A 106,162-nucleotide genomic window follows, 5' to 3' on the forward strand; every position below is an offset into this window, starting at 1 on the left:
GAAACAACTTAGCAATCACTTGTGATACCATAGCAACTGCTTAGCAGCACCTTAGCAACCACTTTGGGTAGCATAGCAACAGCCTGGCAACATTTTAGCAGCGACCTGGGACACCATAGCAATAGCCTAGCAACACCTTAGCAACAACCTGGAATACCATAGCAAAGCCTTCACTGCCTTATCAACCCCCTGGGACACTGTAGCAACTGTAACATCTTAGCAACCACCTAAGACTATCAACAGCCTATCAACACCTTATCAACCCCCTGGGATACCTTAGCAACTGCCTAGTAACACCTTAGCAACCACCTGGGATACCATAGCAACCACCTAGCAACACCTTAGCAAACACATGGAATATAGTAAAAGCATGACAGTACCTTAACATTATCCTGGGACACCATAGCAATGGCCTAGCAACACCTTCACAACCACGCAGGGTTGCATAACAGCGGCCTTCAAATTTTAAAACAGCAGCTTCATCAAACCTACTTAAACATCGCGAAATTCTCCTTCCTCGTTTATTTATGTTTATTCATTCTTTAAATTTGAAAGTCTTATCTTGTATTGGGATTAAACTTACAAAACCGATTAAAGATGTAAAGATATTAGTGATTTTTAAAACGGATTTTAATTTTTAAAAGTCTCACTGTCCCCCACCTTTATTTTTTTATTGTTACTTTTAATTCGTTATTTTGCTAAGAACGGGGCGGACGAATGTCAAAAGACGGCTGTTAACGTTTGTGTTCTGCTCACTGAGTTCTGAGTGCTGATATGCACTTAACAGATACGGCTAAATGGGGAAGTATGTGGTTTAAAAAACAGTTCCTCCTCGCTGCTGCATGCCTTTCACAATCATATTCTGAAGAATTTTGCACTAAAGCAAAGTTATTCTTAGGGCGAAGCCCCTCCCACAGCGAGAGAATATACTTTGCTGTTTATATTTGTGTCTAGTTTATCTCTGGCTGCGAGAGGGTTAAAGCTGAGAGAAGTTTACTTGTAAAAGCTGTTGAGGGTAGGCAGTTTATCTTCAGCCCCAGGGAAGACACACAGTAGTGCCTTTATGAGGAGGAGACACAGTGAGAGACAGACAGACACAGTGCAGAGAGAGAGGGGATAGGCTTCTACACACTAAGAGGTGAGTAGGAAATACTGCTGTGACAACTTTCCTTTTCTAACCCTCTCACTGCTGCACTGTTAAAGCTAAAAGCTAATTTGGTCTTTTTTCCGAATAGTTTCTGGCGTTTGTCCAAATTACTAACAATTTGAACAACAACAGGAAATACTTTATACAAATTACCAACAAAATGGCGCGAGTTTTCTTCATTTTGTGGGTAATTTGTTCTGCCAGCTTGCTTTATATTTGAGGACTGCTTATATTAGAACCTCAGCTAATCAGGTTTTAAAGAATGCAAGGGGTTCTTTGTGGAGCATCTCCTACATGTTTCAGCCTGCTGGAGACCACTGCTTCCTACCTGCACTGCTCTCCTCATCGAATTCCTCAATGCTTCAGCCTGTGAAGCGTTTCAGATGACGTTTCTCAGGGTAATATCATCACAATGTGTCGTTAGAAAACAAATGAAGCCCAACTGTAAAGTGCACTAGCGTAAGTTACAGGGCATGGCAAGTCCTCTTAAGATGAGAAATAGATAATGAAGAAGCCATAAATGATTGCAAACATAGTGTTCAAATTAAAGTGTGTTTGAATGGCACTTCCACACTGTTGAGGACAGTCAGATGTAACAACTTGTTGCACTTTTCTGGCCTCAGCATATCTACAGTATCTAGAGCAGCAGCTATGTTCAAATGACTAGGATGTGCTAAAGAAATAGCAAGCAGCACTAACATCACAGAACAACCACTCTTTCCTTTTCCTGTCGTCAGAAGATAGTGAAACTGATCAAGCAGAAAGTGGCCTTCTAACTTGAGAGAAGCACAATGACTTGACTGTGTACTGGGGATGTGAAAATACAGTAGTGCACTGTGATGGATGATATTAGATTGTCAGAATCAATTTCAATATTATTCAACAAAAAAAGTATGTGCCAGAATACAATTTACAGATTATTTTCAAAGGTTAAAAGCTTTTTCATCGAAGTTTGGACACCCCTGGTCAAACTACATGCTTTGTTGATTTCCTAACCTCCTTTCCTAACTTCCTGACTGTAAGTTAACACATCCCTCTACAAGTAACAAACATAAATATGGCATTTTTGTCTGATAATTTTAGTGTGAAACATAAAGTATAAAATGTGCTGTAACTTTTGCACAGGCCGCATGTTATGTTTTTTTTTCTTCAATATGTTAAACATTAATAAATATACAGTAATTGTGCGTTGAAGTGTGTACGTACTTTCACCAAAACATGAAATTTGACCTCCCCAAACTTTTGCATATGACTGTGTATTCAACTGTGTTTGTCCTGTCACGTGTGTATTAACTTTTTTTTTAATACTTTGCATTTCATGGTCCGTCTAACAGTGTCCAAAATTCTCTGCATAGGGCTGATCCAACATTTCTACAAAGCAGGAGCACACCTCATCTATTGTTTGACTTAGGCCAGTTGAAAGACCAGGTAAGAATTAGGTGTGCTCCTGCTTGGTTGGAATAAAACCTGCAGCCATGCCAGCTGTTTACAGATAAGATTAGACACCCTTGATCTAAAAGTATGCCAGCAATTTATGGCAACTCTCTGTTCTGTCTGCACAGACATTCATAAGAGAAATCATGGACCAAAACCCACAAACCAAGTCGAGGAGGAAGATGACCCCTCTGAGCAAGCAACAGTCCACTCCTGTTCTAGGGAAGCGTAAGTACACAGTCAACAGACTCTTATAAAGTGTGCCACAGGAAGACAAATACCACCCCCACACAGAGCACATGTAGCTGATTGTAATGTCAAAATTCACACACTGCCCTGCTAGTTACAAGGCATGCATGGTGTTACCCCTGCAGTAAAGTATACACATAAACTGATACAACTGCTTGAAGGGAAGTCAAGAGGATTGTGGTGACTACACAGTGTTTTTAGGTGATTGTGGTGATTCATTGTCACATACCCTTGGTTACGCGTGCTAATGTGTTAAAAAAAACATCAACAAGGTAAATAACCAGACCAATCAGACCAGCACTAGTTTTAAGTGCCATGTAAGGCTGTTTTGGTTGACTGACACAAGCAGCGGCGCTAGAATCTTTTTATGGGTGTGCTACAGGTGTGCAAAAACATTTGGCAGGGTGCTACACCCATATTTGCTAAAGGCGAACACAGTCTGTGGATTTACTTATAAAACAAATGTATTTACACTTGTAGATTTGTAATTTAATTAAATGCATGGCTTTATGTCAGGAATTTTGAACTATTGTGCCAAACAAATTTTGTGTAATTCAGTGACTCTCTCACAGTGGTTGGGCCATATAGCCAAAATATTATATTACAATATGTAAAGACATGTCCATGATACGTGATACATGATATTTTGACACGATGCATTTTTTATTTCTATCAGATGAAACAGTTCTAATCATCCTTTCTTTGTAATGAAATGCAGTTGTTCGGTGTTCTTTAAGTACTAATGATATCCATGATGTGCTCAGAAAAGCATATTGTGTATCATGATGACAAGACAACAATAAAATGTCATCATATTGCCCACCTTTGTTTGCAGCGTCATTGTTTGGGTCACAAGATGTTTGTCTGATAAAGAAGTCTGAAAGTCTGTATTTTTGATATCATGTTTTTGAGAATGACTTTTCCATTAAATCTCCTACACCGGTGATATCATGTTGTCATTATAAGCTAAAACAGAAAGGGAAAGCACACACAAACTGAGCTGTAGAAAGGAAAGTAACTTATGCAGTATGTAGGAGTGCTTAGCTAAGCAGCTAACTTCACTAGCTTTTATATGGATCAATAATGTGATTATTAGCTAAGTATGTTACAAATCATACAAAAAGCAGATATGTTCATTCAGGATGGCTGCCATGTTCTTCCATACATTTAAGCTAACAGGAATTCACAAAATGTTTTTGTCCATTCTACATTAAGCATGGACATTTAAAGCATGTAAGGCAAATCATGTATTTTTGAGGCTTGTAACAGACACATTAACATATATACTTATCTTCTATGCAGTAGTTTTATAATGAATCTTGCAGTAAAGAGCCACAGAGACTCTTTTTTTATTTCCAGCCAAACATTAACAATGAAAAAGATCATTACTATAATACTTACAGTTTAAATAGAGCAAGCGTGGTGCTTATATGAAGTAAACATGAACCAAAAAATACAGACATGCATTCTTTTATTTCACAGAAAGTAGAGAGGCCTGAGGTTCCCCTGTGCTGTAGAATGTTTCAAGGGATGAACCTACTGACCTCAAATGGCACTGCTCTTATCAGCAAATGTCCAGTAGCCTAATCGAGGGCAGAAGCTTAACTGAATATTTTTGGGGGTAACTGAGAAATAAAGTAGTTCATGTTGAAATAGTTCACCAGAAATAATCCACTGTGTTAATCTTGCGAGGGCAGAATGGACACTGTTTTAGTGAATCGCTGAAGATCAGCAGTTTAGATAATGTTTTGATGAAGAGTGGGCTAAAACCAGCACTGATCTTTTGTACTCGTATTTGCAGTGAATAGGTGGGGCATTTTTAACACCGTGCCTGATCAGACAATGTCAGTCACAAAGGATACAGTTCACTCAGTCCAAAATAACACTGCAGTGAGTTATTGCGTCAGAAAAATTATTTTTTCTCTTTAAAGTAAACATGGCATGTCGTCTGTGTTTTTTTTCACCAAGTAATCAGATTAAAGAGCACAGGGAGGTCATTGAAGTAACATCAGTATAAATCTGCTCCAAAGCTATTTTTGAACTAACATTGTAAGACCTCGTTCCAGCAGCACTTACGAAGACCCGCTGCCAAGTCAGAAGCATCCCCTGACTTTAATCAGCTTGTAAGTAAACAGTGTGCATTCCTTGCAGATGGATAAACAATTTTGAAAAAAGTTTGTTGAACAGTCCAGCTGCAAGCCAAGTTTAGTGTTTTCGCATGGGAATATTTGCAAAATTCTACTTTAGGTCAACAAAATAGTTTTACAAAGACATATCAGACAAACTATGCAGCACTAAATATTGGACGGTACATATTTATAATTAATACTTTAAACCTTGATTTAAATATTAGTCATAGAAAATGCACCTAAAGCCAGCAGTTACTGAGCATGTATATAAATTTGCAAATCTTAGTGAAATGCATGATTTCTCAAATCTGAGGCTACAGAAGTGAGTAACCTGTACAGTTTATCAGTCCTCAGAAGCCTCCTCCTGCACAATAAACTAGCTTGGCTTAAACTCCACTGTTGTTAAACCACAGCTTTAAATAGATAAAACTGGTTTGACAAGAGCCATGATACTGTTTGTAACCTGGCTGCCTTAAAGATTTTAGTAAAAAATTGATGGTAAGATTGAATATTCGGTCTTGGTTTGAGTAGTAATTGGGGTGGAAAATACTTTTTAAAAAAAATAAGTATTATTGAAATTGAATAATTGAATGTTAACATATTTACATCTCCAAAAGAAAAAACATTTTACATTTTGCTTTTTTACTTTTCTCTTTTTATTTCACCAGTCAGTCAAGTTCCCTTGCATTGATGAATTCCCTTGCGAAATGATTGTCTTGAAAAATGGAATCATTTTAGCTATGACCGTGGTAATTCATCTTTATGTAAGCTCCACTATCACCCACCCCAGCATCACACACCACCAAACATCTATTTTTTTTACTTCTATATACTTGATTGTTTAAATGTAGATTTTTGTTACTTCCACTCAGGCATATTTTTGGCCCCATACTTCTACTTTTAAACAAGTAAGATTTAGACCCAGGCACTTTCACTTATATTACCATTTAAACGTCTGGTATCAATGAATTCATGAACCAGTTTGAAACCGATGAACCAATTTGATTGCAGATAAATGTATAAAATGATGCTAATATGCTAGTCATGTGCAACTGTACAGGTTTTAAACAACTAGTAAAAACTTGTAAATAAAAATTAGGAAACTTAAGATGTCTACTGAATAATGAACAGAGCTACAAATGATTGTAAAATAAGTGAGGAAGCTAAATAGCATCAAAAATAAAGGTATAATAAATTGAATACCTGGAATTCATCATATTTCAGAAGTGGTGATCAAATGTTAGAGTAGATAACTTAACAACAAATTAAAATTACAGTATATTATGTACAGCTTTATGTATATTTTTGAAAATATCATTGAAATATAGGAAGTAGTTTGTTATATTTAAATCCAACGTGTTACTACAAAAATTATAATTGTATATAAAATAACACAATTTGTAAGTGTGGTAAGTGACTCCAAACTCTTGAAGGGCAGTATAAGCACAGTTACTTCTCTGTGCAGTCGCGTGTTCTGGATAGTAAAAAAAGTAAGTCTGGTATTTGGCACAGTTAAGCTACCTAACTCACATCACATCTCCATTTCAAGCACAGTGAGATCTTTTCTGGACTTGATGGAGAACAAATTCATATAACGCTGTTTTAAATGCACTTTGCCTCTGTGTGTACTGATAATTTTGATACTTTATGTGGACTGTGATAGTTAGACTATGTCAAAAGCATTCAAAATCTAATCATTGCAAAGTATGTTAAGTAAGTTAAGTACAAAAGACATTTTTCCTTTCTTGAAAACATTTATGTAGACAGCAGCAATGTATGTCGATAAAGGTCCACTTCTCTCTTAGAAGCAGCTGTGTGAGGGTATCGTCCAGTGTGTGTTGAGGAAGGAAGAAGAAGTAATGAGAGTGTGTGTGTGAATGTGTTTGAAAAGAAAGAAAAAGAGGGGGAGGGCAAAAGAGGTTGGAACTTGTCTTTGTGGGATGGACAGGTACACAGCCAGGGCTACGTGTTTAGGCGGAGTCTAATTTCTCCCAATTGTTTCCCTGGAAACACTGGAAAGGCTAGGAGCCATAAAACACAAATAAAACGACCTGTCCTTGCACTCATTCCCTCTAAAGCCCTACAAACGCTCCAAGATAGTCAACCAGAGTGAACTACAACACATGCAGGTAAATGTGCTTTGCTATGAAGGCCAAAACTTTGTCTGGAGTTTATTTAAAGGTGTTTGTAGCACTGCAGCATCTATAGAATTCCTTTACAAGGTGTTTGCCATTGGAATTCCAGGGGTTTGGTCGTGCATGTGGAGGCATTGTCACCCAGAGCAGGGCTGTTAGCAGCTTAGGGCAGCACTTCACTAAAGAACAACAGGCTTTGGAGTGAACGCAAGGAAAGTGTGACAAGGTCATTTATTTTAAGCTTACAGCTCATCACGTCTGTCCACGATAAATTCAAGGTCAGGCTAGAGCTAAGCTGGAATGCAACATTAAGCTCTTGGCTAATGAGCACTGTGTTAGACGTAATGTGCCACTCTGCAGAACAGCGTATTCTGCTAGGAAGTGTTTGTACCAGCTGATCTCTATAGATGGTGAAAAAAAGCGGTGATGCAAACAGATGTAAATGGTCACTATCAGAATTGAGTTCACCTGCTAAAATTAGGTGAAACTAAGTCAAATACACAAACAGACATAATGACTAAGCCATAGTAAAGGGATTCTGTTGATTGCGCATGTCTACATGTGCATAGCTGTGTGCAGGCTTATTTGGTTCCCATTGCTTTGGCATGGCTTTGAAGTGATGTGACAACACAGTGTAGATAGGACTTTATACTTTTTGCATAGTAAAATCACCATCAGGTAGATAGAGCTGAATGTACTTCTTCAGAACTTAATTTGACTTGATTGTATGATATGCAGTACCTAACACTGGTACGTTTTTTTTGTGCTAAAGTTTTGTATGTTAACCCTTAGATGTAGAGAGTTATTACCTTTTCCATTCAACAGTAATTATGCAGCTACGTATTTAATTAGTTATGCAGTACATTATAGTACTGTGAAAAAGAGACCACCCTTTACTAACTTAATTTTCAGTGAAAACAGGCATTAGGTTTTTCATTTTTTGGGAAATATTTCTGAGTAAATTACATACAAGATAACCCACTTGCATAAAGAAGGGGAAAGTCTAAAAAATAGGAGTTACCAAAAGTATTAAACATTATTAAAATAGAAAATGAGAAAATGGGACACTTAACAACCGTGCAAGGCATGGTAAACCACCGAAGTTCTCACCAGCAAACTTTCACCTTTGAGAGAAAATCAAGCTCGACTCTTGCTTCAGATCTGGAAAAGTCCACAGCTGCTTCTGTCCATCCTTCCACTGTGAGAAGACACCTCAACTCTATGGGTCAAGTAGCTGTTACTGGACAAAAGTATGTAGACGTAAAAAGAAGAAAAATAGCAAATCAAACAAGGAAGCTGCTGTTGTTCTCTGAACAATTGACTGACCACCCTGGAGTCCTAACCTCAATGTCATTGAATGTGTTTGGGATTACTTGTAAGACTAAACTTTGGAGGTGTGGAAAAGATTTCTTGGCAATCTGAAAGCAAGTCTCCTGAAAATAATGGAAGCTGTAATAAAGGCAAAGGGTGGACATACCCTTTATATATATTATATTCAGTTGTTAAGGTTTCAGGGTAATTTGCTGAAAATGAATAAAAATCAGTGGCCGTTTTGACTATAAAATAAGTATCGTTTGAATCTCTCTTAATTAAAAGGGTAGGTGAAGAGCAAGGATCACTTCCTACTCAAGCTCTGCTGCTCACTTTTCCAAGTACAGAAGGTCAGGGAATTGGACCCCCATATCCATCCCAGCTCTGGAAGCTGCCAGCAATTTCGGTTTCTCCAATTTGACACTCTTGCCCTGAGATGAGTGCCAGTTGTGACATATGTGAAAGACTCAGTGTACTCACTAGATGTGACGCTGTCAGCCTCTTTAAATAGAGAGCTAGAAGCATGCTCAAGACTTTGAAAGGCTGGAACTGGCTCATACACAGACAAGACACGATCCGTATCAGACCACAGCACAGAGCAAGCTACAGAAAGACAAGGTACAGAAAGCATGGCGAGGACAGCCACTGAAGGTAAGAGAGAGAGAGTGTGCTCTCCTGCACTGGGGAGAATACAAGGCAGTCAAAGCCCTTGTTATTGTGTTGGTCAGAACAGGGTCGAGAGGGTACAGAGTCACTCATCTTTAATGGAAAGGTGGCATGGTAAAGGTCAAACTGTAACCAGTAGCCCACCAGCTCATAATTGTTCAGCAACAGTAAAACCACCATATAACATCACAACGCACAACGATGCATATTCCATAGCACCAGCAAAGATAACGTGAATAATCATGGTCATATATTTAAATAGTCAGATTGTGAGTAGTCATATTGAAATAGCCCACATCTTACATTTTCCTTGTACTTTGTTTTTCCTGATACGTAATACAAAATATACAAAATGTATTGCTGTATATTTGTTTTCAGAGTTTACAGTTCTAATAAATTTTTACATGCCCATTTTCAACCCCTCTTTATCCATTAGAATTAAATAGGCTGTTTTGTTCCTTTGTTCCGTCTCATAACTTCAATGTGAATGGTAACCTGAATGGTTAATGGTGAATGGTAAGACTGAATAGGTGGATATATGTAGCTATGTTGGTTTTTGTGAAAATGAACAATGAATTCAAAATGGGCCAGTTGTTTTTTCACAATATTTTTCCCTTCAAGACTCAAAGACAAGTCTTTACTGCCCCTCTGACCCCATTTGGGTCAGAATATTGGCTGAATAGGTGGATATATGTAGCTATGTTGGTTTTTGTGACAATGAACAATGAATTCAAAATGGGCCAGTTGTTTTTTCACAATATTTTTCCCTTCAAGACTCAAAGACAAGTCTTTACTGCCCCTCTGACCCCATTTGGGTCAGAATATTGGCAGCAAGATTGGGGTCAGGTAAATTTGCAGATGAAAACCCATCTTTTTAAGACACTTTAGGAACATGCAAATGGCGTGCTTGGATTGCAGGCTTCCTAGATGGGCTGGGCTGGGAACTGTCTGGAAGTGTCCCTCTCACAGTCGAGCATTCTATTGGAGGGTGCCAAGATTGTTGACAGTACTGCAGTGGGTCCTGTTACATGTCAACAGGGACTGGAAGTCAATAGAGAGGCATTTTAGCACTCAGCCATCCAGTGTGGCCTTCATCTGCATGAACCCATATGTTCAAAACAGCCTTACAAAAGGCCTTATAAAAGTCTGTGTATAGTGCCTTGCGAGTTACCCACTCTTTTAGCCTTCACAAGTAGAATTTCATCTGGATAGATAAGAATTCAAAGCACATCAGTGAACCAGAAACAGACTATAGCAGCTATGCAATCCAAGGAAAAGAAACAGCTTTGGAGATTTGAAATGTCATGGAAAATCAAACAGTTACCAAGCCTTCCATGCCTGTGGCATCTTAAGTACATGGGAACTGGCATGGAACCAGAGCACAAGCACTGTAGAGGCTGGTAGATAAATATATACAGTATGTATGTACTGGAACAGAGCCCTGACTGGCCCTGTCACTAAGCTCACTGCTGGTTTAGCCTCATTTGGAATACATGACCAACTGTGTCAGAACATTGTGAACTTTCATAATATTTACATTACACCCTACAAAGTGCAAACTAGCTTCAACTGTACTAGAGTGCAAGTCATGTGATAGACTGTAAAAACATGTTAATATATAACTAAACTTTGTATTATATGTTACCACGTTGTACTAGGACTGTCACAAATAAGCAATTAAATATGACTACTCATAAAAAAAACATTGATTAAAATTTACGTTTTCAATAAACTGGCAGTGATTAGTGGGCAACTTGCATGTTGATAATGCATGTATAAAATTCTCCTGCTAGTCTGTTTTGCAATAAAAAAAACGATGCCTGATCGACACATTCATACAGTGGCCAAATACTTTTTAGGGCCACTGTATGTGTTTTTGACACATTTTTATATTATTTATGAAATTTATTTATTTATTCACATGATTTTTTTTTGTGATTTTTTTTATTTTTAAGACTTCTTCGTAAAATATTTCTGACAAGACTGCTGTTCAGTAAAATCCTTTTGTATTACTTGACTAATTCTGAAAATAAAGCCCTTCCAAAGAAAACCCATATATTAACCATTTCACCCTTCTTTGGATTATCAGACATTTTGTTTTCTATTTTGTTTTAGCCAAAGTATGCTTTATTCATTTAGTGACCACTTTATTTTAAAGATATGGCATCAAGCAGTACCATACCATGCATATATGATTTTTACAAAAATTTCAAATGTCACTGTTTTTCATTGTAAGGGCCCAATTGGACAGATTACTTGATACTAATATAATCAATAGTGACAACCCTCCATCATATTACACAGTACATCTTTAAGGCTTGATGGATAGCATGTGAAACTCACATGTCCTTTCTGTAAATGTCTGTATTGTCTGTTATTGACCAGCTGATCATGTAAACAGCATCACACTTCCTTTTTCACTCACTAACCCTCACACTTCTCAGAGTGCTGATTAAAACGAGTGAAGCGTGATGGCTGCTGGGGCTGTGGTGCACAGGGTGCTGCCAAAGCCAACTGCAACGTGCAGGCTGACACTCGAGAACGCACTAAGTCTTATGAGGGGTGGGTCAGAGGGGACTGTGTCACAGGCATGCCACCAATGGCTGCGTCATGATGTTTACAGAAACCTGACTAATAAACTGTCAAGACATAAACACGAACTGGAACTCTGTGGACAGACACTTGAGGACATATTTACAGCCATGATTTGTGCATTGCGGTTGCAAATCTTGCATCACTTGCTTAACTTCATGGATTTCTACTCCACTCTTTAGATCACTTTTACTAGCTTTTAATAATCTGTTTACTTCCTACTGGGGAGCGTTTATAACAGAATCAACTTAGGCGCTCTTATGTGGAAATAAGCTGCACAATGAGCTATACAAAGGCAACAACAACATGATGTGTACAGCAATAATTCAGATCAGTAAATAGAGAGAAAATGTATACTGTTGAATCTTAGTAGCTAGATGTCACCCCTGAGCACTGTTATTATCCAAATACTGCAGTACTTGATCTTCTTTAGATTAAAGATTTAAGAGCCTACACAGAGATTTTATCACGAAGAATAAATAAGAAGTGTTTTGAGGAACTTCAGATGGTCTGTAAGAAATACCAAGGAACTGTTCTGTGTTCTACATAGTGTGAAAAGATTCTGTTTTGCATATCTGACAAATGTATTTTGTATCTTTTCATTAAAACATGTATATATCTTATTCAAACAAACTATAGAACAAGGAATTATATGATAAGATCATTAGACATTTAACATTTTAATTTTATTTTTGTTGTCTATCGTAATTGGGTTCACTAGGTGAACTGCTTTACTTCTCCACTTCTCCATTTCTCCACTTTTTCAGAAAGAATGTCTGGCGACTTTTACCAGAATTGTTTAACTATTCCTTCTTTCAATAGTTGTGTTGGTTCTTCAGACTGCAACAAACCAAATATTTTAGTATTTTTTATGTTTAAATGGTTGCACCCATAACCAACAAACTCATTAGCAATTGCATTGGTTGCACAATTTAAATGGGCATTATGGTCTAAAACTAGTTTAATTCGTCATTCATGTTATGTGGTATTCTGCAGCACAGCATTGTATCCCTGTGCCTCATGAGTTTGACAAAATTCACAATTTTATATTATTTTCATGTTTTCATTTATCATTGTTCTCTGACTATAATATCCAGCGTTACACATTAAATAAATACACTGACCAGCCACTTCATTAAGTACATTTTCTTGTTTCTACGTTCCATTTTATCAGCTCCGCTTTCCATATAGATGTGATTTGTAGTTCTGCAATTACAGACTGTAGTCCATCTGTTGCTTTGCATACTTTGTTAGCCCCCTTTTGCCCTGTTCTTCAATGGTCAGGACCCCCACATGACCACCACTGAACAAGAAGGATTTGGGTGATGGATTATTCTCATCTCTGCAGTAGATCTGCAGTGGTGGTGGTGGCATGTTTCCTTGCCAGCTTCTTTAGCTGTACATACTGCATATGTGTACTTAAGTATTTGACTGTAATGGTTCTTAACTTCTATTCTTTATCATTTATATTACTCACATTTTACTTTATATTACCATTTAATCCTTTAATTATATTACTACTTGTTTGGGTATTGTACACACACACCCATCTTTGTTACACCCATTGCTACCAAGTGTATAAAATTAAGCACATAGCCATGCAACCTCTATAGGCCAAATTGACAGTACATACTGAAGAGCTTGCGTTTAAATATGCCACCTTTAAAGGATGCCATCTTTGCTGCAAGTCAGTTTGTGAAATTTTTGCCCTGTTAGATGTGCCCTGGTTAAATGTAAGTGCTATTATTGTAAAAAGGAAGTGTCTAAGAGCAACCGCTCCTCAGCCACAAAGTGGTAGATTCACACAGAGAGGCTGCTAAGTCCTGAACCATGTAGCATGTGAAAATCGCCTATAGTCTATAGTATTACTCATTACAGGCACTACTAAGTGCCTCTGGAAGCAACATCAGCACAAGAATTGTCTGTCAGGAGCTTCAGGTTTCATGGCTGAGCAGCTGCACACAAGCCTAGTATCACTATGCACAACACCTAGTGTTGGCTGGAGTGGTGTAAAGCACACCACTTGACTCTGGAGCATTGGAAATGTTTTCTTTGGAGTGATGAATCACGCTTCACTATGTGACAGTCTGATGCATCAGTCTGGGTTTGGCAGATGATGGGACAGTGCCGCCTACCAGAATTCATAGTGCCTACAGTAAAGTTTGGTGGAGGAGGTACTGATCTGGGCTGTTTTTTTAGGGTTTGAGCTCAGCCTCTTAGTTCCAGAGAAGTGTCATGTCAATGCAACAGCATACAAAGACATTTTAGACAATTATATGATTCTAAAGTTTGTGGCAACAGTTTGGGGAGGCCTCTTATTATAGCATGACCATGCCCCTGTGCACAAAGCAAGGTCCGTAAAGACATGGTTTGACAAGGCTGGCGTGGAGGATATCCAGTGGCCTGCATAGAGTCCTGACCTCAGCTTCAATGAACAGCTTTGGGAAGTATTGGAACATCAGTTATGAGCCAGGCCTTCTCACCCAACGCCACACCTCACAAATGCTCTTTTGACCGAATGGGCACAAATTCCCACACTTTCCCAAGTCTTGTGGAAAGCTTTCCTAGAAGAGTGGAGGCTATTATAGCATCGTAGAGGGACAGACTCCACATTAATGCCCATGGATATGGGATACAGGATGTCCAACAAGTTCACATGTGTGTGATGGTTAGGTGTCTACATACTTTTGACCATATAGTGAGTATCTAAAATAGAAAATTTTGTTTGGAGTGCCCCCTTAAAGCCCAAGCGATTCTAAATAATACTTTAAATGCAGACTTTTTTAAACAATGGATCTTAATAAAACAATGGAACACCCAGTGCTTTTAATGTCTTTGCTGTAGTCCTCAGTCTGCATCTGGATTTGTCTTGCAGAGATGCCACGGCAGTTCCAGAAGATATCCTTCTGTGAGGTGGATGAGCAGGTAAAGCTGCTGGCTGAGAAGGTGTATGCTTCAGCAATAAAGGAGGAGAACACCAAAGATGTCATGTCCATGTTTACCGTGCCTGAGGACTGCCCCATTGGCCTACATCAGGCCAAGGAGCGCGAACTGCTTAAAGAACTGGCTGAGGAACACTCTGCAGAGTCTGTCAAGAGGTGAGAGGGCTCAGAAGAGAAGGTAATACATAAAGGATAACCAGCTCAGTGAGTCATGTATTTTTTTTATTGTTTTGCCCATCTGTAGGAAGAGGAGTTTGAGGCTGATACGGTCACAGTCAGTATCCCTCCAGATTCCTGGTGCTGCTGACTGGGCCATGTCTGTGATCTCCCCTCTGCTTACCCCCGACACCACTGGACCCCCTGTCCCAAACAACGTCCCAGAGTTCCAGAGAGTCACCATCAGTGGAGACTACTGTGCAGGGGTGGGTACAGTTATTAGTTGAGTTGAACCTCAAACAGGTCTTGTTGCAGGCCAGTGGTGTTAGCATTTGAGACATGAAGAAGTTACTCACGATAATTATATGTAAATAAACTAATGTATAGCAAAGGGCTTATAGGGTTGTTTTGATTAAGTGAAAATAACTCAACGAAATTATAAAATTTAACTTTATTTAAAAATGGGGTTTTATTTGAATTTTGTTGTTTGGCAAAAGCAGAAGACTCCAATGGTCATTTGATGTTTCCGAGATCAAAGTCATGCAATAGAAAACATTTCCTTTAAGTGCAATATTTAACATTCTTTAGCATTAAAGAAGTAGGTAAAGTGCTGAGAACTTCAACAAAAACAGCCCATGAATGGCCAATATTAAACATTTATAAAATCAAACATTGGAAAATTCTAAGGCTGAATCTCAAATCAATGCCCCCTGTATAGTGCACTATGTGAGTTATGAAATTTTGGCTTTAACACTCAAATATTGCACTTTATGTTCAGTATGAATTGTGTACACATGGCTGAATCCAGAGTGGTTCTTGATAGACACACTGTACTGTTTAGATGCAGTAGCCGTTATTTTAAGACTTACGTACTACACTTTGTAGGGGGAGAAGGGACATTTCAGATTCTGCCTAATACAGTTTGTGGCAGTGTTGCATCACCTGACCCAAATACTGTGCGCTGATTTGCTGAACTGAATATATAGCTTTGAATCTTAAGAATCTTATTACTTCAGCCTACATTAAAGTTACACAGTTGTGCCTTAAAGAACGTGTCCACAATATAATGATATAATCATGTTATAGGTGTTAATTAAAAGCTTCCACTTCAGATTTTAAAATCCGAGCATATGTCAGGCTACTTGGAATAAAAGTAAGTGTAGACACAATATAAACACATTATTATTATGCCTAGAATGCAGTTAGTGAGATGAATTATTCTTGCTGTTATCTTTCCTGTCTTGGTCCAGATCACTGTGGAGGACTATGAGCAGGCAGCAAAGAGTCTGTTAAAGGCATTGTTCATCAGAGAGAAATATTCTCGTCTGGCATACCACCGCTTCCCTAGGACCACTGCCAAGTTTCTAAGAAGTGCCAATAATGAGAAATGGAATGAGGAGGAAGAGGTTCTGCCAGGTAGGCATGGCACAACTAAAAAGAACCATTAACCAATGCCTTAGTTAAAATGAGAGTAGAGTATGCTGTATAGTTTATCATAAAACAAGGACACAAATTGAACTAGAAATAGCAATTAATGATGCACAATCGTAATTGGCTAAGATCGGACAAAATACGTCTATCGTACCATTTATTATTTTGACACCTTTAACAAAATGTCATAGCATAATTATATATAAATTATTGTGATAAAAAGCCAGTTGCTTCTTACATTTGACGTAAAGGATGTCAGATTCATTATGTGTTCTTTAACCGCAAAATTGTTCGCACCTTGTGATATTGAGTGTGTGTAGATTCTGTTCTTACCTAAGAAAGGGTACGAATAAGAAAACATTAGTGAAAGTCAGAATCTTTGTGAAAACTGCCTAAGTGTGTTATAAGAAAAAACTTCTTAAGAACAGTTAGTGAATGAGGCCCATTGCTATGTAGGTATTTTCATCATGTGTTTTATCATGTATTTCTATCTGTATCATGTTGACTACAGATACTATTCCCTGCCCAACTGATGGCCAAGACCCATACAGCATTGAGGACATCCCACAGAACCTGAACTACATCCTAAAGATGAAGGACGGCATCATCTATGTGTATGATGATGCAGAAGCCGTGACTCAGGAGAAACCACATGGTTTGCCATACCCTGATATGGAGACCTTCGCTATTGACATGACTCATGTCCTCGCCATGATTGCTGATGGACCAACGTGAGTGCAGCTTTCTTATCATTGCATCTCATTCGCTTTGCAGAGAGTGATGATGTTAAATCACACTTCAGTGATTACTAAATATAACCTCGAACCTTCCAAGCCAGTCAGCTTGTATCCATATTTGTAATGTGCATAAGGTAGCCTGTGCAGAGTACAGAATCTGTATATACAGTTGCATGCAAAAGTTTGGGCACCCCTGGTCAAATGACATATTTTGATGGTTTTTCTTTAACATACTGGGGGAAAAATAAAACATAAAATGTGGCCTGTGCAAACATTATGTATTAATGTAATATTTATGCATTCACAGATGTATTTTATTCATTTTTTCCTGTTTTTGATTTACATTTTGTGGTTTTATTGTCACATTTCCCATTGTTAAAACACCCAGAAATTAATCACCTTTGTGGATAAATGTTCATAAAATTCAGTTCAGTTCAATATGATTTCTACACAACGAGCACAATAATCTGATGTCAAAACTACTTTATGTGGAAATAATGAGGTACACGTGTTCATTTCCAGGAAGACCTATTGTCACAGAAGGCTGAATTTCCTGATGTCCAAGTTCTACCTGCACGAGATGCTGAATGAGATGGCAGAGCTGAAGGAGCTGAAGAGTGTTTCACACAGAGACTTTTACAATGTCAGGAAGGTATGAAACTTAACCATCCAGGTGATAACCATACCAAAAGAAAAGTCCTTCATAACCTTGTCTTTCTTTCCTTGGACACTCACTTAGGCCAAAGTGGTTTTCATTATGTTCAGGTAGACACCCATATCCACGCAGCTGCCTGCATGAATCAGAAACACCTGCTCCAGTTCATCCAGAGCACCTGTAAAACAGAGGGAGAGCGGATGGTGATGGAGAAGAATGGGAAGAAGATCAGCCTCAGACAGGTGTTTGAGAACCTGCACATGGACCCTTATGACCTTACAGTGGACTCGCTGGATGTGCATGCTGTATGTGCTCCACACACCAAACATTTGCACCTGACATGCCTGATAACAACATACCACATGCTATAAATTATTTTGAGCAACATGTTTTTTTTCTCTGTCTCAGGGTAGACAAACTTTTCATCGATTTGACAAGTTCAACTCCAAATACAACCCAGTGGGTGCAAGTGAGCTTCGTGAGATCTACCTCAAAACCGACAACTACATCAATGGGGAATACTTTGCACGGCTTATAAAGGTAAAATAATGAACCAATTCCAGCCACATAAACACTGTTGATATTAGACACTGATGTTACAATGAAAAAAATCAATCATATACAGTGGCCCCAATTTGTATTTGGACATTTGTACCGTATTTAAAAATGTATTAAATTTCTTAAAAGTGTGCACTGAGTTTGACTGTCGAACTAAAAGTGGTATTGAGTTCCACAGTCTAGAAGCGTAATAACTGAAAGAGGCCTTTACATCTTCTATATATTTTCCGGAAGGTTTTTGCAGAAGGCCAGTATCTGCAGATCTAAGATCACGTGTTGGAACATAAATAGACAAACATTCTGTGATGTAAACAGGTGCTAGGTCATTTAGAGCCTTAAAACTAGTAGCGGAACTTTAAAATCTATTCTGAAAGACAGACAGTCTGTGCAGTTGTTTTAAAACGGGAGTGATCTCTCTTTTTTGTTTTTGCTGCTGCATTTTGTACGAGTTGTAGGGAATGTATTGTTTTCTTAGGAAGCCCAATAAGAAGAGCATTACAATAATCAACTCTGCTTGTAACAAATGCATGAATAAGTTTCCCCGCACGCTCTGAGATAGAAAAGACTGAACTTTAGTGATATTTCTCAAATGATAAAAAGCTACTTTAGTGAATGTATTCACATGAGGGATAACAGAGTTCAGAGTCTAAGATCACACCCAGGTTTCGTACTTCAGGTTTGGCATACAAAGCTAAAGAAACTTCTCATAAAGCATTTTTCTCTGAATTTCAGTACCAAGGATCAGTACTTAAGTTTTTTTTATTTAGCTGTAGAAAATGTTGACATCCACTAAGAAATATCTGACACACAGCTGGAAAGCCTGTCAACAGAGTCAAGTGATTATCAGAAAGAACAGAAATATATGATTGCGTGTTATCAGCTTAGCCATGAAAACTGATATTATGTTTTCTAATGACATCACCTAGAGGTAACATGTACAAAGGGAAAAGCAAAGGCCCTAAAACTGAACCTTGTGGGACTCCACAAGAAATGTTAAATTTATCATTTTCCTAAACAATTTATACAATTTCATTAAAGATTACCAATGGTTTACAGGTTAAAGTGTCATACAGTGGGACCACTGTATGAAGTTGATACTTTGCAATTTGGATCCATATAAGTTCAAGCATAAACTGTACCAATGTATGCCCACTTTTCTTCATAGGAGGTGGCTCATGATCTAGAAGAGAGTAAGTACCAGTATGCAGAGCCTCGTCTTTCCATCTATGGCCGTTGCCCTGAGGAGTGGGAGAACTTAGCAAAATGGTTTATCCAGCAAAAGGTGTACTCTCCCAACTTAAGATGGATCATACAGGTGCCAAGAATCTAGTAAGTGCTAGAGGTCCTACATTTGGAAACTTATCAAATCATATAATGTAAACACTACTACACTATGCTAGAATAAATATCTTGCCAACAGTGACTGAGTCAGAATACTCTAAACAATTTTCATGAAACATTCCCTAACATTTTGTCCTGCAGTGACATTTTCAGATCGAAGAAGATAATTCCCAGCTTTGCCAAGATGCTGGAAAACATCTTCCTCCCTCTGTATGAGGCTACTGTTAACCCACAGAAGCACAAGGAAATGCATGTCTTCCTCAAATATGTGAGTACACTGAGTTCTACAGGGCTGGGCTAAATATACTGGTTAGAGCTGATCATTAGAACAGATTATCACTCTAATATTTAATGACCAGGTGCTCAGTTGTGTCAGGTGTGAGGTTTTCAGTTACAGTCTTATTGCTAATCCCCAGCACCTGAGGTTTCACACAGCATCACTGAATGTCTGAAAACAACTAGATTAATGCCTGTTAACAAAAGAGTCAAATATGTTGCCAGTGGCAGAGGTTTATACACAATCTGTTAGATCCTGGGGGAATGTAGCCCAATAAAGTCTGAATTGGAGATTCTCACGAACATATGAAAATCTGATAAAATGCTTTACATAAGGTTTACAAATCAGTTATTTTTGTCCACAGTGTTTCATTAAACATCAACATTGAATGTGTTTTCCCTGCAGGTTACTGGGTTTGACAGCGTGGATGATGAGTCCAAACACAGTGATCACATGTTCTCCTATAAGAGCCCTAAGCCTGAGGAGTGGACTGCTGAGGAGAACCCACCTTATAGCTACTACCTCTTCCATATGTATGCCAACATAATGGTGCTCAACAACCTGCGCAAGTATGTTTGTCTTTTTGTCATTACATTCACTTCTGACAAAGGTCTGCTGAGTCTAGTTATTGTTGTATCTGCCGCAGCTGTATAAATATAACAGTACATTTTAAAATTATAGTGTTATTAAAGGCTTTATAAATGATGAAAGCTTGTAATATCATTTTAAAGGGAACGTGGCCTCAGTACCTTTCAGTTCCGCCCCCATTGTGGTGAAGCAGGATCCATCACCCACCTTGTGTCAGCCTTCCTCACTGCAGACAACATCTCTCATGGCCTCAACCTGAAGAAGGTCAGTATTTTACCCTGGTGCACTCTGTGTCAGTCAGTCTAACAGAGTTAAACAAGGTTTGGGTCAGTGCAGAAATGGAAGTCAGGTCAAACCAGCTACATTTTATTTGTACAGCACTTTTTGCAGTAGGTTCCAGATTGCTACAGGTAAATACATCATGGAAACACACAAAGTCAGGCATCATTACATCATCGAGTCATTATGCAAGTTACCACTGGGTTCAGTCAGCTTGTGAAATGCACAATGAACTGTTTAAAACCTGCCATCCTTTGTCTTTTCTCCTACCTAGAGTCCTGTGCTGCAGTACCTGTTCTACCTGGCCCAGGTGCCCATTGCCATGTCTCCTCTCAGCAACAACAGCCTGTTCCTGGAGTACTCTAAAAACCCCCTCAGAGAGTTTCTGCACAAGGGCCTGTGTGTCTCCCTGTCCACAGATGACCCGATGCAGTTCCACTACACCAAGGTCTGTGGCTCTGATTGAACTCACCATAGTGTCTACTGGATAAGAAATGACAAGCAATTCAGGGGTCACTTACAGTATTGTATCCTGCAGGAGGCGCTGATGGAGGAGTACGCTATTGCAGCCCAGCTGTGGAAGCTCAGTACCTGTGACGTCTGTGAGATCGCCAGGAATAGTGTCCTACAAAGTGGTCTCTCGCACCAGGTACAGCCTCAGCATCACTACTATGAATTTTCCACTGTCACTCGACCATTTAAACTTCATATCTCTAATAACGCCGCTTAGCCTGTTTTAGTTGATTTTAGTTTTAGGTTTTAAGTTTTTACTTTAGTTGATTTTGTTTACTGTTTTATTGTTGTTATTTTTCTCTTTTGTACTGTTTTTCTCTTTTTACTCTTTTAGTTTTATTTTTACCATATTCGTTTTTATCTTTTATTTATTCTGTTGTTTGATTTTTATTATTCTACTTAATAAGTTTTGATAAAAGTTTTTGTCTTTTGTTCAGTTTTACTTTATCTCACTTTCTTTGTTACACCTTCATTATTACAGAATGATATTTACCTTTTTCAGTCTTTTGCTCAGAAACGTTGTACGCGAGGGTCGTACTCAGTGTATGAGTTAAAAAAGTTTGAATGATTTGATTGATTTACATCTCCATTCAAACTCTATGTTAAAATAAAAAACACTGAACATAACATTTTGCCACCATGCATGTTCCTGTGGCTCAAACAACTTTTCAAAAGACTTGGCTGATCTGCTTGGTTGTTATTCTGTAAAATGCAACAAATCCCTTTGTGTATATACAAATACCACGCGTGCACTGACCAGATGGTAAAGCATTGCCAGAAACTCATTCACATGCAAGAAGTTGTTTTTATTTCTGTCAGGCTTAGCAATCAAGACTGGTTAAATAACAATTACCAAAGAACAATTTGGTTAATCCTGTCTGTAGCTCCTTTAGGCAAACTGTCAATGCCACGTGTTTGCCAAATGCTGTGCATGTCCAAATATGCCCTTACTGCTGTGAAGAAACAGGTGCGCCTGCATTTATTTTCAGTTACTCTTATTTTTGGAGCTGTGGTTGGTTCTTGTTAGTAGAGAGTGGTGGGCTGCATTTGTCAGTACTGACCTATTTCTCACCTCTAACAGGAAAAGAAACACTTCTTAGGTGAGAACTACCTGCAGGACGGGCCAGAGGGCAATGACATCCGGCGGACCAATGTGGCCCAAATCCGCATGGCCTACAGACATGAGACCCTCTGCAATGAGCTCAGCTTCCTGGTGGATGCTGTTAAGTCTGAGAGCATTCCGACACACGGAGTGTGAACATGCTGGAATCCATACTCACTGGCCCGAATTTGACAACCAAACATGACGTTTCAACAGCTGAACCACAAAACATACAGAGCTCCTAATGAAACGCAGGGGAAAAACAGGGGCAGTAAGGTTCCTAAGTTGCACTTTCATACAGTAAAAGAATGTCTTGATGAACTGAGCCCTGGAGCTCTGCTCTGCCTTTGACTTCTCAGTGCAACCCATTCAAAGGAATGGAATAATGATAAAATGGGGTCAAATATATGAGGGTGTGTGGGGTTAAAGTTTTTTTTATTAAAAATAGTCTATATATTTCCGTTTCAAATTTTGGTGAAGACCTCTTTTGTTTTGAGTGTATGGTTTGCATGAAGGGAGTGGACCCCTACCTTCTTGAACTTGTGAAACTGCCTGTGGAATGTGAGCATGTCTTTTGTTAGTCACGAGACAACGCATCTGTGCTGTCTTTTAACTGCCTGATAAGCATAGGACATACTGCACTGTAACACCGTCTTTGTTAGTCTAACACAATTACAGAAACATGGTACGCACAACTTACCAGAATGTTTTGCTTGCCTGTATGTGTGGATACGTTCTGTTTTCCACTGGTTGAGTGCTCTCACACTTAAAACAGTGCGACAGAAAATTTACATTTTTTAAAGAATAAAGTTTTCCCTATTTCTATTGTGGTAATAGTGATGTCTGATATTTTATAGTGATTAACTTTTGCCTAGATATAAACCTACAGGAAAAAGTAGTTTTAAAAAAAAAAAGTTTTATAAAAACAAATTACACTCAGATCTATAAAAGTGGTACCTTTATTCATCCAGCTCAACAGTGAGACCTGGTGGAAAGGGTAGGTTTACAACATCAAAAGTATATCGAGAGTTGCAAGTGCTCAGACATTTAAAAAGTTCAGGATTAATGGCAGATTATGACAGGATGTCAAGAAAAATATACATCTTCTGCATTTATTCTTATCATAGTTAGAGTTATTTCACAGGGCACACTTACATAACAAACCAGAAAAAAATACATGTCCAATCTGCTTTTTGTTAATAATTCACTGCAAAGTTCAGGAAACTACCACTGCAAGTGTGAGTAACAATATGTAAACCAAGTAAAATCACCAAAAATCTGCTGTACTGAAAGTTCTTAATATGCACTCAGTAGTCAATTTTGATTTCATATACAAATCTGTTGTGTAATATTTTGTTCTTGACAAAACATTTCCTTTAATCGTTAAGTTAATTGAAAAATATTTTCCCCTTAGAAAGATCTAATTATAATTTGAGCAACGTTATAAAATCTCATAACTGGCCCCAAAACAAAACAAAAACAGTTCATCTCATGCAAGTACATGCCGAAGGCTGCACTTCAGTATTGATGCAATGACACATTAGATACGCATCATGTTTAAGCACTTATGAATAAATTAACTGCTATGTTAGAGACACATTACAGTATTTAGAAACTGTGCAGACGTTCTTTGTATGTTTTACACACCCACACTGACAGTGAATGATGGTGGTCTCCACTAATTTCAGCTCTTATGAGAAGTAAAATGTAGGCTTGATTTTTTCCATTACATGCAAAATGATGCTCAGTTCTATTCTCACAGCAGTTTCTAAAAGGAACCTAGCTAGAACTTACATTTCTCCATCCCTCATTCATGTACACAGCCATAGGAAAATTAAATGTAACAATGTGTTGAACTAAAAAAGAAAAATGAAAACAGCAGGTGGTCAATCTTATGTTGAAACGAAGTGCTCTATAGCTAAATGCTCTGTAATGCCTTTTCACAGTTTGAGAACTCAGGTAGGCAGAACAAATTAGAAAATTCTAAATGACAACAATGAGCCATTGTTGCTGCCAGTGAATGCCAAAGAAAAACAAATGATACCATTTTAAAGATCTTCACCATGTAAAACAGCTATTTACAGTCAATAAATCAGTCTAACAATGAGACCAAGCAGGTGTGAAAGTGACATAGTGCTTCAGTTTAAGGTCTGTGAGGGTGGCCGGCCTCATCAGCAAGATTGAGAATGTAGCTGGCAATGTCCTCCTCTGTAGGGGCATCAGACATTACCCATGATTCACTGGCAGCAGTCACTTGAATACGACAGATGGGACAGTTTCGACTTTGACCACTCCTGCAATAAACCGACAGCAAGAGAGGCATGAGCAACAGTCTGAAAGTGATACTTTCAGGTAAAACATTAACGCTGACTGACTGTAGATACGAACCATTTGTCAATACATTTCTGACAGAAGCTGTGTGCACACGGCAGAATAAGGTCTGCTTTTCCATCCATACAGATACAGCATTCTTCTTCATCAGTTAGCTGCTTCACCCTGTAACACACAGCGGTATGAGCACAATTTATTACAGCACACATAGTTAAATCACTACAGGCTAGAGATGATATATCAGTACTGATGACCAGATCAGGAGAAATGGCTGGATCAGATATCAGAAGGAAAAAATAAATGAATCCAATACAACATCATTAATGAACACTAGAAGTCAATAGCCACCTAAATCTTTTCTGTAAATACTGTACACTCCCAAAACCTCTCGCAATCCGCTCAAATAACATACATGTCCTTATTAAGGATGCATTAATTTGTTGATTAGGTTTAGAACACAGTATGACTTACTGTGTACTACAAATATGAGCAAAACTCCACCATGTAGCTGAATGCTGACAGCTAGGCATATGGACAATAACATATGTTAGATAATTCTGTTGTTTCTAATTACAAATATGTACCTTCTGTTAACAATTCAGGATTAACAGTTAACAGTAAAAAGTAACAATAGAAACAGAACATATTGTCGCTGTCCAAAGAAAACCATGTATTTCCATTTTTGTCGATTTTGATGATGAATGGACCAATAGAAATGCTCTAAAATCACTTCAAATAAAATCTCTTTACATTAACTTACATTTGAAAGGTAAGATTGTTTTTGCCTTCTCCTGTTAAGTTACTATTTTGGAGAGTTTTTCTTTGGACAGCGACGATATCCTGCAGTGTTAATATGACTACATAATATAGACACATGAAGGAGAGTTGGAATTTGACAGGACACCAGACTAACCCTGAAACTAAAATGTCTTCCCACTGCATTTTGGCTACACTGTAAAGTTGCCTTCATTTCTGTAGCTCACAGTAATTATGCAATACACAACATGTATCACTGGACATATCTACAGATTAAATTTGTTTTATACCAGAAATGAGTCAGAAAGGTTGCCAATTAAGCAGGATGTTTCTGCAATGCACTTAAAATCTTTTTATATTACATTCTTGTTGTTAGGTCAATAATTTATTTATTGATCTTTTTTACTACAAAATGCCATCGAATGCCCACTGCAGCCCACTTGCTCCTCTTCAGTATAGGCCTGAGAAGACCAGAGGGTTCTTTGTGGCCCAGTGGTTGAGAAACCCTGCCCTAAATCACACTGATTAATCTGAGTGACTTCAAAAGGAAATTCCAATGATTTTTAAAATGTTCTGCATAATTCAGTCACTGAGATGTAAACAAAGTCATTCAGAATGGTGTGACATGAATTCTTTACAGCAGTGATAATAGGAACCAGAAGAGCAATGTCTACAATGCAGATTGAGACATTTTATTTACTATTCAAAACCACCAGCAAACCTATACATATCTTCATAGTTTTTAAATTTAATGTTAATAATGTTAAAACAGGGGTAAATCAGAAAAAACAAGTTTTCTTCCAGGGCTATTTTGCCTCAGAATATGCTGCATGTATCTCTGTACCATGTATGGTTAGGCAAAAATCTTATTGCAAAACTATCATAAAACCACATCTCAGACATCAGACAGTATAATCACAACCATTTCACGCAATAATGTTCTGTAATGTAGGTTTTACAGGCATTAAATTCTTCAGACATCCAGTTTCTATCACTACTGCTGTGGAGAATAATGACTCTATAAATTTTTCTACAACAGAGCATTTTGCATCAAATCATTCTGAATGACTGATGACTGTTTGTATCTTAGCCATTTAATTATGCAGAAATTTTGAAAAATCGGTGGAATTCCCCTTTCATGAAGACCTGGATGCGGTTTGATCGGGGTTCATAGAGAGTTTTTGGGGGTGCATTTACAGAAAAGATTTTAGGTGATTACTGACTTCTAGTTTTTGTTAGCAACGTTAGCCTAAAGAAGCTAAATTTGAACGAAACATGTCTTGGCTGATCGAGTACACCTGAGGTAAATGGAAAACTGCGTAAATTTGATTTTTTGACCAAACCATTCTTTTAAGTGAAATGTTTCACTCATTTTAAAGCTTAACAGTTTTTAATGAAAAAAAATCAGATCAGTTTCGGCATCTCTTTCACTTTTGTTAATGATAATGATATTGTTTCAATATTGTTAACAATAGAGGAAACAAAAAAGGGGCATCATGCCATCTCTACTTTCTTCTATATCACGTTAGCTGTTTTTGCATTACCTGCCCATCCACATGCTGGCCTGACAGGACTGTGCAGAGGAAAGCTGTCCAGAGGCGCACTCAGCGGCGCCCTCTGCTGCCAGCACTTCAGCTGCTTGGCTGGTGATGTCTCTGTAAAGCTGGATAAACTGGTACAGGTTCATAATACGGGAGGCCTCCACCATACCATCCTCTTTATTAATCTGAAATTAAACAAACAGATGCCTTTATGCCAGAGGCAACATGCCCATAATTCTACAGCAAAGGAACACACTGATGACAGCAGTACAACCCAGTTTTAACGGCACAAACACAAGACAATATAATTAGAAAGAAAGATGTAACTCATTTTGAGTGGTTTGATGTAAAACAAATCATTGTAGAGAAACTTATCAACTCAGATTTCTTTACAGTGGTGATGATAGGAACTGGGGCTCATGATGTCAGCAACACAGCCATTTTATTTACTGTGCAAAACCATCAGTGGCTCTACACATGTCTGCTGAGTTTTATAAGTTGATATTGGTAAAATAGTAGTAAATCTGGAAAAAAAAAACATTTTCTTTGGGCACTATTTTACCCTACAACACTGTGCATGTACTTCTGTGCCATAAATGCATTAAAAATTGTTTTAGAACAAAACTGCATCTCAAAACTTGTTGAACAAATTCTCATACAGCAGGCAGCGTATTTATTACCATTTCATGTATTACTTTTCTAGGAGGTAGATTTTAGATGCATAAAATGCTTCAGACATCTTGTTCCCATCACCCCTACTGTGAATAATTCTGATTTAGTAAGTTTCTCTAGAATGAAGCTTTTCATATCAAACCACTCTGAATGACTTTGTTTACATCTTAATCATTTAATTACGCAGAAACGTGAAGGAAAAAAAAATCAATTGAACAGCCCTTTTACGTTTTGCAGTAGGACTGTATATCATATAAACACAACATGAATAATAAAATGTTGAATAACTAAGTAATGCACACAAAACTCTGGAGTAACTTCACCTTAGTGCACACTATCCTCACAGCCACTTTCCACAGAGCAGATGAATCAGATCCGGGCTGAACTTCAAAAAGGAGATGCTTCTGTTGGCCAGCTGCCAGCTTTGCAGTTCTGACAGGTGTAAAATCAAAGAGTTATGTGATTTAACTTTTGATTAATGTCCATTACTTTTCAAATTATTTTATGAAAAAAAAACTTATTGCAGCACTAAAATAAACGTTGACAGTCTTTGCATCTGATGGAAAGAGGGATCATATTTACTGTACATTTATTATGTTCATCTTTTAAGCCCAATCCTACAAACTGAACATAGTCCTCCAACTACATGTAATAATTTCAAATACACAATTCTGTGTGTTACATCATTTTATTCAATTTATGATATTAAAAAAAGAAAAAGTAGGAATGTCTCCATGGCTGTTTCGGCAGGCACGTTGATCCACACCTTTTCAAATCTCACTTAATTAACAGGCTTGACAAAACATAGCCATGGACACATGACTCATACAGCACAGCGATTTCAGCAAGTGATCACATGCTAATGGCACATCTTAAAACAAAGAGTTTAAAAAGGAGAACAAAATTAATTTAAGAGTAATTTGAGCATTACATTCTACAGCTTATGTGTGGCCAAAAACACAAATCCAGACAGTACTTAACTCACTTAATTTGAGATTAATTAAGATGCCTACTCTCACTTAATCTGAGACTGAGCTGGGGGAGTGTCAGCTGACTTAATTTGAGAGTTAGTGAGTTTATTCAAAAAATATTCTCAGGAATTGCCGCTTACACCTCATTAAGTTCTGCTACTCTGCCCAGGAACTCCTCGTAGGTGAGGTAGCCGCTATCCCTCACTAGTCCGGCATGCTTGACCAGCTTCTCAGGCAGTTTGCTGATGACTGCCTGGCCAGAGATCTGCTGGCCCATCTCAGCTCCGCGTGGAGGCACACAACAAGAGAACACTAGACCTCATTCAGCACTCAAGGCCCTGCAGGGGGGGGGGAGAAAAAACAAAAGGAGAAAAAAAAATGATGGAAGGGCTCACATCAAAACTGTCCAAACTGTCAAACCTGGAAATGTTTCCTCAAACTCAGATTGAAATGACTTTTATATTTGGAAAACAGTTCATGCAAATGTGATATTTGGAAAATAGAGAGTCTTTGTCTTAGAACAAAAGGGTCAGCTGAGATTTCACTGTGGTTATATAATACAGTGCCATTTGGCCACAACAGACCCCCACTGCCCCACACTCGGTGCATTGCTCTATAAACAGTAATAATACAGTAAGAGGAGTAACAGAGACTGTAGTAAGTTGCATTAGCAATAAGCTAATTACTGTGTCAGAGTAAGACTAATGTTGGGATATTCTAAAACACTTAACATCAACGTTAGAAAAGCTTAACATGACTTAACGTATAAAATGACGCTAAACCTCTCTCACTTCCTACTGGTCATGAGTTTTCTCTACTGCTGAAAGAGTGAACCTTGACGATGAAGCTTATCCGAAAAAAGCAAAGGTCTATAATCCATAAATGTTTATGATCCATAAAAATATGACTTCTTTTTGGATCATAGGTTCATCCATCCTTTCGGCAGTAGAGCGTACTTACGACCGGTAGAGAGTGAGAGAGGTTTGGTATTCCTAGGTTGTTGTTTTAGTACGTTAAGCGTTTTACAATGTCCTGTAATGTTTTAACCTCCGAGTTACAGTAGCTAACTTAGTTAAACAACTAGCGTTAGCTAAGTGTTACTGTAACTGCTCAGCTTGACACTAACATCATTCAGACCAGCGATGGCCTTGAAATGGACACCGACTGCATGTTAAGATTACCGAGACACACCACCGAGCGAAATTATGAATCAAATGATAATCCACGAAACTAACAAATGATTTAATAACCCGCACTGACTGGACACAAACAGGCTAGCAGTTAGCAAAACAAGAGAATAAACTTCTGTAAACCGACGTAACATAATAATAATTACAGACTGTAGCTTCATGCATAACATACAGGGAATATCCAAAAGAAAGTACAGTATTACAGACCTGTTGACATATGATTAATCCAAGAAAAGACAGCAGATGAAGTCAGCGCTGTGAGCAGCTAGCTTAGCCAAGGAGCTACTTAGCTAATTACCAAACACTGACGCTCATTGATGACGTAAACAGCACAACTACGTGCGATTTCATCCAGCAGTTCTAACATAAAGATGAAGATATGAAGCTTAAAGATGTGATTGTTGGTTTTAATTGTAGCGTATCTTAATTTTGTTTTGAATCAGTTGATCTTTTTGGGAAATAGTGCTTACACAAGACAGACTTTGGTAAATCCAAGCCTCTCCTCAGTGTTTTCTTAGTTGAATATAATGTATTTATTGTCTCTTAAATGCCTTAGCAATAAAAAGCTATATCTGCTGTTAGGTATATGAAGGATTTAAGTTTGTTAAAAGAATGAAAGTGTTGTTATTGTAGTTTTTTATTTTATTTTATTTTATTTTAACCTTTTTCTTGTGTTTAGTTGATGTTGAAAATATATGTCTGTAGTTTATCTTTAATATGAATGTCCATGTTTGCAATATGCATGTTAATAAAAAAGTTTACCAACAGGAATTAAAGAGACGAATGTAAATGCTGTTATTTAGTTCATAACACTTTCAGAATTGCAAAATTGTTCATCCACGGAAGTAGACTTAGTGTTTATATAATATGATAAATGATTATCGTAAGTATTGAGTCAACCGCCCTTGTGTTTTTTAATTATTATTATTACTTTACATGTATTTAGATTGTTTTCTATTTTTACTTTGATGTAACCATCTGTGGTCATTAGTCCAGTCATTCTGATTGGTCACTTTTATCTCTCTGAAGCTTAGCAGATGTTTAACAAGTACTGTATGTCTTATTTGTATGTATTTGAATAACACCATTAACATAAAAGGAGAACAAGCTTGAGTTACAGTAGGATATCCACCACCCTGAAAACACTATGTATTATTAATAGCATCTTTAGTAAGACTGTGCTGTTAGTTTACATGTGAAACTGAACAGGTGGCTCATATTTCCATCATTACTGTATGTCTGTAAAAATCTGTTCAGAATTTTGTTATAAATGTGTACAATATGCATATTGCATATGTAGCCAAAACCACATAAATTTGACATTTTTGTGAGAAATAACAAAGCTGACCAAATTAAAGCTTTTATTACTTTTATTTCTTAACACATTTAAAAGTTAAGGAATTCATAAAAAAGTAAAAGAAAAACTAAATTATTAAAATTAAGTAACAAAAATGTTCAGAGCTACTATTACTTAATCTTTAAAGACACAATGATTGTGTTTTATATATATATATATATGAGACACTTGAACAGATCTCATCTACATACAATGGCACTAAGCACCTTCACAAAACGAACAAAATGAACAGCCTATTTACAGTCTTTACAATCCCTAAAGCTTTAATGTTAACTGCTGGCAGAAGGACTCTGGTCTTAAGAAGATTCTGTGTCTTCTTCTAGCTGCAGAGTTATATCTTCTGAAGAGCTGCTCTTCTCTTTCTTTTTGCTGGAACTCTGCTGGTCTGTGTGCTTCCACATCTCTACAGCGTCTTTGTGTCGGATTCTGACCCACGGTGGGAGACGGTGTGCTCGTTTACTGAAAGAGAGAAGACATAGGGAACATCAGGTAGTGACGTGTAGACTGTTACTGTGTTGGACAGTTCCTGCTGTTTTATCACAGGTTGCTCAGCAACAGTTATTACAGCATGTTGCATATCTACGTACATCTTAAAGTACCAAACTGCACCTGCTGCTGCCATCAGGACGAGCATAACAGCAGTGATGACACATGCCATAGGAACTTCTGCAGGAACAAATAAGTCATCAGTGCTCTTCAGTACACAGTAAGGAAAATTAAATATATACAGTGAAATGACGTTTTATTGTTTTTTTAAGTGAAAAGAAGTTAACTCAAATAAGGGAACTCAAATAAGACGTTTTCCCTAATATGTTAAATTCAGCAAATAAACAGTAACTATTTTCAGTACATAAAACCTACACAAATTTCATAAGTGGACCTTGGGGAAAAATGTAATACAAGCAAAATGTAAGATGTGGGCCCTTTAAGCTTAAACTCAATTCATATGAATAGAGTATGAACTGAATTGTTATTGAACTCAACCTCCAAAGGATGCTCTGGGTGGTGGTTGTGGGGGCTGTTCTGTCTGATTAGATGTAGGGGTGTTTAGAGAGGAAGAGTAGGTGAACGGATCTGTGGAAAGAATGGTAGAGGAGAAGGTCGCAGCAGAAGAGGAGGTGGAGGAGGTGGAGGTGGAGAGTGGTTGCAGAGCAATAGAGGGTGAGACTGAATGGGGGCTTCTTATAGCTGCACTGCTGACAGTGGAGTGAAAGAATGTGGATGATACAGAGGTGCTGAAACTAGAGGAAATGGACGTGGAGGGAGAGAGGAAGTTTTTGTTAAATAGAGTAGACTGAATGAGCGATGAGGAGGTTGCTTTAGCTTGAGGGCTGCTGCCAACTGGCGTTGTTATTCTTGGAGTGGTGAGTGTCGTTGCTTCACTTTGACCTGCAGGAAATGTTAGCATACACATCTAACATTAGAAAATAGAGTGTCTGTGTTGCAACCTTAAAAGAAGAGTACATCCAAATTTGCAAAATTTTCCATTTACTCTAGATGTAGACAATGAACCAAGACATGTTGGTGTCCCCATTTGGCTTATTTAGTTTAGCACTGGAGCTATGAGGCTAACATGTCTAACAAAGTCTAGAAATCAATAGCCTCCCAAACCATTTCTGTAAATACATCCCCAAAACTTCTCTCAATCCACCCAAAACGCCTTTGGGTTCATCAAGGTCTTTTAGAAAAGTTCATTTTTATAGTTCACAGTAAATCATACTGGGGATGTATAGCATCGGGAATGTATTTTTGGAAAAGATTTGGGTGACCATTGACTTCTAGTGTTGGTTAGCAATGCTAGCCTCATGACTCCAGTGATAAACCAAAGAAGCAACAGTAGTCGATCAGCCAAATCATGTTTTGGACTGACTATTTCTGGTGTAAGTTAATAATTGTTTAAATTACATTTTTCCTTTAAAATATTTAAGGAATATCATCATAGCTTCAAAAATGCAGCCTTCAGAGGACACTGTTCAATTTATCAAAAAATCATGTTTAATATCTGCTTATTAAATATTTCATACACTGTATTCAGAATTTGTGTAAATTCTTAAAAATTTAGCCACATAACAACAACAAAATTAATAATAATAATAATAATAATAATAATAATATACCTGTTGAATTGAAGCAAAACACTTCAAACACTGCGCTTGTAGAAGCAGCCCAAGCAATGACTCCAACTTTTTTTTGACCGCACTTCTCATTTCCCTCAATTCGAGGAATTACAGCAATTTGTTCCTTAACCCAACCAAACCTGCATTTCAAGAACATTATATATATATATATATATATATATATATATATATATATATATATATATATATATAAACATAACAACATTATTTACTCATTATTAAATTAAACTATCCTAATCTTTATTGGCGTATATAGATATTTAAAATCTGCTTTACATAGAGCTACAGTGTGCATCCCAATATTTCACATTTAGCTTTCCATACATGCTTTTACAGGAAGCATAAACTCTGTACCTTTAGCTGTTCAATCTTTCTATGCCATTTTCATGTGTTATTAAGCTTTACAGTACCTGCATGTCTGTAAGCCTTTGCTTTGTGCCATTTCCACTTCAGCTCTGGTAGCTATTCTAACACCGAGAGATGAGCACACCTCTGCGGCTGCAGTGGCATTGAAGCTGTACTTTTTGTTCTTTAGCCTGGCCATAAAAACCCCAGAGATTCCACCAGTTTCTGGATAAACTGTATAAAAATTCAAAATAAAAGCATACAATAATGATACTTGATGCTCTGATATGGCATGAATCAAAAAAATTAAGACAAAAATGTATCCTTCTCAAGAATATCACAGCTTGATGAAAAATTAAAAACAAAACAAACAAACAAACAACAAAAGCCATGTATCTCCATTGTTTCTATTTTTATTTTTCTATTTAATTTCTGTGGAAATTTCATGATGAACGAACCAATAGAATAAAATCTCTCATTAACTTCTCCTATAAAGTTAGATTTTGGAGATACATGTTTTTTTTTGTTTTGTTTTGTTTTTTTGTTTTTTTTTTACAGCAACAATATTGTCACCTCTTACCTTGGATCTGGCTGGGATCTAGACTGACTGTGCAAAGAACCAGACAGAGAAGAGAACCCAAGGTAGAACCCACTGTAAGCTTCATTGCGTCCACAATGAGTTCTTGTTGTGCGCAGTGTGAACGTTCTTTGCTGGCTGCAGAGGGAAATGGGAAACAGGAGGTTGAGGATGATCTGTTAGGAGACCCTCTGTGTGAGAGCACAGGGGCAGAGCAAAGGGCAAAAGATGAAAAACTATAGAACTCTGTGCACAATACAGCAGGTTCTTTTAAAAGGTGTATGGATTTTCCAAGAATTTCCAACCACAGCAAATTCCAGAAGTATAGGTCAGAGTGTACAGTGCGTCTATTCAGCCACACTTTCTTAGACTGAAGGCATCTTTCTAAATGCAGGCGAAGATGTATGTACAGTGATGTCACTGATGATGGGCCGATGCTTGCAGAATGTAACCCAAATGTGTCTTAGTCAATATTTTAAAGATGAATTTTACATTTTGATTTGACTTATAGTACATTCTCGCTTATAGTACATCTTCTATCAGAAATATAAAACATAAAATAAGGCAAAACAGTCTGAATAAAATACAGTCATACAGCACAGTTTCTGTCTACAGATCTGTGTTTGCTGTTTCTACTTAAAAAGCATTTATGGAATAAGTGCTGTATCGTCAGTGTCCCAAAAAAAAAATCTTTGATTTCTTTTTCATTTTTATTTTTCTGCATAATTTGAGCTCAGCAGCTGCCCTTTAAGTTTTGCCAAACTTTCACGATGAATGGACAATAGAAATACTCCAAAAAGACTAGAAAATATGTCATTACATTAAGTTACCTTAAAAGTTAAGAAAGTTTTTGCCTTCTCCTGTAAAGTTACCATTTATTTTTTCTGGACAGCAACATTAATGTGCATACTATGAATCCCAGCCACACAGCACCAGCTCAACTTTCCTTCCCTTTTCCTCTATTTTCTACATACATCACTCTCTGCTCCTGTCTAGCTTTGTTCCTCTCATCCTATCAGCCCAGGAAGCACGCTTTCCACTGCTGATCAAGGTTCAAGGTGCTGATGATCGTGCTGTACTTAAAGCAACACTATGTAAGTTTGGGGGGTTTGGAGACCTTTGGCAGAAATATGTAATTGCACACAACATGAGGAAGAACATTTTGTAATGTCAGACACCAGGACCCCATCAAGTGGATGAATCTGACTTTTGCAAGCGTGTTGACAGAGTACTCCAAGAGAGCTTATTCAAAACCTGGTGAAGGATGTGTCTTCTGAGAATGTGAGTGAATTATCTGCTATTGTCGGCATATCAGCATAATGTTGTTTTTTCATTTGAAACCTAAACATCAAGCTGGATCTTCTTTTTGAGCCGGTGTGTGTGATGTCCAAAAAACTCCTGTCAAAAAATCTGTTCTGTTAGCCTAAGATTTTTAAATGATTTTATCAGGCTTTACAGGGCGACTCGCAGCAACACACACACCATATTTTAGTGTGTTCCTTTTTCTCCATACTACGTAATATATATACATACGTAATATTATTTCAGTTTTAGCAAAAAAAAGTTACATAGTGCTGCTTTAAATGCTGTCCCCGGCAGTTTTTCCAGCTCGTGATCGGACATTCATTTCAAGCTGTACCTACCCAAAAAGGCCAGTGTAGGACAGAATAGTTGACTTATATAATTCATGAAATAAAGTGCGTAGTGTCTTGTCCATACATTCAAGCCACAAAATAAATATCATAAGAATGAATCAAATGGAGCGGTATTTCTCTTATGTGTGGGTGAGGAACGGGAAATAGAAAACCCGGAGCGGAGTTGGAGCAGAATGATTGTTCGCTGATGCTATAACTATAGTTAGAGGGAGTAAGTCTATGTTATGTGTATCATGTCTTTAAGTTAATCCATTCCTGAGTTATGCAGGTTAGAAGACAGCCATGTGAACTGCCCGCAAAATGCAGGCTTTGGGTTCTAAGGGTTAAAATGCCAGTTTGGCCCATTAAAGAGTAAATAATGGAGACCAGGCCACCAGTTATCTTTATCTGGGCCCCTTATATTGCATTTCACTGGCTACTGCATTTCACTGGCTCTGTAAATTAGATACAATAAATTTGAATCTAATCTAAAATATTGCTGATTATTCAATTTTACACCCAGGACCCACAGGTATCTACATCTACAGCTTACTATACACTGGCCATTAGCCTGGTTGAGACATAGCAGTAACAACCAGACAAGTGGATTACATTGTCATTTTTTAGTTCATTTGAGGGCAAATTGTGTATCGGGTGGCCTTTAATGGCTTTTGCACTAGGGATCATAAGATCCTAGTTACAGCACTGAACCAAAGGCCTCACTAAATTAAGACTTTTTTCCCCTCCTGAAACAAAAGAGCTCATATGTTGCATTGACTGTGGCAATTTGTAAATTTGAGCCATCATGAGTAAAAGGTGAGGGATGGAAATGAGAGGAATTTCTTTATGAGGTTCTCATACTTTTCATAACTATTCCTGTTGTTTTTGTATCATTAATATTCCCCCGGGATGGATCAGCTCAGCATGAGGCGGAGATTTATTAGCCTCTTCTTTCTTGTCAGTGACACTAACAGGAGACTTTGCGTAATTGTTGTGCAGGCCGGCCTTCCTATGGTATTGTTTCAAACAGGAAAAGCTCTTATCAGAGGGACTCATTATCCAATCACATGGGGATGTCACAACCACGTCTCACGAGAAAAGCAGAGATCACAGCTCATAACTGACCCTATAGAGGAAAGCCATGTAGAACAGGAAGTCAGTATTACACAATTTGGGGCTGATGGATATACAGCCTAAAATTGTGACTCTAAACAGTGAAACACCACATATCTCAATATCTCTATTGGTGTGGCACCCAAACAACCATTTTTTCTTTTTTATATTTGCAATACAGTTTTTTTTCACTAGCGTTTAAACATTTTACACACTGATCATATCAGTTTTGTCTGAACAAAAATTCTTTTAAAAGAAGGAAAAAACATTCTTAACTTTTAACTGCAAGTGCAGTTAAGTGCAGTTAACCTGCACTTCAGTTCCTCATTGCATAAACATGGCTTACATATTCGTTTCAAAGTGTGATTTGAACAATTTAGAACAGGTACTAAATGATAAGTCTTAAGATTAAAGGGGAATTCTGCCAATTTACCAACATGTTCTCATGATTTAATTACTGAGATGTAAGTAATTCAGAAACTTACAGACTCAGATTTCTTAACAGTGGCAGTGATAGGAATCAGAAGTTGTAATGGCTATAAGGCAATACAGCCATTTTATTTACTTTCCAAAACCACCAGTGAAACTGCATATGTTTATTAATATGTAATGTTGATGATGGTAAAATAGCAGTAAATCTAAATCTGGACTCTATGTTTCAATGCCCTGGATATACTCTCTGCTATGACTGACTTAAAAAAAATATATGTTTTGGGCCAAAAGCTTCTCAAAACTATTATAAAACAATATCTCAGGAATTATGTTTGTAACCCCATAATGTAATAACCTTCTGTGAGGGAGCTTTTAAGGGCATTAACCCCTTAAAATTCCAGGCTTATTATATTCTAAGGTTTATTTTTCAGTAACTACAACAACCACAGTGCAGACTAGCTGAGCTGTCTTTTGGTTATAGAAATGTGTAATAAAACGTTGGGCCGGCTGGCAGGCCCTGGCCATTTAGAGGGGTTAAACACTTCAGACGTCTGGTTCCTATCACCTCCACAGCAAACAGTTTTGAAGTTTCTCTAGAATGGAGCATTTCACATCAAACCACTCTGAATTACTTTGTTAATCCTAACAACTTAATTAAGAAAAAGTTATGAAAAATCAAAGGAAAAGAAGTCCTTTAAGACATCACAGTGTCTCCAGTTCCTGCTCCTCACTGGCTCCCCCCCCCCTTCATTACACACACCTGTAGTAAATTGAGTTTAGTTACTCAATTACAACTTCATATACCCCCTTGGTTACTGGCAAAGTCATTGTTGTTGTTCTTACTGAGGTCTGAGCCATGACTTCTTTGTTTGACCCTTGCTTTATGTTTTGCTATTGGCTATATGAATTTGCCTGTGAAGTTGCCTGTCTGTTTTCTGACCCATGTCTGTGATGACTATGAGTTTTGGACTGCTCCTAATAAAGCTATAACTAAAAGGAGTTTTGAGGTTTTGATCTGTCAGTGACAGTATGCTGCTGTATGAGTGGCTTTTTCTCTTTTATAATGATAAACACACACATCATCTAGATGATTAACATCTAATTATTCTAATGCCGGACAACACAGACAAAAAGAAAAGGCCAACATTATTAACTCTGGCACAGCAATCATGGTCAAGGAATAGCCAAGCCACAAAAAAACATTAACTGGGCCAGTGGAACTCGTTCTACTTGCTCTGCTTGAATAATAGATCGGAAATGGAAGGGTTTAAGTTTCTGAGCCTACTCTATAGAGGAAGGAGAATCAGTCATGAGCACACAAGCACTGTGTTTTTAAAGTATCCAGTGCATTCAGACAGACTGTGACGGCTAATCAGACATGTCCACCACTGCACCAGTAGTCACTTAGTAGTTATTTTGAGAAACCACCAGCATTTGTGGTTTCAAGCAGCTGTTCCTTTGTGGTTTCAATGAAGATTCCTCTTCTTAGTCAAAAGACTTTCTGAAACACTGACTTAAATACTCAACAGCATTTACAATAATACATTACAACTGTAAATAATAATATAGTGAGATAATTTATCAGCTCTATTATATGGTGCAAGTATATTGCTTGAACGTAATGACTGAGAGGCCAGTGGGTGTAATTAGTTGTGGCAGGAATCAGCTTTGTTTCAGCCTCTTTGCAAGCATAGAGTTTCTACTCCCGCTGAGGAGGTATCAGATGGCCACATGAATAATTAACTCGGATGACCAGAGAGTGGGTCTTTGCAGGCTGAACTGCACGCCGATGGGGGTAATACCTGAACTTTGGCTCAGCATCAGCAGCCTGTTCAGGCTGCTTTAAGCTCAATCTGAAAACCCTAAAATTGGTCTATATAGACAGCACCAGGCAGCATGACCCTGAGGGCCACATCTCATGGGGACCTCCAAGCCCTGTCTCTGTCCAAGCCTCCGTCTCTGGACAACAGCATGTACAAGTCCTACTCGGTCAGCAGCAACAACATGGGCAGTCGGTTTGGGAAGGACAGCATGGAGGAGATGAAGGAAGGTTCCAAGCGGTCACATCCGCCACGCAGGCCTGTGCGAGCGGTCAGGCCAGTTAGTGCCTTCAGCGGCAGCGGTACCTTCCTCCAGATCAATCACCTGCAAGGCGAGCTGGTGCGCAAGAGAAAGGTGAGAGCTAGAGCCTAGAGAGGTCAACGCAAAGTTTTAAATCACTGAGTTATGTAATTAGGCTTAATATGAATTGAGCCTAATCTTGGACTAGTTTAAACTGGAAATCAGATGGGGTTTAACCTCTAGAAACTCAGATAGTCTAGGCTTAGGCTTAATCTGGAAATGGGAAACTGCTTTTTATCAGGTGCAATATCATCAGTAAATTAGCAAGAATTGAACAAATACATGAAGTAACTTAATATGGGATAACTTTTATCTTTGATTTCTTTAAATGTTGAAGTCTGGGTAAACTTGCAGACAGTCGTTTACAGAAAGAAGAGTCTATATTGTTCAACTCAGCATTGGTGGCTTTAAACAGTTCAAAAACATTGCCAAGCTAGATTGTGTTTAATGTGAGACCAAATATTCTCTTTAGGGTTTAAATCTGGACTCTGATCAGGCCAAAATCATAAATAAAAGCCATTAGTATTTTGTGCTTGTCCCAGTTTTGTATTTGTTTATTCATTTATTTTGCAAGGGAGTGTACATTTTTATAAATGTTTGTGCATTGGCAGTATCAGCCCAGAAATTCTGACATCGGTGTATCCCCAATGTGTTTTGGCTTGTTATTATGATAAAATAACTGTTTTGATTGTCATTTATTTTAAAAGTACAGCATGACGACTCAAAATCTCTTGCATTCCTTGGCATTCTCATTTCATCTATTTGATCAGATCATTTACTTTATCAAAACACGGACTACAACCGAGCTGAGCACTCTTCTTTTGGTATACTGTCATCTTCATGAAGCAAAAATTTACATTTGAACTCCTCTCTCTAAAACACTGCTTCTGGTTGCTGCTTTATGCTTCAGGGCCTTTTTCAAAGCTTTCTCTGTAAGAAAGGTTTCTTTGCTGACCTTCAAAACCACTTCATGCAAGACTTCTCCCAAGCCAGATGACTCTGTCAGATGCTGAGCAAGCTCTTCACTCAATTTCCTCCTGTCCCTTTAGGAAATGACCTTTATTATTCTAACCATCTCACAGGACATCTTTTTGTCTCCTTTAAAGTTTATTAGTGTTCCTTCTAATGTTACACTGCATTTTTACATCGAAAACATAAACTGCCCAGATAAACTGCTTTAAATTATTTTCTTAGCCTTTTGCAGACCACCATGCTGTGCATACAATATTTGTTATAGCTACCTTTAATGATTAGTCACTACAACAAACAGCCTAAGGTGATAACATTAAATCTCTATATCTGAACAATGCAAACTGTAAAAAACTAAAGAGCCAAGAACCTCTTCTGTGTTTGTTCTCTGAACTGTATGCCGAGACATGGAGTGTCCTGTGCCACTAATTTCCTGTCATTAGGAATGCGAGGACCTAAAGAAGGAGAACAAATATCTATCCAATGAGATACACATGGAGAGAATCATGATGAGAACAGAGAGTGAGCTGACCATGAGGAACCTTAGGAACCTCAATCAGGAGCTACAGGCCCAGGTTAAAGAGGTACTCAACATCATATCACAACACTAAGAGCAAACTTAACTAAACTTTGCAGCACACCACATTTTACCCATCCATACAGTGAACACACACACTAGAGAGCAACAAGCACACTTGCCTGGAGAGCAGTTGGGGGTTGGGTGACTTGCTCAAGGGCATTTTAGTCACATACTGTCGGCTCAGGGGATCGAACCGGTGACCTTCCGGTCACAAGGCTGGTTCCCTAACCTCTAGCACATGATTACCCCAATTGTTGGCTAGCATCGTGCTGAGGGATCATCCTATCAGACCAGAGAGAGCAAGGCCAACTGTGCTCCCCAGCTAAAGATCGCTGTAGCATCACCAGGGATCAAACTTGAGACCTACTTGATGATAGGGCTAATGCTTAGATATTGCACCACTCGGGAGCCCTATGGAGTTTTTGATGGAGCTTTTTGCATAAAAGCTTCCAAAACTTGACTGTTTTTAGTATGAGTGTTTGTATAAGGGAATGTTTACTCATGGAGGCTGAACTGGACTGCGACCCTCCAGGACCTGAACCATTGCCCTCTGCTACAGACTGATTAATTGACTGCCTTTGGTGTTATTAGCTGAAACAGAAACTGCACCTGAGCCAGCAGAGGGCATCTCTGTGCTCCAGGGCAGTGGAGGAGGCAGACATGTCACGAGGGGAGGCAGAAAAGAGTCGAACACTGGCAGAGGCTCGGGCAGTGGAGAGCAGGCAAGAGAGAGATGTGGTACTGGCTGAGAAAGCACGACTCAGTGAAGACCTGCAGCATCTCAGTAAAGAGGTATATAAACCCACACTGGCATCCTTGCAAATAACACATAGCGTGAAAATGACTTATTCCTCATGCATTTTTCAACGTTTCTGCATTATTCTCTTATTAAGATGTAAAACAAAGTCATTCAGAGTGGTTTGGTGTGAAATGCTTCATTCTAGAGAAACTTACAGAGTTAGAATTGTTCACAATGGTGGTGAAAGGAACCAGACGTCTGACGCATTAAATGTCTCTAAAAGCTCCCCCACAGAAAGTTATTACACGAAATTGTTATGAATACACTGCCTGATGAAGATATGGTTTGATGTTTTGAGACGTTTGTTTGTTCTGGCGTTAAACGTATAATTTAAAGTCTACTATTGGCAGAGAGGTACATAGAGGTTGTTATAAAGCAAAATATTTGTAAGGAAAACATTTTTTTCAGATTTACTACCATTTTGAAGTTATAAGCCAAAACAAAATACCCATGCATATGATATGGGTTCTAGTTTGAGCTGTCACCCCAACACAATACAAAAAGGCAACTGTACATGACCTTCAGCTTCCTTTAAACTGATTCTCAGCTGTCTTTCTACAGCACACCAATGTGCAGCTGCTTTTGGCCCAGACTGAGAAGAATTACTTTGAGACCAAGCTGAAGCTGGAGAGGATCTCTGGAGAGAAGCAGTTTCTGCTGGAGGAGAACAAGGGTTTAGAGGAAGAGAGAACCACACTGCGGCACAGGCTGAAGGAGCTGACAGAGGAGAATGCGAAAATCAAAGAAAAGTAAAAGCATTGTTCATTAAAGTCATATATCCCGTGATCTTGTTGTGGGTTTGTACTAACAGCTGCAGCTCCATGTCTGTAGGGAGGTGAGCTGGAGGCGCAGGGCTGCAGCAGCCGAGGAGCTGAGCGAGAGGGCCAGTAAGGCGAAGGAGCAGGCCGAGCAGGAGCGCAGGCTGGCAGAGAGAGAGAAGGAGGAGCGCATCAGCGAGTGTCTCAGCTGGAGGGAGAAACACCAAACCCTGGCAGATATCTTCAGAGCCCAGGAGGACCTCAAATCTCAGAGGCAGAACAAAGCAGTAAGTGTCACTACAACACCCTGATCACAGACTGAAGGGCAACCTAAACTTGATTAGTACTGATTTGATGTTCTGTAAATGACCACAAGAATGCTGATGAGTCTTGGCTGTGTAGAGTTTGGGTGGGATGTTATTGGTCCTCGTGTATTTTAATAGATGAACGTAGTTAATCAACTGCACATGCAATCAAAATTCTGTTCTTCACACAGTGTCAAACCAACATAAAAAGCTACTTCCTGTGTATGACTGAAAGTGACCAGAGGGTTAAGATCCTGAAGAACCATGACGGAACTCCAAGGAACTTCATGGTACTGTTGGTAGTTTTTGTCACACTTGGTTAAAGGACGTATATAATAGAAAACTGAATCTCCCTCTTTTTTTCCTAAAACAAAGGAGTTTATATTAATATGTAAACATTGTTAAAGTTCCAAAGCCCATCCATACGGTACATATATGGCAACTAACCTGCCAAACCTGTCCAGGAACCATCATATTCACATACACCGACCAGGCATAACATTATGACCACCTCCTTGTTTCAACGCTCATTGTCCATTTTATCAGCTCCACTTACTATACAGGTGCACTTTGTAGTTCTACAGTTACAGACTGTAGTCCATCTGTTTCTCTGCATACTTTGTTAGCGCCCTTTTACCCTGTTCTTCAGTGGTCAAGACCCCCATGGACCCTCACAGAGCAGGTACTATTTGGGTGGTGGATCATTCTCTGCACCGGAGTAACACTGATCTGGTGGTGTGTTATCCCTTACCTCTTAGGAAGGAGATCCGGTGTACATTTCGGCAGCTGAAGCCGGTAGTGAAGATTCAGACAGAGGAACAGGAAGGTACACTTACACTGCAGAATCACCTTCGTTCCATTTATCTTGTTTACTCTAATGAAAGCTTGAAAGTCCTTGATCAAGCAAACACTGTACAAGTGAATGTGTGACTGTTCCCTTTCAGAACCATGCTCAGGGTTGCTGCCCCCAGGGGAAGAGACTCTGGACCAGCTCACTTCAGTGAACTGTCACCAATGGGAGGAGACACTCCTGACTCCAACCCTTTAAGGAGAAGTCGGAAAGTGGTTGAATACTTCTGGATCCCCACCGATGAAGAATAATCAGAGAAGCCAGTTATTTACCTCAACTGAGAGACTTTAAAGTAGAGCAGATATATAAAAGAAATATAAAATCATTCACCCATCAGTGAATCTATCATTTTATAGCACATCAAATTAAAGAGGGTGTTTTTTCTGACCTGTAGGGCATTATACTTATTAAAGAATGTAATCTATGGTTGAGGTTTTATTCATTTTAAGGTCTTCACTTCTCAGACTAAACAATATAACTCTGCAGAATATCTCATACGCAGTCTTCAAAATAAAAAAAGCAGTTTTTGGTTACTAAGTGTTTCTTTACTGAAAGTTAAGCAATAACAGTGCAGGATACAAAGCACTAAAACAATCTTACCATGACATGATCATGAGCCATTTATATTCTTACGTATAGAACGCTGCAGAACACCTCAGAAAAAAAAAATTATATGGAGCAAAGCGAATGCAACTCAGCCCTCACAAATAAATTTAAAACACTCGTCAATAACAGGTGGTCTGTGCATTGCTTATTGACAAGGGCAAAAGCCTTTCATTTTTTCCAAATACCAAAATGCAGAAAGGGGGGGGGGGCTTAAAATATTCATCATGTGGGGTCATAAAAGGCCACATCACATCAGTCATCATAAAGATATTTTTCTCATCAATGGCTTAGGGTTGGACAGCAGGGGCTTTAGCTGACACCAAGCTGATTCTTTTGATTCTTCCAATAATCACCCTGCAAAGCATTTTAAAAATTTCATAAAGTCTTGGAATTAGGTAGTGTGCTGTGCAAGAGGTTCTAAATTACATCAGATTTTCTGGATTTTATTTTTCTTCAAGATAATAAATGTAGCCTGAGCGCTCTTCATAACCTTGCACTAAATTCCCATTCAGGAGGTAGAAATGGACAGCGGCTAAAAGGTAACAGCAACAAAAACCATCAATTACAGTTTCCTGGATTTTGTGGATCATAAATGTTGAATTCAACAGACACTGCTATTATCCTAGGATAACACTGAGAAATGTCCTGACAGCCCTGACCAATGTCAGACAGCCCCTCAACCAAAACTCAGTTTTGGGTCCTTAGAAACAGTATACATAGGTCTTAGAATAATGATTGCAATCAAACCAATCATTTATTTCTATGCCAACAAAATTAAGACTTCAGCCTACTTGAGTTTAGCGGTTGAGTGAACCATTTTCCAAATTCCCACATCTACAGCAGAAGCCAACTATTAAAGCAAACATGATGTAACTGAAGTAGCCTATGATGCTAGCAAAGACATAAAAGACTTAGATAAGATAATTCATGATTTGTTTTGTATGCTTCATGGGTTTAGCAGCAGAGCGTGTTGTGTCGGCAGAGCTTGTGTTACTGCAGTAGGGTGACCGGAGAGAGAGCGCTTCGCTATCTAGCAGATGACTCTGGGACTCTAGGCTTTGGCTGGTTTCTCAGTCACCCTCCTCCTCTGACTCTTCTTCCTCAGCTGTCTCTAACCAGGTCAGCCACTGGTTTACCTGTGAGACAATATATAAAAAGGCTTTACTACTTACACATATTGCTACAACTGTAGCATTATGCATGAAAACAGCCACTCCACAGAAAATATATCAAATTTCAGCAACATTAGCATATCTACAAATTTATCAGAAATGCAAACTGATAAATTCTTTATTTATTTATCTTAAACACATTCTTCTACTAGCTACACACTGTTTACTGCAACAATCTTTGGCAAAATATAGCAAGGGAAGCTGAAGGGATCTACAGGGCCCTCCAAAAATAGTGGCACCTCTGGGAAACTTGAGTACAACAGGCTTTTATTCAAAATATTACACAAAAACAAGATTCAACATTTAAGTCCAATGATTTTTTTTTTCCCCAATCTTGAAATATTTCTCAAATCCATATGTCCCACAACTATTGGTAACCCTAGAAATTCTTAGTGAAAGTGAAATCTAACTAAAGTACAGTCCCATTCGCATTTTATGTTATAAAGTTCACCTGAGTGATTAGGAACAACTAAATAATCAGCCATGACTTCTCGTTTCGCTGGAGATAAATGACGACACACTAGCCCAATTCCCCTAGTCAGGTATTACTATGAGAAAACAGAGAATTCAGCAATGATGTGCAACAAAAAGGCACACCATTTAGGAAAAGGCTACAAAATGGCTAAAAGCCCCACTATCACAGCAATTCTTTATAAGTTTACATCAACTGGAGATGTTAAGTATCTGCTGGGACATGTACATCTGTCTATATTGACCCCATGCATGGTGAGGGGGATGGTTTGAGTGGCCTAAGAATCTCCAAGTATAACAGCTGGGGAACAGCAGACATTAGGTCTTGGGGTCAGAATGTCTCCCAAACTACAATCAGAGGCCACCCACATATCCATCAGATTTTTGGAGGGTCGCCAAGCATCTTGAATGGCAGACATTACTAAAACTTCCAGTGGGATGATCAGATGAGACCAAAACAGATTTTTTGGCAACAAAGGGGGTTTTGACGTAGACACAAAGACAGCCATGCAAAAAAAGTACCTCATCTCCACTGTACATGGTGGCGGATCTGTGATGTGAGGCCCTGGATACACTTTGGACACATAGTATCGAAGACCATCATGTACCAGCAGATATTAAATAAAAAAAAAACCTGACCACACCAGCCAGGAAACAAACTGGGCCATGGCTGGATCTTCCAGCGGGACAATGATCCAAAGTACACCTCAAAATCAACAGAAAAATGATTCACTAGACCATAGAATCTAGGCTTTGCCATGATCTCCCCAGTCCTCTGACCTAAACCCCATAGAAAACATGTGGGTGAGCTGAAGAGGAAAGTCCACAAGCAGAATCTGAAGGATCTGGAGAAATTATGTATGGAGGACTGGTCTCAGATCCCTTGCCTGTGATCTCTAGTCTTGTTAAGCATTATAGGAGAACATTCAGAACTGTTGTATTTTCAAGGCTGCTCAAAATAGTAAATCAAGGGGTGCTAACAGTTGCAGCACACAAATTTGAGCACAGTTTTAATTATGATCATATTTAGTTTTTTCTTTACCAGAAGCACCAATATTTGCAGAGGGCAATGTTGCAACCAGCTGTTACCTGAAACAAAGCTTTTCCTTTTCCAGGGAATTCTTGGGTAATATCTTCTTTCCACGCAAGGAAGGCATCTTCTTCAATGATCTCCATGTCATAAAAGTTGACAAAATAGCGCAGCAACATACCTAAATGGGGAGGGAAAAAAGGAAAGCTTGGGATATCGTCTCCTCCCTTTATCCATACCAACTCACTTACGTACCAGCAGCTACTGTAAGCAATGTACCTTTGGGGAAGGCATATGTGTTGCAGTGCACCTGCAGAGCATAGAGGGCACTGACTTGCAGGTCGGTGTGGTCATGGAGGAACTTCTGCATGACTGGCTTAAAAGCCAGAAGCAGCTGTTTCTCCTGGTCCAGCTGCTCTTTAGTGGGAGTGCACAGGTGCTCGTCACCCTCAGACAGACACAGCTCAGCTGAGATGTACTGCAGAAAGCTGTCACACAAATGTGGGGTCAGTTTCTACAGGAGTGCTGTTTTACTGCTATAAAACAGTAAATAACAATTTGACACAACTAATTGTGTGTGTCTGATAGAAATTAGCCCTCTAGAATGTGACATGTTCATTAGTCTAAATGATCAGAGAAGTGGTAGTCATGCTACAGCATTAACATATAAAACTGTATGAAAATCAATTAATGCTGTAATAATTTTAAACAGAACAGACATGTATTTCAGGACATTGTTCTGTACCTGGTCATGAGAATGTTGACAAAACCCTTGTCTGTGTGGAGTTTGGGTGAAATGTTGTCTTTGATCCACTTGTAAATGCTCTGGGGGGAAGGATCTGCTTTGATCTGCTTCAGAAGCTCTTTCTCCAGCTTCAGGAGGGGAAAGAGAAAGCTTAGGCCCTTCCCCTCCAGAATCTCCAACATACGGTCTTTATTCTGGTCAATTTCTATGGAAAACAATGAAGATCACATTTACAAAATCTCCAGGTAAAAAGGTCCTCTCTTCCCAAGCAATGTTTCACAAGAGAGAACTGGGGAGAAGCAAGTAGCACAAATATAGCTTTCCCAGATTATTCATAAGTTCATTATTTTAATCAGACACAACAGTCGTTCTTTGATGACAATATATACACACACACACACACACACAACACACACACGGTGATATATTATATTCTGAAGGGGGCTACACACCAGGGAGCATCTTCTGCATGTTGACCTTGCTCTGCTGGAAGAGGTCAGCAAGCCACTCACGATCCTTCAGCTTGGATGCTTGCTGCAGGCAGAGCAGAAAGAGGGGGAAGTGGGTGCCATTCTCCAGAGGGTGAGCCAACTCTGCAACGCTGACCATCTCTGTAATGACCGCCCGGGCTGCAAACTGGGCCAAATAAGACTTCACCAGCGGGATATCAACCTCGATCTTAGGACACTGGTCCAGCACATTCAGCAGAGCCTGGGGGGGAGGAAATAACCAATGACCTGACAAGCAAGATATTAGACAGCATAACTTTTACAACATGAATCTACTTCATATATTGATAAAATGGTGCATCAATGCTACAAATATTTTACAGTTCTACTATATTTATGCATGCACGTACCTGCATGAAGTTCTCTCCTGTGACGAGTCCTTCTGTGCGCAGGGAGTGAATGAGAGTGCTGGCCTGTTCCTTATCCTCGTCAGATCGCTCCAGAGAGCACAGAATGATCTTACTTATCATCTCTGACAGGAAATGTTTAGGAGCCTTCATATCTCTCACCCCATTTACTGCATCCTCCAAGTTCTTGCTGTTCAAGTACTCCGTCACTATGGTTTCCTAGAAGAAAGTATCAGAGTTTTGATGTCTGTGGTGCCCTTGCCTAACCGTCAAACCATAACAAAACTTTGGAAAAAAAGACAAATACTCTTGTGATGAGGCAAGAAATGTGGTCGGGGATAATAACAACAATAATTATGATAATTTAAATTATTTTTAAAAATATACTGTACATACTGTCATTTTTAGCAGTTCTTCTTTGGAAGGTGCAGGTTTCTTACTGGTCTTCTGAGGCTTCTCTTGGATCAAAGGAGGATTTGTTTTCAGACCAAGCTGTGGAGGCTTAGGTGAGAGAGGCCAGATATGAGAGGTAAACATACAAAAAGAACAATTAATAAAAAAAAATAAATAAATAAATAATAAAAAAAAAAACCCACACAACACACATCCATATAATCATAGGAAATGCTTGACAGAGCGTGGGATGAAACAGGGTAGCACTGGGTGTTACCTGTCCGAGTGGCGGTGTCTGAGTGCGGGGAGGCTGAGCACTGGGTGGCATCATAGTGGGGATCTGAGGCTGCAGCTTTGGCACTTGGTTCTTATTCAACAAGAACGACTGCGCCGGTCTCAGACTGATCTGTGGAATAGATCACAAACCTAGTAAGCGCACATAGATCAAAAGAGGGGAGAACTGCTAAAATGTTGCACCCTCATCTCTCATAATCGCAGTCAATGGACCAGATGTCAGTTACAGAACAGAGGAGAGAAGAAAATGAAAAAAAGTGGTGAAAATAAGGGCAGAGAAAAGAAAGAAAACTGACATCCAATAAAAGTCCTCAGAATAACGCGTCTTTTTATAATCACTGGGTGCAGGTAGCTACAATAAGCTTGTGTTCCCTCCCTGAGGTTTACCTCATCTGCATTCAGCTGCCCCTTCTTGAAGCGAGGGGTCATGTCCTTGGACTGAACTTGCTGCTGGGTGGAATGGTTCTGGTTTTGGCTGTGAAAATGTTGATTCTGTCCCTATGGGGGAGAAAAGGCCCACTTGCATTAAAATAATCTATGAAAGTGACTCCACTTGCATAGACGATCCTGTAAATGTGGTTACAGATATACATATAATGGGCAGTATTGGTTGAAAAGAATTCATGAAGGTGAATCAATAAAAACACTCAAGCCTGGAGCCTTAGAGATACACCTACCTGATTAGACTTCATAAAAGGCTTAATGGCCAAGTCAAACTGTGACTGTGGTGGGTTAGCCATGTGTCCATTGAAGAGTGGGTTTGTACGATGACGTCCCAGAGTTGGGGAGAATCTATCCTGGATTACTCCTGGACCAGTTCCTATTCCACTGCCTACAAAATACAAGTCATTCATATAATTTATATATTTATATGTATTGCTACATACAATACACACTTTTTTTTTATATATATATATATATATATATATATATATACACACACACACACACACACACACAGACCTAATCTAGAGATGTAAAAGAAAAATGCTTAGAGAAAAGTTTTTTTTTGTTTTTTTTTATTTAAATGCTGAGCTCACCAGGCATCTGTCCAAACATGTCAGCCAATCCTCCAAGAGTTTCTCTGTCCAGTTTCATCCTGGCTGGCATGAAAGGTCCTTCTAGAAAGAAGTCCATTCTCATTCCCTGATACATGGGTGGAATGAAGACACCCAAATCCTGGAGACATTGGTGCACAATACACAATGGTTGAGAAAAGTCCTGAAGTAGTGTTTTTTGCATCAAAGTATTAGACTACCTAAGACTGGCACATATGCACATAAGCACAGGAACAACCAATTCACCTTCACTGCATCCTGACGAATCTGGTTAATCGTCTTTGGTCCGTTGTCGATAAAGGCTTTGCGAGGAACCCAATTGTTCTCTCGCAGCTCCACTGTGTCTTGCAGTAGGAAACGAATCCTGGCTGGCAAGTCCTTGTTGTTCATTAAGGATTGCATACGGCCAAAGTACTGATCCATTAAAGACTGCAGAATACAACAGCATTAAGAAGGTGTGCTCCAACACCAGTGAAAAAAATTATACAAATTGTTAGACAATAAGTGGTGCTACTTATATTCAGTTATCTAGTAAACTTTAGTACTCTATTTAGCTATGTAAAGCACTAATGAGAGTTCCTGACACAGGACTTTACCTTGGCTTTTTCATGATCGAGTCTAGGCCCCACAGTTCTCATTATCTGACAGAGGCACTCCAGATCCTCCCCCATATCCTTGAGCTGTATTCTCTTCTTCTTTTCCAAAAGCTAAAGAGAAGACAGCAATACAGATTGTATGGCACATCAAATCAAACTCCTCACAACAGCTGAGACAAAAGTCAAAAATAACATTTTCAACATACTGTTTTGATGCACTTATGAAGGATAGATTCATGGATGAGATCAAGTTTGCCAAGTTCCCCAATGAATTTAATGTTTCCGAGCATCTTGATCTTGGCAATGGCACGCTGCTCCTCTTCCTCAGAAGTGAGAGGGCTGTCTTTTTTGTCGTAGACTAAGAAGGGGAAAAGGGAATAGTCAGAAAGCTATACAACAATGCTCAAATCAAATCCAAAAACAAAGAGAGGGAAATGTCAGCACTCACTTTCAACATTTTTGGTGCGGTTCTCAAATTCATCTTGGAGTTTGGTGATCAGAAGTCTTCTGAAAGTCTGTAAGACAGAAGTGCAAGGGAGTGAGACCAGTGTGCAACCAAACAAGGGTATACACTTGGGTTATAACAGTACTGTTAACTTACTGTGCTCTGCTTTTGAGTGGTTTGAATCTCTGGTGGGCTGTCAAAGTTTGGTGCATCCTCTGCCAAACGCAGACATAGCTGGGCATAGAGTGAGCTGTATTTTGGCTCTTCTAGGGCTTTGTCTACGATCTACAAAGTAGAAAAAAACATCTATAATCTAACCTAACAGATACAGAACATAATGTGCAGCAACTGGGCATTCACATACAGGACAGTTACTGCATATAAAAGTAAGATTTATGAGAAAACTGAAATAACTGCAAATTAATGCTTTTTAGCTAATGCCTTTACCTATCAACATAGCCATATCTTTAAAATCGTCTTTACTTTATCAACATTTTATCAACTCATACTAGCATAGTAGGAGCCAAACAGAATGTTATTAATATGGGTCATTAGTAAGAAAATAGCACATGGCTGATTAACAGACACTACTCTTTCCACTTACCAGCAAGATGACTCCCTTGAGGACAAGCTTAGAATCTACACCCACATTGAGGAGCTCAAGGCATAGCTTGTCAAACTTTTCAGGGGTCAGTTTATTAAGTATCCTACACAAAAGAAAGACCAAAGGCAAAGTATTACCACTAAACAGATATGCACTTATCAAAGCATGGTAGCGTCAGCTGACTCATTACCAAAACACACAGCTTAGAAAATCAAACAAAAGGACAAAAAAAAAAGAAAATCAACTTTATAATCTCCCCTGAAGTAATAAAACTCATCAAGATACTTACCCTCTTACTTTTCTAAATATTGCATCATGATGTTCTTTTTCATTGGAGGAGTCGACATCTCGTCTAGTGCTTCGTGAAGGAACCCATCTCTGAACGCTAGGCCCTGGGGTTTTCCCCAGGAACTCGCTAAAGTGGGTGCAATACAGATACCCATTACAACAACGAAAACAATAGTCTACATTATGTGGTAGGTTTCATTTTTATCTTATTTGTTTATAACTACTAGTACTGTCTTACTTATGTTCACATTATTTTACATTAACAAAATAACCAGCAGCAATAATGTCTAGAACGTGTTGCACACTCACCTGTTGCCGGCAGTCTTGGGATAGTGCTGAGGTGCACCCCTACCTCCTCCTCCGCCCGAAGAAGCACTAGAATAATGAGAGACAGTGATAAACTAACTTGATCATTCTGAATACTTGTCTGACAATTTTGCATTTACCAATATAATAAATGCTACCCTAAAAATGTGTTACTATTACTAACACAATATATGTTGATGGAAATATTTGTGTTGCCCCCTCCGTCGGTTCTAAAACCCAATGGTTGCACCCAGAGTGGGAAAGAAGATCAAGCTACAGAACTGCTAAGAGTAAAAGCACTTTTAGCTTGTGTTTAGCACAGGTTATGGCATGTTACTGTATAAAAAGACATTTTAAAGCAATGTGTTTGGGCTACACCAGAAGAGATTGTATATGTTTACTTAGCAGCTAACACTGGTCGTACTGTGGAATCAATACTGTGCACCCACTGTTGTGCACATGCAAATGTTTACAGGTACACAGAGTCATGCATAGAGTTAAGCAAAGCTAAATGTTCCTCATGAGAGTGAAGATATAAGCAAAAACACTCACTCTGCCAGCATAACTGCTACAAATGTTAGCATTACCCCCACAGCTAACAAATAAACATTACTCAGCACTGCCCTCTAATCATATTAGAGCACCGAGCTAGACATGCTTTCCTAAGTGCCAAGATGTTCCAACAAATGTATTTACTGCTTTCTTTTATTTATATTTAATTGCCTCAACCCAACATACCCAATTCGCATTTTGTTTGTTGCTGCATAATACGACTGTGAAATCTAACGACTGTGGAAAGTGACTGCTGGCAGATTAAATAATTGTGATCATCTCAAATAACTGTGATTAGGTCATTACGTTATAATTGTGACAGGGGTATTTACTGTATACTTATCCAGTGCACAGATAGCTCTGGATTTGTAATAATAAATGTACCATGCCATGAAACTCTCCAGTAGAAAACTGCTATTTGAAATAAACCGTTCTGGTTAAAAACAACAAAAACGTAAACTTAATTTTTGAAACGTTGTTTTGTTATGCAAGAGCAGGAGGACCCCTCAAAACTAAAAGATCCCCATTATAATGTGTTCTACAGAAAACCTGTCAAAAAAGTATGAACAACATATTTGGGCACATTACGGTCATCTGAAAGCTCACTATTCTATATTATTGTTGCACTATATTTTTGCTAACTGTAGAAAACTGCATGAATTTAGCCATTTTTTAATTTGATTCCTTTTAAGCAACTGAAAAAGCTCATATGATGTATCCTCTATGCAATTTTCATGGAAACTTCAATATGCAAACAGGCAACTTGCCTTAAAAAAGCCTCTGGCACGGACAATTCACATCAGCACCAAGAGACAGTGAATACGTTTACATGCACTTAATCTGACAACTGCTGAAGATCCGATTTTGTCAGTAACTTGTTCAGTGCATCTAGCTTTGGTAATCAGACAATGGTAAAACTCTGGGTATATACAAGTCAGGCAATAATCAGATTTCTGCTTTGCAACTGCCCATAAACTAACAGAAGACGACATGACAAAAAGGTAACATAAAACTGAACTAAAACCCAGGTCTCTTAATTGGTTTTCTAGAAATCCGATAAGAGCCTTTATCCAATCTAAAAAACTGAAGTATGCCGTTTACATGACCACTTAAATAAATCAGATAACTGCAAATATCTGATAATGACTGTATTACTAGTGTGCATGCAAAAGCACTCAGTGCCTTATAGTTGAAGACGCTTAAGCACATCACCTGTCCCTTTTTGAACAAAGAACTGACTTCATAGATGCGTGCACATGAAAACACATTCTCACAAATCTGCAAAGACTTGCAGAGCTTGATATCAAATAGATAGGTACTTTTGATCAAGCATAAACAATTAGTAGCTAGCCTGATTAAAGACATCAACCACACACAAAGAAACCTAACGTTATATCTACTACACACCTGACACGAGAAGCACCCCCTTCTGCAATCACACTCTCCACTTTGGCGGCTTGACAACGAAGAATCTTCGAAAGAATAAGAATCAAAGGGCGGGGTGGGGAAAACCGGGCTGTGCAGGAGAGATGAGGAGAGCAACAGAGATCAGCATCACAGTAAAACACACACTTTCAAACACTGACAAATACAACGACTGACGTGTTACATGGAGTTAGCTATAATAAATCCAAAAACGAGCACCACTGTTTACATAGCTGGCTGTCAAACCCGTTCTGTTATCACTGTTTAGGCCGACTTTTCCCCTAAACGTCCTCCTTTACAGAGGCCAGGCTTCAACAAACAACTGGGAGGCACAAAAGCAGTAGCTAGCTAGCTGAGTGGTTAGCATTAGCTACCTCAGGTTACATAAGCTACCAGCATTTTTATTCTTGACCAAACAAGCATCTAAAAGTGCTCTACAAAACGTACTGATTTGGAAAAACGGAGTAGGCTATTCGCACTAATATAATGTTGTGAAATGACTGTAAGATAGGATCAACCCGATACCAACAAACAAAGCTAACGATAGCTTAGCACTTCCTTAGTATGCTGTGATTTCTGTTAGCTAACGTTAGCTTTGCTTCGCCACAGACAGCCAACGTTAACTAGTTAACGAAAGGCTTTAATTTTCATCGGCTGCCCGGCTATTGTGTAGGATCATGACCAGCAATTACACGAGGCTTTAGACCCCCGATGTTAGGACTCTGCTAACTGCTTGCTGCCAAACACAAAGCCGGTATCGTTACAACCCCTCTACCGCGACGCCATTTTCTGCAGTTCTCCTCACTCGGTCCAGCCGGCGCTGGCACTGAAACTAGGTTAGCAGCCATTTTGAGAGGTTTACCTAAACTTCGAGAAAATTACCGGTCTTACCTTTACCGGGGCAACCTCAGTTTTGAAGATTTTTGCTGTACAAAAAGAGGAACAAAAGAAGAACTAAAAAGAAAAGGATGTTTTGAAGTATAACTACCGAACTACACGACAGAAACAGAGCGCTGTACCACACCGCTCTCGGAGAATGTACTAGCTAGTTGGCTAAACAGCCGTATGACTGACATGACGTCAGCCGTGAACCCGATCTGTATCTGCCAGACTTGCAGTAATTTTCCAGTGTGGTGTAAAACACTGGGGCTCTGATCCACATCTCTCCGCAGTCTTTTATGGAATTGCTGCAATGCAAACACTCATTTTGTTGTTTGTACTTGTTATTCACACTCATATGTTCACATAGTGTTATATTATGACGTGGGCTGTAGTATGAAATAATTAGAGTAAACTATCTGCTGGCAGTAACACTTCTATCGAGATCTCTAAGTTACTGCATTAGCCCCGCTGATCAGAGATGGCAAATAGTCTTATAACCTTCATCAGTGGGCTACCAAATAAAGATCACTGGGCTTCTATCCAAATAACAGTGGAGTGAGATCTCATACGTATAGCAATAATGACATGTGGGACATCCAGTTGCTATATATACGTTTCCCAGGCCAAATGTTGCATAGGTTTTTTTTTTAACCTAAAAGAAGTAAACACAACTTCTGCAGCAAACTATTTTAAAAACGCACATGTGCTTTATATTTGATTTACTCAAAAAAATACAAAAAAACAATACCATGGCACTTGCAGGACACCTTCCATTTGTAAAGTATAAGAACTTAAACTCTTTAGGCCTTAATTGACATGTGAAGACTGATTAGGCAGGTAAAGAACTGTCACTAGGAATTTTCATCTACTGGCCAGAAAGCCATGCAAAACCCCCATATGACAGCAAAGGACCTGCAGGAAGGTTTAGCTGACACGTGGTGTATGTGGTGGTGCTACTTTGCAGCGATGTTTGCGCAACATGGTCTGCATAGAAGAGTCATCAGAAGGAAACCTTCAACCTAATCACAAAAGTCAAAGTATGAAGTGTGCAAAACAGCACAACATAATTATGGAAACAAGTGCTGTGGACAGCTAATGGAAGTTTTCCACAATCTCTAATCACCAAAGATAGTTTTGGAAAAAAGAGCAGCATTTGATGAAAAGAACACCTTGCCAGCTGTTAAACATATTATGCATTGGTGTTGTGTGGCAGCCAGTGGCACAAAAAAATTTGCACAGTAGGAAGATGCAATCAAATTGTCAGAATTGTGAGTTAGTCAAGAAACTGAAGCTGAAAAGAGGCTTGCTTCTACATCAGGACAACAGTCCCAAACATAACTCAAAATCAACCATAAAGTACTTCAAGAAATCTAAGCTAAAGCTTTAAAATCTACAGGTAGATCTTAAGCTTGCTGAACATGCAAAGGGGCTTAAGAATGATGCAGAACTAGAAGCATTCTGCAAGGAAGAGTGGGTGGAAATTCAGGGATTGACAAAAAAAAAATAGGTATCCCATTGATTCTTTCTGGACAATTTAGATTAATTATGTACAGTGAATCAAAAAGATAGATTTGCTTGTTGTGTGTCTATTGAACCAAAGAACAATATAAACTGATGCACCTAATAGTCCCCCATAAAAAAACTCTATGCACATCAGAAGCAATGTATAGAATTGTGCATTCTATAAACAGTTTTAAAGTTCTCCTGTTTGAAAACAATTTTTTGATGACAGCCCCCTCCCAAAGATAGGCCCAGCATCTGGGCAAAGACTTAAGTGTTCAGGCCAAGTGTGAAAACTCCCTAGCATAAAAATGAAGATATACTTTTTTCTGTGCTGTCTTTGGCTTCTGTTCAGGGTACTTTTGTCCATGTCTATCAGCCGCCATCCTGTAAGAATTAAGTCAACCTGAAATCAAAATCATGGACTTTTTTGCCATGTCTCTGATTCATCATATCATATAATTTAAAATACAAAATTCCTGTTCTCCCATAATCTTTCACAATAGAATCAAAATGTATTGAATATGTATATGGAAATACGTCACAGTATGGAAGGAAACTGCATTATGATTTTGGATTCATATTGACATGGAAGATGTAATCAATAGTGTATACTATTTTGCAAACCTGAAGTAGCATTCTCTTCAATAGTCTCCTTGCTACTATGAGCTTGTGAAGCAGCTTATCATGAAACAAGTTCTGTGGTAAACCCAGACATTCTTTCCAAGACATGTGGTAAAGCCTGACATTCTTTTATAAGTCATTAAAGACAGAGTGAATGTTACTCACATAGACAAGAAGAACTCTCATTTTTGTGGCCTGGGGAGAATAGATTTCATCTGAAACTCATTTATAACTGTTTCCATTGATTTTAGGTGGGCACTGTTCTCAAACAGCTTAGTCGGAGAATGCTGCATGCACATCCTGAAATACCTGTTATGAAAAGCCAGTGGAAAATCAGTAGAGCTTTACAAATACATATATAGTAAGCTAATGCCTCTCCTATAACCTGGGCTGAAATTTTGAAACCCTTGTTGACAAGAATACAGCAGCAGTGTTATCAGTGACACTTATTAGACAGTACTACTTAGTTTCAGACATACCCGTGAAAACATGATGTATTCACTCACAAAAACATGTACTCAAATATGTGTATATCTTATTCCATTTGCAAATCACTTGCTTCAGAATGTGTTCAAATGCTACATGGATTTCCCACTTGCTGTAAATACTTCCTAAAATGTAATGAAGTCTTTCAGCTGTACACATCTGAGTAACATTTAAATTTACCTTAATATAATAAAGCAATGAGCCACAAGAAAATAAGCCCATATGTTCACATTGTACCTAAATCCTGATGTAAGCATGCTAAAATCACTTTAATGCAAGGCCTCCAGTGGTTTATTTCTTTTTTTAAAACAACAAAATATAATAGGACAAAAAAGTGGTATTTCGTTAATAAATTATGAATAATAATCACAAAAAGTCATTCTTCTGTCAAGCTACGTAGTTCATTAAAGATGATGGCTATGATTGCCAAGTAACACAGTGGTAAAATGTTATTCTATAAGCTGCGTAATGGTTTTATTGATTATTCTCCAGTAGCTTTGAATGTGACTTTGGAGCCAGAATTATCCATTTCATAAATAACATTTCGAGAGTGGAAAAATACTCATGAGCTCAAGAGACCTATCAGTTTATATGGAATGGAAAATTTAAAGTGCTGAGCACTGATGAAGTACTGCTAAGCCCTTTTCCCCGAACACAGTCATCAAAGAGTTGCACCCTGGAAACAAAATAGCTCTGAATACCTTCTTTAGAACCAGCTCCAGTACAAACTGCACTTGGAGACAACTCAAACACTCAACACACACTGACTTCCCACTATAGCAACAGTAGCACCAGGACAAAAGCTGTGAGATACAACCTTAAAAATGAAGAAACATAAAAAGCTCACAAATTTGGACAAAATAAAACTTGTGAAAAACACTTGCTGGTCACTATGAATTCACACTATAAACAACATTAAACACTTTCTGACCAGAGTATGTGAGTGGAGTGGAGACATTTCCACTCCTCGCTCAAAGTGTTCTGTAAAAACCGTATAACTCTGGTGTGGCATTGTTTAATGCCCTGTATTTAAAATAAAGGGCTCACTAAAACATAAAAAAAAGCATAGTTTAGCATTTTAATGTAAAAGACTGTACAAAACAAAACATAACTGATAATCCAAAAAAGGTGAAATGATTGGAGGGGCTCAATTATATAATTTATGGCTGTTATTAAGCAGAAAACTAGTTAAACATCCTGTGCTTCACAGGCTTGTTCTGGTAGGCCTGTGAAGTAAAGCCCTTCCGGTAAAAAAAACGCACATGTTTTTAACACAATCTTTTTTAGAATTTGCACAGCAAAATGGACAACAAAGGTGTAATTGTGTGTAATGTCTAGTGATCTGTGAGAATCTCCAGTTTAGCTCTGCTGAACAGTTCTACAGTGCAAATGCTTTGTGTGTGAGCTCTAGCAGTCACACTGTGGTACCGTTCATGCACAGGTAGTCAGTGTGGGGGAAAGCACTAACTCGTGGGATGGGGCAGTTTTGGAGTGATTTTGGAGTGAGAGAGAACACTGCCACTCCAACTTTCTAAAATGGAGCTCCACACTCTGTACAAAATCGTTGCACCACTCCCTGCACTGCTTCCACTCCACACCACTCTGATTCTGACAGGTACAAATAGACCATTCAAATCTTTAGAAAGGACTTATAACTTGTAGCATATGGGAGTCTAATCTCAAAACAGAACAGAGATGAACTCACTATCATTCAGAAAAAATGATCTATATAAAATCTGTATTGCTTGTCAATCCAATTTAATACCTTGCCTTGTTACAATTTAATGTTGCCACTCATATCTCATATCTCGTCTCTTGGAAAAAAACAAACTTCTGTGTAATTAAGCACAATTGCTGTTGTATGAAATTTTCAAACAGTGTAAAGTTTTTAGTTTTTTTTTTTTTAAAAAAAAGATGTCAACGATATGTAGATTCATAAAAAATTGGGGGAAAAAATTCAGTGTAGCAAACATGAAGATAAAATTAACCATGAATTGGTTACTTGGCTACTCAGTCGATTTTTGAGAGTCCCTCTGTTGGAATCTGTTGAAAACATAATTAAAGGATATTATCAAAAACTGGCAGTGCAAATGAGAATTGACAGAGTAGATTCAATGCCCACAAAGTATCTGTACAGAGAATACTATACTTATCAGATTGAGTGTATTAGTAAGTAAAAAGATGCACGTGATTCAAAGGTTTATTTTATTTTTATGGAGGAAGGAGAGATTTTACATTAGCAGTGGTTTTCAACTGTTGCATAGCACCTGTCAGTGAGTCTGGAGACATTTTCTTGCCGATGGGAAGGTGTTTATAGAAACCTGTTTCAGTTGGAACATTCATTATTTACATCATCAATAATGCTGACTGAACCAGTTTTAGAAATGACTGTGCAAGCCTGAGTCGTGACCCTACTGCAGATAAAATCATGCTGTGGATTGCCATTATTTCTGTTTCTCCATACTGTATCTTGCAATCATTTGGATGAAAATAATTCTTTGTCTCATGTTCACAACAGTTTGTCCCAGAACACTTCTGGCTCATCTCTTTAGTACTTCAGAGCAAGTTCTTATCTGACCTTGGATGGATATGCAGGTTTGCAGTATTTAGAAGTGTCCTGTGGACAGTCCTTTGTGGATAGTGTACGTGTACACATAGGTGTTCACTCCTACACTGTAGAGGTTATTAGTGATTCTGATGATTTTGTTGATGCTGTTTTGGAGTTTTTCTTCATAGTGTTAACCATGTTTGATCAACAACTGTTGTTTTATTCCTCTATCAGACTTGTACTCTGAGCAGCTAGAGTTTTTACTGTTGCTAGGTAGGATAAGCTGTACAGAACATCAACCACAATTTTTCATTAAGTTTAGTGAGATTTTTGCCAAGGTTCTGTAAATCATATCCGACCTAGCAGCAAAAGAACATGAAGCTTGGAGAAGTAAATTTTTGATTTAGCTACAGTGAGTTCAAGAATTTTGGTTTTCACTTAATACCGTAGCATCCTGCTACTGGTGCGTGCTGCCATGGGAACACAGGAGTTGTGGCCATGCAGAGGGGCCACGCACACAGGCTCTCAGGAAGCGCCACACTTGTGGTAGGTGAGACTTTTATTGTAAATAAGGTGTTTACTTTTTTTAACATGCATTTGCCAAATGAACATGAACTCACCACTCAGAAATTTGTTAAACATTCCATACGCAAGTAGTAACAGCATAAGGGGAAAAGGAGAAAGAGGAAAGCCTTTCCACTCGGCAGCACAGGAAATTATATGCAGTCATACAAGAGCCAAGATCTTAGGGAGATACCAAACCCCAAACTGAAAGCCACCTTAACATTTCAAAATCATATTTTAAATCACAGAAGAAAAAATCATAGAAGTAGCTTCTACCGTTTGGCTCAAATGATGCACAAAATGCATTTTTTCAGCTTGTTCTGGCAACTTCACTTGTGAATATCTCCACAATGAGGGATAGCTTTTCTCATTTGCAGCTAACCAGCAAACCTGTTGGCTTATTTTACTGAAGGGTAGGGCTTTCCCTGTGAACAGACACCATGTTGAGCATTACAAGCTTTCCCATTCATTTTTTTCAACCAGTACCCTGTCTCCTCCTTTATAATGTCTCTGAGACTGAGTAGCAGAATTTTCAATGGGAATGCACTCAGCCTCAGCTAGCCCTGCTGGTAAAAGACATTGGAACTATTGGGATTAAACATTGATGGTTTTGCTTTCCAATGGGAATTGGCTTAATGTAGGACACCTTCAGATCCCAATAGAAAACCATCAAAAGTATCTTGAATCAGAACACTTAAATTAAAATCATGCTGTGATATCAGCCCATCAGGAAGACTCAAACTACCATTAGTGACTGAACACCAAACCAACAGAAAGTTTTCATTTTTGTGATTTTTTAACAGAGAGGCTGGCCTCACTGAGCCAGTCGCAAATCATCCAAACCTTTGTTATGCAGAATGTTTTTTGAGATATCTAAATATTACGTACATACATTTTGTGAATCATTGCTTTATCTGGCCATAGGCTTGCTGTATAATCATGGTGTACTGCCTTTATTTTTTTGGTTGTGATAGCTGTGTAGCCTTTAGCATGCTAACTAGCAAGCTAGCAGAGTAAAGTGATGAAATTGTATCAGCGGTCATGTATTACAGATGGAGTAGTTTGAAACCTAGAACTCAGCAAATTGAATGTTGTGGTTTTGAATCATTAAATAGTTTATTCTACTGCTATGGCTTATAGGACAAATCAGTGTTACGTCACAGCACCAAATAACGCAGGTAGCGTAGCACTGGTACACAGGATTTTATATTAATTCTTAGAGTTATTTAATCAAAACTGGACAAGCGGCTTAAAATCATATTCCTACCCTGCTAACAAAGTTTCTGTTGGTTCCTGGTGGTGTCAAAGCCTCTAATAGTATTTAGTTGGATCTGTTACCTAGATAGCAGACAGTTGTGGGCCGATTCTGGCTTACATCCGCAAGTGTTAGTTGACTTCCATATAGATATTAGGCATGTGGGCCACAACTGGGCCAGATGTTGGCCAGCTGTATATGATTCATATTTACAATTAAAGTCCAATTCTGGCATGAATGTTGTGGTCCAACAATGTGGATGAAGGAAGAGGGCCATAGCACAATTATGCTGCAGCAGAATCGTGCTCGGTTGATTTACACCTCAGTACTTTTGGCCCAAGTCTGACATGTCATAAGTGGCCCACCCAGACAGCAGACAGTTCTGGGCCAATTCTAGTTTACATATGTGAGTGTTAGTTGACTTTAGGATAGATATTAGGCATGTCTGGCATGAATGTTGTGGCCCAACAGTGTGGATGAAAGAAAAGGGCCATGTGTTTATGCTGCGGCAGATCAGTGCTCGGTTGACTTACTCCTCCGTACTTTTGGCCCTGGCATGTCAAGTGGCCCATTACTGAAGTTACAGAAAACAGCCGACTAAGATACCATTTAAGAGTTAAAACCCTAATTTAACATATTTTCCCACCAAAGTTGATCATTTTCAAATGGACATGCCAGCAGCTAGGTTTGAAGAGAAGACAAATGGAAGAGGGCATTAAGAAAGTTAGTAAAATACTTTTACATTTAAAATACTTTTACATTTACATACATTAACATGATTTGTGATATACAAGTTTAGTTCAGTGAGATTAACTATTTCAAACGAAGTTATGACTATAGCTAACAGTACCATAATGGCACAACACTTGAAAAGCACAGGCTAGCTAGGATAATGAAATGGCTATCAGCTCAATGTTTAGTTGTGTTACCCTTCATTGCTAATTCGTCGTGGTTAATATTAACTTGCTCCTTTGAACTTTACGTAGTAGTTAGCTAACATTAGCCCGCTAATGCGCTAGCTCGTAGCTTAGCTAACCGCGCTAACCGCGAGCTAATGTTAGCTAACTAACTTTACTCTGAAATTTCAAAGGAGTAAGTTAATATTAGCGAGCTAAAGTGCTAACCGCGAGCTAATGTTAACAAAGGGAATAACGTTAGCCTGTGCTTTTCAAGCGTTATGCCATAATGGCGCAGTGCGTTAGTTTGCGGTTAGCAGGTTAGTTCAGGCCTAGGGAGTTTGCTCTGAGCTAGCGCGCTGTTTTGTGGCAGCAGTATCAGGTCCTCTGATCTGCACACACATTACTCTGTGTAAGTCAGTGAAGCTAAAAAACAGTTTAAAAACAGGTGCTGTGGTTGTTAAACTAAGGCAATGTTTCACATGAGGGCTTACTGTCAGGAGTGCTTTACATTAGCTCTATCTGTAAGTAGCTTAATTTTGATTATGGGTTTGTTAGCTAATGGTTGTTAGAACAAAAACGTTCTTGTCGTCTACAGAGTTGCAGTTGTGAAGTTTTTGCCTCATTATTTAGTTTCTAAAGTAAAACTCATCTTTTCCAGAAAAGCTGTTATTGGAATTCTGTGACTGCTTTCAGTGGAACAACTTTGAAAGTGACAGAGCTCATTCAGTCTGAAGAGAGACCTGACGGAAATGCTGATTGTAGTGTTATTCCAGATTGTCAGGTAAAAGGGTTTGTTGTACAGTTTGACATAAAAACTGTTATCTGGAAATCAGTGATAGCTGAATACTTTTCTTCTTTCCTCAGGTGTCAGGAAGTGGACAAGTTTTGATATAGAATTTTAAGAATGTTTATATATGGTAGGTTTTTACTTGGAATTTTGAAATGTTAGATTTTACAAGTATTTTCAAAACTTTACTATTATTATTATTATTATTATTATTATTATTATTATTATTGTTATTGTCATTATTAAGGTCACTAAATAACTCACTATCTAGTATTTTAATTAGATGTTTGGAAAAACAAATTACTTAAAGTGTATCTTACTTATTATATGGAACTATAGGTTATGTAAGAAAAACATTACAATGTTACTTAAACCCTTGCTTTTAATTTTTTGGTAAGAAAATGGTGCTTGTTTTGGTGTGTTCACTAGTTTTATATGTGGTTCATCTACAATAGACCAAAATATTTCTGTTTTGTGTATTTGCTTTTGTGCATTAATGATATTTTTCTACTTTGAAAATGTTTATAATTGCGATGTGCAATAAACAATCTGATGACATTCTAAATGTTCTTGCTTTTTATTTTGTTTAAGTGATTCTGCGCTGGTGAAAACGAATGTATCCAAAACAAAGCATTATGATCATGACGTTCCCACGTAAGCTCATGATGGAAACAGTTAAAAATCTCTCTCTCTTCCTAGGATACTACCACCATAGGTGGGTTTAGAAACCCACCATTTGCCGAAGTGGGATCCAGTGCACATCCCAGAAAGGGCCCATGTTTAATATATTATAGGATAAAATAAGGTATTTAAAGTCATTAGCAAAACAGCAGTTTATCCAGTTTTGTATTTGTTTACTGTGAAGTTTTGTATTTGTTTACTCTAGTAATCATATTAATTGTTGCATACAGGATCAGAAAGCGTGGCTGTTCAACTGTATCAAGTTAAATTGCGAAACAGTGTCATACATAGTTGGCTTGATCTCAGGTACATATTTTATAAAGGCACGCTGAATGGGTTGACACCTATGTTTTAGGGACATACACAACAGTTTTTATTTCACAGACCGCTTAAGTACAATTTTTCAGACATTTTTGTCATCTTGGATTTAAAATAAAATTTCTGAAAAATTCTATTTTAAACCCACTTGAACTTTGCTTCAAGGAAGATGTCAGATTTAGCCTGTATTTCAGTGGCCTCTCCAGCTGGCACAAGAATTTTTCGTCCACCATGGTTTAAAGTACGTGCAGAAATATTGTAAAAAATGTATTTATGAATGTGGAAACATAGTACTTTCTGTCTCAAGGTATGTCGCCTGTGGCTGCAGATGATTACCTGTCACAAAGATGAAGCTTTTTTTCCTTCATTCATTTACTATTTTTATTTATTTAACAAAAATCCACATGGATTTTTCATTCTGAAATGGCTTTTGACACTATTTTGCATGTCCTGCAATAAATGAGGGTCCTACAGGGTTAGATCTGGGTTGGGGATCAACGTGGATACTCAGCTGTAACTGTGTGGCATATATGAGCCAGATCTGGCCCACACCTTTTAAATATGCTCACTTTACTGTGCGTGAGCCAGATCTGGACCACAGCTGATAAACTTACACACTTTACAGCATATGGGCCAGAGCTGGGCCATATGCTGTATCCTTAGTTCCACTCACGTTATAGTTCCTGCGTTCTCTAGAAGTCAACTTACTATGGTTCTTTTGGCAGCGTAGCCCAGTACGTACAGAAATAAACACAGCAGGCAGTTAAATCTATGGCCAAGCCACAGCTGTTCTGAGGTCATTTTGACGACAGGGTCATCATGTAAGGAACATTTCTATGTTACTGCACTTCAAACTTGTCATTATTTCATCCATCTACATCATTATTCATTATTATGAAAATCAGCAGAGTAAAAATGTATCTGCTTGAGGCCAGGATGCATAATTTAGCTGTCGTTTTCTTCAACCTACATTTTGTTTTAACCTTTATACACCTGTTTACTATGTTTGTTGTAGTTTGACATGTGACAACATTTTTGTTTTTTAAAGAATTCTGCAACTGATTCACAGCTTCAGACTTTTTGGGTACGCCAAAGGAAGCTCTGTGATCACCCACATTTTCACAGACTCTGTTTCTGAACTGATTAACGTCTTCATGCTTCTTGGATTCACCATGGTGGTACGTGGTCTCACACCATTCACGGTCTGTGCTTCAACTGTGATTTTCTATAATCAAAATGTTTTGTAGTAGCTACCGTAATTATGCCTTGTAAGTGCAAATGGTGCTTGCTTTGCCCTGTATATACTTATTTATGTCTTTGATTCTACACCAGCTGTTTGCACTGATTGGAGTGCTGCTGTTCAGAAATTCTGCCCCATCTGCCTTTGCTGATTTACCTACAGCACTCTTTACACTGTTCATCTGCGTCAGCCAAGATGGATGGAATGAAATCCCAAAAAAACGTTCCCATAAATGCTGCTTAAAATATAGACAAGCATACTGTTGTCCATTTGTACGTGTTGTGTTAATAATCATTTTCCACTAAATTCAATCAAATTTGAATCAACAGACGAACACAGATCTAAAGCAAACCAACGATCACGTCAAAGACCCCGGATCAGCTGCCGTTTCGACAACCTCAATGTGGAGAACTTTGAAAATCTACTCCTAGTCAGTGATGCGATACACAGGAACCAGAGGGAATTTGTGAAGCTGTATCTGGAGCTAGAGAAGTACGGTTCAACAGCACAGCTGACACATAGATTATTTTCTTTGTAGTTGTTATTATTAGTTTATTATTATTAGTATCCTGCTCCACCTGAAGCAAAACGGTCTTGGCTTAATCTTTCAGAAGCTATTATGAGTAATTCCGCTTGAATTGTAGAGACAAAGCACTGTTCTGACTGTAAATATCTTCATCCAGGATTTTGGAGGACGTCAGTCACTTGCCCGTAGACATAAAGCAGGAAGAGTAGGTGATGTTGCAAAGTCACGTGGCTGCCTCTGTGGAGGAGAACATCTTGAGGAGTAAAATCGCTTCTGGATGCACTGGTGATATGCTGTCGACACTTATCACCCTGGAGAATGCAGAAATTATTGTTGAGCGCAAACACCTTAAGCACCGTAAACAGGGTAGACGTGTACCTTGTTCCACTGGAAATAAGCCGCATATTGTAGCTAGACCATTTACTCGGAGCTTAATTCTCTGTTTCAGGCAAACATTATCGAATCCAGCGCAGCCCTGCCTCAGATCTACATTAAGGGCTCAGTCCAGGAAGGCATAAGGAGAATGTCCATGGCTGCCATCGAAGCGTGACATCTGTCGGTCGTGTGAGAAACGCTGAGGTCTCAGGGAGTCCTCATGACTCTGTTACCTTCTGGATCTCCCTTTTAGTTAGTGTCTGCTGCTCTCTGTTAACCCTGTAAACTGTAATCTGTCGCTCTTTACTAAGAACTAACTCTGTGTGTGTTTTCTTTTTCTTTGCCGAGTTGAACAACTGCCCATCCTGTGCGCTCTGATGCGGTTGTTTCATCTGCCTTGATTGGGTACCCACTGCTCGCCAGCCTATTGGACCAGTTTGACCAAAATGGAGAATCAGCCTATTTAATCATAGCCATTGCTTTACCTGCTTTTCCCATTTCTATATTTTAATTTAGATTTTTCTGTAAAACTGCTTTGTGCCAATGCTTGTTGTAAAAAGTGCTATTTAAATAAACTTTGACTTGATTTGACGTGTGTCCAAACTCAATATGAATCCTGTATTCATAATGCTAAAGAATGCAGCATATGGCATACATAATGCCTTATAATGCCTGTCATAAACTTGTGTAATTGCTTATAAGTAACTAAAGTTACATAAAGAGCATTTAATACAGCAAGAGTATATGAAAGTCAGAAAGTCAGGTTCTATAATGCTTTATAATATCTCTTCATAAGAACATTCAAAACACTAAAGCTGTAATGCACCATTCTGTACACATAACACATTTGGCGCAACAAGCAAGTTCCAACAAGTAAGGATTCACATACATGAAACATTTCAGTCTGGATTTAGGACTCGTCATAGTACTGAGACAGCACTAGAGAAAATTGTATGTATTGAGGGAGAATTTTAATAATACAGAAGATTTATTTATAACAATGAATTATCTTAATCAAAATAAATTATGGACTTTTCCATAATAATTAATAATTTTAATTAATAAATTATAAATTATAATCATATTATATTAATGCTGTACTGTATGTCTTTTTCTCATATTTGTATTGTGTGTCTCTCTCTTTGCATGAGGAAGTTTTCTCCTGGTGAGAGCATGCTAACGGGTGACCATGAGAAAGTTGCAGGTGATGAGTGACGTGTATGCCACGGCACGAAAAAAAGCTCTTGTGCTGTTAATGGAATAATCTTTGACTCTCATGCTGCACGCATGGACCACAGAGTATGCTGATGACGTAAGAACCTGTTTTGGTTCACACTGAGGAGCTTGCAACTTCTGTTCTTCACTAGAACTAGGCTGGTCAGCTAGCTAACAGGCTAAAAGCCGAAACAACTCCATCATTAATATCGCAGGCTTGATTTAAAGTACTTATGATATGATTAACTGTGAAACAGTGGCATAAAAGTTATAAAACTAATAGTGCATCATTTATTGAGTATGGATGTGGCTGAATCCCAAATGACTATTTCTTAAGTATATTTTGCACTGTTGGGGAGCAGACACCACTGTTTAAATTCCTACGAAGAGCAAAATGTAGGGAGCTGAGAGTCATTTAAGATTGAGACTTAGCACAAGAAAAGGGCGCCGCTGAATTGGTGCTAAATAAGATTGGGTGGTAATTTGGTGACCAAAGATTTAATCTAAAGATTTTTAGATTTAACAGTGCTGTGTGATCTTATGTTCATGCTTATACGACAAAAACCTAAACAATTCATGAAATGACTGCAATATACAGCAACGAGCAACCAAACGTTTTCCTCATTCAGCGGTCCATGGTTGCTTGGCAACGATACCACACTCTTAAGGAATGACATTTCTTGCGGAATATATGTTTATGGAGATTATTATTAATAATAACTTAAATTATTTTCTGAAAAGTCATGTATTTTATCATATTCTATGTTGGTCGCTGTTACTGCAATTTTATCACTGGAAGGGATACAATACTTCCCGTGATAAAATCGCAGTAACCCACGGCCTCTCGGGGCTTATTGCTTTAATATATGCTACCAGTAGGTACTGTTAATGGTAAACATGGCATCAGTTAATATTCATAGTGCTTGACTGCATCATTAAGAAGCCCATGTGGCTATGTTGGTAGGCAAGCCAGAGAACTTGTACAGAGGAGAATTTATAGTATCCGATTACATCGCCATTTAGTCGCTATTTTGGAAGGCAAGCTATGACTCTGACTGTGCTGATAGAGCTGGTCTCATCACCTTTACTGCAATTACAACCCTGCAAGTCGATTAAAACCAAGCAAAATAGGCCGGAATTACCACTAAAAAGATTTAAAGACATGTAGACACTTTAGATACGTCTCTAGAAAACACTACGAGGAAAAAAATAGCTAGATTGGTGGACTGGATGCGTATAACCTGCACGTCTCCAGAGTTAGAACATTCTAGTGCAAGATATTTTATAAAAGTTAATAAACGTGGCTACCAAAGCTGCCAAAGCTATTAAATAATAAACTCATACATATATATCAAGCTCAAGTCAGCTTCTTATTCACCATCTTACCTCAATAAATTCATCAATTTACCTCAGTAAATTATACTTAATTAACAAATACCTCAAACTGTTTCTGAGCAGTTAATGTGCAGCACAGCAAAGCTGTCAATAACTTCACAACATATTTGGTTGCTTTTTGTCATGCAATCATCAACTTGCACCAGCCACGTCATCACAAGGACTAATGAAGAAGCATTTACCTAAGAATATTCTAGTTCATTTTCCACCTTTTTGAGAGACAGATTTTTAATAATTATGATTAACAGCTTGATAGTGCTTTTAGTCATTTTATGTCACTCTAAATCATTTAGGATAAATAGCTATTACTTGCCAGTTAACTTGCTGGCTAAAATAAAGTGAATGAAATGAACTGAAGCTTTTGTTTCTCTCTGTCAAAGGAGACAATATAAGCAAAAACATGCATTCTGTGGCTGCTAGCAGAAATACTAACAGCGTTAGCTTCTTACCTAGCTTATGTTCATATACAGAAATCTCATGGCCATATATGCACATATATCATAAAAGGTCAGGCATATATTTCAACACATATGTACATATGGTATGTACATCTAGCCTATAAGCATTAAATATTGGACATATGTGCAGGTGCATGGATACATATATGCATACAGTATGTCTGATACATGGGTCATTCATATATGTCTGGCACCAAAGGATTTTTTAAGAAAAAAACCCTTTATAGAACATGAAGCTAGCATATATGAGTCATATATGCCATCCATATATGAATAATGTGTTCTATCATACATGTTTAATACATGTATATGTATTTGTATATGCTTACTGAAATCACATACTTGAAAATGGCCAGTTTCAAATAAGCTGGCATATATGTCAATGTATGTCATACATTTGAAGTATATATAATGCCATATCAGATTTCCGTGTGGGTTTCCTTTTGTCAAACTCGCTACAAAATAATAATTCTAAAAATAGCAGTCAGCACATCAACATGTCATCCTACTTGACATTTTGGTGCACTTGTTGTCCACTATAACAGTGCTGAGCAACTTCATCTTCATCTGGAAGAGTAGATTTGCTAATTTACTTTTAGCTTCAGCTGCAAGTGTTACCAAACACAGAGTGGGATACTGCTTATAGCAGCTCTACCTGCTTTTGAAAGAAAAAAAAAGGAAATATAATCAAAATCCATACTTCGGTGCATTTGACATTACAGTTCATAAACAGAAGCCTTCATCTAGGTTTAGGCTTACTGCCTCCAAAGAAAGACACCAAAGGTGAGACCATCAGCTAAATCCAGCTCTATTCATTCAGAGTGCTGTTGTGTAATACCTGGAAGGATATAACACTATAATTCACACTCTTTAAAACAGTATAGCATATAAACATGCACACATATCTAATATTAAAAGGTGCCACTCTCTACAGATTTCCATTGTACTTAAAAAACAGAATTTGACCTTAGACCATGACCTCAAGCCTCACCTGCTAATTTTCAATGAAATGTGGATGCATGTTTATTCCGCCTCACATCTGTCCGCGCTGGTATGTTGTGTATATCAGTTCTTTTTTGCTAATCATCTGTAACACATTCAGATGGTGCTCCAGAAACACCACAGTAAGCAGTCTGCTGCTGATTTCTCATGAAATGGCCAAGCCATTATTTCATGAGACACTTTTACTGCGCTGACTTAGTTTGTGATTTTGCTGACCAACGTCGATCAGTAAGATAAAGTGTTAAGTCAAACCACATATGTTTGAGATGAAAAATGACCATTTCAAAGATGTGGGATCTCATTTCTAGAGGCTTTTAAAATTCTCACTTCTCTCTTGTGCTGAAATGTGAATTAATCAGATGACAGAGATAATGTATGCAATGCCAATAGCACCGACTGATTTATCCCATATTTCAAATACAAGACATTTTGGCAAAAAATGCTGCTTTGATTTCCTTCAGCGATAGTTTGAAGGTGCTCTTGTCATTTATAAAAAACATTTACAAAGTGCATGAGTCTAGCTAAAATGCTGTAGAATTAGAATTAGTGCTCTGAATTCAAGAAGCTGTAGTTGATGAGAAAATGACCACATTTGGAATCCTGAGATGCAATTTGACTTGCTAAAATAAGGTTTAGCTCAATATTTAATCCGGTAGACATTAGGGAAATAAAATGCATTGGTGTGTTATGATGCATCAGTCTAAATGTGACCCAAATGCATTGATTTTGGCATGATAGAACTAAGTATAATCAATTATGATAATATTCAGTACAAGGCAATTTATTTTGTCTGAAAAATATTCTCTGCCGATTTGTAAATACAAAAAGACAAAAAGGCATGGGTTATGTTTTTGAAGCCTGTATTTTACCTTTTTAGTCACATTTCTTTATTCAGTATATTTTTAAGCCTTTAAATTCCCAGGCTTATAACATCCATCCTATTATTTGGTAACTACAGAACTGTGCAAATGTATTATATGTAAAGCTATTCACCTGAGTGGTATCATTCACCTGTTTTAAAAAATACTAACATTAGAATAAACACAAATGGACAAGTTCACAATACCTTGTGATTTGATGTGTGTCAGTATGTTTGCTTAACCATTTCTAAACCTCTCCTAGAAGAAGCCCAGTATTTACAGTTATCATCCAATACTTGCTTCAGCTAGTCAGTCCTTCATTAAAAGACCCATATCATGTAAAACTGAAGTAAAGGAGTTTAAAGTAATATGTAAACATTGTTTAAGTTTTTAAACATACCATTCCCTACTCAATACATACAGTCTATATATGGAAACTAACCTGCAAAAACAGACAGTTTTTCAGCCAGTTCACATCACGAGAACCAACTTATTTACATACATCCACGTATTCAGCTTACAGCAGTTTAGCCCACCCATTTATGCTCAAGTTCTCAGGAGTGCTTCAGCTCAGAGTACTTTTTGAAAGAGGCACAATAAAGGGCTTTATAAATATTTGCAACATATATAATAAAGGACTAAGGCACCATGTGTATAATATAATGAATAATAATCCAATTTCATATATTTTTTTCTCACTGTGTGAGGACTTGGTACTTTTAAAGCAAAGTATCTGCAATGATCCATAATGAATTTACTTCCAATATCTTTTATTAAAAAAACAAATGGTAGTGATGTGGTAAGTAAACTGGAAGGCTCTGGATCCAGTGGCAATAGATGTCCATGCAGCACGTTACAGCTGTCCTACCCATTTTCTTTTATATTGTTTTGCTTTTGTTACTTTGGTTTTGGTCTCGTTGTAGAGAGTGGGGGGTCGCTGTGTCAGTAAAATATCTTCAAGACGGGACGCTGTATCTCGGTTCCAACATAGCACGAAAGCCCTGGTTCTCAACAACTGAGAACTGGCGTGCAGACTGCAGGTCACGCAGCAATGCAGTCTCACCTGGCTAGTAGCTAACGAAAAGGCAAAGAGAGAGATTTAAGATGAACATTTGGAGACGAATGGACTTATTTGCATTTATAAGCACCGCTGTTGGTTTCCTGGAACGTTAAACCTGCAGTGAGAGACTGTCAAACACTAAGAAGTTGTGAAGATGAAGTCAGCTTCTTTTTCAAATTCTCCTGTTCCACCTTAAATGGTGCAGCCTCGTAAAACAGTCAAATCATTGAGAGACATTTTACAAGAAGCTGTGCTAAGTTTTCTGGCGGAGATGGGAGGAAAGCGGCTATAGCTAAAGCTTAAAGCAGAGTAAAGTAAGTCTGTGTTTTCGTTTATATGGTTTAGCCTAAACTAGGATATAATCACATACTGAGACATACTAGACATAAAATGTTGTGGCTTGATTTTTGTTGAAAGGACAAAATGGCTCTTCTTAACATTTGTGTTGTGACTCCTGACCTAACCTGGTTTTTAATGCAGAGGGAGCCGGTCGGATTTCTCGCTCATCCAGTCGTGTTTTTGTTATGTGCCGCCACAGACTGTCCGCCTTTTGCGTTCCGTCAACATTCCGTTATAAATTAAAATTTAGAAAATCGATTTTTGGCATTTGTGAATCGATTCGGAATCGTCCACGTCCGCATCGCGATATAACATTATATATAGTATAATGTTATATAGTCATTTCACTGGCAAAAAACACACTCACTACTGAGATAAATAGTTTTAAACTAACCTTTTGCAAGGACTGTACATGGAAAACAATGAGTGAGATATTCTCAAATTGTGGAAATGGGGAATAAATACCTAGACCTGCTGGCATTGAAAGGATTAAAAGACATTCTCAGTCATATTAAATTAATTAAACTGAATTGAATTGTAGTGGAATTTGAGATTTAATGAAACATCAAATAATGTCCTCATGAAATGTAACTGAATGGGATCATTGCGAAAGATTTACACTCCTAATAGACATTAACATTTCTTCAAGGGTAATGTCTCTCAGTCAAGTGAAGCCAAACAATTCACAAATGAGAGAGTTTCTTCAAGCTTGTTGTTTTCTCATAGTTTCACATTCATTCTACCTGTAGAAAGAAATACTGACAGAAGCTAAATTGGACAGCACGTCTCAAGTTGTTTGAAGTTGTACTTCTTAAGTCCACCACTAAGTGTCAGTAGAGACAAAGCAAACACTTCATTAATGTAAAATTTCATTCTGGCTAGACTGTCTGAAAGCAACTGTAGAACCTGCTCTCTACATTGTTACCTACACTAATTCAATCAAATGCAAAATGTGCTTATAGGAGAAACTTTCATATGAGCTTTACGCATTAATACGCTTAACTTATATTACCTTTAATATACGCTGACTGGCCACTTCATTGAGTACACTGTACATTGTATCTATATTCTAGATTCTTTGTCCATTTAATTACCTCCACATACCTAATAGATGCATTTTGTAACTCTACAGATCATTGTCCATCTGTTTGTCTGCAAACTTTCAGGACCACCCCAGAGCAGGTATTATTTTTTGGTTGGTGAATCATTCTCAGCACTGCAGTGACACTGACATGGTGGTGGTGTGTTGCGCTGGTATGAGTGGATTAGACACAGCAGTGCCGCTGGAGTTTTTAAATACTGTGTCCACTCACTGTCCAATCTATTTGACACTCCTACCTTGTTGGTCCACCTTGTAGATGTAAAATCAGAGACAGTAGCTCATCTGTTGCTGCACAGTTTGTGTTAGTCACTCTATAGTCTCCATCAGTGGTCATAGGGCACTGACCACAGGACACTGTTGGCTGTATATTTTTGGTTGGTGGACCATTCTACTAGAGTCTGTAACTGTAGAACTACAAAGGGCACCCATATGGTAAGTGGAGCTGATAAAATGGACAGTGAGTGTAGATATAAGGATGTGTACTTAATGAAGTGGTCAGTTGATGTATATTCAATTGTTTATTTTTTGTACATATTTTTAACCATTAATTTTTACTGCTCTTTTGGAGGAGAGCTCAATATTTTTCATTAAGGTTCTGGCCTGCAGCTTTTACGAAGCCATATTAATGAGCAGTGACATTGATTTTATTCTCAAATCAACAGGACATGTCAGTCATTTCACATACAGTCCCCAGGAGACTGGCACACAAATACAAGTGCATATTTCTAGATGTCAGTTTTCAAAGAGCAATTCTACCATTTTTATTTACTTATTTCTGTTTAGGTTAATTGTTGAGATGTGAGCAAAGTCATTCAGAGTGGTTTAATGTGAAATGGTTTCTTGTAGGAGAAATACCAGGGGTCACAGTGTCTATAATGCAAATATAGCCAGAGTTTTTATATATAATGTTGATGATGGTAAAATAGAGGTAAATGTGAAAAAATGGGTTTTCTATAGGGACTATGTTTCCTTACAAAACTCTTCATGTACCACTTCACCTTGAATGATTAAAAAAAATTGGGCCTTCTTATTTCAGAATTATTGTAAAAACAATGTCTCAGACATTTCATGTAATAACTTTATGTGAGAGAACTTTTCAAGTAATAACTTCATGTGAGGGAAATTTTCAAGTAATAACTTCATGTGAGGGAACTTTTCATGTAATAACTTCCGGTGGGAAAAACTTTTACAGGCTTTAAACTCTTCAGATGTCTGGTTCCTATCACCACCACAGTGAACAACTCTGACTCATGTCATTTTCTCTAGAATGGTACATTTCACATTAAACTGCTCTGAATTACTTTGTTTACATCTTAACGTTTTTGGTATACATACATTTTGACAAATCAGTGGATTTTAAGCTTTAAAACATCACAGGGCCACTACAACACTTGTGGAACATTCTTCATATGTTATCAATTCTTTTGTGTGCGTTCTTTTATTTTCCCTCACAATGGCATATAAATAAATAAATAAATAAATGTCTGAATACTGATTTACAGCAATTATACTGAACACAAACTTTCATATGGTGTGAAAATGTGAAACTGCCTGCTGCTACCCAATTAGCTCTTGTGATCCAGCTTGCTCCCTTGTCATATTTCGTAATTTTCCCAATTATACTTGAAAAAAACGAAAAAAAAAACTTCTCCTGTGAGTAAATATAGAGACCAAGCTCGTTAATCTTTATTTCAAAGGCCTGAGGCATAACCCAAAGATCTAAATACATTACATAAGTTTTTTTTCCAATACCGAATTAACTTTCTTAGATTGTTTTTACCCTTTCAAAGAACATATACATGTCATGGGAAGAAGGGGATGGAAATGTTTGCGCTTCCAAATTCAAACACTTTGCCTCCGGTTCCAAATAGTGTGTTTACGAGGCCAATAATATAAAAAAATATATATATGTTCAAAGTGGAATGGGGTCTCTGGGGTGTCCTCCACAGTATGAGGCTTGCTGTGTTTATACTGCAGGCCCGATAAACTGAACAGCATAAGCACGCTGGGAAAAAAGACAGCTGAGGCTCGCAGAGAAAACTGCGTCCATTGAAATCTGTCTCCATTTCCAGGTTCATTTTGGCTGCCGTGCTCCATCATTAGGGCACTTTAAATTATTTAAAAAGATACTTAAAAGAAAGTGGGCATCATATTTGTTTTGTAGTGCTTTTCCTCTTGAGTCATTGTTCAAACAGGGAGATAAGAGTGGTTCCTCTGAGGCTTTCATCTGTGGGTAATTGGTCTCTATGCACTTTTGTGTTGTGCTCCTTTGTTACCTTTAGCGATGCAATGTAGGTCAGTGAAATTGGCCGTATGCGGTTCCATCTGTGTGCTGCTTTATTTTGACATTTACGGCTAACAAGGTGAGCCCTGTACACTCTCTCAAGCAGCTCAGACATTCAACTCCACAGTGCTTTAAACATACAAGTGACAGTGCAGGAAGATGCAGTTTCAGCCTCAAACTGGAGACATATTTTTTTCTATTAACTCAACCAACACAAATGACGTGGAGTATCTGAACAAGATATACATGAATATTTTTCATTGTTCGGCTTGGTGTACAGCAGGCAGGAAGCAGAAGTTTTGCTTCGGCACCAAAAAGTGTTCCTTTAGCATAATTTTGGGTTTGTGATCCAACTACTTTGGCCCCACACTCAACTACAGCATCTTATTTTCTAAATTACTGAACTTTTTGAGTAAAAAAAATCAAGTACAAATTTTTTGCTGTACCTCAGATTAACTAAACTCTGTTCGCTCTCTGTGTATGAAATATTGTGACTCTGTATTGAGCTGCTAGCGAGCAATGAGGGCTGAAAGGGGACGGGTGAGAACCCTCTGCTGTGTAAACAATTCACACCTCTCCACAAAGCTGTGCTGAGGTTAAACAGAGAGCACAAGTACAGCTTTGTTTGTATAGAAATTTGTACGACTGCTACAATAAAATACATTTTTAACACAATAAAAAGACTTTTGTGACTTTCTTGCTCATTTATGTAGTTGAAAATCAGGTCACTTCCAGTTTTGTGAATCATACACAAGGTTTTTCCTAGAACTATATTTCTAAGCCAAGAACTATTCAGGAACCTTTATTTTTAAGTGTGCAGCCACATCAGATGAGCAAAGTGGCCTGTGTGATAATTAAAAAGCCATTGCTGACAGGAATCTTCTGCCTCATTAAAACTCTTCAGCCTCATAGATGTTATCTGCTGGGGGGGAATGAAGAGCAGCAGCCGCAGTCACAGAGCTGACTCTCTAAAGAGGAGCTCCTCTACTCTGATGATAGCATCACCTTCAAATTAGGCCATGAATTATAGACTCAAGGTTTTCACTAAGGGCGGTCTTGGCCAGTTTATGACGTGACTGCCCATTCGTAATGTTCAGTCAGCAGAAAGGTAAACTGTATCTGAAAAAGAGAGATGAAAAGAGAGCAATGAGGGCAGATGAGAGGTGTGGAAGCAGGACAATTCAGAACGATAAACCAGGAGGTAGAGATCTCGAAGTACAGCATGATGTGTCATGGTCACAGTCTGGTGTGAGTCAAATTAGCAGAGCAGAGCTTTTTTATGGTCAGTTGGCCAGATGTGTACAGTGAAGGTGTGCCTAAACTTTTGGGCACTTGGAGTTTGTGGTTTTGCACACTTTGCACATGAATAGGGGAAAAAAGTGGTATAAAAATATATTCTGGGGAGAAACTTACTAAGTCAGAATTGTTCACAGTGGTGGTGATAGGAACTATTTAAGCACTGATTGGGCCTCATTCACAAACATCTTCCTAAGTTTTTTCTTAAATGTGTTCTTGAGAAAGGTCCTATGTCAGATACATGATGTGTTCTTAAACCTCCGAACTGTTCACACCTTTGTGCTCTTGACTGTGTGTAGATTCTGTTCTTACTTAAAAACAAATCCCAAATAAGAAAACATTGGTGAATGTCAAAATCTTCTTCGAAACTGTGTAAATAGGTTTTAAAAAGACATTTCCTCTGAAGAGCAGTTGGTGAATGAGGCCCAGTGTCTTTACAAGCTCCTTCACAGAACGTTATTGCATGAAATGTGTATGAATATAAACTGCCTGATCCCTGAGATGCTGTTTTAAGATAGTTTTTAGATATAATTTTGTCCTAAAACATAATTTTAAAAGCATATTTATGGAAGAGAGGTACAAGCAGGTCATTCTAAGACAAAATAGTCTGCACAAAAAATGCATTGTTCTAGATCTACTACCATTTTACCATCATCAACATTACACATAAAACCTCAGAAGACATACACAGGGTCACTGGTCGATATGGATAGTAAATAAAATGGCTATATTTGTGCTGTAGATATCATGATCCCCGGTTCCTATCACCACCACTTTGAAGAAATCTGAGTTTATCTACAATGAACTGTTTCACATCAAACCACTCTGAATGACTTTGTTTACAACTCAATGACTGAATTATGAAGTAAAAAAAACTTTATAGAATTCCTCTTATGGCAGCATTCTGGTGGGTGAAATCTAATCTTCCTGTGAGACTTCGCAGCTTAAAAGGAGATCTGTAAACATGATGCTTGCTAGTGATTCAGTGGAAGAAATTTCTGAATAAAACAGAAAACAGCAAAATCTCAGAGGCACAATTAAGGCTCCAAAGTAATGTATTTATTGAAAACCCAGATACCCAGAAATACCCAAAATCTCCAAAAGTCAAATCAAAGTTACAAAGGTTATATATTCCCCAAGTGGAGTGCTGTTACATTTCATTGGTTAAAAGAGAATAAAGAAGTTACAATTCATTGGTTACAACTGATTGTGATATGAATAAACAAGAGAGTGTTAACATTTATACTTGATTGATGACAAGGAAGGAAGTTCATATATGGTCAAAAAGTCCTCTCACACCTGGTCTCATCGAGAGGGAGCTGAAATGTAAAACACAAATCCACAAAAACAACCAAAAATAGACCAAACTAGAAAACAAAGACTTGTAACTGTACTAGATATGAAAAAAGGAATGAACAGATCAACTGACAAGAATAACAGTTACAATCTACACCTGGAAACAATGAATAATGAGAGGAACTAACTATCATACACAGCTGAACAAGATAATAAGGGGCAGAGCTAAGGTTACATAAAGCAAAATTGTGTACACTAATGTGACATATTTCCAAACGCAAGCATTCATTAAGATGTTTTCGCAGTGTCAACTAAATAAAATCAAATAAAATCAGTTAAAATAAAAACATTCAACAAAATCAATCACAAATATAATTAATGAAAGTATTAAGTGCTACTCGCAGGACATTCTGAAAGAACAAATTTAATAAACTGAAGTACCCTTAACCCAGGCTTTCTTAACTACTAGGCCATGAACCACAAGTGGATCACAAAGCACCCTCTAGTGGTCACTGGGCCAATACTACGGGTGGGGGCAGGGGGAGTGGTATGCAGTGGGCCAGTAATGTCACTTTGTCATAAAATCAGTAAAAAAATATTTTATACTTTGATATATAAAAACTACCAGCTTTGCATTTTTTTTTGTCTAGAAACAAAATACTCCCTACCCCCACCATTTTGTTTTATCAAAAACATTTATCTCAGCACCAACCCATTTGTTTGTTTCAGTGTCTGCAAAGTCTCTGTATTCTTTACCTGAGTTCTGAGCCTGTTTCTTGTGTTTGGTTTTCACTGGTTTGACCCCTGCGTTTCTCTCTGATTTAGAGTATGGATCTGCATCTTTTCCTGTCTGCCTGTGTATTGACCTCTGCCTGCTATGACATTGAGTATCAGAATGCCCCTAATAAAGTCACTTCCTGCTTACAACCTGCCTCAGTCCCCATGTTATAGTATATCACTACAATAGAAACAAATAAACATGAATACAGTAAAAAGTCACAAGAATTTCTTATTTTGAAAAAAAGTAGTTGATATCTTGTGAGCTAATATGAAGAATGAACCAGATTTGTTCCATATTTCTCCTCTATGCCACCAGCCATGACTCAGATTGGTTCAGTACTATCACCAGCACAATTTAACAAGGACTGATTAGCCAAACCAGGTTTTGGATGATCATTAACAATAATATTGGACTGCCATGAGGAGAGGATTGGAAATGTTTAAACAAACACTTTCACATACACAAAATCACTACCTATTGAACCACTGTTATTTGTATTTAAAAGATTTGCACAAGGCTATGAATAAAAATACGGAAATATATTCATATAAATATTTCATAAATTCTAAATAGAAATGCATATATGCTCACTGAAACATGTCACATATTGTGGGATAGGGACTATTGAAAATTGTCCAAAAATGAAATTTTAAAGCAAGTAAAGCTAAGTTTTGTTTTCATCAGGGGCTTCATGCTTTCTAGCGATAAAGAGGTAGGCCTAAAGTTGGCCTAAATGCACATCCCATGATCAGTGAGTAGGGATTATAAGGCCACTGTGTAGGAACCCTGTAAAATGAATGCAGCTCTACTTTTCTATGGAGCAGGGGTGCCCAGTCCTGGTCCTGAAGATCTACCACCCTGTAGAGTTTAGCTCCAACCCTAATCTAACACACCTGATCCACCTGATTCAGGGGCATCTGACTATATACGCCAGGTGTGTTGGATCTGAACTACCCAGGGTGGTAGATCTCCAGGAACAGGACTGAGCACCCGTGCTATAGAGTTTAGTGTCATTGTGCACCTAAAATGCTGCCCCCCACAACCTAACACTAATGCCTCTGATCCAGCCAATAAAGGATGTCTGAAGAAGTTAATTAGCTGGAGCATGTGTGACAGATTGGGGTTCCACAGAAAGGTTCTCCAGGATGAGAGTTGGTAGCCACTGCTGTAAACAGTGGAACCAAACTAGAGAAACCGTAACACCTAGAAATGTAATTTTGAAGTTATTAACATAATATATACCAGGAATACATTAAAACAAGCAAACAAGCCCCTCTGATCATGGAGTATGGTTTTAATTACCACTCAGCAATGACAGTCTAATCTATTGTATTCTCTAAAAGCTTTGAGTGAACGGCAAGTTGCTTTGTCATCATAATGCATCGGGCTGTAAGGTCAGCTCCGCTGGAACACAACTCTGGTTTTAAATGTGAATTGTGAGATTGTGATCTCTGGCTAGTGTTCTGTGGAATGGAACCATTTAGAATACAGCAAATAAAATGAGAAAAGCATCAGCACCGTCCTTTGATTTGTATTCATATGAGGAGTACACAGAAAAATGGGATTTTATGTTATCTTCCAGCAGCATTTTTATACAAATGGCATGTATTTATGTGGTGCAGCTTGCATGCTAATGTTCAGATCCTTGGTTCTTGGGAGAGCCTTCATTTCACGGTGCCTAAAAAATCTACAAAAAAGTGCAGGAGCAACAAAGTAGCACCAGCTTCATCAATGGAGAACTTACATATAAATTTCTCTTTAAGTTGCCATGCTAACACAATAACCTCAGGCCCCTGCGGCTCCAAAATATCTTCCTTTTAAATTTGCACATGAAAGAAAAGCCCTTTCTCTTCAACAAAAACCAGGAACCTTCTTTGCTTCAAAGAAAAATAAATGATATACAGAACTTGGTTGGTTCAGTCATAACAGTGCAGCCCTGATCTGAACCTATAGTCATATAATCTTTGTAAAATTAAGGTTTGTGAATGGCTCTTGGTTTGGATGCATGGTTCTAGGAAAAATGTTTGATTTGGTATAGAATTGTTACATTATGTGGAGGTTCTTTAACTCTTTATTAGGCTTCTTCACACTCTCGTATGTCATTAACAAAAATGGTTCTTTAAAGAACCTGAAAGATCACACCTAAGAACCCTTTAAGTAGAGAGACAAAGAGGCAAAATTCTACAAACATTACAGAAATTACAACAAATTAATGTCAAGTTTGTTTCAGGGATTCATCACACAAAGTTTAGAGACATGCTGAGTGACAATTATTCAAATCCTTTGGATCTCTAATCTAAAAGTATGTATTGGTGGATTTTCAAACGGATTTCACTTGTATCCTTCAGCAGCTTCGACATCCTTAGACACATTCATCAAACAGCCATTATATCATTCTTGTGCTTCATAACCATTAATCAGACGTGTCTGCTCTGCAATTATGGCAATGCGAAAGTACTTCAGTGTCAGTTTCTTTATTGCAAATGACCCTGTTTTTTAGAGAGAGACCCACAGGGTATCATTGTCATCAACAAAGGATGTAATTTGCGGTGGACAGTTATGCTCTTTAGTGAGATGATATAGTTTGGATACGTTTGCGACACATTATCTTTCTACCTATTTATCATTACTGATTGTCTCACTGAGACATTTTATAAGCATTGATTGAGTTTTCTTAAGGTAATTTACTGTATAATTTGATTGTCATCGGTCAGCATGTGACCAGAAAAAAAATTGTCTCCATATATTTTTAATTTTATTTATTTATGTTTCAGCATAGCAGCTGCCCTTTTCATTGTAAGACAAATGGACTGATATTGCTCGGAATGAAATCTGATCTCTAAACATAAATATGCATATGTTGACAACAAAAATCAACTTACATTTATAAAATGGCCTCTGATATTTAATTAGTGAATGTTTATTTAGGTATGTATTGAAAATCCACCAATCTGGCTACACACCAATTGCTGGCCTCTCTCATGTCCTTCTACCTACTGACCACTGTGTAGACTTACTGTCAACTTTATTAGAAACCCCTCTTTTGTAGCTCCATAGCTGGTATACTTGTTAGAGAATGTAGCTCATCTGTTGATACACAATTTGTGTTAGCAATTTAATTATTTAATTCCCAGTCAAACTGAAATTAAGTACAAGTTTATTTTTCAGGAGATTTAAATATATTTTAGATATAAAAATATATATTAAATATGAAACAATCCACTTGCATAATTAAAGGGAAAGTAAAAGGAAAATAAAGGAAAAACAACAGCTGCAGATGAAGATTTAGAGAAAATAGGTCTCCTAACAACCTGCAAGCCCTAGTACACCACCACAACTGACACCATCAGATAAACTGTGCTTAAAACTTTCATCTTTGAGAGAAAATTAAACTCCACTTTTGCTTCAGATCTGAAAAAATCCACAATTGTCCTTCCACTGTGACAAGACAATTCAACGCTATGGACCTGAGAGGATGTGTAGAAGGCATTACTAAAAGAGAAATAGACCAAAAAAAAAGGTAAACATTTGCAAATTAAACAGAGAAGCTGCTGGTGTTCTCAGAATAATGCTGACCACCCTAGAGTCCAGACCCCAACACCACTGAATGTATTTGGGATTACTTGGATTGTGAGAAGCATAAAGTGCAACCAACTTCCAGAACTAAACTTTTGAGGTGTAAAAAACATTCCTGCAGATTTCTTTGAATATACATACTGTATATATTATATGTAGTTGTTGAGATTTCTAATAAATGTCTGTTTTTCCTCATCCTGAAAAATGAGTAACTTAAAATTAAATAAATGACATGGTAGTTTCTGCCTTTTGCACATTACTATATAAATGCTATAACTCTGTATCATATGTATTCAGTAATTCAGGATGATTACACTCTTCTTGAAACTAATGACATTACATTGGAATTACATGGAGATTGCATTCTTGTTGTCTCTTTCTAATTCTAACTCGAGGCAGAGCATTAAAATGAATCTCTGATCTCAATTTCTGTAAACAAATATTGCCTTTTGCTTATCTGACAGCCCAAGATATAAGCCTAAAACAATAGATAATATAGGCATGATCCAATATTTATAGATATCATTAATGTGTACTCCTGCCAGTGGCAGACTGAATTAGTCCAAGCTAGAACAATGGCAAAGTGCAGCTTTATGAAATATTAACCATTTAGCTTATTCTTTATTCCTGTTTCCTATTCTTATATCTTTATTTTACAGTTAGCCAGTAATTTATTTTATAGCTATTCGTTATGTGCATTGAAAACAATGCTTATAGTGATTTAAAGAGGAAAAGAGGATGTAATGGTAATTGTGTGCCTCAAGAGGCAACAAACTGAGAATTTTGCAAGGTCATCAAATGTACTAAAGACTCTGTGGTGGGAAATACAGGTCTATTAGTACAACAGCAAAGAACATAATAGCAGTGTCAGACGCAGCATTTTTATTTCAGCAACTTAAGTTTGGTCGGGCTGGTTGCAGACTCAGGTGCATTTACTCTGTAGAAGGTGAAGCACAAACAGTTGCTAAATTTAACCGCTGGATTGGGTTGGAAAGTTGTTTCAACTCGACACCCACAACCTTGACAGAAGAAACGAAGCAGAAATAATGGATTCCTGAGGGAAATGAATGGAGGTTGTCCCATAAATCTGTGGCAGGAAAGCCACCAAGGGCTAGCCATGCCAGCTCATTTTGACCCTCTGCTGCGTAACTATTACTTCTTATTACCACCTCTGGTCACTGGTGCATACGTTTAATGCTGTAAACTGTTTAAGACTTAAACACACAATTAATGACAATACAACCATGTTACATACATAATGGGGATGCAGTGAGAATTCCACAGAGAAATACACAATTCTGTGCCTATGCATTAAACATGAGTATTCTGCAGTGACCTGAAACTGCAATGCTGACAATGAAGTAGTGTATCTGTTTGACATTTTCATTACAAATATGTAAAACCTGGTACTCTAGACCAGATTAATAATGTGCTAATTTGGTATATTTGTAGTGAACACATGTCTGTGTGAAAGGGATTTTTTATTCATTATTGTGATGTTAGCAGCAAAGTGTATTGAACAGGATATTTTACTGAAACTCTCATTCATTTCTGAGACTCATGAATCTGATGTTAGTTTGAGAGGAATAGTCAGAGCTGTGTCTGCTGTATCTTTCAGAAGACAGGAAATGGCCTACTCAGTTATTATGAAGCCCTTGGGGCTGGTTTCCTGGACACACATTAAGCCTGCTCTGACCTCACTGTTTACTAACACTCATTTTCTTCCAAATATTTACTGTGACTGTGAGACACCCATGGCAATAATGTAACTTTCTGACTTCATAAACCTGATTGCTACATAAAGTTTGAGTGCCACAGGCAAAAATCAATAGACAAGTTTCAAGTCATTTCATATTCTATAGTGCAAGGAGGAAACAGACTGCCTAAAAGAATGATTAGATGAAAAATCAAATATACACAATTTCCATCTTACCCCAGATCAGCCGAGACATGTTTGGTGTCACAATTTAACATCTTTAGTTTTGCTGGAGCTACGAGCCTGTTGTTGCTAACAAATACTAGTCTAGTCTATAGTCACCCAAATCTTTTCCATAAATATCATAGAACTTCTCTCAACCTGGTAAAACTGCATCCAGGTCTTCAGATCTTCATTACATTTTACATTGTGATTTAGTACGTAATATATATGACATACTATGAGATATAAAAATGCACAAAACTTCTCTTGTAGTTAAACATAGCAGACAGTGGCAGATTTTTATCAGATTCAGATGTTCACCATATATATATATTTCGCTGCTGTTGGAACAAAACCTTGTATCTCCAGAATGGTAACTTTACAGGAGAAGAAGAAAACATACTTTACTTTTCATGTAAGTCAGTGGAACCAGACATTATTCCAAGTCATTTCGGGCTGTTTCTTTTGGTCCATTCATCATGACATTTACATCCAATATAAAGGGCAACAGGCCTTTTCAGATTATGCCAAAAACTAAAAAATGACAAAAATGGAGATACAAGGTTTTCTTCTGACAACAGCGACATATATATATTTCGCAACTGAAACACAGCTAGTGCGTTTGGTGATATGTCTGGTGTGGAATTGTGTAGAATTGTGGTGTAACTGCTGTTTACGACTGATTGCTGCTGAAGCGGGTGGGGAGAGGGGTATTGTAGTGCAGTGCTTTCTGAAACAAGCTAATATTAATAAAAAATCAAAATTATTGAGTCACAGGGCCTGATCTGGCCTGTGGACTTTGTGTTTGACATATGGGCTTAACGATATATGAACTCCAGATTATATTTGAGTTTCTATTTTTAAAAATATGTCGAAAGTGAAAGATGTTGAATTATTCAAGAATAAAATTATTCAAAATATGTCGAAATTCAAGACTGACAGTTACTTATAAAAAGAAGCAACAGAAATTGTGAATATAATCTAATCACACAAATCCAGTTTCTGCACTATGAAGTCATACTGTATCCTAAACCTCATTGATAAAGGTCTACATGATCTTAACGAAGGCCTGGATGTGGTTTGAGCAGGTTGAGAGAAGTTTTTGGCATGTATTTACAGAAATGATTTAGGTCACTATTGACTTCTAGTGTTTGTTAGTGCAACAATGTTACCACTTGTAAAGGCAGTAACACACGCAAGGTAGTTTCAGTGGATGAGTGGGTCAGAGGTCCCAGAAGCAAGTGCTCTCAGTTTATCAAAGCTTCACAAAGACAGAGACTTTTGCTTGAGTCTCCTACTGCTCAGATGTGTCTCCTGAGAAAAAAAGCCCAGAAATCTCACATCTCCTCTGGAGTTTTAGTAGAGATCTCAATAATGTCACACATTGTGCTGAGATTTGCTGAGTTATTAACAACGGGCCTCATTCACCAATATCTTCCTCATTTTTTTCTTAAATTTGCTCTTGAGAAAGGTCCTAAGTCTACATCAGATTCTTGACGTGTTCTTAAACTTTAGAACTGTTCGCACTTTTGTGCTCTTGAGTGTGTGTAGATGCTGTTCTTACCTAAGAACAAATACCGAATACGAAAACATCGGTAAATGTCAGGATCTTTGTGAAAACTGTGTAAGTGGGTTTTAAGAAGGAATTTCTTCTTAAGAACGGTTGGTGAATGAAGCCAATTAATCTATATCTGCAACTGACCTCTCATCTCTCCTTTCTGTCTAATGCAGTTTCTCCTAAGGAATTTTAGGAGAGTCACTATTACATCTCTTGAGCTGAACAGAGCAACATTTAAAAATCAAAATTTTTCTCTGGGGAGTTTCCTATAGAACTGCAGTGAAACTTCTTAATGCATCCAGCCAGAGAAGCACAAATCCAAAGTAACTGAAGTTTCTTATGTATTATTCTTACCTTTTTAAGATTCTTTTAGTCTAACATAAAACCCTAGAGCTCAAAAGTGAAAGGTGTGAGCAGCAACAAAGCAGTACAGGAGCTCAACTAACAGAACAGAATGAAATGAAAGCCAAAGAAAAGGAATTAAGAACTCATTGTGAATTACTGAAATGGAACTGATTAAAAAGCAGATTGCTTTCCTCATAAAACACTCGGATATGATTATGTGATTAACATATTATTTTCAAAGTACTCAGTATATATTTTACTCTTTTTTGAATTTTGTAACTGAGTAAATGTAACTAGCTGCTACCAATTTCTGTCTGTACGCTAACTTTCCACCATAGATTCAACAACGTCACATTTCAAAAGTAGTATTTCTGTAACACTTTAATCACTACTTCCTCTGATTCACAGAATCCACATTGTTATTCATTTATCCTGTTGTATTCAAATGAAGTCATCTCTTTGATGGTGATCGGAGGGCATTATTTAAGGGGATGATGGGCTGTAAATGAGTATGTATGTATGCAGAGAGAAAACCCTGAGGGAGTGTGTTACAGCCTCAAGCCTGGCAGCTGATGGCTAACTAACGGAAGGCCTCCAGCTCCATTGTCAGGAGAAAAAGGCACAAAGAATGTAAGAAAGCGAAAGATGTTTGCTGTTGAATATAGCTCAAATGCTTGCATGTTATTTGCTACATCACACAAATAGAATCCAAAACAGTACCTTTGACAGCTAGGAGAAATGCATGCAGTGAAACAGCAGGCCAGGGCCTTGATTGTTAAGTTGCAATCGTGCTATACACTGTCGTTGACTGGTGGTCTCAGAGCAACCATGAGGTTGACACCTTTTGTAGTTGAGTCTTATGATACAAAACCAGTGAAAGTAGCTGCAGCACCCACTTTTTTGAAAATAGAATACAAGACCACATAAAAACTAATGATAGAAAACAGTTGTTATTTGATGTGGAACATGAGTGCCAAGAACAATATTAAAAATTGTTTGTATCTGGCTTCCCAGTTTAGTACATCTTTGCTTTTTAATTAGCGGCTGCATGTACTTTATGCATTCAAGCTCTGCCTAGTTGTACTGAGCAGGCCTAATATTCCTATGTCCCCTTTTACAATGTAAAGCATTGAATTACTGAGATTAATTCTGCTGTCTGGAATGTGTTTTGGTGTGGTTCTCAGGCGGGTGTGATAGTGTTACCACTAGATATTTGTTACCACGAAAGTAATCTGTCTCATATACAATATATTATGAATGAGTTGCATTACTGACAGATGTCATCAAGTATCAAAAACTATCCATTAAAAATGTAGTGTATTGCCTGCATTTTGTAATTTTTGTAATTGTGTCCCAGCTGCTTCAGGCATGTGGGTGCAGTGCTCTAAACCCATAGAAAACAATGGTATTATATTGCTACTTACTGTTATTCAAGTGTTATAACAGGGCTTCTGCTCAATTATGTTTCTGAAAAAAACACCTGTTATGTTTGCACACAAACTTATTAGTGCTGCTTCTGTGCTATCTGTGTTCAGCTATATCAGAAATGGAACAATTGATCGGCTATGTATAGTATCGGCCGATTTTCAGCCCATATATGTGAACGGCGATCACCCGATATTTCTCTAACTTAGCCGATCCTGAGAGCTGATGAGTGACATTAAACATATGAGCCACATTAAAGGTTTGCTGCAGCCCTGCGCGGGGCTTCTTGGTCACAGGACCTTGCAGTTCCTCGTTCAAATGCTAGATGCAAATACAGAGCTTTTGACTTCAGGCCTATTTTAACAGACGAAAAAATGCATGTATAATTTTGAAAATGAACACATGTATATTAATGCCATCTTTCACACCGAGTCTGAAACTGACGGACTATGATGCTGCGTAAATTTTTAATTGGAGACTTCTCTTTTTTCTGCATTGTAAGGATGCATTAAAACCAGGCTCCATTCTCATGGTTGCAGTCCAAACAAATGTGCATAAGGATGGCAGAACTCTTGTTGCAGAGCGCAAAAGCTAACATGACAATCAAACACTTACTAAAGAAAATGCAGATATTAAAGACAATATATGGGGGATGAAAGCTGAAAGGCTATCAGTGACAGTGAGTACATTACAGTGACTGTAACCATAGTTCATTTGTTACTTTTTAATGACAGGAGCAACAAACAGATGCAGAGCTTCAAAGTTCCCCACTGGCCTGTGAAAAAATACCCCAGTGAATCGTTTGTTATGCAGCTTCAGCTAGCTATTGTAAGAGGCAGTGGAACTGTCTGTTTTGTAGAATTGAACGTACCCAGTGTATGCACTGTTTAGTTGCAGTGCTTGAAGAAAAAAGCTTTAAGAGTGTTTGGACAGAAAAATACTTCAGGCTTAGTGTGAAGGTCCCACTACGTTAAAAATGCATTTGCTTTTTTCTTCCGAAAATATCGTGTGTGATATCAAGTGATCAGTCCATCTCTAAGCTATACTGCAGATGTTTGATGACTGTTGTGTTGATTACACTGTCTGGGTTTTGCCCAGTGTTGACTAAAAAAGTTGGAGCTAATGTTAATGCATACACAATGTCAGTTAATGCTTATTAAGAACACAATAATATCTTAGGTGGTTGGTGACATATGTAGAGCTGGGCAGCTCTGATGAGTAAGAGTCTTCCCTCTACCAAACTGGTGATGCGGGAGATTAGAAGAAAAAACCTGCAACAGTGGAAATAAAATGGTCAAAGGGGAATAGACGTGGTAAACTGACACAGTGCCTGTATGATGATTCCTGCATGTGATGTGATGATCAGTTCAAAAGCTACAGACAGGTGACAAATTAAAGAAAAAAGCTGAATAAATGAGTGGGGAAGCTTAGCAAATTCCTCCAGACTGGTGTACTGCATGATAGAATTAAGCAGTTAACATCCTACCATGCTCGGTGACATGTATAGAAATGCTGAGTAGGCCCAGTTGATCTCGATTTTGTCTCAAGACAGAAAGAAGAAAAGATCTAAGGGACTTTTGAATAGCGTTCATTATTGGTACACAGATGATAGGAGCTTCAGTCACAAAGACTGTTCAACTGGCTAGAGTTTCAATAGAAACAGTGAATAAAATGACATCTGCGTTAAGATCAGCAGGAAAGACCTCAATAAATAGGGTTGGAAATTGTTTTCAAAAACACAGATTCAGTGACTGTGAGGCTCATGCATTTGAGCAATATGTTAGGAACAACAAAAGAGCAACCATTCCTCTGAGTGAGAATCTTAATGCAAGACGTGATCAGACTACGTCAGCCAGAACAGTCCGTCCACAACTACATATGGAGGGATATTACATGCAGTTCATAAACCTCTTTATGAAGACAAACGCATGTTTGGGTGGTGTAAAAGCCACAGATGCTGGTCTAGAGATGTAGAACAAGTGATATAGTCAGGTGAGTCATCCTTCATGAATTCACAACAAGTGGGTGAGTGCATGTGCAGTGTCCACCAACAGAAAGGCACACACTTGAATGCTTACCCCTACAATGAGGGAGTCCAGTGGCTCAGATATGATGTGGAAGACATTTTAATGGAATGGTTTGAGACCACCTGTCCCCTTAGAGGAAAGAGTCATTACAAGTCAGTAAAGTTACTTTGACTGATTGCCTTTGTCCTATGATGGAACATTTCTATCCCTGATGGGATCATCTTCCAGGACGATGCCCCTTTCACATGGCATGAGGGGGTCACTCAATCCAACACCTTTCTCAGACGCTTTTGTCTGTTTTTCTTTTTATATGTCACCCATCTGTACTTGTGTACATGTGGGGAAGTTTTCGAGTTTTCATGATTTGACTTTCTTTTCAAAGCTCTCTCCTACTGCGTTTTCCCCCCGATGGGGTCCATCCCACACAGCTACTGCCTAAATCAATAAAGACTGTTACAACTGGTAAAAGAACCTTGGCCTGCTGAGAGGCCACATCACATAACCCCAATCAATAGTCTGGAATGCATAATTTACCACTGAGCCACCCACTGTGTTTTTCAGTGATGTGAGAGGTATTACTATTGAGTGATGAAGGACTTTCTGTATATTCTCCTTCCACCCCATACTTAATATGATAATATTCTCATAAACAAGAGCACACTGTAAAGCACCTTGGATTAACATTTAACATACTGTAAGGACTACAAAATATTGCAATTAGTGTAAAGCAAATGCACAACACAAATGAGTTCATTAGTTGCAGCCCCTTCTGCAGAGACACACACTGAATCCCAATGATGCTTGGCACAGGCTGGAGCCCTATGAATTTAGGCTAAAATTTGCATTCCCTTTTTCCTCCTCCCTTAAAGACCTTGGCACACCTGAAAGAGGGGAGAATGATTTATTTAGACTTAAACTGTGCAATATTTAGGTTGGGGAAACGTGTCAGAGGGGTTTCTTCGGTTAGCAGTCTTTGCTGCCTGTGTTTGACGGTTGCACCCTTAATGTGTAGCCATGAAATGTCATCGGCAAGCTTGTGTGACTGTTGTTGTTGAATGGAAGAGAATGTGAACTTCAATTTATCAAACTCTCAAAACAACAACAGTACTGTTTTTTAAAAGCTCCAAAAGTGTGAAGTCTTACCAGACTGAAACCATGAGGCATGGGGAAAAATAGCATTGGACCATCCAACTTCTTACAGATACAGAAAACATAGGCATAGATTCAATGGGGGCAGAGGAATCATGTCCCATTTAATGTTTAGAGGGGAATGGCTTGTTTCATGAATTGTCACTCATAACATTCTGGACATTTGGACTTTTTAACAGTGTGTTGTGATTGCTTTTGGTTGTTACCAAAAAACATATTTTTGAAGTATGTCTTTTAAGCTGAACAACTACTTTCTAAACAACTTTGGCTTAAACAAAGAGGATATTTTGTTTAAATCCATATTTTCCATCACAATTTTACATCCCTGTGCCCACAAGCTGTGTCTGAAACTCTCTATTCACTATATATTATGCTATTTTGGGGTTCTGCCATTTTGTAATGGTGTTCGAAAATATAGTATAGAAGATCCAGTGCACTCAAACAATCCGTGCAATTAGTAGTGTGCAATCGATGTACCCTAGCAGACATGGGATACCCATAATACACGGCCCAGCTACAATGGCAGCATCTCCACAGACCTCTCTTCACACCTGATACAAATGTAAGTAGGTTCTTCTCATGCGTGCAGTCAGACTCAGCGGTTTTAGTGGAATGACGTTTACAGTGTTTATGCAACAGAATCTGCTGTCGCACAGTAATGATCTAACCTGTGTGACGTAGTGTCCGAAATCGTTTACAACCATCACAAATTCTGTTCCCTAAAGTAATGTTCTATACAGTGATGCAGATTTTCAAATGTAGAGGTATAGAGATCAGGCGGCCATTTCAGACATAGCAACACAATGGGAAATGTAGTCTGTATAAAGTCAGGACCTTTCATGATTGTTTAAGTAGCTAAGTGCCAATCTAGCCTCACCATTGTGCTCTTCTCTCTCAGCCCTCTGTGTAACAGCTACACTGAACAGTGTAAGAGAGGTCAGAGCTCAGAGTTTGTGAACTGTAATGAAGAAATGGATGCCTGATATTACACTTTTTTGAGTATCAAAGGCAAAATGTGAGTGCAGTGTGTGGCCCGCTACACCTCTGACAGGTAATAGAATTGAATTTGACCTGTAGGACCATTTTCTTTCCATCTCACACTAAATCTCTCCATCATTCTTTATTTTAGGGTTTTGAAGCTGCCATTTATTTTGATCGCACACAATGTATCATAATATTGTAGCATTCACCTCTATTTAAAGTGACACTGCTGTCGTACAAAGTTTTCCAGCTATTTGTCACAAGTTTTCCAGCTTTTGTCAGCCACGGCCATGTTGTACATAAGCTCAGTTTTCCTCTAACACAAACCCCTGGGGCAGTTCCTAAACCTACCCTCTACAATAAGGCAACGTTTACTTAGCAGGTAAAAGTGGTCCAAATCTGATTTTCTCACCAAATCCGATTTTTTGTTTGGCTGTTCACATTATCTTTTAAATGTGACCTGTATGTGACATTAGTCTGAACAGATCAGCTCCTAAACCGACCCGCAAGGGCAAAAGAACAGTGCTTCACGTGCTTCCACTTCTTTGGTTCGTGTCCTCAGATTCTTTAAACTGTTCTCTGACGCTGCAGCCTCGGTCTCCTCCGGCCGCGTTCGGCCGTATCGTTTCAACATGTTTGGATACGTCTCTTCTAATTTTTTAGTATAGAAACAAAAGACTAAATGTTTATGAGTCTCAGCAGCGCAAAATTATGATGAATGTCGAGTTGGATTGACGTAAAAGTCGCATGAATTCCGAACTGGCTGTTCAGACAGAGTCGCATTGCCGCAGATCGGACACGTATCGGATTTCAGTACCACATATGAAAGCATCTCAAATCGGAATTGAAAATGTCAGATTCAATGCGTTTTTTGCTGTTCACACTGCCACACAGACACACATCTGTGTCACATATGAAGAAAAAGATCGGATTTGGGCCACTTTTACCTGCGGTGTAAACGTAGCCTAAGAGTCTATAGCAAAATGTACGAAGTATAACAAATGCTGGAAAACGCATAACCTAAAACTAACATGCCAAAACATTCCTTGAACATGCTACAATATGATATAATTTGTGGTCATATGAGAGAATACATATTTGTAAAAATAATACTGAACAAGCAACTCTGAATTACTTTTGCCAAAGGTTAACTGTTGCCAAATGTTGTTTAGGGACTTTGGTTTAAGGTTTCAACACTAAATGCAGCCAAATGGTTCTTCTAACACAGTTCAGTTTCAGGTCATTCACAGTGATTTGGTAGAAAGTGCATATAAACAACAGAGTTGACAGTCATACATGGGGATGTGTTTTGGTTTGCAGGCTTAGTACTGGAAGGAAAAACAAACCTGGAGCATGTCACTGACCCTATCAGTGAGTCCAGTATTTGGAATGAAGGCATAAGCAGAATAAGCTGTGCTGTGCTCTCTAAGGTAGACAAGGATGTGCTTTACTGGTATTTTTTGTTGATTTGAATTATTTATGAGTTTTTATTTCAGTCTTCCCTTTTAAAGGTAATCAAAGCGGGCCATAATTATCTCCTAGAGAAGACCTTTCAACATAGCTTCAGGGCTCTTAGTAAGAATTTGCATTTATAATCGTTTCCCCACAAGCTCTGACTTCCCTCAGAGCCTAGCAGTTGGACCTGACAGTGCACATGTCCTTGAGTACAAAAAGTATATTTTCCCCTAATTAATACATCTTCACTACACTATCTAGTATTTTCTAGTATTTTTTAAACTTCTATATGGGAGAAAAATGTATCATAATAAGACTTTTCTATGTGAATTTTTATGGTAAATTTTGATACATGAACATCAGCAAAGTCTGAGCTTCAAAAAAGACTTTAGGAGTAGTCTGATGAAAAATGAAACTCAGACACTTTTTCACTTACCTCAGATCAGCCAAGACTTGTTTGGTGTCCAGATTTTGCTTCTTTAAGTTAGCACTGGAGCCAGAAATCTTGTGTCCCTATACTTGTCTGATGTGCATAAATGTGAAGGGGGGAGGCGGATTTTGCATGGCAGCTGGAATTCGGCACCTGCTCACAGCATTCAGCCATGCAGTGAACTTTTGTTAATTTTAGCAGTTAATGGTTAATAGTAAACCGTATTGTGCCCTAAACCAGTGTTTGCCAGCCCTGGCTGACTGCCCTGCACATTTTAGTGCTTTCTTGCTTTAACACACCCACATTAACCCAATAATGGGCTGTTAATGAGCTGATTAGTTGGATGTGTTAGGTGTGTTAGGAGCTGAGAAAACAGTAAAAAGTGCAGGGCAGTGGGCTTTGGAGACCAGGGTTGAGAAACACTGTCCTAAACTACATTAACAAGCCTTTGTGACCTTGATAAAGATGTATCCACAATGGCTTGAGATAAGTATGTAAGAATGCATTGATGTAAATTTGGCTGACTATTAACTCCTAGTGTTTGCTAGCAATGTTGGCCCTGTGGCTTCAGCAATCAGCTAAAGTAAAATTTGGACCATTCCATAAATGGACTATTGGACCAATCCATAAATTTTCATATAAAAAGAAATCTTCTATGCTTTTTTCAAATTACGTACTATTTAAAGACTGCTGTTTATAATGAGGCGGCACGGTGGCGCAGTGGGTAGCGCTGTCGCCTCACAGCAAGAAGGGCCAGGGTTCAATTCCCGGCGGGGCGGCCAGGGTCGTTTCTGTGTGGAGTTTGCCTGTTCTCCCCGTGTCTGCGTGGGTTTCCTCCGGGTACTCCGGTTTCCTCCCTCAGTCCAAAAACAAGCAGTCAGGCCAATTGGACATGCTAAATTGCCCCTAGGTGTGAATGTGTGTGTGATTGTGTATGTCTGTCTGTCTGCCCTGCGATGGACTGGCGACCCGTCCAGGGTGTATCCTGCCTTCCGCCCAATGACGGCTGGGATAGGCTCCAGCACCCCACCGCGACCCAGAAGGATAAGCGGTTTAGAGTATGTATGTTTATAATGACTGCTACATTCTCTTTATGTATGATTCACTCCTCAGTCTACACAATCCAAATAAAGTTATAATAAATAAAATCAGTGGTTTTGATGCCACAACTATGAACACATTTACATGTGACCACTTAGCCTATGTCACTTTATCCACTCATTCATGTTGAAGTGGTAAAGAGTATTGTGTCAGTCAGTTTATTGGATCAGAAAAAGATGAGTTGTTTCTCACTGTTGAGAAATCAATGTATCATAGCAGCATTTATAGACCGAACTTAACAGCCTGTTGCATATATTTCATCCTTGACTGAACAGCCAATCAGAAAAGAAGTAACAAGTAACAAAAGCTGTGTGTTTGACTCTAACACAAAAATGTCATAGGTCATAGAATGGTCATCCAAAAAAAATACTGCATGAAACTCTGCAAAGTTTTAGGTAAAAACAAACAAACAAAATTCAATAAAATTGTAGACTGTAGGCTCTTTAAATGGCACTGCAGTGAGCCTCGATAGAAATGAGTCCAGAGTGAAAGTTCAGTTTTGTTTTGACATAAATTGCTTTGCACAGGCTTGAAAATAAAAATGCAGCACTTCATTGCACTTGAAAAGCATACAGTAATGAGAATGAGTATATGCAGAGGCTTTGAAATTGATGAAAGTTCAGTGACAAGGTCATATGCTATTGTTCCCCATGAGGGTAATGAGTCTGACTGGGGTGCCGGACACAGCTACCTTCTCACTGTTGCTCTGAAACACATCACGATGAAAGAGAAAACCACAGTTCACTGTGATGACTCATAAGTTATGTCACTTTAATATTATATCTAATGCATCTACTTTTTTTCACAGAATCTTGCATATTCTGTGTTAATGTTGTACAATTTTAACAGTGTCCTTAGTTTGCTTTTGTACAGATTTCAGGGAATTCTGCGATAGTTAATGTGGTCCCACTTTATTTGTATAGCCCCCTATAGACTATCTACAGATGTTCAAAATGCTAACAGTAAAGCTCAGTAGGTTATCAACCATGTTAGGGTTATGTAAGGATTTGGACCTTGGTCAGGGTTGGGCAAGAATTTGGGTTGAAGCTTAGGGTTAGTTTTAGGTTTAGGGAGAATGAAAGTGAATTTATTAGATAATTAGTTGAATGTAAGTAAAAGGCAAATTAAGTTCCAAGCATCGACAGTGGGCTCTCCAAATAAAGTGTTACCATTCATTTTTACAGAAACCTACTGTAAACTGTTAAAAACGGCTCCCAAATTTATAGTGAAATGCAATAGCATAGCATATATATTTTTTGAAAAATGCTATGCAATTTAAATATTTACCATAAAATAAAACCAATTTTAATGGTGAATATAAAGTATAGCAATGGCAAAGCATACAACTGAACGCATGATATTCCAGGCTCTCCTGTGTTCAGATGTCAGGTACAGTATTAAATATGGGATACTGACTGTGCTCCACTTGATCAAAAAAGTCTAATTAGATTATTATTACCTTAACTTCTCTCTTTCCAACAAGGTTATCCATCAAAGGCTGTTTAATTACCTCAAAAGCAAACACTTGGAGGGCTGGCTGTGGGCAACGTGCCTGGAATAGTTAGCATAGGCTAGCCTGTGTGTGTGAGCACAGGGACTTAGCGAGTGACATGACTGACACGTGCGTTTTATGGATGAGTTCCCTGAGGCTCGCAGGGAATATCTGTCTAACTGCAGCTCCTGAAGGATTGAATTAGCTTTTTCATCCACTAATCAATTTGGAAAGGGGGGAAAAATGAACAGTAGAGTTCCTTACCAAGACGGAAATAAATCACTTTGGGCTGTTGGCAAAGTGAAACAAAAAAAAGCGTCATTCAGTTTTTTCTGCCTCAGGTCTACAGACTAATCTATTTTAGATCTTCTTGTCAGACTTGATGATGCATAAGTATAATGTCCTAATGATGGGAGTGCCTTATTGTAAATGTGTGTTCATAGGGCCATTGGATACATGCTGTTCTCTTGAACTTGCAGGCATCTAACCTCCAAATGAACACTCTGCATTCACTGTCATTCTAACAAGAGTTTCTTTAACCCACACAAATCGTATTGCAGGGCATTCTCAGACGTGTAATGGAATATTCAAATGTGCTTCAGTGTTCACAGAAGGGGCAGGTGAGTCAGTAATGATGCCGCAAAGTCCTGCGAGGGATCGAGGTGATTAATGGGGAATGAATATGAGACTCAGGAACCTTACACGCAGCACTGGCCAGAAAACTGGGTCAGACTACAGACTCGAGACTTTCAAGATCATGAAAAGAAAAAAATAGTCAGAATACATAGCATAGAATTAAATCACCCAGCTCTCTGACATCAGTTTGTACAGTTTGTCTTTGATTTGTTTGTTCCAAACAGATTTCATATTTCAGAAGTGATTATTCATTAAGTCTTAGATTTAACCCTTCAGCTTCTGTTCACACCACATTCATTTTAGTGATGCAGTAATGTAGAGTATATACACATATGTATAAAGTGATTTGAGTGGCATCTACACTATCCTCTAGTCACACTCTGCAAATATTATATCTTGACAAGCAACATAAATATAAATAGTCAATATATCTAATATTTATCATTATGAGAAATTCACTAAAATCAGAAATCAGAGATCACCCTTTCATTACTTTACTTTCCAGTCAAGACAGCCATTAAATACAAGTTATAAATTTTTCAGCATCAAAGTGGAAAACACATATTTAACAGGAACGTACACAGAAACATCAACAACTGAATATACTGCATAATATATTCAGCTTTTACTGTGTCCACTGTTTGCCTTTATTTCAGCTTCTGTTCTTTTCAGGTTCTTGCCTTTAGTTCAAAAAACATCTGCAGTGATATTTTCCCATGTTTATTGTAAACATCTCCAAAGTTCAGTCTTAGAAGTTGGTTGCATTTTCTGCTTCCTGCAAACCAAGTAATCCCAACTACAAATTTAGACTCATAAGTCCATAAAATCTTATTTCACACCTTACCTGTCCAGTTTTGGTGTTCTAGTGCAAATTGTTCTTTTTTGTCTAGTTATTTTTCTTAGTAAGAGCTTCTTGACAGCTTCACATCTTTTCAGACTCATAGTGCTAAATTGTGTTCTCAAAGTGGAAGGATGGACAGAAACACCTAGATTTGTTCAGATCTGAAGCAAGAGTGGGACTTGATTTCCTCCTCTCTCTCAAAGAAGAAAGCTTTAAGTACTTTTCATGTGATGATGTCAGTATTGGTGGTCTACCAGGTCTTACACAGTTGTTAGGACTCTGTATTTTCTCTGTATTTTAAAAATCTTATTTAAACTCCAGTTTTAGAAACATTGTTATTGAGAATAACTTGCTGGTGGTCTCCAGAGACAGCTGCTTGTTTGACTCACCACATGTTTTATGCTTTAATCACAAATGGCTAACTTTAGACATCTTGACTCAGACCATCTTTTAAATTTCAACTTAAATTCCAATCACGTCAGGGGTCCGCTTAATCACTGCTTGGTTTTAGGGTCAGATTGATGAATATGTAGTTATCCATAGAAAATTGGCTTGACCTCTAAGGCCATACTCTTACATCTCATTACTCTAAAGAGCAGGGGCTTATCTGTCTCTTCAGGTCATGACCTTGGAAGGAATCGGGGCTTTCAAAACTCAAACTCTATTGATTTAGTAGCAACGAACAAAGTCAGTGGTGTCATTAAGTAAACAGATAATGCAGCCACTATACTTGATGGAATGTTTTTAAATCTAAAGTACATGCTAAATTATAATATTATTCATTTAAATAATCACAAAATGAACAAAGTTAATGAACCAAATTAGACTGAAGATCATTTGAACCATTGCAAAATCTTCATTAGTGGCATAACATAAAGAAACAATTTACAGCAGCCTTAATAGCTCAATGTATATGAGGTTAATGAACCCTTTCAAAAATGTAATATGTTAAAAATATATTACAAACATAATGTATTTCACAGGACAAGGGCTTATCTAACTTTATTAGGATATTGGGCATATGTTAGGCCTCCATGTTCACATTTAGTGTTTATATTAAGCACAGCAAAAATGCATTGTTGTATTTAGTTGTATTTGCAGTATTCTCCTCTCTTTGATGAGGGCTGAACTAGTGTAGGTCTGTATAAAGGCACAGCAGTTAATATGCTATGCTGAAAAACAACCACACTGTTCTGGCACACCTTAGTTGAGACCAGAGTGCATTTAAATGAAGCAGAAAATCTGCATGATAAGAAGGCTGCACTTCTCTTGGTGATGGATGGTTATTGATCTGGGATTTGTGATGTAGAGCAATTACTCGTTCTTGGTGAAGCTGCCCAGTGATCTATAGGCCTGGTATAACTGTGCCCAATCAATGCTAGGGGTCTACCAGACATATACATCATCGTTTTTTGACATTCCAAAAGGCGCAGTACAAGAATGGGGTGCCAGTCTCACAGACTGATGATAAAGCAAATATGCAGAAGCAAAAAATAGAGTGACAGCAACCTGACAAGCATTTTCAAGCATTGATCCTAAATGGATCGAGGACACTGAGTGTTATTCAGAACAGCCATGAAACGGAGCAAACGGGTGTGTGAAGCTGATCATACACACTAGATGCCTATTACGTAATAAAATCTGCATTAAAAAGCCAATCAGGATATTCGTGGGCTGTCCAATTTGCCGTGGGCATGATGTTTTGCATGTTTTATGTAGCGGATTAGCTAGATACATAGCAAAAGCCCAGCTGAAAGAAAACGTCTTTAATTTGTTTGTTCCAAGCAGGTTTCAAAATGGTGATTATTCATTCAAGTCTTAGATTTAATCCTTCCTTTCTGCATCATATTCATTTAGTGATGTAGAGTATTTACACATAAAATGAGTTGAGTGAGATTGTGGGTGACGTACAATATCTTCACTTGCTCTAAAATATCAGATATTTGTGGTGGTACAATTAGAGTTTACTGCTGTTATAGTTCAGGCTTTGTCTTCTATACTTCTAGTAAAACACTGCAAAAATGATATATTGACAAATAAAATATCTTATATATAATATTAGATATATCTAATATTTGTCATTATGAGACTATTGCAAAATTACAGTTCAGTGCAAATGTTAGACCACTCTTTCATTTAATAATTTCAAATAAAACAGCCATTAAGTACAAGTTATTCATTTTTCAATGTAATGGCAAAAAGAAAAGAAAAAAACAAAACAGGAAATATATATTTAACAGAAAATTAGACCAAATCCTCAACAACTAAATATAACAATTTTCTGAATTTACCATGTCCACCTTTTGCCTTTATTACAGCTTATATTCTGCTCAAGTTTTTGCTTTCAGTTTAAAAAAACTGCAACCCTCCAAAGTTCAGTCTTAGAAGTTGGTTGCACTTCCTGCTTCTCACGATCCAAGAAATCCCAACTGCAAATTTAAACTCGTCAATCCATAAAACCTTACTCCACATCTCAGATGTCCAGGTTTGGTGTTCTAGTGCAAATTTGCTCCTGTTTTCTCTATTTCATATTCTCAGTAATGACTTCTTGATAGCTACACATTCTTTTAGACCAGTAGCAATGAGTTATCTTCTCACAGTAGAAGGGTGGACAGTAGGGGTGCGGGAAAAAATCAATTCTTAGATGCATCGCGATGCGGACATGAACGATTCTGAATTGATTAACAAATGTCAAAAATCGATTTTCTAAATATTTAATTGATAACATAATGTTGACGGAATGCAAAAGGCTGAACTTGGAAGTGCGGAAGTGTGGAAGTGCAGCACCCGGACAGTCTGTGGCGGCACATAACAAAAACACAACTGGATGAGCGAGAAATCCGACCGGCACCTTCTGCATTAAAGCCAGGTTAGATCAGGAGTCACAACCCAAATGTTAAGAAAAGCCATTTTGTCCAAAAATCAAACCAGCTTGGGAGCCACAACATTTTATGTCCAGTATGTCTCAGTATGTGATAATGTCCTAGTATAGGCTAAACAATATAAACGAGAGCGCACTTACTTTGCTCTGCTTTAAGCTTTAGCTGCTTTTCTCCCCTTTCCCTCAGGAAACTTTTATTCAAAACTAGAGCAGCTTATTGTAAAATGTCTCTCAGTGTTCGACTGTTTTACAAGGCTGAAGTCGCTTCTCATTTTCCCGTTCCACCTTAAATTCTGACTGAGGCACCGAATGTAAATGTGACACCATTTAAGGTGGAACAGGAAAATTCAAAAGAGAAGTGACTTCATCTTCGTAACTTTTTAGTGTGTGACAGTCTCTCATTGCAGATTTAACGTACCAGGAAACCAACTGTGCTGCTTATAAATGCGAATAACGCATCGCTGCTATGTGACCTGCAGTCCGCACGGCAATTCTCAGTCGTTGAGAAACAGGGCTTTCGCACTATGTTGCACACGTCCTGTCTCGAAGATATTTTACTGACACAGCAATCCCCCCCGTCTCTACAACGAGACCAAAACCGAAGTTATAAAATCACTAAAGAAAATGGGTAGAATAGCTGTAACATGTGCTGCGTGGACATCCATCACCACTGGATCTTATTTCACCGTAACTGCGCATTTTATCGCAGATGAGTAGCAGCAGCGTCTCATGTGCTCCAAACCAGAGCACTGAATGAGAGCCGTCTAGTTCACTTGCCACATCACTTCCATTTGTTTTATTAAAAAAGATATTGAAAGTAAATTCATTATGGATCATTACAAATACTTTGGTTTAAAAGTACCAAGTCACTTTAAATAACAACACTGAGTCACTTAGTCACTTTAAAATGTATATTGTCTCTATATTCTGTGTATATTTTGTGTATATTTTGTGTATATTTAATATATGTCAGTTAGTTTTTCTTGTATTTTTATTTTTACTTATTTTCTTTCTGTAGAGTGATTATCTGAACCTCACCACAAGCATTTCAATGCATAAAGTTTCCTGACATGTTGTGCAAATAACAAATAAACTTGAAACCTGAACTTGAAACTTGAACTCACACAGTGAGAAAATAGAAATGCTATATAGAAAAAAAAAGATGCATCGAGATGCATTGATAATCATTTTATAATCGCATCGCAGCCCTCTGAATCGTAATCGAATCGAATCGTGAGGTGCTTAGAGATTCCCACCCCTAGTGGACAGAAACAGAAAAGGTGCACTATGTAAGTTTTGGTGATTTGGAGACCCCTCTGGTGGAAAAATGTAACTGCATGCATTGTGTAGAAGCACATTTTGTAATGTCAGTTGTGTTTTGGACCTCTTTCCTGAGCAGATGACCGCACTGTAAAGGTACTGAGCCAAAATTTCAGGATGTAAGTGAATTATCTACTATTGTCATCATAGCTTCATCAGTATAATGTTGATTTTGCATTTTAGACCTAAACATTGAGCCAGAACTTCTTTCTGAGCCTGTCTGTGTGACATTAGCAGTGGTGAACCATGACTATTAGAGCTAGGCCTTCAATTTGCTCCGTGAATGTCAAAACTCAATCAAAACATAAGGTTAAAACCCACCTCAATGATAATACTTACTTCTCCTAGCGTCCTTATAGGATTGTAGTTGTTTGTTAGCACTACGCTAATAGCAATTCGCATCACTTTCTGATGTTACTCAGTAGAAAGGTCTGGTATGGAGCTGTCGGTGCTGTTTTCTGTTTTTAACAGCTTATTGACTAGGCTGCCACTCGTATTCACCATCAGGGACATATCTCAAAGACCTAGAGTGATGATTTTTCTCACAAAATTTGTCTCTCACCTATTAGAAACCAAGTTATGATTGGTTGATTCCACTGTCACTGCATAATTATGCTGATGGTAAATCTTACACATTAGAACTGCTCCTGAAGTCATAACCAATAGGAGATCCTGCACAGCTATATCTACCTAGATAACAAAGAGAAAAAACAATTCCTGATTGGCCAATTTTCTGCTGGGTGAAACACTATTTTGTTCTGTACTTAACAATGACACAAAACAATTATTGTGATGCTTGCAGGGTTTAAATTAAAGCATGATTCTACTGAATAAAAATTGACTAAGAATTGCAGACATGCATTTTTTAGTTCCCAGAAATCATTAGAACGCCCTGTTAGTACACAAAGATGAATGATGTGCCCTCAAAAACTCCTGCGAAATCTGACACTCTGACTTTTAAATGATTCTTTTAGGATTTACAGGGTAACTCGCAGCACCACACACACACCATATATTAGAGTGTTACTTTTCTCCTGACTCAGTCGTGTTACTTCTTTCAGTTTTAACAAAACACTCTTACATATTGTACATTTAAATATATTTCCTGCTTTTTTTCTGACACTGAAAAATGAATAACTAGCACTTAATGGATCACTATAAATGAAATAAATAAAATGAGTTTTGCACAGTGGCATAGATTATAGTATTATAGTTTCTTTTTACTTTTATGTCATTTTATCTATTAACATGATATTCCTTTGACAGATAATTTTGTTTCAAGAAATAATCTTGTCATGGAAACATTAGATATATCGACTAGATTAAGATCACATTTTTTTTTGCAGTGATATATACCATACATTTTTACTTGTTACTTGCACAGAAGAAACAAGCCTTATTTTTGTTATATGAAACTGAAATGTTCTTGGCCTCACACTTATTAAAATCATTTCTATCCCAACAAACATTCATTTACATGAATGTTCATAAGCAGCTCCCACGAATCTGGCTTGCTCCGGCGTGTGAATGATATTCGTTAGCGCACCAACACACGCTGGCCACCTTCTGCCGCTTGCCTCCCTCTCTCTCTTCTATCCCTCTTCACAGGACTCGCTCATTGCCCACAGTCCTCCCAAAACGTTATGATTCATCCTGCTATTAAAAGAAGCCAAGTGGAGGAGCTGAAGAGGACATGGACGTGGCGGTAGAGAGAATTCTCTCATCCTTCTGCCTACCTCACTGCTTCCTGTTTATGCCCGATGCTCATTAGAGCCTCGGCCTGACAGCATCTCTCACAGTCCAGATGCTTTCCCCTTGTTTTTGCCCACAAACAGCGAACGGCTACGTCAGTGCCCTTCTTGGAACAGCGCTATAGGGTGCCATTCTATATAAGCCCTTTATTAGCCCAGAGCAGCCACTGCTCATGACATTCACTCCAGGAGCAGTGACCAAGTCAACAACCTCCCAGCCCGCCCTCATGAAAACAAATCACTTCGCCTGAAACGTCTCCAATAATGTCACTGTTGCCATGGCAATATCTGTTTTCACGTAATTATGTTGGTTGCACCACGTCTCCAATAAAAGTCACAACTGGAAATCCTCCATTGACCCTTTGGAGATGTTCGTTGGGTTGGTGCCTCACATGAGCACATTTGTTTTTAAATGGTTCATATCAAGGAGAACTACATTTTCCTCCCTTTTTTAAATAAAAGAGTTTGATGTAGTATGTAAACAAGTGAGGAAGGCGTCCAGAGAAGGTCTACTTATTCCTGGGAACCAAATATGCCTTTTTCAAGTTTATTTATATTTGATTGCATGTTGAATTTAAGCTCTGCAGGTATTGTAGTAACTTGTTTATATTATTGTTGTTTGGCTGTAAACAACAATGTCATAATCTTGAAATGTCCAGAGTAAAATTGTCCAATCAAGATTTATTTTCTTTCGAAGGTAAATACAGTCAAGTGAGCTCTTCTGTTTAGATAAATATACCGTTCATGAAAAAAAGAAGAAAGAAAAAGAAAACAAACAAGCAAAAAAAACCATATATATTCATTTTTCAATATATATTTTTCTACAACATTTGAACAGTGCAGCTGCCCTTTACATTGTGTGAACATTTTATGATGAATAGACAATAGAAATGCTCCAAAATTAAATGACATTGCATTCTCTTGCATTAAAAGTTGAGAATGTTAAAGTTAAAGTTACTGTTTTGGAGATGTGTGCGGTGT

The 106,162-nt window shown here is 38.1% G+C and overlaps 5 protein-coding genes and 1 non-coding gene across 10 annotated transcripts; 2 read left to right on the forward strand and 4 right to left on the reverse strand.

Moving 5' to 3' along the window:
• The first annotated feature begins 964 nt into the window (after window positions 1-964).
• Window positions 965-23,070, forward strand: ampd3b (adenosine monophosphate deaminase 3b). Of its 3 annotated transcripts, XM_036584626.1 has the most exons (17): window positions 965-1,138; window positions 2,503-2,575; window positions 2,710-2,809; window positions 14,539-14,761; window positions 14,850-15,027; window positions 16,012-16,177; window positions 16,704-16,923; window positions 17,452-17,581; window positions 17,695-17,889; window positions 17,993-18,124; window positions 19,308-19,471; window positions 19,625-19,751; window positions 20,166-20,329; window positions 20,492-20,612; window positions 20,902-21,075; window positions 21,166-21,276; window positions 22,222-23,070. In XM_036584626.1, the coding sequence occupies exons 3-17, from the start codon at window positions 2,728-2,730 to the stop codon at window positions 22,396-22,398; spliced, it is 2,364 nt and encodes a 787-aa protein (XP_036440519.1). In that variant the 5' UTR covers window positions 965-1,138; window positions 2,503-2,575; window positions 2,710-2,727; the 3' UTR covers window positions 22,399-23,070. The 3 variants fall into 3 exon arrangements, with proteins under 3 accessions (XP_036440519.1, XP_036440520.1, XP_036440521.1); XM_036584627.1 differs by lacking the exon at window positions 2,503-2,575; XM_036584628.1 differs by lacking the exons at window positions 965-1,138; window positions 2,503-2,575; window positions 2,710-2,809 and adding an exon at window positions 8,925-9,056.
• A 114-nt stretch (window positions 23,071-23,184) lies between these two features.
• On the reverse strand, window positions 23,185-30,023 carry rnf141 (ring finger protein 141). 2 transcript variants are annotated; one of them, XM_036584629.1, is made up of 6 exons: window positions 29,911-30,023; window positions 28,654-28,851; window positions 27,866-27,974; window positions 26,874-27,055; window positions 24,631-24,738; window positions 23,185-24,536 (listed from the first exon to the last, which is right to left on the reverse strand). In XM_036584629.1, exons 2-6 carry the CDS (start codon window positions 28,788-28,790, stop codon window positions 24,386-24,388), a joined length of 687 nt encoding a protein of 228 aa, XP_036440522.1. In that variant the 5' UTR covers window positions 28,791-28,851; window positions 29,911-30,023; the 3' UTR covers window positions 23,185-24,385. The 2 variants fall into 2 exon arrangements, with proteins under 2 accessions (XP_036440522.1, XP_036440523.1); XM_036584630.1 differs by lacking the exon at window positions 29,911-30,023 and having other exon boundaries at window positions 28,656-28,767.
• A 1,292-nt stretch (window positions 30,024-31,315) lies between these two features.
• Window positions 31,316-42,401, reverse strand: lyve1b (lymphatic vessel endothelial hyaluronic receptor 1b). The gene is made up of 8 exons (XM_036584608.1): window positions 42,288-42,401; window positions 36,616-36,880; window positions 34,124-34,258; window positions 33,609-33,777; window positions 33,178-33,317; window positions 32,045-32,449; window positions 31,648-31,726; window positions 31,316-31,519 (listed from the first exon to the last, which is right to left on the reverse strand). The coding sequence occupies exons 2-8, from the start codon at window positions 36,620-36,622 to the stop codon at window positions 31,357-31,359; spliced, it is 1,098 nt and encodes a 365-aa protein (XP_036440501.1). The 5' UTR covers window positions 36,623-36,880; window positions 42,288-42,401; the 3' UTR covers window positions 31,316-31,356.
• On the forward strand, window positions 39,304-44,005 carry LOC118817823 (probable DNA double-strand break repair Rad50 ATPase). Its single transcript, XM_036584778.1, has 8 exons — window positions 39,304-39,474; window positions 40,833-40,973; window positions 41,561-41,761; window positions 42,330-42,517; window positions 42,600-42,813; window positions 43,023-43,121; window positions 43,590-43,657; window positions 43,776-44,005. Exons 1-8 carry the CDS (start codon window positions 39,304-39,306, stop codon window positions 43,930-43,932), a joined length of 1,239 nt encoding a protein of 412 aa, XP_036440671.1. The 3' UTR covers window positions 43,933-44,005.
• A 199-nt stretch (window positions 44,006-44,204) lies between these two features.
• eif4g2b (eukaryotic translation initiation factor 4, gamma 2b) lies at window positions 44,205-55,579 on the reverse strand. Of its 2 annotated transcripts, none has more exons than XM_036584607.1 (21): window positions 55,414-55,579; window positions 54,505-54,613; window positions 52,549-52,614; window positions 52,241-52,366; window positions 51,952-52,054; window positions 51,504-51,632; window positions 51,351-51,417; window positions 51,109-51,260; window positions 50,903-51,013; window positions 50,553-50,735; window positions 50,289-50,427; window positions 49,926-50,080; window positions 49,636-49,746; window positions 49,232-49,360; window positions 48,958-49,062; window positions 48,565-48,780; window positions 48,158-48,416; window positions 47,706-47,910; window positions 47,240-47,448; window positions 47,020-47,141; window positions 44,205-45,423 (listed from the first exon to the last, which is right to left on the reverse strand). In XM_036584607.1, the coding sequence occupies exons 8-21, from the start codon at window positions 51,190-51,192 to the stop codon at window positions 45,358-45,360; spliced, it is 2,094 nt and encodes a 697-aa protein (XP_036440500.1). In that variant the 5' UTR covers window positions 51,193-51,260; window positions 51,351-51,417; window positions 51,504-51,632; window positions 51,952-52,054; window positions 52,241-52,366; window positions 52,549-52,614; window positions 54,505-54,613; window positions 55,414-55,579; the 3' UTR covers window positions 44,205-45,357. The 2 variants fall into 2 exon arrangements, with proteins under 2 accessions (XP_036440500.1, XP_036440499.1); XM_036584606.1 differs by lacking the exon at window positions 55,414-55,579 and adding an exon at window positions 55,215-55,329.
• Window positions 49,428-49,594, reverse strand: LOC118818583. The gene has a single exon (XR_005008097.1). It is a non-coding gene; the product is annotated as a small nucleolar RNA SNORD97 (small nucleolar RNA).
• Window positions 55,580-106,162: the final 50,583 nt, after the last annotated feature.

This window comes from Colossoma macropomum, unplaced genomic scaffold, assembly GCF_904425465.1.
Source record: "Colossoma macropomum unplaced genomic scaffold, Colossoma_macropomum, whole genome shotgun sequence".
Classification (NCBI taxonomy): domain Eukaryota; kingdom Metazoa; phylum Chordata; class Actinopteri; order Characiformes; family Serrasalmidae; genus Colossoma; species Colossoma macropomum.

Excerpts from the sequence above, each read along its gene's own strand:
- ampd3b (XM_036584626.1), top strand. The coding sequence starts at position 2,728 with ATGGACCAAAACCCACAAACCAAGTCGAGGAGGAAGATGACCCCTCTG. Across the intron at positions 2,810-14,538 it reads CACTCCTGTTCTAGGGAAGC|AGATGCCACGGCAGTTCCAG; the intron begins GTAAGTACACAG and ends TTTGTCTTGCAG. Across the intron at positions 18,125-19,307 it reads ACTTTGCACGGCTTATAAAG|GAGGTGGCTCATGATCTAGA; the intron begins GTAAAATAATGA and ends TTTTCTTCATAG.
- rnf141 (XM_036584629.1), bottom strand. The coding sequence starts at position 28,790 with ATGGGCCAGCAGATCTCTGGCCAGGCAGTCATCAGCAAACTGCCTGAG. Across the intron at positions 27,975-28,653 it reads GTAGCAGAACTTAATGAGGT|AACTGCAAAGCTGGCAGCTG; the intron begins GTAAGCGGCAAT and ends TACACCTGTCAG. Across the intron at positions 27,056-27,865 it reads TGAGGATAGTGTGCACTAAG|ATTAATAAAGAGGATGGTAT; the intron begins GTGAAGTTACTC and ends GTTTAATTTCAG.
- lyve1b (XM_036584608.1), bottom strand. Across the intron at positions 33,778-34,123 it reads AGATCCCAGCCAGATCCAAG|TTTATCCAGAAACTGGTGGA; the intron begins GTAAGAGGTGAC and ends ATTTTTATACAG. Across the intron at positions 32,450-33,177 it reads GTTTTGCTTCAATTCAACAG|GTCAAAGTGAAGCAACGACA; the intron begins GTATATTATTAT and ends CATTTCCTGCAG.
- LOC118817823 (XM_036584778.1), top strand. The coding sequence starts at position 39,304 with ATGGGCAGTCGGTTTGGGAAGGACAGCATGGAGGAGATGAAGGAAGGT. Across the intron at positions 42,518-42,599 it reads AATGCGAAAATCAAAGAAAA|GGAGGTGAGCTGGAGGCGCA; the intron begins GTAAAAGCATTG and ends CCATGTCTGTAG. Across the intron at positions 43,122-43,589 it reads GAACTCCAAGGAACTTCATG|GAAGGAGATCCGGTGTACAT; the intron begins GTACTGTTGGTA and ends CTTACCTCTTAG.
- eif4g2b (XM_036584607.1), bottom strand. The coding sequence starts at position 51,192 with ATGCTCGGAAACATTAAATTCATTGGGGAACTTGGCAAACTTGATCTC. Across the intron at positions 49,361-49,635 it reads GGCAGCTGAATGCAGATGAG|ATCAGTCTGAGACCGGCGCA; the intron begins GTAAACCTCAGG and ends TCTATTCCACAG. Across the intron at positions 47,911-48,157 it reads CATGCAGAAGATGCTCCCTG|AAATTGACCAGAATAAAGAC; the intron begins GTGTGTAGCCCC and ends TGTTTTCCATAG.